General features: G+C 44.1%; 1 protein-coding gene across 1 annotated transcript; it reads right to left on the reverse strand.

Moving 5' to 3' along the window:
• Positions 1–3,501: 3,501 nt before the first annotated feature.
• rxfp2b (relaxin family peptide receptor 2b) lies at positions 3,502–60,354 on the reverse strand. The gene is made up of 18 exons (XM_055636865.1): positions 60,104–60,354; positions 42,678–42,824; positions 35,671–35,745; positions 34,176–34,281; positions 32,061–32,132; positions 31,430–31,501; positions 30,310–30,381; positions 28,744–28,815; positions 25,698–25,772; positions 25,464–25,535; positions 23,214–23,285; positions 21,351–21,422; positions 21,191–21,262; positions 20,538–20,609; positions 19,086–19,315; positions 14,244–14,654; positions 7,889–8,107; positions 3,502–6,158 (listed from the first exon to the last, which is right to left on the reverse strand). The coding sequence occupies exons 1-18, from the start codon at positions 60,141–60,143 to the stop codon at positions 5,914–5,916; spliced, it is 2,196 nt and encodes a 731-aa protein (XP_055492840.1). The 5' UTR covers positions 60,144–60,354; the 3' UTR covers positions 3,502–5,913.
• Positions 60,355–144,179: the final 83,825 nt, after the last annotated feature.

The following is a 144,179-nucleotide window of genomic DNA, read 5'->3' on the forward strand; positions in this document are numbered from 1 at the left end:
CCACCTAAGGTTATTTTCTTACTCACCAGTCACAGAAGAGCAACTACTCCATCTACTGTACAGGATTGGTAAAAATGGAGCAAAAACAATCTGCTAGAGAAACTAAGTGGGTCAGTGGCATTTATGGAGAGAAATGGACAGTCCACGTTTCGAGCCGAGATGCTTCAGTTGGACTGAAAGAACAGAGGGGAGAAGACCGGTATAAAAAGGTGAAGGGGAGGGGTGCGACAAGAGCTGACAAGAGCATTATTTCTGTAGTGTAATAGTTGTCACGTTTGCCTAACATACAAAAAGGTTCCCAGTTCATAGCTGGTGGAAGCAAGGCTTTCATAGCCTTAATCCACTGCAGTTTGCCTACCAATGCAACAGGTTCATGTCAAACACCATCTTCCTGACTCTACACACATCACTCTAACATCTAAATAACAAGATCACCTACATCCTAGGCATCACCAAAAACATGTCCTGGGTTAACCACATTGCACCATGGTCAAAAGAGCACAAGGCGTCTCTATTTGCTCAGGAGATTAAGCAGGTGCACCATACAAAGCATACTATCAGATTGCCACACAACTTGGTTTGACTATCTATTCCCCTCATGACACCCCTCAGCCTCCTGCGCTCCAAGGAACAAGCCCCAGTCTGCCCAACCTCTCCCTATATGTCCATATAATAACCATATAACCATATAACAATTACAGCACGTAAACAGGCCATCTCGACCCTTCTAGTCCATGCCGAACACATATTCTCCCCTCTCCTCAAGTCCTGGCAACATCCTGTTAACAAACGGTATATAATATTATATATTATCCCGACTTCCATACTCAATACCTGATGAAGGCCAATGTACCAAAAGCCTTCTCAACCACCCTTTCCTAGTCCTTTTAAAAAGAATATTTCTGCAGCAGCTGTTCTTTTATTTTTCTATCCTAACTGTATTTACAAGAAAAAATCTTCATAAAGTTAAGGATCAGAAAGCAGTTCGATGTCACTGGGTAAAACAAAACAACTATGTCAAAAATAGAAATTTACTGAGCATCACTGACCAGATTTATCATAGGAAATAGCAAACCTGAGATTAAATGTGAAATTTTTGATTAAAATATTTTATTTGCACGGTGTCAAAGCAAAAAATGTTTGAAGTGAAAGGAGACCCAACATATCAACCATCCCTTTTCCTCCACAAATGCTGCTTGACCCACTCAGTTTTCAAACCACAGTCAAACACTTCACCAGAACAAATGATGTAACTGGATAGGATGAAAATAATATTTTGTTTCCAGAAGGAACATTTGTCCCAGTTAATGCTTGGGAGAAAGGAAGAAGCAGTGAGAGCGGTGCAAAAGTCAGACAATGAATGAAAGATATGCAAAAAAGTAACGATGATAAAGGAAACAGGCCATTGTTAGCTGTTTGTTGGGTGAAAACAAAAAGCTAGTGCAACTTGGGTGGGGGAGGGATAGAGAGAGAGGGAATGCCGGGGCTACCTGGAGTTAGAGAAATCTCTAACAAACAGCTAACAATGGCCTGTTTCCTTTATCATCGTTACTTTTTTGCATATCTTTCATTTATTGTTCTTTATCTCTCTACATCATCATCTATATCACTCGTTTTCCCTATCCTTACCCAGTCTGAAGCAGGCTCGACCCGAAATGTCACCCATTCCTTCTCTCCAGAGATGCTGCCTGTCCCGCTGAGTTACTTCAGCTTTTTGTGTCTATCTTCGGTTTAAACCAGCATCTGCAATACCTTCCTAACCATAATTGAATGGCAGAGTAGGCTTGATGGGCTGAATGGCATAATTCTGCCCCAATGATTTCTGAGCTTATTCCCAGTTTATGATTGGGAGAAGGAGGAAGATCAGTGGGATGGGGCACAAACATCAGACATTTGAGATTCCAAATTGGAAAAATATTTTTTTCTTTTAATAAAATTAAATACTAAATAACTCTAGCATTTGTGGAGAAAATTCCAGCAAGTATGATTTTCAATTAGATGGGTTTGTTGTGCACATCAATTTGTTTAGTATTCTCTAAACCAGGGCTGCAAATACTTTCCCCAATTCTGACCCTTCAATGATAATATCATTCACTTACAATAAAGTTTTGCATCGCACATTGCGATAGAAGATCAGGGTGGAAGCGGCATGGTGAATTAAAGTTTGCAACTGCAGTTGCTCTGTAAAGTAGCATCCCAATCTGATTTACATTTCTGCAGTGTAACGGAAATCACATTGTGAACATTGAATGTGTTACAGATCAGAATAGAAGAATTGCAAATGATTTGCAGCCTCGCTTGGAAGAACTGTTTGGCTCCCTGGGTGATGGGAAGGGAATGGGTTGCAAGGGAAAGACTATATGGAAAGAAAGTCATATAAATCTTCGTCTGGGCAAAGGGGAGAATACTAGAGAGACGTAAAATACTTTTCAAATTATTTTAATTCAAAACGATGAAAGGAGAAGGGTGTGTAGGATGTTTTTGATGATGGAATCATGTTGAACCTGGCAGACATTGTGAAGGATAGTTCCTCAAATGTGGGATGCAAGGTTAGAATCAGGCAAACTCCATCCAACTAATTCTTAGTTGGACCATAGGTTTATTCATAGGAAAATTGGATCACATTATGTAATATTTTTCAAAATTATGCATTTTAAAAGATCGTGCTGAATATCGGAATTTACTCCTTTATTTTCTCAGGAGTTATAAATATGTTGCATTGCGTGAGCTTCAGTGAATAGCCCATTTGGTGATCAAAGGTTATTGATGAAGTGGTAGTTGAACATATAATGCCAGATTGAGGTTTTCCATTGATGTCTAGGATTAAAATGGATGGTCTACAACAAACAAAAGCATTTTCCTTTGTAATAGACTTTTGTCATTGGAAAGATTTCTTCATGGTCTGTATTGACTTCCATTGTGTCCTTAGTACAATACTCAATTAATTGACGATGCCAAGAACTGTCAATGTCAAATCACCAAGTCTAAATCAAAGTTGAAATGAATTCTGGAACTGAATAGACCATGTCTCACAGCAAGTCTCAGTTGGTGGTGAGTAGTCCCCTTCCATTAAGTAAATAACAATTGGCTGGTAGATAGAGCGGTGAATGACTGGGCTTGATTTCTCCTTTTGTTTGTGACCATGACAAATTTCCACCAGTGTTATTGCTAGCATGGATCAGAGGCATGTCTGGCACTGGAGCTCAGAACTAGACATGGTATCACCAAATCCAGAGTTATTTCTTAGTGTGAATTGAATTAGCTGATGGTTGCACTATTTAAAGTTGGTGATTTCAAGAGCACGCTGAGTAGGATCATCCAAATTATATTTTAGATTGAAAATGGTTGCAAATACCACAGCTTTATCGTTTACTCCAACATACTAATTTTTGCCATGACTGAGGATAAAGATATTCATGGAGAATCCTCCTATGTTTCGTGTAGATTTGAAAAGAAATATTGTGAATGGATACTCATTTACAATCGGGATGCAATTTTTAAAACTAAGTCTTTTTTGCCAGCAATGGGTCAGTCAAAGAACTTGAGTGACCAGGGAGTATGCATCGTCACAAACAATCTATTGTGCAGAAAACAAACTCATTTTACCTCAAATACAATCCGTTTAAAGACCTGAGGAAACAAACAACAGCACCTTCTCTCAGTAAAAGCAGGGCAACTTTGCAAGCAAATGTAGTAAATTAAATGTAGTAACAGATATATTATGTACATAAAATCAATCTCAATCTCTCACCACATTTAATTGACAAGGGAATCATCACTCTGGCTGCTTATAGCATTATCATCCTTTGCAGCTTTTTGAAAAAAGACCCTTGCAATAAAATTGCAGGGCATGGTGGCACAGCAGTAGAGCTGCTGCCTGACAGCTCCAGAGACCCCGGTTCGATCCTCATTACGGGTGCTGTCCGTATGGAGTTTGTGTGTTCTCCCCGTGACCTGTATTGGTTTTCACCGGGGTCTCCAGTTTCTTCCCACACTCCAAAGACATGCAGGTTAATTGAGTATAGAAGTTGGGAAGTAATGTTAAAATTGTACAAGACATTGGTGAGGCCAATTCTGGACTATGGTGTACAATTTTGGTTGCCTAATTATAGGAAGGATGTCAACAAAATAGAGAGGGTACAGAGGAGATTTACTAGAATGTTGCCTGGGTTTCAGCAACTACGTTACAGAGAAAGGTTGAACAAGTTAGGTCTTTATTCTTTGGAGTGCAGAAGGTTAAGGGGGGACTTGATGGAGGTCTCTAAAATGATGAGAGGGATAGACAGAGTTGACGTGGATAAGCTTTTCCCACTGAGAGTAGGGAAGATTCAAACAAGAGGACATGACTTGAGAATTAAGGGGCATAAGTTTAGGGGTAACATGAGGGGGAACTTCTTTACTCAGAGAGTGGTAGCTGTGTGGAATGAGCTTCCAGTGGAAGTGGTGGAGGCAGGTTCGATTTTATCATTTAAAAATAAATTGGATAGGTATATGGACGGGAAAGGAATGGAGGGTTATGGTCTGAGTGCAGGTAGATGGGACTAGGGGAAAATAAGTGTTTGGCACGGACTTGAAGGGCCGAGATGGCCTGTTTCTGTGCTGTAATTGTTATATGGTTATATGGTTATATGGTTAATTGACTTCGGTAAAATAGTAAATTGTCCTTAGTGTGTGTAGGATAGTGTTAATGTGTTTGCTGGTCGGCATGGCCTCAGTGGGCCGAATGACCTTATTTTGCACGATATCTCTAAACTCTAAGCTAAATTGTCCATTATTTTCAACCATTAGGTTACTTGCTGAAATAATTTGGTGTATGTTTATGATTTATAATCTGGGACTTTTAAGCACAAATCTTCAATGCCTTAAATGGCTAATAAAGCTGAATGGGAAATATTTTGCATCCAATCCAACATTAACTTTTCTCATGTGTATCATGTAGAAAAAACAAGTCCATACAACAAAGAAAACAAAAAAAGGCAGCCATTTAAATCATTCTTTAAGAATAAAAAATGTACTAATATGTTTATTAGAAATAAAAGAGTAGAAAAAGTAAATATAAGAAAGAGAATAGGAAAGCTTAGGGAAATAATTTCAAAAAAAGCAAAAGGTTTGATGAAATAAAATATTTAAAGTAAATATTTACTTTGGCAATTAATTTGAGGCCAATGTTACAACAAGGTTATACCAGACATTCAGAACGTTTTGTAGACACAGGGAACTGCAGATACTGGAATCTTGCATAGATCATAAGTGGTGGAGTGACTCCACACATTCCAGCACTCCTGACCTGCCGACTTACTCCAGCACTTTGTGTTCAGTTCAGAAAGCTTTCATTACCTCCACAGATGCTGTCTATTATGCTGAGTTCCTCCAGCACTTTGATTTTGCACAAGATGCAAGCATCTGCTATTCTTTGTGTCTCCATTCAAAAAACTTTATTCTGTATTAATACTGACTTTTATTTCTGTGTTAAGAAACTAAAGATAGTTAGTTGACTGTAATGTCTAAGAGTTGTTGATAGCATTTAAATGAACAATTTACCTGGTGCAACATATCACAATTGAATAATTGGCATTGGTTTCCCATTCTTTTTCACTACAAGAAATTCATAAAATAACAAAGCACAGTAAAATTAAATTTAACATTAATTTTGTTAATTACTATTTTCATTTTTGCTTGCTTCCTCTGTAGAACTTTCTTTATCCCGAAGGTGGCAATACTAAACAACAATGTTGTCTTTAAAGCTTCACAAATTCTTTTTCAGGCAATAACTGTAACGTTATTTCCAGAGTCTTTTTCCTCCTTCAAACTGTACAATTTTTGAGGCACGCTATCAGAACAAAGGCAAACAACAGCTCCTGCTTTCATTGTAAACGATACTTCGACAATCAGTGGTAAGAATGTTCCAACGTGTCAGTGATGTCTTGAAGTCAGTATGTTTTCTAAAGCAGATATCCTTCTTAAAAAGCTAAATTTAACTGATGATGTTGACTGTTTTGAAGAGCTCTCTGTCCATGTGCTCTTTCCTTTACTTGAATGCTTGCAAATAAATAGTTTCATCTTTTCTCTGAAGAAAGTGGTTGTGAGCGTATGGAGAATTGGGTTCAAGGCACTGTTTATTGGAAGTATAAATATAACCACCCATGATGTAATTGCTCCTGAAAAAAAATCCATAAAACATCAATATCTACTTTTTAACCAATTTAATTTTTTTAACAATTTAAAATGATAACAATGTTAGTGTTCTGAAATATAGTACTTCCAAAAAAATAATAGAATAATTTGACTATTTGTAAATATACTTCCACATTCAATGGTAAGAATGCTCCCAAGGCGCTGTGATGTCTCATAGTCAATATGTTTTCCAAAGCAGATATCCTTCTTAAAAAACTAAATTTAACTGATGATGCTGATTTGAAGAGCTCTTTGTCCCTGTGCACTTTACTGATACAGGAAAAGCTCTAGACCATTTTTTATTTCATCAAAGTCAAACCTACGTGGTACTTATCTGACAAAGTGTCTTCAACATGAAGCATTATTCTCTTTACTTTTTGTAACTTTGTCGGTGCCAGATACGTGGCTACACTCACTGTACTGCAGAGGTGAGGTCTGCTATATGATATTACGGGGATGTGTGCAAAACAAAACATTTCATTGCACTTAGGTACGTGTGACAATAAAGTATCAATGAATCATTGAATCGATGAATAGAATTGAATCCATAAATGCTGCTTGAACTGCTGAGTCTATCCAACATTTTCTGTTTTCTTTCATATTGCCAATATCTGCTATTTTATTTTGGGTTTTCATCTCATTGTATTTGTGGTTTTTAATAAATATAAACATTAATTAAAAGGCCAATACAAAATACAATGCCTTAAAATTGATTTTCACTTAACCACAGCAAAAGATAATACATTCAGCAAAAAGTAAACTGCTGGGAGAACTCAGCAGGTCGAGCAGCATCTGTGGAGGCAAAGGAATTGGTGACATTTTGGGTCCAGACATTGCATAGGACTGAGAGTATAGAAGGAAGATAGCTCACTCCATTGAAGTTAAAGGAGGGGTGAGACAGAGGTTGGTAGTTTATAGGTGGTACTAGATGAAGGAGGAATAATGGACATGGAGTCAGGTGGCAGAGAGGGAGAAAGTGAGTGGAGACAGAGTTGTGTGGTTTATATGTGGAAACTACTGGAGAGGTGGGGATACGTTAGGAAAGAGAAGAGGGAAGAGGGAAGAGGGATGGCAGATGGAGTGCAGAGGCAGAGCCTGGTATGTGACGGAGAACAGGAAAAGGAAGAGATGTGTGTGAGGGATCTTATCAAATAGGGGAGGCCAGTAGTGTACTAGTCAAAAATATTGTGCTATGTGAAATGATGAAAATGAAATGAAATGATTCAATTTATTGTCATTGTCAGTGTACAGTACAGAGACAACGAAATGCATTTTTAGCATCTCCCTTGAAAGGGAGACACAGGGCGTCGCGGTGTGCCCGCGCCTGCCGCCGTACATTCCATTACAGGCAAAGGTGGGTGAAGTGTCTTGCCCAAGGACACAACGACAGTATGCACTCCAAGCGGGATTTGAACCGGCTACCTTCCGGTCGCCAGCCGAACTCTTAGCCCATTGTGCTATCTGTCGCCGTGTGTTAGATTCCTCAGATATTTCACCTTTCCTCCTTGAAAAGATGAAAGACTTAAAGTTGTTACATAGATAGTACATAGTGCACAGATGAATTAATATATATGCTAACTTTCTGGAAAGGAATATTTGTTAACCAGCAATGTGGGCATGCAAATGTAGAAAATAAATATATTGTGAGCAAGAAAAGTTCAAATCAACTTTCTGCAATTAATCATCTATTCTCCATATTGCAATTAAAAAGTACCTGGAATCTCCACCTGAATCAGTGAAAGTACTTGCAAGAGAAAAATTGGGATCCAGCAGAAGGCATTAGAAAGCACTATGAAGAAAAATCTGTAAGCCAATGCAACTTCACTTCGAATGCGCCTTTTTATTTCAGGTGTCTGGATTCCAGTTTTGTGAATAGAATAAAACATGCTGAAGTAAGAGAAGACAATTATGATGAAGGCAATCAGATTCAAACCTGAAAGAAAAGAAATAAATTGTTGTCTGAGGATATAGAAACATAGAAACATAGAAATCAGGTGCAGGAGTAGGCCATTCGGCCCTTCGGACATTCAATATGATCATGGATGATCATCCAACTCGGTATCCTGTACCTGCCTTCTCTCCATACCCCCTGATCCCTTTAGCCACAAGGGCCACATCTAATTCCCTCTTAAATATAGCCAATAAACTGGCCTCAACTACCTTCTGTAGCAGAGAATTCCAGAGATTCACCACTCTCTGTGTGAAAAATGTTTTTCTCATCTCAGTCCTAAATGATTTCCCCCTTATCCTTAAACTGTGACCACTTGTTATGGACTTCCCCAACATCAGGAACAATCTTCCTGCATCTAGCCTGTCCAACCCCTTAAGAATTTTGTAAGTTTCTATAAGATCCCCCCTCAATCTTCTAAATTCTAACGAGTACAAGCCGAGTCTATCCAGTCTTTCTTCACATGAAAGTCCTGACATCCCAGGAATCAGTCTGGTGAACCTTCTCTGCACTCCCTCTATGGCAAGAATGTATTTTCTTAGATTAGGAGACCAAAACTGTACGCAATACTCCAGGTGTGGTCTCACCAAGACCCTGTACAACTGCAGTAGAAACTCCCTGCTCCTATACTCAAATCCTTTTGCTATGAATGCTAACATACCATTCGCTTTCTATGGTAACTTAATTTCATATAACTCGTATAACCTAACTCATATAACTTAATTTCCATCCCATTTATTGCTCATTATGAATCCAAAACATGTCAGTGACCTATTCCAGCCTTTTCTTCATGCCACTTTGTAACTCGTAACCTACCAAGCTTTCGTGGAAATACTGACATGCTACATAGATCAGTTCTGCGGGAATGTTTATTTATAATAAGCAAAGGATACACATTCAGTTTAATGAGAATGTATATTAAAACAAAATGAAAAGAAACTGAAAAAATTTAATCGAACTGGACAAAATCATATAAGGACGATGGCAAATCAGAGAGGAAATGTTTCACTCAGCAGAGGTAAATAATTGGCCTGTAAGTTGGTTCACAAATCATCCATTTTTTTAGATGCTTTGTGATTCAATTTTCAAATTCATCTAGAATAGATCACAATGATCATCATTTCAGGGATAAAATGTGCAGATATGGAATTGGACGATATTGCATGTTCTATTCACAATACTGCAACTTTCTTTGGAGTTATTCAAGCACATAGTTGTATCGTTCTTCGCACATTGCCCATTTCCATCCTTGACAACATAAATTGTACTGAAGGTTACACAGAAAAGCTGGAGAAACTCAGCGGGTGCAGCAGCATCTATGGAGCGAAGGAAATAGGCAACGTTTCGGGCCGAAAACCCTTCTGAAGAAGGGTTTCGGCCCGAAACGTTGCCTATTTCCTTCGCTCCATAGATGCTGCTGCACCCGCTGAGTTTCTCCAGCTTTTCTGTGTAACCTTCGATTCTCCAGCATCTGCAGTTCCCTCTTAAACATAAATTGTACTGACATTGAGCACCCTCACTAGAACTAGCACACATACAATTTAGTTGCATTTTTAGCTTTTTAAATATATGTTTTGAGCTGACATTTGAAGCCTTGACTGGACACTTTCAAAAGTGACTCAAACACCTTCTAGTGTGCTGAATACATTTCACAGAATCTAGCTGTTATGATACATAGAGTCATATAGCACCATGTTATAGGAAAGATGTTCTCAAGCTGGAAAGGGTACATGGAACCTCAAATCACCCCTGCCACTCAGAATTATGATGCCCTGGGAAAAGAGCAAAATGGAGCCACTCTGGATACAGCACAAACTAAAACATATGCTGTGTTTGTGAGTTGTGCTCAAAACACTGTCATCATACTGCAGATAGACACAAAATGCTCAAGTAACTCATTGGGTCAGGCAGCATCTCTGAAGAAAAAGCTGGGCAGCGTTTTGTGTCTGAAGAAGGGTCCTGACCCAAAATATCACCCAACCTTTTTCTCCAAAGATGTTGCCTGACCCGCTGTGTTACTCCAGCACTTTGTCTTTGATATAGAAACATAGAAACATAGAAAATAGGTGCAGGAGGAGGCCATTCGGCCCTTTGAGCCAGCACCGCCATTCATTGCGATCATGGCTGATCGTCCCCAATCAATAACCTGTGCCTGCCTTCTCCCCATAACCCTCGATTCCACTAGCCCCTAGAGCTCTATCTAACCCTCTCTTAAATCCATCCATTGATTTGGCCTCCACTGTCCTCTGTGGCGGGGAATTCCACAAATTCACAACTCTCTGGGTCAAAAAGTATTTTTTCTCACCTCAGTCTTAAATGGCCTCCCCTTTATTCTAAGACTGTGGCCCCTGGTTCTGGACTCGCCCAACATTGGGAAAATTTTTCCTGCATCTAGCTTGTCCAGTCCTTTTATAATTTTATATGTTTCTATAAGATACCCCCTCATCCTTCTAAACTCCAGTGAATACAAGCCTAGTCTTTTCAATCTTTCCTCATATGACAGTCCCGCCATCCCAGGGATCAATCTTGTGAACCTACGCTGCACTGCCTCAATCACAAGGATGTCCTTCCTCAAATTAGGAGGCCAAAACTGTACACAATACTCCAGATGTGGACTTACCAGAGCCCTATACAACTGCAGAAGAACCTCTCTACTCCTATACTGAAATCCTCTTGTTATGAAGGCCAACATTCCATTAGCTTTCTTCACTGCCTGCTGTACCTGCACACCAACTTTCAGTGACCGGTGTACAAGGACACCGAGGTCTCGCTGTACCTTCCCCTTACCTAACCTAACCCATCGAGATAATAATCTGCCCCCTTGTTTTTGCCAGCAAAGTGGATAACCTCACATTTATCTATATTATACTGCATCTGCCACGCATCTGCCCACTCACTCAACCTGTCTAGGTCACCCTGCAACCTCCTAACATCCTCTTCACAGTTCACACTGCCACCCAGCTTTGTGTCATCTGCAAACTTGCTAGTGTTGCCCCTAATTCCCTCTTCCAAATCATTAATATATATGGTAAATAGTTGCGGCACCAACACCGAGCCTTGCGACACTCCACTCGCCACTGCCTGCCATTCTGAAAAGGACCCGTTCACTCCTACTCCTTGCTTCCTGTCTGCCAACCAATTTTCTATCCATGCCAACACCCTACCATCAATACCATGCGCTCTAATTTTAGTCACCAGCCTCCCGTGCGGGACCTTATCAAAGGCTTTCTGAAAGTCTAGATACACTACTTCCACTGGCTTCATCCATTTTACTTGTCACATCCTCAACAAATTCCAGAAGATTAGTCAAGCATGATTTCCCTTTCATAAATCCATGCTGACTTGGACTAATCCTTTTACTGCTACCCAAATGCCCCATTATTACCTCTTTAATAATTGACTCCAGCATCTTTCCCACCATCGAAGTCAGGCTAACTGGTCTGTAATTCCCCGTTTTCTCTCTAGCTCCTTTCGAGAAAAGTGGGAAAGCATTAGCTATCCTCCAATCCACAGGAACTGATCCTGAATCTATTGAACATTGAAATGGTATAAACTAGCATCTGGAGTTCCTTATTTCTACATTCTTCATCACGTAGTAGCTCTTGTGTTGATGCGGTTCTCCACTGTGGGATGTAGCCACATTAATTAAACATTATTAGTGAACTTACCGGTCAGATGTCTGACATCCTCTGCCATTGATAAGACTTGGAACTCTGCCCCTCCCCTCCCCCCACACCCTGCTCATGAGATGCAGAATAATCTTCCTTTGCCTGGTGAGGTTCCTAAAACAGGAGGAACCATCTCAGCTTCCCACGTATTTGTTACTGATTTAGTTTGTAGAAGAGTGTAATAGGTTTTCATTGAGAGGATGGAAGGGTAGAATGTCAATGATGGATGTTGTTGGATAAGGTGAAGTTGATGGTGTAACAGATTGTGTCCATGTGGTTGTGGTGGTTAAATTAGGTTAGGTTAGAGATACAACATTGGAAAAGCCCCATTTACACTAGTTCTATGTTTTCCCACTTTTGTACCCATTCCCCACACTCCCCATTTATAGAGGCCAATTCACCTACATACCCGCACATATAACCATATAATAACCATATAACAATTACAGCACGGAAACAGGCCATCTCGACCCTTCTAGTCCGTGCCGAACACATAATCTCCCCTAGTCCCATATACCTGCGCTCAGACCATAACACTCCATTCCCTTCCCATCCATATAACTATCCAATTTATTTTTAGATGATAAAAACGAACCTGCCTCCACCACCTGCCTCCACCATCTTTGGGATGTAGGAGAAAATGGATGGGTCCCGGCCTGAAACGTCACCCATCCGTTTTCTCTAGAGATGCTGCCTGACCCGCTGAGTTATACCAGCACTGTCAGACTAGATCTATGTTATCCCACTTTCTTATCCAACCCCTAAACAATAATGGACATTTTACAGAAGCCAATTAACTTGCAAACCCACACATCTTTGGGATGGCGGAAACCGGAACATCTGGAAGAAACCTGCGTGGTCACAGGGAGAACGTGCAAACGCCATACAGACAACACCCGAGGTCAGGATTGAACCCGGGTCGCTGGCGTTGTGAGGCCGTGGCTCTACCAGCTGCGCCACTGTGCTGCCCTCTATCTGTGTGATGGTGTGGTCTGGGAATTCCCATTCCCGCAGCACATCATTGCGTCTGCAAGCCAAGCATTTCTGTTGCCCTGGTGGATTCACTGTCTCCCCTGGCAAACAGAAGTATTAACAAAAGTAATTGGTAATTAAAAGCGGGAGCTTCAGGGATTTGAATAATTACCAATTAATAGTTTTTCAAAATATACATGGTATATAGAGGTTTTGGAAGAAGGCCAGACAGACAACTTTTCTATGCTGTATGACTGACTATTGGTTCTAATAGGGCTTCTTTACTATAGAAGAGCAGAGATATTGGAGCAGTATTGATTGAGTTATTTAAATCAATGACTGGTATTTGAAATAAATAGATTAGAGTAAATCAAATCCAGAGGACCTGGCATATAGGTTGCATAAGCATATAATTAAGTTGGATTATATCAGGGCTATGTCTTAAAACAAAAATCAACGGGTTTGATGACCTCACCCAGTGATCAACTCACACAGTACGTATAAGTTAGTTGTGCATTCAAATGGTAGTTGGACAAAAGAACGTTTTTTATGTTGGAAAGAGACAAAATGCTGGAATAACTCAACGGGTCAGGCAGCATCTGTGGACAGGTGACAATTCAGGTTAGGGCCCTTCATCATTTCAGGAAGAACGATTCGGGAAGGGTCGTGACCCGAACTGTCACTTATCTATGTTCTCCAGGGATGCTGCCTGGCCTGCTGAGCATTTTGTGTCTTTTCTTGGTAAACCAGCATCTGCACTTCCTTGTTCCTACATTTTAATTTCTCTAGTTTTTTGTGTTATATCTCAAGGTTGAGACAATATGAAAGATAATAGGTGATGTGGTCACTGTGTGATCCTGGAACTAATTTTCATTATTTTGAGAGTAGGGGAGAGGCTTTTCAAAAGTGAACCTATGAACTTATGAACAAGTTTTATATAATTATTTGCATAGTGGGGCTTTAGGGTTCATATGCTTTTATGTTAAGAAAACAAAACAATTTACATTGTTATAGCACTTTCTACATCAAGGATATCCCAAAATGCTGTTCACATCCAGTCAATGTAGAACACTTGCTGAATGCAGAGCAATGTAGAACAATGGCTGAACACTTACAAACGGTTAATTTGTGTGCAACAAGGGCACAAAGAGAATGAGGTAAACAACTCGATAGTCACCTAAAGGTGTTGCTTGAGAGACAACTGTTGGCCAAGACACCAGGAGAACTCTCCTACTCTCCTTCCTGTAGTGCCACAATATCTTTAATGTCCACCTAAAAGTTCAAAGAGGATGATGATTTAAAATCTCAGCTGAAAGGTAATACACCTGGCAAAGATTGTACTGGAGTGCCAGGTCTTAAGGTAGTTTGCAGACCGACTTGGAGTACTTTACCTCGTCTTATGATCTATTATCATATATAGTTTTCTGCCCTGCTAATGACATTGACTGGACAATCAAAATCAATCATTAAAATATTCATACCAAGGAATATGCCAATCGAATAGCCTTTTGCAGCATCCGTTTCAATTTGGTCTGCATAAAGAGGAAAGCAAACTCCATTTCTTCCATAGTAATTTCCAAAAGTATCTTCATTCCAGAGTGGAATTATAGCGATAATAAATCCAATAAGCCAAATGGTAGTTAATATTATCAAAGTCTGTTGCTTTCCTGGTTTGATGTTACTGAATGGGAAGACAATGACAACATACTTCTCCAGACTCAGGTATGTCAATAGCAAAACTGAAACTTCTGTGGAGAGCATGGCCAAAAATCCTATCATTCGGCACTGGACACTCTCCATCCATCGATGTGCATGTTTGTTGTACTCCCCACGATACTTGACATCGAAGATCCCAACGAAGAATAGATATACTCCCATCAGGCAATCAGCACCTTGAGTGTCAGAAAAGGGGAGAAACAGATGTCTTTAATATATGAGTTATTATATTTTGTGGCAATATCAAGTTGAAAACCTAGAGTTTAAAGTTTTGGAGTTTTACGTGCATCGAGGTACAATTAAAAGCCTTTTTGTTTAGTTTAGTTTATTGTCACGTGCACCAAGGTACAGTGAAAAGCTTTTGTTGTGTGCTAAGCAGTGTGAAAGACATTACACTATTAGAATTGAGCCTTCACAGTGCAGAGATACATGATAAAGAGAATAACATGAATACTGTTTAGTACAAGATAAGGTACAGTGAAGTCCAATCAAAGATAGTACAAGGGTCTCCAATTAAGTAGATAGTAGCTACGACTGCTCGCTAGTTGTTGAGAGGATGGTTCAGCTGTTTAATAACAGCTGAGTAGAAACCGTCCCAGCAACTGGAGGTATGCCTTTTTCACACTTCTATACCTCTTGCCCAATGATAGAGGGGGCGCAGAGGGAGTGGTCATGGTGAGACTGATCCTTGATTATGCTGGTGGCCTTGACAAAGCAGTGTGAAGAGTAGATCGGGTCAATGGAAGGGAGGCTGGTTTGCATGTACTTTCGTTTTTACTTTGCTATAAAATAAAGAAATTGTACAATTTTTCACAGTCCATCAAGACCTACAGATACATTGAGTTTATTAAGTGTGCCATGTATTGAGAAAACACTTTTTTTCTTTAGACTAAGCACAAAAAAATTGGCAACTGAATTTGCTGATTCATTATTGCTCTCTATATTTACTTGAGCTTTCCCGGGTAGATAGGGATTGATGAGTCATTGTATAATAAGATCTATGATAAGAACTCTCACAATGACAATGGGAAGGTGACAATTTTACATTATGCTCCATTACTATAATCATACTCTGCAAAGAGTGCTCAGTCACAATTAAATTAAGTCGTCTTATCATTTTTATTTCATACATAGCCTCTTAAGAATGAAGAACCATAGCCATTATTAATTTATTGCTGCAAATTAATTTAATTGTCATAAACTACAAAACATAAATAATAATAAATGCTGTGATCAAAATAACACTTTGCTAACTTTTAGATAAAGTCAGAAGTTTTGGCCCAATCCCGTATAGCTTTGGAATTAGGCCATTTGGCCATCAAGTCTACTCCACCATTCAATCATGGCTGATTTATCTCTTCCTAACCCCTTTCTCCTGCCTTCAACCCATATACGCTTTCTCTGACCAAGACAGCCAGATTGATAGTGGTTTTAGCCTAATGGATTTGCATTTGCAGACACAGCTTAGGAGTGAGCAGGCAGAGAAGTCTATTGTTTTGTCAGCCTGCCTCGTTCCACCTCCACCCTCCCCACTCCCCACCATCCCCCTCCCCCCATCTTTCCACCTACCAATCTCTGGTCTCAAACACACACTAAAGCCTGATCTGCTACCTTTTGTATTAGCACTTTTTTATTATATTATATTTATTATATTTTTTATTATATTGTATTAGCTGGGACCACAACCACAACCAAAATGACTGTTATTCTGATGCATCAACATCATTCCAATCAACCTTTTAACGTGCATTGGAATTTACAAACGCCGATTTATTTATTTATTTATTTATTTATTTATTTATTTCGAACAGAATAAAATAATAAAAAGCAAGTGTGAAACAGCTTTTTTTTTAAATCTTTTAAAGTTTTAATTAAATCAGGTTACCAATCAAAATAACTACCAGTCCTGCTGACGTTTTCACATTATAGGATTTAACAATGTTATACATTCTAACAATTACACTAATTCTAAGGGTCATGATCTCAGAATTATCCCTGCATCACATCCAACAGTAACTGGTTTGGTAAATGCAGAATGAGGCAGAGAACTCTATTAGCATCAGGTCATTCATTGGGATTCTGATTTATCAGCACTTTAGTTATCCAAATATTTTAATCCCATTACATTAATTGCTAATTTTAGGGGCAGGGAAAGAAAGATTTCCAGATCTCTTTGGTCATGGTATAAATAACTATTTTCTGACAGCACCCCAAATACCTTTCTGACTAATTCTAAGATAACCCCTCCCCCCCTTATATTGCATTTTGTCAGCAGAGAAACTCCCTTAATCACCAATAATACATAAATTATAGAGCCAGATGGTCAGGTACAGGCAGACCTTTTGGCCCATCATATCCATGCTGGCCATCATAGAATAGAGAAAAGTACAGCATGGAAACAGGCCCTTCAGCCCACAACGTCTCTTCTAAACATGGTGCCAAAGTAAACTAGTCTACTCTGCCTGCATACGATCCATATCCCTCCATTCCCTACACATCCATGTGCCCATTTAAAAGCATCTTAAATGTCACCATTGTATCTGATTTTCACCACCACCCCAGGCAGCATGTTCCAGGTATTCATCACCTTCTGTCCAAAAAAACTCACCCCGTACATATATTTTATGTCTATACTAAATCCATTTACCAGCACTTGGTCCATAGGCTGCTACGTGTTGGTAATTCAAGTCTTCATCTAACTACTTCTTAAATGTTTTTAGAATGCCTGCATCCACCATACCCTGTTTTGTTTAGTTTAGTGATACAGCGTGAAACACATCTCCTCGACCCACCGAGTCCTCGTCGACCAATGATCTCCCATAACTAGGTCTATCCTACACATTTGGGAAAATTTACAGAAGCCAATTAACCTGCAAACCTGTATGTCTCTGAGATGTGGGAGGAAACCAGAGCGCTTGGAAAAAACCCATGTGGTCACAGGAAGAACGTACAAATTCCGTACAAGCAGCACCCGTGGTCAGGATTGAACCAGGTTCTCTGGGGCTGTAAGGCAGCAACTCTACTGCTGCACCCTGTGTCGCCCAATGTGTACAGTCCACGTATACCACATCAACCACATTGCCCATATAAATGCATATTATTGTCTCATTGAAAAATTCAATCAGACTAACCTGATTGCCTGGTTGCTTAGCACTTCAACTCCCCCTCCCATTCCCAATCTAATAATGGATGGGATTTATATAGCGCCTTTCTAGATACTCAAGGCGCTTTACATCGCATTATTCATTCACTCCTCAGTCACACTCGGTGGTGGTGAGCTACTTCTGTAGCCACAGCTGCCCTGGGGCAGACTGACGGAAGCGTGACTGCTAATCTGCGCCTACGGCCCCTCCGACCACCATCAATCACTCACACACATTCACACACATTCACAAACAGGCAAAGGTAGGTGAAGTGTCTTGCCCAAGGACACAACGACAGTATGCACTCCAAGCGGGATTCAAACCGGCTACCTTCCGGTCGCCAGCCGAACACTTAGCCCATTGCGCCATCTGTCGTCCAATCTGACCTTTCTGTCCTGGGCCTCTTCCATTGCCAGAGTGAGGCCCAGCACAAATTGGAGGAACAGCACCTCATATTTCACTTGGGTAGTTTACACCCCAGTGGTATGAACATTTTAGTTAGCGCTTGCTTTCTCCCTCCTTCCCATTCCCACCTTCCCAATTCTGCCACAAGTCCTACTGTCTCCGCCTACTTCATCTCCGCCCCCCTCCTCCCCCGACATCAGTCTGAAGAAGGGTCTTGACCCAAAACGTCGCCAATGACTTCTCTCCATTGGTGCTGCCTCCCCGCTGAGTTCCTCAAGCATTTTTTGTCTAGCTTCAAATTTGTTACAGGTCCCTCTGAGGTGAAAGATCCAGTAACTTTGATCTCACAAAAATCCTATTTCCATCCATATACCTGCTTCTTCCTTTTACAAGTGTTTTTTATGACAATTTTTTTGTTGATGGTATTTCCACTGCACTTGCGCTGGGTGAAATTCAGTCCAGCATCAGTTATTGACAAATGGCAGGTTAAAGTGAAACAGATTGAAGAATGAAAGCTTCTCCATCCAAGACCACAAGAAATCACAGAGAATTGTGGATGCAGCCCAGACCATCAAGCACACCAACCTCCCTTCCATTGACTCCATCTACATTTCCTGCTGCCTCAGCAAGGCCACCAGCATAAGCAAAGAAGAGATTCACCCAGGACACTCCCTCCTCACCCCTCTCCCATCAGGCAAGAGGTACAGAAGATTGAAAATGCATACCTCCAGATTAGAGGACACTTTCTTCCCAGCTGTTATCAGGCAACTGAACCATCCTTTCACCAAGTAGACAGTGGTCCTAACCTACCATCTACCTCATTGGAGACCCTTGGCCTATCTTTAATTGGACTTTACAGAACATTATCTTGCACCAATCGTTAATTCACTTTATCCTGTATCTGTATACCATAAACAGATTGATTGCAATTATGTATTGTCTTTTGGCTGACTGGATAGCATGCAATAACAAAAAAAGCTTTTCACTGTACCCCAGTACACGTGACAATAAACAAAACTAAATTAAACTAGACTATTAAAAGCAAAAACTCATACTTACAGCATAAAATTTTTATGGACATAGCATGAAGCTTATTTTCAGCTCGAATAAGTGACCTCATGAAAATGACAAACAGGTTTCCAAAACATGTGAGACAAGCTATGATCCAGACAAAAACTCGAAGTATGATGTTGGCTAGTAGATCTTCAAAGGAAGATATTCCGTCTGTGTTTGGTTTACAACTCCGTACATGAGGAGAATACGCACAGTACTGAAATTTATGAAAATATCTGTGAAAATAAAGTACAGCAAACATTATAGCGACAAGTATGTCCAGTGCTAATTAGTACAGTATTGTACATGTCCTCAGCAAAGGATTGTACATGGTGTCAGAGTGATATTAAAACAATGTGTACTGAATATTAATTTTTATACTCTTGCCTGAATGCAAAATAGTAATCAAACATTCTGATCCATAAAAAAGACGCAGAGTGCTGCAGTAACTCAGTGGGTCAGGTAGCATCTCTGGAGAATACGGATAGGTGACATTTCGGGTTGGGATGCTTATTTACTGAAGAAGGCTCCCAATCCAAAATGTCACCGATGCAGTCAGAAAAAGGGTCCCGACCCAAAACGTCACCTATAACCTCCCTTGAAGAATGATCCTGAACCAAAACATCATCTGATCATGTTCTCCAGGGATGCTGCCTGACCCATTGAGTTACTCCTGTACTTTGTATCTTTTTTTTTGTGAACCAGTATCTGCAGTTCCTTGTGTCTCCATCATAGCTCCATATCTGTTTTCCCCATTAAAAGGTGCAAATTTTTATATTCAATTCATGACAAAAATGTATAAATGAGGTAGGAAGTAATCAACAAAAGTATGTTGATTACTGGTTTACAGTTTATTCCCTGGACAATATCCCCTTAGTCCTTTCAACACTACTCAATCCTCCCTGCAAATTAATAGCAACTTATTTCTTCCCCTGTCCAATTCTGCCAGGCCGACCCCTACAATGCCAACCCAGTGCTTAACACTTTTTGTGCATTGCTCCAGTGAGGTCTAAAATTCTTATACTACAATCATTGCAGTTTTGTACTTATTTATGATTGTGCTTATGCACAGTATGATTTTACTGAATTATATGCAAAGCAAGGTATTTCACTATATCCAAGTACCTGTACATGTAACAATAAAGTACCATTGAACCGTTGTCAAAGAGTTTTCAACCTCAAATGATAATTCTGTTTTTCTTTCTACAGATGCTTTTGCAGTGTATGTAACATTTTCTGTTTTTATTTAAAATTAGTCAAAAGTTGGATAATAATGTAAATATAAACCTCAAAAAGAAAAACAAAACAAGGCATTAATTAGTGTGGCTCTAATTGGATGGCAGTTGAGGAAACTCATAATGACTTCGCTAATTTCCACGGCATATGATGAAACCAAATCTTTTCTGTAACTTATCCAAGAAAGGGTACAATGTTGTGAATTTTGAGCTGTATACTTACATATGTTCTAAATTTGTCATTGGATTAAACATTCTGCTTTCTATGTTTGCAATTTCTATTCCTTCAATACCACTGTCAAGAGAAAAATTTTAAATCTGTCACGATACATCTGCATACAACATAAAAATAAACTGATAAAAGTTTTTGGCAATGTAAATTATCTTACTCAATGAAACCTGCACAATACGATACCAAACATTTTCCATGTTTCCATGCCAACCAGTCTCCTGACATATATGCACAATATTCTTGCTTTTAAAATGATGCAATAATTTTATACACAAAAGGACGCAAAGTGCCAAAATTACTCAGTAGGTCAGGCAGCATATCTGGAGAACATGGATAGGTGATGCATAGGTGACCCTTCTTCAGAAACATCGCCTATCCATGTTTTCCAGAGATGCTGCCTGACCTGCTGAGTTACTGTGTTCTTTTGTGCAATAACCAGGATCTGCAGGTCTTTATTTCTACAATAACTCCATACAGCTGCCTACTTTCTTAATCTAATTTACTTTGTACATGTGATTAATGCTAGGCAATTCATATTAAAATAATCAAAATCAGAATATAAACTATATTAGAGATGCACAACATTTTATTTAACTTTACAAAAACAGTAGCTTATATTATTCTGAATTTTCCAATTAACTTACAGAGATTGAAGTTGTTGGAGATTTTCAAACTGTTCAGGATGTACAAAATTAATGGGATTGTCAGATATATTCCTAAAATGAATTAAAATGATTATTTTATGAGAGAAATTCATTGAATAATAATGCACAAATCAGAGAAATATCAACAGGTTTTGCTTACAATTTTATCAGTAATTTAATATTTTTGAATAGATGTTTGGGGAGTTCCTGAATCTTGTTAGATGACAACTCCCTGAGAATAATACAAAAGAAGTTAATGTAAATTTGTAGGTCATATTACTTATTCAACAAAGCATAATGACTTCAGAGTAAAATAAAATGTAAACATTCATTTCCGCTTAGAAACAAAATATTAAAATGCAAAGTTGCTCCCCAGGAACGAGGTTGGGTTGCATTTATGGAAGGTTACAAGATGTTGACTTTAGAGATACAACCTCAAAACAGACCCTTTGGCCCACCGAGTCCACTAGTTCAGTGATCAACCCATACACTAGCACTATCCTACACACTAGGAACAATTTAGAATTTTACCAAAGCTAATTAACCTACGAACTTGCACGTCTTTGGAGTGTGGGAGGAAACTGGAGCACCCAGAGAAAATCCATGCGGTCACAGGGAGAACATGCAAACTTCGTACAGACAGCTCACATTGTCAGGATTGAACCGGTGTCTCTGGCAATGTAAGGCAGCAACTCTACTGCTGCGTCACTGTGCTGCACTAGATAATGTGGATGGTGGTAAGCATTGTGGCTTTACGTAAGACGAGCAAAACCTTCAATTACACAAGTGACAACCAATTGTCAGCTATTTCTCCGGAAGGGTTGAAGAGGACACAATCCAGGCTGTGTCACAGTTAGGGTCAGTTATTGGGCTTGAAATCCTATGGTACCTAAAGGATGTCTTAAAGTGATGCTGTGCAATAGGACGATGCCTGAGTGTGTTGTGTATTGGAGATAGAATTGGGAATAGGGAGATTGTTATTCATAGTTTTAATTTAGATTAGAGATACAGCATGGACACAGGCCCTTCGGGCCGCCGAGTCCACGCCGACCATCGATCACCCGTTCACATTAGTTCGATGTTACCCACTTTTACAGAGGACAATTAACCTACAAGCTTCCATGCCTTTAGAATGTAGAAGGAAACCAGAGCACTTGGAGATTACCTGAACACTGTGACGAATCACACACGATCACAGGGAGACTCTACACAAAAACCTCTGAAGATCTGGGTCTCTGGCATTGCGAGTCGGCATTGATAAAATTAGCGTCTTGAATCAAATGGACTCAAGATTGGAGATCAGTTGGACATAGGCAGAGTTTGGTGGAAAGGTGGGAGATTGGGGTACTGATGTTAGGAATGAACAGTAACCAAACTACATTATTGGATACTTACATCGATGATGGTGCCTACCTCGAACTCCCTGGCAACTAATCTGATATTGTTGTTTCCCCCTTTAATTGGTCCATAAGTAAGCCTCCCAAAAAGGCCTAGTTAGGTGTGACTGACAATTCAATTGTCCCACATATAAGCAAAGATTTATACTCATACCATTTGGTGTAATTTCTTAGGCTCTAATATCACTGTTTATGAAGGACAGAGAACAAATTTCCAGTAGTTTTCATGCCCATGTGCTGTAATCTGTAGCAGACCAATCGAGCAGTTAACAAAAAAACTCCACTAGATCATTTTGAAGCCCCTTTTATATTTATGGTGAACTTTATGGAATTGTACTACCATAAATATGATACTTTGGTCAGGACTGCAACAGTAGTGGAAGAAATGATGCTAGCCAAATAATCTTAGTACTATCTTGCTAATTGGTTGCATGCACCTTCCTTATCATTCTATTTTATCTGCAACCTAATTAAGAATAACAAAATGTTTTGTTATCATTTTGATAAATACAAATCATTTCATTTACCTAATCAGGACTGCACCTGGTATGTCAAAAGTGAGGAATACATACTAAAATAAAAAAAGTAAAGCAGAAAAGACAGTAGTAGAAAGCACTTAGACGTACAGTTCTATCAAACTATGTAATGGAGCAAATGCCTTTTCGGAAATAGTAGTAATTTCATTCCTCTGAATGTACCTGTTGAAGAAACAAAATGTACTTGTTACATACATAAGTCAAATTGGAGCGTTTGTCTTTAAATGGCAAAGTTTCATTTAAGTCTAAAGTACAGAATCTTTAAACACAATATATTTATTTTAAAAGCCACAAAGTGCTGGAGAAACTCAACAGATCAGACAGCATCTCTGGAGAACATGGATAGGTGATGTTTTGTGTCGACACCCATCTTCAGCATTTAGTGTCTTTTTTTATATAAACCAGAATCTGTAGTTCCTTGGATCTCACACTCATTTGTTTCGTTCAATCTAAATGTTTAAGCCCTAACATTGTCCAATCCCTTGGCTCACCTTCCTAGTCCTCACCCAAGGTTGGATGGCCTTTGTTTGTTTTACTTAACTTGCCAAATCATTTGTCAGTGAAAGGGAATATTGGAAGATAGAATGAGCATCTTTTAGGTGATGACAATAGATAAGATAGGTTTGGAGGGATATGGGCCAAAGACAGGCAGGTGGGGCTAATTTTGGGGCATGTTGGTCGGCATGGGCAAATTGGGCTGAAAGGCCTGTTTCTATGCTGTATGACTTCACAAGGAACCATAGAAACATAGAAACATAGAAAATAGGTGCAGGAGGAGGCCATTCGGGCATTCGAGCCAGCAACGCCATTCATTGTGATCATGGCTGATCGTCCCCTATCAATAACCTGTGCCTGCCTTCTACCCATATCCTTTGACTCCACTAGCCCCTAGAGTTCTATCTAACTCTCTCTTAAATCCATCCAGTGATTTGGCCTCCACTGCCCTCTGTGGCAGGGAATTCCATAAATGCACAACTCTCTAGGAGAATATTTTTTCTCACCTCAGTCTTAAATGACCTTCCCATTATTCTAAGACTGTGGCCCCTGGTTCTGGACTCGCCCAACATTGGGAACATTTTACCTGCATCTAGCTTGTCCAGTCCTTTTAATATTTTATATGTTTCTATCATACCCCCTCATCCTTCTAAACTCCAGTGAATATAAGCCTAGTCTTTTCAATCTTCCTCATATGACAGTCCCGCCATCCCAGGGATCAATCTCGTGAACCTACGCTGCACTGCCTCAATCACAAGGATGTCCTTCCTCAAGTTAGGAGACCAAAACTGTACACAATACTCCAGATCTGGTCTCACCAGAGCCCTATACAACTGCAGAAGAACCTCTCTACTCCTATACTGAAATCCTCTTGTTATGAAGGCCAACATTCCATTAGCTTTCTTCACTGCCTGGTGTACACACCAGGTCTCGCAGTGACCGGTGTACAAGGACACCCAGGTCTCGCTGTACCTCCCGCTTACTTAACCTAACCCCATCGAGATAATAATCTGCCCCCTCATGAACCAACATGAGAACACAAGCCATTTCCTCCAAATTCATGTATTAATTTATTCTAAATATGTCTATGTATGATAGGACCAACTACAAAGGAGATACGTACATGCCAGGAACCTAAACAGCCCTGGCTAAACTGGAGTCAATCAGGGGGAAAACCTTCTGCTGGTTGGAACAATATTTAGCACAATGGAAGATGTTTGTGGTGGCTGGAGGCATTCCTCAAGGCAGGGTCTAAGGACCAACCATCTTCATGCTCCATTAATGACCTTCTTTCAATTCCATTATTCATCCATATAGTTTTTGGTTCTTAGAATTAAAAATACTATATGGATGAATAATGGAAAATACAATTTTGGGGTACTTTTCTCGTTGGCTTTATAGAACAGATTAGGATGAGAATTCTGAAAATTAATTATCACAACTACTTCCAATAACAATTTGCACATTTTCCCCATAACTGTCAGTTTTGATGGAGCTGCGCTGGTCAGCAACTTCCAAAACAACACAGGAACTATGGCCCACAATGTCCGTGTCGAACATGATTCCAAGTTAAACTCATCCCCTCTGACTGTACGTGATCCATCTCTCTCCATTCCCTGCGTATCCATATATTTGTAGATCTATTTGGATATTACAAATGACAATGTTTAGAAAACAATTGGATAGGTACATGAATAGGATAGGTTTAGAGGGATATGGAAAATGTAGGCAAGTGGGACTAGTGTAGATGGGGCACATTGGTCGACGTGGGCACGATCGATCAAAGGGCCTGTTTCCACACTGTATGACTATAACTATAAATGATTTGATTGCATAAATACTCACAGCACAGCCAGCTTATCACATTTCACAAAGGTTGAATAATTCAATGACTTGATTCGATTACTGTCAAAGTCCCTAGAAGTATAATTGGGTACCAAAATTAACTTGGTCATGGATACAACCGGAATGAGCATTTTTAAAACAAGTAGTGAATAATGACACACAAAGGCACAACTTACTTGCGAAAGGTGGAGTTTCACAAACCCTATAAGCAATGAGAAAATAGTTAATACTCACATCCAGTAAACTTCGGGGATTTCAGCACATATTGGTCTCTTTGGTAGGTTTTCCAATAAATTGTTTACCATTGACCTAGAAAGAGAAAGTTAAAACTTTTGCAGTAACATGAACTGGCAAATTAAACATTCATCCCTCATTATTATGACATTGGAGGAGAATTAGGCCATTCAGCCCATTGAGTCTACACTGCCATTCGATCATGGCTGATCTATTTATTCCTTTTAACCCCAGTCTCCTGCCTTCTCCCTGGAACATTTGACATCCTTATTAATCAAGAACATATCAATTTCTGCTTTAAAGATACCCATTGACAGCCACATGTTAAGTTTTAATCTAATATTTGAGAGGGAGAAGGGTAAATCGGAGGCGTCAGTATTACAGTTGAACAAAGGGGATTATGGAGCCATGAGGGAGGAGCTGGCCAAAGTTGACTGGAAAGATACCCTGGCAGGGATGACAGTGGAACAACAATGGCAGGTATTTCTGGGAATAACACAGAAGGTGCAGGATCAGTTCATTCCAAAGAGGAAGAAAGATTCCAAGGGGAGTAAGGGGCGGCCGTGGCTGACAAGGGACGTCAGGGACAGTATAAAAATAAAAGAGAAGAAGTACAACATAACAAAGATGAGCAGGAAGCCAGAGGATTGGATAATGTTTAAAGAGCAACAGAAGATAACTAAAAAAGCAATACGGGGAGAAAAGATGAGGTACGAAGGTAAGCAAGCCAGGAATATAAAGCAGGATAGTAAAAGCTTCTTTAGGTATGTGAAGAGGAAAAAATTAGTTAAGACCAAAGTTGGACCCTTATAGACTGAAACAGGTGAATTTATTATGGGGAACAAGGAAATGGCAGATGAGTTTAACAGGTACTTTGGATCCGTCTTCGCTAAGGAGGACACAAACAACCTTTCTGATGTACTAGTGGCTAGAGGATCTGGGGTGACGGAGGAACTGAAGGAAATCGACATTGGGCAGGAAATGGTGAGGGATAGACTGATGGGACTGAAGGCTGATAAATCCGCAGGGCCTGATGGTCTGCAACCGAGGGTACTTAAGGAAGTGGCTCTAGAAATTGTGTACGCATTGGTGATCATCTTCCAATGTTCTATAAATTCAGGATCAGTTCCTGTGGATTGGAGGGTAGCTAATGTTATCCCACTTTTTAAGAAAGGCGGGAGAGAGCAAACAGAATTATAGACCAGTTAGCCTGACTTCGGTGGTGGGGAAGATGCGGGAGTCAATTATAAAAGATGAAATAGCAGCATATTTTGATAGCAGTAACAGGATCGGTCCGAGTCAGCATGGGTTTACGAAGGGGAAATCGTGCTTGGCTAATCTCCTGGAATTTTTTGAAGATGTAACTGGGAAAATGGACAAGGGAGAGCCAGTGGGTGTCGTGTACCTGGACTTTCAGAAAGCATTTGATAAGATCCCACATAGGAGATTAGTGGGCAAAATTAGGGCACATAGTATTGGGGGTAAACTGCTGACACATTTAGAAAATTGGTTGGCAGGCAGGAAACAAAGAGTAGGGGTTAACGGGTCCCTTTCAGAATGGCAGGTAGTGACTAGTGGGGTACCGCAAGGCTCAGTGCTGGGACCGCAGCTATTTACAATATAAATCAATGAATTAGATGAAGGGATTCAAAGTAACATTAGCAAATTTGCAGATGACACAAAGCTGGGTGGCAGTGTGAACTTTGAGGAGGATGCTATGAGAATGCAGAGTGACCTGGACAGGTTGTGTGAGTGGGCAGATGCATGGCAGATGCAGTTTAATGTGGATAAATGTGAGGTTATCCACTTTGGTGGCAAAAGCAGGAAGGCAGATTATAATCTAAATGGTGTCAAGTTGGGAAAAGGGGAAGTGCAACGGGATCTGGGGGTCCTTGTTCATCAGTCAATGAAAGTATGCAGGTACAGCAGGCAATGAAGAAAGCGAATGGCATGTTGGCCTTCAAATCAAGAGGGGTTGAGTATAAGAGGCCCTTCTGCAGTTGTACAACGAGGCCCTTCTGCAGGGCCTTAGTGAGACCACACCAGGAGTACCGTGTGCAGGTTTGGTCTCCAAATTTGAGGAAGAGCATTCTTGCTCTTGAGGGAGTGCAACGTAGATTCACAAGGTTAATTCCCGGGATGGCGGGTGGTCATATGCTGAGAGAATGTAGCGGCTCGGCTTGTATACCCTGGAATTTAGAAGAATAAGAGGGAATCTTATTGAAACATATAAGATTATTAAGGGTTTGGGCACGCTAGAGGTAGGAAACATCGATGTTGGGGTAGTCCAGAACCAGGGGCCACAGTTTAAGAATAAGGGGTAAGCCATTTAGAATGGAGATGAGGAAACACTTTTTCACCCAGAGAGTTGTGAGTCTGTGGAATTCACTGCCTCAGAGGGCAGTGGAGGCCAGTTCTCTGGATACTTTCAAGAGAGAGCTAGATACGGCTCTTAAAGATAGCGGACTCAGGGAATATGGGGAGAAGGCAGGAACGGGGTACTGATTGTGGATGATCAGCCATGATCATATTGAATGGTGGTGCTGGCTCGAAGGGTCGAATGGCCTACTCCTGCACCTGTTGTCTATTGTCTATTGTCTATTGTCATCCGTAGCAACGGTGACGGTGAATCTGTGGGATTAATTGCCACGGATAAATAAATTCCTCCTCATCAACATTCTAAAGGTTTGTCCTTTTCTTCTGAGGCTGTGCTCTCTAGTCTAGACTCCCCCAATTACCGAAACAAGCTTTCCACGTCCACTCTATCTAGGCCTTTCATTATTTCTTTTCTTTTCCAACCAGTTATGCATTTTCAACACTTCTTCAACCCAAAATGAATCTTAAGTGCAATATAAAGATGTCAAAATATATCAGGCTTATTCCAAAAAAAAACAACATTACAACAGTGGTTACCATCCTTTTAACACTTTTTTTCAGACAAGAAAATGCCAAAAGTTCTGAAGCAACATTTCAATAGGACCACATTCTTCATAAATAAAACCTCTAAAACACTTGCCAAAGTGAAGGGATGGAAAATTGTACTTACAAAATACACAGAGATTTCAGTCCAATAAATAACCGTGGTGAGATTCTTGATATTAAGTTGTCATCAAGGAATCTAAGAAGAAAGAATTGTACTATTTTATGCAAGGAATGCAATATATGCAATAATTGGGTTTCATTTAACCGTTGAATAGACTTTTGGATTGGCACATGGATATGTAAGGAATGGAAGGTTATGGGTAATGTTCAGACTGATAAGAGTTTTTCTTGGGATCGTGTTTGGCACAGACATAGTGGATCGAAGGCCTGGTCCTGTGTTGCACTATGCTGTGTTCCATGTTCTATGGCAAGCCTTTTGGATTTGTAATATGTGTCTTTTCCAATATACTCCTTAATTTGCATTATGACTAAATTTAATACTTCAACTCACGGGCCACAGAAGCAGAAAAACATGTAAAGATAAATGGAACTTTATTTCCTGGACACAAACATCTTGGATAGGAAAGGTTTAGAGGGATTGGGCCAAATGCATACAAATGGGACTATCTTAACTAGGCACCTTATTAGCCATGGATGAGCTGGTCTAAAAGAGCCTATTTCTGTGCTGTATAACTCTTAAAAGGAGGGATCCGACCAGAAAGAAAATTATTAATATTTAAAGTAAAAACATTTGGCCAAACATTTACATTTGAAAATAAATCGTTATCTTAACATGCGATTAACTATGATACAAATTTAGTTTAGTTTATTATTATCATATGTACTGAGCTGAAAAGCTTTTTGCTGCATGCTATCCAGTCAACAAAAGGACTATAACCATATAACAATTACAGCACGGAAACAGGCCATCTCGGCCCTACAAGTCCATGCCGAACAATTTTTTTTTCCCCTTAGTCCCACCTGCCTGCACTCATACCATAACCCTCCATTCCCTTCTCATCCATATGCCTATCCAATTTATTTTGAAATGATACCAATGAACCTGCCTCCACCACTTCCACTGGGAGCTCATTCCACACCGCCACCACTCTCTGCGTAAAGAAGTTCCCCCTCATATTACCCCTAAACTTCTGTCCCTTAATTCTGAAGTCACTATACACGATTACAATCAAGCTGTTCACAGTGTACGGGATAAAGGGAATACCGTTTAGTGCAAGACATAGTCCAGTAAGCTCCAATTAAAGATGGTGGGTCTCCAATGAGATAGATGGTAGGTGAGGACCCTATCTAGTTGGTGATAGGATGGTTCTGTTGCCTGATAACAGCTGGGAAGAAACTGTTCCTGAATCTGCAGGTGTGTGTTTTCGCACTTCTGTACCTCTTGCCTGATGGGAGAGGGGGGAAGAGGGAGTGACTAGGGTGAGTATGGTCCTGTGTTCCATGTTCTATGACAGGCCTTTTGGATTTGTAAGCATGAAGTATAGATGAAGTCGATGGAAGGGAGGTTGGTTTGCTTGATGGTCTGGGCTACATCCACAACTCTCTGTAAATTTGGAGAAATTAAAATATCTGAAATGTTATTTAAAATGGAATCATAATATTAAGCCTTGGAGTATGAATATGGTGTTACTAGACTGAAAAAATTGAGAAAATTATGTTTGATACGTACAGAATTTCGAGGTTATGAAGGTCTTGAAATAGTCTTGGCTTCAATGAAGTGATATGATTGTGACTGATGTACCTAGGAAAGAAAATAGTAATATATAATTAAATTGCCTGCTGGATAAAACCATTGCAATTATTTACGCTAGTTCTGTAAACACTGAAAATTCCGAGGAACTATTAATAACGATGGGGCAGTCAACAAATCAGTCCAAAGACATAATTGGATTACATTGCCACCTCAGCAATATGAGTGCACCCTTGTATAAAGCAACAGACACTGCTTCGTTCGCTCGTGTGTCAGACGAGGTGTAGCTCGCTGTTGGCTTCTGTCGTCGTCCAACATGTTGACAGAATCGGTCGCCCGACGAGTCACAGAGTGCATCGTGTCGTCGTTTCCGGGGATCGCCACGAGGTGGCTTTTGTCATGATACCCCAGGCTTGTCTGATAGCTGGTGTCATTTCTGTGGAGATCTTCCAGATAAATGCAGAGTATGCCGACTAGGAACTGCAGATGCTGGTTTACAAAATGAGACACAAAGTGCTGGAGAACTCGATGGGTCAGGCAGCATCTCCATGGGATATAAATGGGCAACGTTTTGAGTCGGGATCCATCTTCAGACTGATTGTAGAGTATGTGGGAGAAAGTGGGAAAAGTGAGGTGGGAGGCAGGACAAAACCAGGCAAGTGATAGTTGGATATAGGTGAGGAAGGGCTCTGATCTGAAACAGGGGAGGGGGTGATTGGTTGATGAGTGGACGAGGGCCAGAGATGCACAAGAGACAAAAGGCTGTGACATGAAGCCAGGGGAAAGGAAGTAGTTGGAAGAAGGTGGAGGGAAGGATAAAAGGAGGATGGGATAGTGGGAGAAATTCAGGTGTGCACATTCAGGTGGGGCACGGGGAAGAGAGGGGAGAACACTCAGATTGCTGTTAATGCACAACAGATTGCACAAGATGATAGAGGAATAACCGTGGTGAAACTGTTGAAAGTCATGGGGCGAGGAGAAGAAAACATTATTCACAGCAAAAAAGCAAAACTGCCAGGTTTGATTTATAGGTGGAAATGTTAACAAACTTTATTCTGAAGCATTAAATTAGGTAACAGAGTATAAGCTGTTTACTTACAATCGTCTGAGATTGTAAAGTCCACAAAATGCAGTTTTTGAGATAGATTGGATTTGGTTATCCTGCAGGTATCTGTAAGACAATGAAATAAATATAATAATTGCCTTCCTAGATTGTTTGAAATCCAGATCCAACATTCATCAATCTTCCTAATAGTAGAATTATTCTTCACAGGGCAATTTACAGAGGCCAATTAATCTACAAAACCGCACGTCTTTGGGATGTGGGAGAAAACCCGAGCACCCAGAGGAAACCCACGTGGTCTCAATGAGAATGTGCAAGCTCGACATATAGACAGCACCCGAGGTCAGGATCAAACCTGGGTCTCGGGCTCTGTTAGGCAGCGGCACTACCCACTGCGCCACCGTGAGCCCACTCTGTAACATTTATTTAAATTGAAGAAGGATCCCGCTGCGTAACGTCACCTATCCATGTCCTCAAGTCATGCTGCCTGACCTACTGTATTACTCCAGCACTTCGGGTCAGTTTTTAATTGTTTCCTTTTTAAAGTGCATCAATATAAAAGTTGAATATGAAGCCGTATCATTGGAGCACTGAATACATTTTAAAAAAGCAAACGAAAATATACAGAAATCCATCCCTGATAAAAAAAAGTTGAGAATGCACTCACAATTCCTGCAGGTCACAGTAGGTGAGGAAAGCATCAGCGGGTAGGCTTTTGATTTTATTGCTCTTCAGAGACCTATATTGGAGAGAAGCAATTTTATTATTCACAACGCAGGCAGCCTGTTCATGTGTCACATATGCAGGAGGAAGGAACTGCAGATGCTGGTTTATACCGAAGATAGACACAAAAAGCTGAAGTAACTCAGCGGGTCAGACAGCATCTCTGTAGAAAAGGAATAGGTGACATTTCGGTTCACAACCCTTTGCTCTCCGGCTCTTTGTCCAACTGCGATACATTAGACGCAATCATACGTATAAACAAGAGTGTAAGAATATTAGATTACATTGAGGCAGTACACAAACGTCGCCGTATTTCCTGTGCCATCTTGTCCCCATCAAGTACAGAAATGTTGAGTCTTAACTTGACCATAAAGACACCTTGTCCTTGTAACTGCACTTGGTTGAAGTTGCAGGGGGTGGCCTGGCCTGGCACTGTTGTTGATGTCCTCCACCGCTGCTCTGCTGCTCTGTGCCGCTGCATGCCACAACAATGCTGCTGTTAAACTTGCAACCCAAATTTCCAGCCAACACGCAGCTGTCAGCTACAGCAAGACGTTTCCAGCAGTACTAACTGAAGGAATCACAAACTGTTGTATACATGGTGTATGCAAGCAAAGAATCTCCCTGTGCCTAGTCACATGTGACAAAAATGTATTCCGATTGAACGATGAGGTGCTAATTGGTCACTTCTTGCTCATGCTACAATTCCACAAGTGTTTCGAATCAGCTCAAGTTGCTGCTCTCCAAAGGGAGGTGTGTGGCAATTGTTGAACCTTTCACTGCTTTTTTACACTTCTGCAGAAAGATCATTTACCCACAGTGAGGGGGCCAAGAAGGTGAAATGGGGAAAGATTTAATTAGTACCTGAAGGGAAACTTTTTCATACAAATGATAGTGGGTACATGGAACAAGCTGCCAGAAGAGGTAGTTGAGGCAGGTACAATAACACCATATAAAAGTTAGACACAAAGTGCTGGAATAACACAGGTGTTCCGGCTTCCTCCAACATTCCAAAGGTGCGTGGGTTTGCAAGTTAATTGGCCACTGTAAAATGTTTGCTAAGGTTTCGGTAGTGAATGAGAAAGTGGGATAACATAGATCTAGTCTGACAGTGCTGGGGTAACTCAGCGGGTCAGGCAGCATCTCTGGTAAAAAACGGATGGGTGACGTTTCAGGTCGGAAACCTTCTTCAGACTGAAAGTAGAGGGGGGGGGGGGGGGGGGGGGGGGGTTGCGGGACGGGTGAGGAGAACTGGAAGTAGGAAAAGACCAAATCAAATCAGGCTCGCAATTCCTTCCTACCTGCTGCCTGACCCGCTGAGTTCCTCCAACACTTTTAATTTTGCGCAAGATTCCAGCATCTACTGTCTCTTGTGTCTCCAAGCTACCTTAGGATTAGTGGGTTGTTACAATCTTAAGAGACCATGCTATGTGTTTATATAATATAATTGTGTCATGCTTGCCGTTCAGCTGAAGCCTAGTGGTTGGATTAACTTAAAGCTCCATTCATAAGCGAATGAATGGCTGTGTAAGTTGGCTCCAGATACTAATTCAAAACAGCAAACAATAGACTGCAGATGTTGCCACAGAATATGCAGTCACATAGACCAGCGGCATGCTGAGACAATGGTTGCTCTCTTCGGGACCATCATGGAGGAGCTGCTCAATAACTGGGAGAACAGATGTCGACAGTGGTGGTAACGTTTGCACGTTCTCCCTGTGACCGTGTGGGTTTTCTCCGGGTGTTCTGGTTTCCTTCCACATTCCAAAGATGTGCGGGTTTGTAGGTTTCATTGGCTTCTGTAAATTGCCCCTGTGTGTAGGGAGTGGGTGAAAAGGTGGATAAAATAGAACTATTGTGAACGTGCGATGGATGGTCAGTGTAGACTCGGTAGGCCGAAAGGCCTGTTTCCATGCTGTATCTTTAAAACTAAAATTAAAAATAAAACTATTAAAATAATTTGTGTTGAGCTAATATTTTTAATATTTTTTTCATTTCATCATAACTAATAGAAAAGATATCACAACATAATTTAAAAATAATGATGAATGTGACTTACAGCATTGTCACATTCCCCGAAACCTGTGGCACATTATTCAGGTTCTTATAATCACATTCCATTTCTGTTCCTCGACAATCACACTTCTGCGGGAAATGCTGAAGTACTGTGAATTAAGAACATAATTAAGGACATTGGTTGTTGTAATGCAAATGAAATTTCCTCTCTGTAAATTAACATTAGTAAAATTAATGTAAAAGGGTCCTTGAATTAGAATTTGGATATTTAGAATTTGGTCATTCCTTCTTCTCCCATCTGGCAATTGGTGCAGAAGCTTTAAAGTGCACTCCATCAGACAGGGACATCTTCTTCCCCTCTGTTATCTGGCTTCTGAATGGTCCTTCCATTATCTTGGGTAATATCCGATTCACCTCTACCCCATTGCAAACATTAGACTTTGTCTATGGAACTGATGCGCTACAATATGTTCTGATTGGATAGCATGCAAAACAAAGCTTTTCACTGTACCTTGGTACCCGTGACAATAATAAACCTAAACCTAATACTATATTTGCATCAGTCAAAATTTAACTACAACTTTCTGGGGTGAAAGTCAGGCATTTAGCAATGTTTCCAAAAAGATAAATCATCCTCTTGATGCACTTTTAACTTGACTTTTGAACAGAACTTCAATGGAACTTCCATTAAAGCCAGGAGAAGGATCCATTCAATTAATAACATTTATTCAAAAAGAAAGAAAGCAGGAAATTATAAGCCAATTTGTTTAACTTCTGACATTGAGAAAATGTTAGAAGCTATTATGAAAAATGTAACAGACTTTGAAAAATTCAAGTTGATCAGTAAAATGTAATATAGTTTTGTGAAACGGACATCATATCTTCGTGATTTATTGGAGTTCTTTAGAGAAATAACGTGTGCTTCGGATAAAGAGAAATGAGTGGATGTACAATGCTTAGATTTCCTTAAGATAGTTGAAGGCATCACATCAACTGTTACTGCTTAAAATAAAAGCTCATAGATTTACTGATGTGAGAGAACTTACTGATGTGGAAATAAAGAGACATAAGGAACTGCAGATGTTGGAATATTGAGCAAAACACAAAGTGCTGGAGGAACTCAGTGGGTCAGTCATGGAGGGAATGGGCAGACAATGTTTCGGGTCGGGACCCTTGTTCAATCTCTTGGCCTTTTCCATTCTTCCCACAGATTTTAGTTTAGTGATACAGCATAGAAACCTCTGGTTTCATATTTCACACCTCTTCTCTCCTTTCCGATTATCTCCGTTTCATCTCATGCCTTTGTCCACCCATTTGTGAATCAAACCCCCCTCACCTGTATCCACCTATCACTCTCCATGCTTGGTCATGTGCACACTTCTCTTCCAGCTTTTCTCCCCTATCAGTCTGAAGAATGTTCTCCAGAGATGCTGCCTGACCCGCTGAGTTATTCCACTTTGTTTTGTTTTCCCAGGTTCCAGTTTTATTGGGTTTTACAACAATCCTCAAATATTTTTTAGAATAACAAGATCACTTACAGCAATCCTCTGATAATTCAATGTGAGTTGGCGTAAAAAAGGTTTCAAACATGTTTGCCAAACCAGAATTATCATCTAAAAGGAAAGATAAGAAAACACATTTCAATATATTTCGCAGACAAAATGTGTCTATTGCTATTGGTAAAAGGCTTTGTCAATTTAGGATTAAAATGAAAATGAAAAGAATAAATGATAAGTTTATTACTTCAGCGCAAAAAGATAGTAATTGAAAATGCATCCCAATTTCTACAATACATATACAGGTGCACAACCTTTTATCCGGTTCCAAATAACGAAAAGCTCCGAATAGCGGACATTTTTTCGGTCCTTGAAGAAAGGTCCTTGAAGACGTTCACCGAGGGTGGCCCGCAGAGGTGACAGCGGAACCTCCGGTCGGTCCTCGAAGAAAGGGGAACTAAATCCCCATTCATAAAAGAGAAGGTGAGGGTATATTGCACGGGAGGGTTAATAATTGACAATCTGCTGCTGCCTGCCCGCTGAGTTAAAAAGTTCCCACGGTAGACTCACGATACACAGTGTATCGTGAGTCTTGCGTGGGAACTTTTTAACTCAGCAGGCAGTCCCTTCAGTTTCACCCCACCTACACCCCTCTGCTTCTCAGCCATGTGTGTGACCCCTTCCCTCCCCTCTCCAGCTCCCCGCTCATTGCACCGGCGTGGGGGCTTTGCACTGTCTTCACGTCGGAGTTGCCAGCAGGTCAGCGCCAGTCACCGGAGACGTCAGGACCAACAGGACTCCGGCCCCCAGGCCCACTGCAAGCACGGAGATCCCAGAGACCCACAGCCAGCAGCAGCCCCATTCCAACTCCAGAGGAACACGCTCCCCGTAGGGACAGAAGCAAGGTACGTCTTGGTGTGCAAGGTACGTCTTCGTCTTGGGGTTGCGGATGAGGGGGCGCAGCTCGGCTGTGACGTCTCCGGCCACCCCCCTGTACAGGAGCTGAGACTGGGAACTGTGGGGTTGTTTGCAGTTGCAGAGGGAGCGGGCAAGGGCGGTACAGTTCCCAGTCTCAGCTCCATTCCAGGGGGGTGACCGGAGACGTCAGGACCAACGGGACACCGACTGCAAGCACGGAGATCCCAGAGACTCACAGCCAGCAGCAACTCTAGCCCAGCCCCGCTCCAACTCCACAGGAACCCGGGTTGCGGATGAGGGGGCGCAGCTCAGGGTGTGGGCGAACTGCCACTTGTCGCTGTAGCGGCGCATCGGGGAGTGGGTTCTTGTTTGTCCTGACGTCTCCGGCCATCCCCCTGGCCAGGAGCTGAGAGACGTCAGGACCACCAGAAGCTGCTCCCCGATGGGCCGCTACAGCAACAAGTGGCAGTTCGCCCACAGCCCGAGCTGCGCCCCCTCATCGGGACACCGACCCCCAGGCCCACTGCAAGCACGGAGATCCCAGAAACTCACAGCCAGCAACAACTCTAGCCCAGCCCCGCTCCAACTCCAGAGGAACCCGGGTTGTGGATGAGGGGGCGCAGCTCGGGCTGTGGGCGAACAGCCACTTGTCGCCGTAGCTGCCCATCGGGGAGCGGATTCCTCTGGAGTTGGAGGGACAGGGAGACACAGCGGCTTTTGAGAATGGTAGGCAATCACTTCCAAAGTTCTGCTCACACAGTCAGTACACCTCTCCTACACTTATCTCCCGCACTAAGATCACCTCGCAGAGAATGATCCCAGCCTAACCCTCCCTGTTCTCTCCTATTCTGCAAGAAAAAACTACATTGAACTCAAAATCGCGATCGAGTAATTGCAGGGATCGAGGCGCAAACTCGCGACCTTGCGGGTATGAGCCGAGCACTCTACCACTGTGCCAGCCGTTAAAATCTACGCTAAAAATCTTCCATTCCGAAAGCCGAAAAATTCCGAATTACGAAAAGTGTCTGGTCCCAAGGCTTTCGGATAAAAGGTTGTGCACCTGTATTTTAAAGTCAGTTCACATTTTAATGTTTTTGTGTATTGATCTGAAGATAAAATTTGCAAGGCCCATTGTTCATTCTGGGGTCAATGAAAATTAGGAAAACACATTAAGCTGGAAAGAGTGCAGAGAAGATTTCTGAGGATGTTGCCAGGACTTGAGGGTTTGAGTTAAAGGGAAAGGTCAGGTAGGTTAGGACTGACCTTAATCTTGGGAGCACAGGAGACCGAGGGGTGATCTAAAAGAGTGTTGAGTAAGTCACACATACTCACGGATCTGGTACAACAGTATTTATTGAGTAACACGTACAACCCTCAGCAGCATATCAATTCTACCGTGCTGCATCACCAACTAACAGCACATGTCGGGTTGCGATAATATGAATGGTGTGGTAGTAGGCGGAGCTTATATTAATAAATCACTACATTGGTTAGTAAGTAAAGTAACCAATCTACATCTTTCCTTGTAAGAATAAAAAGTGATACAATAAAGTGCTATATATATATATATATATATATATATATATAAATAGATGGGTAGATTGGATACGGAGCATCAGGATATGAGACAGCAGGAGCTTATATTAATAAAGCACTACATTGGTTAGTAAGTAAAGTAACCAATCTACATCTTTCCTTGTAAGAATAAAAAGTGATACAATAAAGTGCTATATATATATATATATATATATATATAAATAGATGGGTAGATTGGATACGGAGCATCAGGATATGAGACAGCAGGACGTGGTTCCTTCACAGGAAGGAGATGTTGACGGTTTAGTCAGTAGATCCCACTGTCGGCACTCACCAGGTATGAGCGCGGCTCTTTTGCGGGACTGTGGATGAAACCCAAACGGCCATAGCCGTTGTTGGGTTGAGGGCGAACGACATGGACACTGGAGAGAGGTGTAAGTGGTTTGCTGGACATATCGAAAAATGGCTTTTGGGTATCGCGTTTCAGTTTCTGTTTCTGGGCAGCAAGTGGTGAATGAACCTGTGGCTGCAGTAGTTGTTGGGGCACAGGCAGTGCAGCACGGGTCTGTCGTCATCAGGCGTTGGGCAAGAGACCCCAGTATTGGGTCACGGGTGATGTTTCTTAGGTTGAGCAGGTCCAGATAGATATCGGATTTAGCAAGGTGTGAGCACTCCATCAATTGCTTGGACTCCGGACAGCCCGTTCTGCAAGTCCGTTTGATTGTGGGGATTCTGGACTGCTGGTGACGTGGGACCAGCCCGAGTATGAGTCAACGAGAACACGAATACTGTTTGCCACGCTACTCGATTATCTCAGTAGCAACCGTGGACCAAGGCTGAGGAGAAACAGGGTGTGAGAGCAGAGGCTGCGTCTGTTGGTGTGGCATCAGTCTGTTGCAGATAGAACAGGCTTCAACTTTCTCACGCATGAATTCGGTATTTCCGGGCCAGAAAAACATGTTCTTTGCCCGTCCTATGGTTGCTTTCACACCGGGGTGACCCCTGTGGATGGCATAAAAATATTTGTCCCGTAGGGCAGTTGGGATGACTGCCTTGTGACCCTTGTTTACGACACCGTTCCTGCAGCACCAGTTCATCTCGGACTGGGTAGTATGGGCGATTAGGAAGTGGTGTGCGATATTGTTTATCCGGCCAGCCATGCCAGATGACTGAAGACAGTAGATGTAAAGTGTTATCCGCAGCCGTTTGCTCTGCCAAGCCGCTTAGGCATCTTGGAGGTACGTACGACACCATCATTACTGTGAACAGGTCATTTTCGGATGGCTGTTGTTCGCAGGTTTTTGGTGGGGCTCTTGTTAGAGTGATAGCCAGATGCATGTCCTTGCCCCTTTTGTAGACTAGAGTGAAATCGAAACTCTGTAGCTGCCTCATCATCCATTGCAGGCGAGCAACAACGCCACAATAGTGACCAAAGGTTGGTGGTCTGGTTCAACAACCATGGACTTCCCAAAAATAAAGTCTTTGAATTTTGTGCAGGCAAAAACCAGGGCTAGTAACTCCTTTTATTCTAGGCGTAGAGCTGTTCCATCCCAGACAAGGTACGGGAGGCGTAAGCAACAAGTCTGCTGCCTCTCTGATGGAATTCTGGATGCAAGCAGCTACTAGTCCATATTGGGAGGCATCACATGTAAATGTCACCGGTAGTTTTATATCGAAATAAGTGAGGGTACGAGCACTGGACAGTTGTAATTTAAGGATTTCGAATGCCCTCTGGTGTTGTGGGTACCAAGACCATGCAATGTTCTTGTGAGTCAGTTGTCGCAGGGGGGCTGATATTTTGCTGAGGTTGGGAATTAATTTCCCCAAGTAGTTAACCATCCCCAGGAATCTCTGCAACTTGTCAAGTCAGTGGGGACGAGCATCTTGTTGATGGCAATGGTCTTAGAGGGGTCAGGTCTGAGGCCATCACTGGTGAATACGTGACCGACATACTGGACCTCCTTGATGAGGAATCTGCACTTCAGAGGGTTGAGTTCGAGGTGAATGCTTTTTGCATGGTCCAGTACTTTTTTAAATTTGGCATCATGATCAATCAGGTCGCGTCCAGCAACGAGAAGGGAGCCTAGCCACAGAAGGTAGTTGAATCCAGTTCATTGGCTATTTAATAGAGGGAGTTAGATGTGGCCCTTGTGGCTAAAGGGATCAGGGGGTATGGCAGAAGGCAGGTACAGGATACTGAGTTGTATAATCAGCCACGATCATATTGAATGGCGGTGCAGGCTCGAAGGGCCGAATGGCCTACTCCTGCACCTATTTTCTATGTTTCTATGAGAATGTCGTCGACAATTATGGTGCAAGGATACCCCACAAATAATTGTTCTATTGAATGCTGGAATACTTCGCTAGCAGAGTTGATGCCAAAGGGCATCCGCAGGAACTTGTAACGGTCAAAGGGGGTTCCAAACATGGTGAGTTTGGACGAGTCGGGGTCCAGCAGGATCTGCCAGAATGAGCTTTTGGCATCCAGAACATAAAACACGGAGGCACTGCCTAGCTGAGCAGCAACTTCCTCCACCATGCGCATCAGGAAGTACGGGCATTTGATCGCGGTGTTCAGATCTCTGGGGTTCATACAAATTCGGATTTCGTCTTTGTTTTTCTTTGTTACGACCACCATGGTGGAAACCCTGTCGGGTGGGTCGGTAATGACACCCAGGAACACCATTGCATGCGGAATGTGTCCTTGGTCCTGGCATGCATCAATGCCAAGCAGAGTTGCAACTTTCCCCAGAACAATAAAAAAGTTCAGCTTGTGAGTTTGCGATGCTAAGTGCTACTGCAGCTCAGCTCTTCCAACTGGCTGCACCTCCCCTCCTCCATAGGCTAACTAAGTAGCCGATGTGTTTACAATACGTTCGGCATTCTTGACTCGTGTAAATGCGGACAATGACATGACATTACATTTGGCCCCAGTATCGATCTTTGCAACTGTAATGGTTTTGTTGACATGAAGAGAAACTTCAGGGTCGAGGCGCTTGTTAGTGGAATCAACCAGAGTGTGTATGTTATGTCTGTTATCATCATGCTCGGAGAGAGTATCTGGTAACTCCTGGTACTCGTTATCAGAATCTTCATGTTTTAACAGGTGCACAGGCTGCCGTGGAACTGGGCGGTTCCCACGGGTTCAACAGCATTTAATGAAATTATTTCTTCTTTTGCAATAGTGGCATAATTTACCAAAGGCAAGGGATAGTTCACGATCAGCGGGGTGTGACCCGCCACAGTTAGAACACTTTTCAATAAATCTGCGAGATTGTCGAGATGATGTATTGGGCTGTGAACGTTGGGTGCGGTAGGAGGTGTCGGTAGCATCAACATGGTATGAGGAATGTGGTCCTGGCCCCATTGATTTAGTGTGAGACTCGGTAAGTTCAGCAATGCAACAAGCATGTTCAGCTCTGACCAGTGTTAGTTCAGTATCACAGAGTAATTCATCACATACTTTGTCACTGAGGATTCCACCCTCCAGTCTTCCCGGACGAGTTCATCACACAGATTCCCAAAACGGCAGCGTGCAGCAATATGTTTTTAGAGTGCTGATAGAAGTGTCCACATGTTCTTCATGTAGCTGATTACGAGCAAAAAAATTAGTACGTTCCAGTACTGAGTTAGTGCTAAGTTCACATAACTGTCTGAATTTGTTGATCAGGACTTTGGGATCATCTAAAGTTTCAACAGGTACCACGATCTGAATGTTGTGATCCAGGACTGCAAGAGCAAGGTAGAAACGCTCTGCTCATTTGATAGCTTCTGGGCCAGCGATGTTGAGAAGGATAGAGGCACGGTGGTCTGGTGGAATGTTGCGATGAGCAGCACGAATGTAAAAGTTAAAGTCGCGCTCGGAAATCGGCCAACGTTCAGCGAAGTCTGAGTCAAAAACCAGAGGTTCAGGTTTAGAAATGAATTGGCCATAGCAACATAACTTTAGGTAGAGAGGGGAAAGTTTTAATAAGAACCTGAGGAGCAACTTTTTCACTCAAGCGAATGGTGGGTGTATGAAATGAGCTACGGGTGTATGAAATGAGCTACCATAGGAGGTAGCTGAAGCAGCTACAATGACAACATTCAGATGTTATTTGGACAGGAAAGATTTTGAGGGATATGGACCATACACGGGCAAATGGGGCTCACCTAGGTGGGGTATCTTGGTCATCATGGATGAGTTGGGCTAAAGGGCTTGTTTCTGTGCTGTATGGTGATATGACAGGTCCACAAACTCCCCACACACACACACATACACACATACACACACACAGCAAGGTCAGGATCAAACCCAGGTCACTGGCACTGTGCGTCAGGCCTCTACCATCTGTGCCACTGTGCCGCCCATTCATGTGAGCAAATCAAAAAAATACCTTATTTATCCTAGGATAGGTAAACCCATTACTTTGTAGCAATGTCATATAATCCCACAACTCTATCAAGCTGGCATCTCCCACTGAGTGCAAGAGGCACACTCAATCAATACGTAACAACATATCAAATTATATTCAATTTACTGATCAGAATTCTAAAGAGTATTAATAACAGTCTGACATGTCACTCCGTTTCACATGTTTAAAAAGTGGCATTACCGCAGTCTTCCTCATCAGCTCCATTTTCACAATCTTGAACTTTATTGCAATGCAAGGACTGTGGCAGACACAACGAGATATTCCCGCAGGGGAAAAATCCAACGGGACAATGAGAATTCTGTGCGATAGGGATTGTTGTCATGACTTCTGTAGTGGTAAGAAAGACAAAAAATAAAGCACTCGGATTAATTTTATTTTAACATCACTTTTTAGTTTAGTTTATTCTTGTCATGGGTACCGAGGAACAGTAAAAAAAAATTGTTACCTTCTATCCAGTCACTGGAAAGACAAAATATGATTACTATTAAGCTGTCCACAGTGTACAGTTACAGGACAAAGGGAATAATATTTAGTGCGAGATAAAATCCAGTTAAGTCTGATTAAATATAGTCTGAGAGTCTCCAATGAGGTAGATGTTAGGTCAGCAGAGAACATAGCATATGTCCAACACAAGAACAGGTCATTTGGCCCACAGTATCTATGCTGAACATGATGCTGAGTTAAACTAATGAATGGCAATTTGGTTGTGATTGAGAAGGCATGTATCTACTAGGAGACACAAGGAACTGCAGATGGCAATTCATAAAAAAAGACACAAAGTGCTGGAGTATCTCAGCGGGTCAGGCAGCATCTGTGGAGAACATGGATAGCTGACGTTTCAGGTCGGGACCCTTCTTCAGCCTGATACCATACAGCTTATTTACCCCTCTATCTAGTGTTGCCACTTACAGAAGAAAATGTCCTTTTCCACTTTATTCTTTTGCCACCTCAGGACCTCACCTTTTGTGATCACAACTTCCCACCTGACAAACTAATCTGCCTTTCTGCCTCAATCTGCCTCAATCTCTTTTAAACATTCTAATGCCCCTGTCCCACTTAGGAAACCTGAACGGAAACCTCTGGAGACTTTGTGCCCCACCCAAGGTTTCCGTGCGGTTCCCGGAAGTTTTTGTCAGTCTCCCTACCTGATTCCACAACCTGCAACTTCCGGCAACCACCTGCAACCTCCGGGAACTGCACGGAAACCTTGTGTGGGGCGCAAAGTCTCCAGAGGTTTCCGTTCAGGTTTCCTAAGTGGGACAGGGGCATTACATGCCTTTGACATCACTGGTATCAAAAACAAGGAAAAGATCTCAGGAACCAAGTTCAAATAAAGTTATTGAGCCAAGGGTAAAGTAACTGAGCCAAGCTTCACACTATTGGAGTAAATTTGAAAGCATGACACATCTGCTAGAAAATAACACTGCACAGCAAACAACCCTTGTAGTTAGCTAAAGCAAACAAAGTTTATGTGGTGAGAGGGGCAAAGTTTAAAGGAGATGTACGGAACAAAAACAGAGTAAATTAAACTCAGGTCATTGTGTTAAAAACAAGGAAAGGAACTCAGAAAACAAATGAAAATTAAGTCATTGCAGATGCTGGAAACCTGAAATAAAAACAGACAATGATGTAAATAATCAGCTGGCCAGGCAGTATCTGTGGGGATCAGAAGAATCATTGGCCTGAAATTCTAACTGTTTTTCTTTCCACTGATGCCGCCTGACCTGCTAGGTTTTTCTGTAGTTTTTGAATTAATTCAGCTGAAATGGATGAGCATTCTGCAAAATTATATGTCAACTTTATCCAAATTAATACAAATATAACAAATTATATCAAGTAATGTAACATTACTTAACTAACCTAATCTTCCCTTCTGGATTAAATCATTGGTCCTTGATATTTGGAATGACATAGAGCACAGAGCAGTACAGCACAGGTACAGGCCCTTCAGCCCACAATATCTGTGCCAAACATGATGTCTTGGTTCTTTGTTTCTTGGTCCTCCAAAATATTCCAAATGGAATTTAAACTGGAGGTGGTGAAGGGAGGGCTTAAGCCAGAAAGGGTTATTGGGAAGAAAGAGCTACTGTAAATTTAGTTGCATCTGGTTGGGTAACTATAGTTGGGTGGAGATTATTCCATGCTTTAATTGTGCGGGGGAAGAATGAATTGCTGTACACATCTGTCTTTGTAGCTGGGATCACAAATTGGATCGAATGCCCTCGTCTGCTCCTAATTGGTTTGGGTTTGGTGTAGGTCTTGTACTCTAAGTCGAGCTGACCATTTAACATTTTGTAAAAACAGGTCAAACGGTGAGCTTCACGTCTGTCTTGGAGAAGGTTCCACCCCAGAGAATTCAGAAGTTTGGTGACACTCGCTTCTCTCTCATAGGTGTTAGTAACAAATCGAGCTGCCTGTCTTTGGACACGTTCGATGGAAGAAATGTTTTTATTTGTGTATGGGTCCCATGCTGCAACTGCGTAGTCCAAATGAGGTCTAACGAGGGTGAAGTATAGCTTCTCCTTGACAGAAGTTGAACAATGATGAAAGTTGCTCCTCAGAAAGTTTAGGGCACCTGTTGCTTTCACCGTTGCATGATGAGTCTGACCATTCCAACGCAGATCATTCTGCAATTTGATGCCAAGATACTTGGTTTGTTTGGATTCTTCAAGGGTGGCACCAAATATATTGTAAGATGTTTTGCCTGGATTCCTCTTTTTGGTGACACGCATAGTTTCACATTTGGAAGGGTTGAACTGCATGCCCCATTGTTGTGACCACTCAACCATAGTATCGAGATCCTTTTGGATCAAGTTAAACTAGTATTTTCTGCCTGCACATGATCCATATCCCCACCCCCCCACTCCCTGCATATCCTTGTGTCCATCCAAAAGCCTCTGAAACATTACTATCATATCAGCCTGCACCCCCAGCAGCGCATTCCAGGTACCCACCAAACTCTGTGTAAAAAACTTACCCGCACATCTCCATTAAACTTTGCCCCTCTCACCTTAAAACTAGGCCCGCTAGCATTTCACCCGAGGAAAACGGTCCGGGCTGTCTACACTTTTTACGTTTCTTGTAATTTTATATACTTCTATCAGGTCTCCCCACTGCCTCAGATGCTCCAGAGAAAACAATCCAAATCTGTCCAATCTCTCCTTACAACTAATACCTTCTAATCCAGGCAGCATTCTGGTAAACCTCTCCTGTACCCGTAAACACCACTATCGTAATGGCCTCTACCATCATCGCTGGAAGCATGTTCCAGGTACTCACCAATCCGTGTAAAAAACTTGCCCTGCACATCTCCTTTAATCCTTGCCCCTTTCATTTTAAAGCTATGCCCTCTAATCTTTGTCATTTAATTTATCTAAAGAATTCTCTTTAATTCAATTCAAATTGAGAATGAATTAATTTTATATATCTCCCCTTCATTCAGTTTCTTAGCCACCCAGTCATGTGTGTAAAGAAGGAAGGCAGGGGGATAAGCACACATCCTGGAGATAGCCTGGAAATCTCTGATGTAACTAACATAAACTATGTCTGAAGAAGGGTCTCAACCTGAAACATCACCCATTCCTTCTCTCCAGAGATGCTGCCTGTCCCGCTGAGTTATTCCAGCTTTTTGTGCCTATCTTCGGTTTAAACCATCATCTGCAGTTCCTTCTTACATAAAATAGGACATATTATGTTCAATGGCTCATAACCTTTACAGCAGATGAGATTCTTCTACAGTCCATGAATAACTTTCAGTAAAATGGTGTGCAATTTATAAATTGAAAGGTACATTTTGAATTGATAAGAATTACCCACAGTCTTGGACAATCTATCAGCTGAATCACTTCGTTTGGCTGTGATTATCTTTGACAGTATTCTTTCATATCGTCAGAAAAAGCTCTGTTAGAACTGTGACAGCAATTTTTGCCATCCATTTCTATATAACATCGTGTGACTAGGTCACACACTTAGCTTGCTCTGGATTGCCTTGAAATTACCGAAATAGAAGCCTTTCAACTATTCTCTCCATTGCCTAGGTTCTAGCGGATTACAGTAGTTGCTATGATTACAATAACTATGTGTCTTAATGTTGAATATTATGTTGGCACCATCCTCCTCATTGCAGTCTGGAGCAAATCCCAGTGTCTTAACTCATGTTTCTATCAGTGAATGTTTTGAGGATACAACAACAGTGGTCAGGTTTAGGTTAGATTAGAGATACAGCGTGGAAAAAGGCCCTTTGGCCCACCGAGTCCACACCAACCAGCGATCACCCGTACACTAGCTCTATCCTACACACTTGGGACAATTTACTGAAGCCAATTAACCACCAAACCCGGAATGTGGGAGGAAACAGGAGCACCTGGGGGAGGGGGGCTGTGGGGGAAGGGGGGTGGGTGGGGTAGGGGGAGGGGGGGTGGGGGGGGGAAGGGGATTGTGTGGGGAAGGAGGGTGGGGAAGGGGAGGGGGGTGTGGGGAATGGGAGGTGTGAAGAAGGGGGGATGTGGGGAAGGGGAGGGGGTGTGGGGGGGGGGGGGGTGTTGGGGGAGGGGGGGGTGGTGGTAGGGGTGGTGGAAGGGGGGCTGTGGGGATAGGGGGGGTGGGGGGGGAGGGGGGAAGCGGGGGTGGAAGGGGGGGGAGGGGGGAGGGGGTGGTGGTCGCAGCAGACGCACCTCGCACTCTGCTCACCCCGCACCTTCAGCTTTCGGCCTCACGCAACAGCTCCCGGTCCCTAATTCACTCAGAGGCTTCTGGTTCAACTTAACAGCTCCCGGCTCATCGTGCTGGTTGCTGCAGAAGCAGCCCACATGTTGTTCTCTGCCTGCACACTGCTCACAGACTCAGCCCCGCCTCCGGGGCTTTATTCTCCTTGCCCCCGGAAGGGGCATTACCTTCATAGTGACAGATAGGCGAGAAGACCAATCTGCTGATCTCACGATGTTTGAAACCTTCATAACTTTTCTAATATTTCACTGATCAGAACAAAACCTGGTGCACTTGGAGCAGTGGTGAGTAAGGTGGCAAAAAATTCCTAGCGATATAGTGTACCGTTATTGCGCAAATAAAAAAAATGAAAACTGGAAGAGGACAAGATGAGAGTTTTAGTAATAGTATAGAAATAATAGAAGAGAATAGATAGATAGATATAGATATAGATATAGATACTAGACCAAGGGGGACCCGTTGGGCCCCGTCCCCTCAACGGTGGTTTGGGGGGGAGGGGGTGGAGGCGGCGGCTTGCGGCATCACACACACACTAACCACCTTCCCAACACACACACACACACACTTACTACCATCCCCACGCACATAATAACCACTCTCCACACACACACAATGACCACCCCCTTGATATTGGAGAGGGGGGGGGGGGAGAGAGGGGAGAGAGGCCGGGGGGGGGAGGGGAGAGAGGCCGGGGGGGGGAGGGGAGAGAGGGGGAGGGAAACATAGAAACATAGAAACATAGAAATTAGGTGCAGGAGTAGGCCATTCGGGCCTTCGGGCCTGCACCGCCATTCAATATGATCATGGCTGATCGTCCAACTCAGTATCCTGTACCTGCCTTCTCTCCATACCCTCTGATCCCCTTAGCCACAAGGGCCACATCTAACTCCCTCTTAAATATAGCCAATGAACTGGCCTCGACTACCCTCTGCGGCAGAGAGTTCCAGAGATTCACCACTCTCTGTGTGAAAAAAGTTCTTCTCATCTCGGTTTTAAAGGATTTCCCCCTTATCCTTAAGCTGTGACCCCTTGTCCTGGACTTCCCCAATATCGGGAACAATCTTCCTGCATCTAGCCTGTCCAACCCCTTAAGAATTTTGTAAGTTTCTATAAGATCCCCTCTCAATCTCCTAAATTCTAGAGAGTATAAACCAAGTCTATCCAGTCTTTCTTCATAAGACAGTCCTGACATCCCAGGAATCAGTCTGGTGAACCTTCTCTGCACTCCCTCTATGGCAATAATGTCCTTCCTCAGATTTGGAGACCAAAACTGTACACACTACTCCAGGTGTGGTCTCACCAAGACCCTGTACAACTGCAGCAGTAGAACCTCCCTGCTCCTATACTCAAATCCTTTTGCTATGAAAGCTAACTGAGGAAGGGGAGGAGACAGCAAGGACTAACAAAATTGGGAGAATTCGCTTGCAGACTCCCCAAACGGAATATGAGGTGCTGTTCCTCCAATTTCTTCGCTGCCTGCAGGCACCTGCATGCCTACTTTCAATGACTGGTGTACCATGACACCACCGGTCTGCGCTGCATCTCCCCTTTTGTCCCCACCCACCCCCGCCCCCGATCTAGTTTCGGCCGAAACGTTGCCATTTAGCTCCATAATAGTCTGTTTTCCAGCTGTTTTTGCCACCAAAACTGGGTACCATGAACCCCTCACATCTCCCTTTTCCTATCCACATTATACTGTTTTTTTGCACCAAAATGGCTCACAAACATTTGCATTTGCCATTTGCCCACTCACCCAGCCTATCCAAGTCACCTTGCAGTCTCCTAGCATCCTCCTCACAGCTAACACTGCCCCCCAGCTTAGTGTCATCCGCAAACTTGGAGATATTGCCTTCAATTCCCTCATCCAGATCATTAATATATATTGTAAATAGCTGGGGTCCCAGCACTGAGCCTTGCGGTACCCCACTAGTCACTGCAAGGTTCAATGCTGGGACCCCAGCTATTTAGGGAGAGGAGGGAGAGGAGGAGGAGGGGGGGAGAGGAGGAGGAGGGGGGGGGAGAGGAGGGGGGGGGAGGAGGAAGGGGTAGAGGAGGAGGGGGGGGAGAGAGGAGGTGGGGAGCGGGGCAGGCGTCAACCAAAGGACTGCATGTTCCGCGGCTTTAATCCTGAGCCCGGGGGGTGGTTGGGTCGTCACAGGGCAGGGCTGGTTCCCGAATGCAATACTGCGTTGTTCCAGACTCCAGGGACAGGGAGAGGGCAGGGACAGGGAAGCTTGCTGCCTTTTGGAGCTGGGATTTCAGATTTGCGGCGTCTTTTTGAGGCAGGGAGAGGGCAGAGACATGGAGAGGGATGCGGGCGATCATGGACCCAATGACTCCGAGCAAGGGGGACGCGGCCGATGCGAGCTGGCGGCCGGGAAACGTCACTCGCAACGCATGAACACAGCGTGCAGCCATTGTGACGTCATCAGCCAAAGCCGTTCGGTTTTGTTTTCTAAGTTATTTCAGATTTTTGAACATTTTGATTAATAACTCGAGAAATAATGCATTCATTTTTCAGATGAGGCAATTTTGGAGTTCACGGGATAAAACTCTACAAGAATATGCAAACATTTTACCATTTTTTCAAGCAGATGTGATTACACACACACACATCCAAGATCAGACTTTTAAGATATACGTATATATATATATATATATACACACATTTTAATATATATATTTCCATATTTATTTCTATATAGTCTTATGTTTCAGGAATATTTAAGAGACTTTTAGACAAGGATATGCAGGGAAGGAGGGATATGGATCACGTGCAGGCAGAGTAGATTAGTTTATCTTGGCATTATGTTCAGCAGAGATATTGTCAGAACAATTTTCTATATTCTATCAATGTTCTAAATATTATTGCATCTGCCTTAACTACATCCACTGGCAGTTCATTCCATATAATCACCAGGTGAAATGATGCCTATCAGACTACGATTAAATCATTCCACTGTCATCTTAAAGTAATGATTCCCTTACTCCGGGTAAAAGGCTGTGCATTCACCCTGTATATTTCCCTCATGATTTTATGCACCTCTATGAGATCACCCCTTATCCTCCAGCCCAACCTCTCCCTATAGCTCATGCCCTTGAGTATTGGCAACATCCTCTGTGGTGGCGCAGTGGTGCAGCGTTGGAATTGTTGCCTCAGCCACAGAGCGGCAGAGACCTGGAGGGGCGGAAATCGCTATCAAAACATGGGGGAGACACAATTCGGGGGCATGGCTTCTTGGTGGCTGTGAGCACGCGCATGCGCAGACACACACACACACGAGGCTTCGGCCGTGGGCCCCGTGGACGGTAACATCGGGAGCTGACCTGGTTGTTAACCGACTCCGAACTTCAGCAACAGCAACTTCATCCGCCCCAAATTGTGGGGCTTGAATCGGCCCATTCGTGGGGCCTTTCATCGCCCGGCGCAGCTTAAAATCGGCCTGCGGGGGCTTCAACATCGGGAGCCTCGATCGCCTCGATGCAGCAGTTTGATTTTTAGGCACGCCAGGCGATGGAAGGCCCCGCGAACGGGCGGATTCAGCCCTTAGAAAGCGGCTGATACACGCTTTAATCTTTCAAAACCTACAATGTGATAAATAACACAAACAAATAAAACTGAAGCAAATAACTGATTCCTGGGATGTCAGGACTTTCATATGAAGGAAGATTGCAGTTAGATGGACAGGCTAGATGCAGGAAGATTGTTCCTGATGTTGGGGAAGTCCATAACAAGTGGTCACAGTTTAAGGATAAGGGGGAAATCATTTAGGACTGAGATGAGAAAAACATTTTTCACACAGAGAGTGGTGAATCTCTGGAATTCTCTGCTACAGAAGGTAGTTGAGGCCAGTTTATTGGCTATATTTAAGAGGGAATTAGATGTGGCCCTTGTGGCTAAAGGGATCAGGGGGTATGGAGAGAAGGCAGGTACAGGATACTGAGTTGGATGATCAGCCATGATCATATTGAATGGCGATGCAGGCTCGAAGGGCCGAATGGCCTATTCCTGCACCTAATTCCTATGTCTATGTTTCTATGTTTCTATCTATATTACTAAATCTCTGTTCTTGACTGCTTTTGGCCTTCTATGCTGCGATTTCCAAGAGAACGCCGCCACCTATGGCCGTCATTTTTGGCCACCTTGCTCAGAGCCCCCCCTCCGCCGCATGTGTGCCGAGGATTTTTTCCATCGATGAAAAATGACAGAGATATTAATGTTTTACAAAATTCACCATTCTCTCTGCTGCCCCTGCGGGAGCGAGGGGGAGGGACTATAAAACCAGGAAGTGGTGTGCCTCAATTAGTCTCTGCAAGATGGAGCTCTGTCAATTAGTCTCTGTCACTCTGAGCTCTGAATGACTGAACAAATGTCTACATCACTGTGAGTACCCTTAATGTGGTTTGAAAATGAATATATGGTCAGGATAGGACCCGGGCGTCTGGAGCTGTTAGGCAGCAGCTCTACCAGCTGCGCTATTGTACCACAGAATGTAGTGGTAAGTAGAAAAACTTCCTTTGTCATTTTCAGTATATCTTTAAAGAAGCAACGTGAAATAATGGGAGTCCAGGAAACATTGTTCAACTGGATTTTATTATTATTTTATATTGGAACTGACAGACATGTAATGTACATTCATTATTTGTGAATTTCCAGTGTGACACTGGGCAACAGTAAGTGTACGATGCAAGTCTGTTCACGTATATAGTTCAGAATTTAATTATCTGCAAGACCTCATCTGAAAGGACATAGCTTTGCCCGATGGCATGAGAATGTACAAATAGCAATCAGCTGTCAGACGACCTGGAATATAAACCATCAGGATTAAAAAGAAAGTCTGAAGTATGATGGGAATCAGTTGGCATTTTATGTAATGTTGCTTCAGCAAATAGTGCTTGGAGCAGGTGCAGAAGGTAGAAAGGTTTAGGTTTAGGATTAGGTTTATTATTGTTATGTGTACCGAGGTCCAGTGAAAAGCTTTGTTTTGCTGCTATCTAATCAAATTGTGGATAGGACCTTACCAGTAGTGCAAGAGTCGAGGACCAGAAGGCACAACTGCAGAATAAAAGGACTTCCCCTTTAGAAAGGAGATGAACATTTTCATTAGCCAAAAGATGGTGATTCTGTGGAATTCATTGCCGTAGATGGCTGTGGAGGCCATTTTATTTGGTGCTTTAAATCATTTTTAAAGATAGGTTCATGATTCGTAAGGGCATCTAAGGTTATGGGGAGAAAGCAGGAGAATGGGGTTGAAATGGAAAAATAGATTAGCCATGATTGAATGGCGGAGCAAATTTGATGGCGCGGAGCAAACTTGAAAAATGGTTAGGTGAGAGGGTAGCTAATATTATCCCTCTTTTTAATAGACAATAGGTGCAGGAGTAGGCCATTCGGCCCTTCGAGCCAGCACCGCCATTCAATGTGATCATGGCTATTGGGTACCAATCAGTACCCCGTTTCTGCCTTCTCCCCATATCCCCTGACTCCGCTATCTTTCAGAGCCCTATCCAGCTCACTCTTGAAAGTATCCAGAGAACCAGCCTTCACCGCCATCTGAGGCAGAGAATTCCACACTCAATACTCTGTGAGAAACAGTTTCCTCGTCACTGTTCTAAATAGCTTACCCCTTATTCTTAAACTGTGGCCCCTGGTTCTGGACTCCCCCAACATCGGGCACATGTTTCCTGTCTCTAGCATGTCGAAACCTTTAATAATTTTATATGTTTCAATACGAATCCCACTCATCCTTCTAAACTCCAGAGTATACAAGCTCAGTTGATCCATTCTCTCAGCAAATGACAGCCCCGCCAACCCCGGAATTAACGTTGTAAACCTATGCTGCACTCCCTCAATAGCAAGAATGTCCTTCCTCATATTAGAGGACCAAAACTGCACACAATACTCCAGGTGTGGTCTCACTAGGACCCTATACAACTGCAGAAGGACCTCCTTGCTCCCATACGCAATTCCTCTTGTTATGAAGGCCAACAAGCCATTCGCTTTCTTCACTGCCTGCTGTACCTGCATGCTTACAAGGACCCCCAGATCCCGTTGTACTTCCCTTTTCACAACTTGACACCATTTAGATAGTTGTTTAAGAAGGAACTGCAGATGCTGGAAAAATCGAAGGTAGACAAAAATGCTGTCGAAACTCAGCTGGTGAGGCAGCATCTATGGAGCGAAGGAATAGATTACATTTCGTGTCGAGACCCTTCTTCTGACTGATGTGGGGGTGGGGGGGGCGGGTGGGAAGAAGAAAGGAAGAGATGGAGACAGTGGGCTGTGGGAGAGCTGGGAAGGGGAGGGGAAAGAGGGAGAAAGCAAGGACTACCTGAAATTGGAGAAGTCAATGTTCATACCGCTGGGGTGTAAACTGCCCAAGCGAAATATGAGGTGCTGCTCCTCCAATTTACTGTGGGACTCCCTCTGGTCATGGAGGAGGCCCAGGACAGAAAGGTCGGATTCCGAATGGGCGGGGGAGTTGAATTGCTGAGCCACCAGGAGATCAGGTCGGTTATTGCGAACTGAGCGGAGGTGTTGGGCGAAGCGATCGCCAAGCCTATGCTTGGTCGCAGCGATGTAGATCAGCTGATGTCTAGAGCAGCGGATGCAATAGATGAGGTTGGAGGAGGTGCAGGTGAACCTCTGCTGCACCTGGAAAGACTGCTTGGGTCCTTGACTGGAGTCAAGGGGTGGAGGTTAAGGGACAAGTGTAGCATTTCCTGCGGTTGCAAGCGAAAGTACCAGGGGAGGGGGTGGCTTGGGTGGGAAGGGACAAATTGACAAGGGAGTTACTGAGGGAGCGGTCTCTGCGGAAAGCTGACAGGGGAGGAGATGGGAAGATGTGGCCAGTGATGGGATCACGTTGGAGGTGGCGAAAATGTCGGAGGATTATCTGTTGTATGTGACGGCTGGTAGGGTGGAAGGTGGAGACAAGGGGGACTCTGTCCTTGTTACGAGTGGGGGATGGGGAGTGAGGGCAGAGCTATGGGGTATAGACGTGACCCTGGTGAGAGCCTCATCTATAGTCGAAGAGGGGAACCCCCGTTCCCTAAAGAATGAGGACATCTCCGATGCCCTGGTTTGGAACACCTCATCTGCAGCTCTATCCCCTACTCCCAATTCCTCTGTCCACGCCGCATCTGCACCCGGGATGAGGTGTTCCAAACCAGGGCATCAGAGATGGCACCCCCCCCCCACATCAGTCCATTTAGATAGTAACCTGCCTTCCTGGTTTTGTTGCCAAACATTTTGTTAACCTCACATTTATCCACATTAAACTGCATCTGCCATGCCTCTACCCACTCACCCAACCTGTCCAAGTCACCCTGCATTATCATAGCATCCTCCTCACAGTTCACATTGCCACCCAGCTTTGTATCATTTGCAAATTTGCTAACGTTGCTTTGAATCCCTTCATCTAAATCATTGATGAAGACAGTTCAAGACAAGTAAAAAAATGCGGGAGAGAGAAAACAGGGAATTATAGACCAGTTAGCCTGACATCAGTGGTGGGGAAGATGCTGGATTCAATTATAAAAGATGAAATAACGCCACATTTGGATAGCAGTAGCAGGATCGGTCCGAGTCAGCATGGATTTATGAAGGGGAAATCATGCTTGACTAATCTTCTCGAATTTTTTGAGGATGTAACTAGGAAAATGGACACGGGAGAGCCAGTGGATGTAGTGTATTGACTTTCACAAAGCATTTGATAAGGAATATTGTACCCAGAGCAGGGGAATCAAGAACCAGGTTTAAGTTGACAGGGGGAGGATTTAACACAAAATTGTGGGACAACATTTTCACACAGGTGGGTGAGGTAGTTGAGGCGGGTACTATAACAGCACTTAAAAGACACTTGGACAGGTGCATGGATAGCAAAGGTTTAGAGGGATGTGGGCCAAATGTGGGCAGGTGGGGCGAGGGTAGATGGGGCATCTTGGTCACCATGGAAAAGTTGGGCCGAAGGCTGTATACCGTGCTGGATTTATTTCCAGCAGCTGCACTTTTCCACATAGGTTTCCCACCCACAATAAACATGAAGTCATCAAAATAGAACACAGAACACAGAACATAGAACATAGAAGAATGTAGAATAGTACTGTACAGGAACAGCCCTTCGGCCCACAATGCCTGTGCTGAACACAATGCCTGAGTTAAACTAATCTCCTCTGCCTACACATGATACATATTCCTCCATTCCCTACATGTCCAAGTGCCTATCTAAAAGCCACTATTGTATATACGTCCACCACTACTCCTGGCAGTGCATTCCTGGCATCTACAACCACACTCTGTGCCATCAACTTCCCGTACATCTACTTTAAACTTTACCCCTCTCACCTTAAAGTTATGCGCTCTAGTATTTGATTCTTCCATCTCGGGATAAAGGTTCTGACTGGCTATGCTATCTAAGCCTCGCATAATGTTATATCAGGTCTCTGTTGCCTTGCCACTAGTTGACATTAAATCCTAATCACCCATCACCGTGTCCTTGTCCAAATTCACTCTCCTCCTAGACAAAACAATGCCGTGATTTACAAAAAAAAACTCATCTAAAATTTCTCCAGATTCTCACTCCACAACCTTCGTATAAGTGCCTAGGTTCATTGTCCCTCTGCAAAATTGCCCTTACGTGGTCGGCGTGGACTCAGTGGGTCAAAGGGCCTGTTTGCGTGCTGTATCTCTAAATACTGAACAAAAAGTAAAAGCAGAAACCGACTGTAATTACAGCCACAAAGTGCTGGAGTAACTCAGTGGGTCAGGCAGCATCTCTGGAGAACATGATCGTTGACTGTCGGGTCGGGACCCTTCTTGTCACCTATCCATGTTGCAGAGATGCTGCCTGGCTGAACCGCTGAATTACCTCAGCACTTGTGCCTTCGATTACTTTCCCCGCCGTTGCTGGGCGGAACTTACGCTATATTTTATTCATTCAGCAAAACATCAGTATAATTCCAACGTTCTCGTGTTGACTGTAAAATGGGGAGACCTGTTTAAAAGCGCGCTCTCCGATCAATGCCAATCCGCTGATTTTCATACCTCTAGTTTCCCTCTCCCCTGGCTCTCAGTCTGAAGAAGGGTCTCGACCCGAAACGTCACCTATTTCTTTTCACCAGAGATGCTGCCTGACCCGCTGAGTAACTCCAGCACTTTGTGTCCATCTCCGCTGATTTTCAACGCGGTGTTGCTACTGGCAGTGCAGATCGAGTTACCAGTGTAAGCTGAACTGATCAGAAAGGCATTACAGCACTTTTAAAGCTTACTCTAGGTCCAATTACCAGCAAGGTAAAGTTAATTGTAAAACCACGTTTTATAGGTAATAACATTTGCTGGTTTACACATAAGAAAGGCACAAAGTGCTGGAGTCAGGCAGCATCTCTGAAGGAACTATATAGGCGCCGTGCATCGAGTTTCCTGTGGATTTTAAAATCCTATTTTTAAGTTCGTTGCGAAGGTAGAAATGAATCAAGATTGAGCGCTTGGAATCAATGTCCACATGCGCGATTATATCTGCTTTGTCAGAACTGAGCACGATTCGTGTTTCTTCGTTGATTCCGGAGCCTTTGTAAGCTGCATTAAATCAAACACTACCGTGGAAAAGAACATGGCAATGGTTCTGGTTCCTCATAAATGGAGGTTTATGACAAAGTTAGGCTTATCACATTAACAATGTTAGACACAAGGAACTGCAGATGTTGGCTTTACAAAAATAAATGCGGGAGTAACTCAATTAACATACATGTCTTACATTTGAATAAATACACGTCTATTGATATTCTGATGTTGTCAGCAACAAACACACCACTAAAGCTAACATCAAACCTACCATCTCTATAAAATAGACATAGAGTGCTGGAGTAACTCAGGGCAGGCAGCAATGCTGGAGGACATAGATAGGTGATGTTTCAGGCCGGGATCCTTTTTCAGACTGGGTTGCCATACGCAGTTAGAAAATCCTCGAGGAATCGACAGATTTAGTCATTTTAATATTAATATTGACAGAAAGCTGTTTGAAGTTAGGGGAACCCAATGATATGTGTCTACGTGTCCAGGCGTGATTCCTTGCTCGCACTGTGATGTTCGTAATCATAATTTCAAGTCACTGTAATTAACTTGCATGTTTGCAACACCAAAGGCTGGACACACACACAAACCCCATAAACACATAAACACTCCAAGTGCCAAACTCGAAATATTCCTCCAGTTCGTTAGATAATGCCAAATGACAAACAATAAGAGGTGGAGGAGGAAGGGGTGGGGTCAGCATCTAGAGGATATATGGGCTAAAAAAAACCACACAATGTTGCAGTAACTCAGCGGGTCAAGCAGCATCTGTGGAGGGAATGGGCGAGCGACGTTTTTGATCTATCTTCAGGCTGATTGGCGTGGGAATGGTGGGAGTAGGAAGCGGAGAGGAATGTTTCTTTGTGTTTTTTTAATGTGCTCAAATGACAATAGACTGTATTTGTCGTAAGGAAACACGACAGTGGGATCTGGAGATGGGTCTAAACCCAAAAGGTCACCTATTCCTTTTCTCCAGAGATGCTGCCTGACCCGCTGTTTTACTCCAGCAGTTTGTGTCTATCTTCGGTTTAAACTAGCATCTGCAGGTCCTTCCCCCACAGTGGAATATGTACCTTGGATTACACTCAAAATATGTATCGCAGCAGGCAGGTGGCTGTTCAGACTAAAACATTGGAAAAGTATTACAAAATAACACAGGTCAGAAAACAAGCACAATGGTCACGAAACGATTTATAGAGCAAGGGTACTTTTGAGAAAACCACATTAATAGACAATAGACAATTGGTGCACGAGTAGGCCATTCGGCCTACGAGTCAGCACCGCCATTCAATGTGACCATGGCTGATCATCCTCAATCAGTACCCAGTCCCTGCCTTCTCCCCATATCCACTGATTCCGCTATTTTTAAGAGCCCTATCCAGCTCTCTCTTGAAAGCATCCAGAGAACCTGCCTCCACCGCTCTCTGAGGCAGATAATTCCACAGACTCACCACTCTCTTTGAGAAAAAGTGTTTCCTCGTTTCCGTTTTAAATGGCTTACTCCTTATTCCTAAACTGTGGCCCCTGGTTCTGGACTCCTCCAACATCGGGAACATGTTTCCTGCCTCTAGGTGTCCAAACCCTTAATAATCTTATATGTTTCAATGAGATCCCCTCTCACCCTTCTAAACTCCAGAGTATATAAGCCCAGCTGCTCCATTCTCTCAGCATTTGACAGTCCCGCCATCCCGGGAATTAACCTTGTAAACCTACGCTGCACTCCCTCTATAGCAAGAATGTTCTTCCTCAAATGAGGGGACCAAAACTGCACACAATACTCCAGGTGTGGCTCACTTGGGCTCTGTACAAATGCAAAGGACCTCTTTGCTCCTATATTTGATTCATTGTGTTATAAAGGCCAACATGCCATTCGCTTTCTTCACTGCCTGCTGTACCTGCATGCTTACTTTCATAGATTGATGTACAAGGACCTCCAGATCCCGTTGTACTTCCCCTTTTCCCAACTTGACGCCATTCCGATAGTAATCTACCTTCCTGTTTTTGCTACATCAGAAACATGGCTTCCAATAAAATCTTCACCAAAGCGAACGTTCATTCACAGTTTTTTCCGAAATCTTACACCAAACCCATTCGACATCTTCCTCAGAAAGCGATCCCGGCCAAATGATCGCGTGACATCTTTTCAATAAGATGAAGGAAAGTTCAATGCATGTGATATCCCCTTCCCTTTCATTTGTTATCTCATCTTAAAATTCAGACTAAAAGGTCTAATCAACTTTTCATTGATCTTTAGTAATCGACTAACATTGTTGGATTTTTGTGAAATGGAACAACATCATTTCCGAAGGAATTGAATAAAAATGAGTCGTGTGTCCTTTTGTGTATTAACCAGCATCTGCTGTTCTTCGCTCTACTCTAAAATATAGTTATCCCCAAATTATAATTTCCCCTCCCAAATTATTTTGATGAATTTCACACAAATCCAACGATGTTGGTAAATTAAAAATGAGTTAGCCAGCCCAAACTAACATGTGGCTGGTTTGACTTTGCATATCGGCTTAGGTTTATTATTGTCACTTTTACCCCGACACAGAAAAGCTTTATTTTTGCATGCTATCCAAACAAGTCAGATAATACTACAATCGAGTCAAATTCATGTGTAATTGACAGAGCGAAAGGGAAAGGTACAGAGTGTAGAATACAGTTCTCAGCAATGTAGCGCATCAGTTCCAGAGATAAAGTCCACTGTCCACAAAGAGCTACAATCTACTCCAATAACCAAACATACCTCTCTATCCATGTTCTCCACGGATGCTGCCTCTCATTGAGTTATTTTGTGACTTTTTTGTAATCCAGTTCTTGGTATCTATACATATCAGCCTATTCAAAATCAACGCAGACGGAATAAAATGCCCATCACTGGAGACCCTGCTTCCCCCATCTTAAAGCGACGCCACGGTTCGTGAGTATAGCCCATCCTTATCACACACGCTTTCCCTTCTCCAACTAACTCTTCTCCCATGGAGTGTGGTCAAAAACCTCTCCCTGTCCAACACCACCCAGCCTGTGCCACCAAATGACCACAGGTCAGCCTGCTTTCCACAGTGTGGGGAAGAAGAACCTGCAGATGCTGGTTTACACACGAAGTGCTAGAGTAACTCTGGCCAGGCAACATCTCTTGAACATCCATGCTTTTTTACAGAGTTTCCCAGTCAATGGGCAATAGCTTTCAGTGCAATTGCCAAGTGGTAATGCATGTTACAAATAAAATAACGCGATTACAATGTGAATGGAACGGGTTCATCAGCAACGTAAATCAACCGTGCGCTGGCGGAGGGGTGAGGCTTACCGTTCAGTTTTCCCAGCACCAAGAGGTATGGCAGGATCATGGCGATGGGTGAGAGAGCCGGCAGCGGGCACACACACTACACCACTCGCACACACTCCTCTTCAAATCTCTAGGTCTGTGTCGACCCAGCTGCCGCCCGAGTCTGCGCGCACGCACACTCACTCCAGGCTGGATGCAAACGGCTGCAAATGCTTAGGAACCTAAAGAGAGCTGGAGTCACCCAGCCGGCCAGTGCCTCTGCAGATACTGGTTAATACACAAAAAGACGCAAAGTGCTGGAGTAACAGCGGGTCAGGCAGCATCTCTGGAGAACAGGGACAGGTGACGTTTCGGGTCGGGACCCTTCTACAGATTGATTGTAGTGGTGGGGGGAGTTTGAAGACGGGTCCCAACCCGAAACATCACCATCCATTTTCTCCAGAGATGCTGCCTGACCCACTGGGTTACTCCAGCACATTGTGGCTTTCCCCCCCGTAAACCAGCATCTGCAGTTTCTTGTTTCTAGGTTGACTTCCCATCAACCACAGTGGAGACCTTTGAACTGTCTTTAATCGGAATGTATCTTGCACTAAATGCTGTACATACCCTTTATCCTGGATCTGTACACTGTGGACGGCTTGAATGTAATCATGTCGAGTTTTTTCTACGTCTGGTTAGCACGCAACAAAAAAAAGGTTCTCACTGTACCTCTGTACACGTGGCAATAACTGAATTAAAACTAAACTAAACCATATATAAAACCAGCAAGCATACAGATCGCAAATAAGAAGAGCTTTGCATTGTATCCTTTTATGTGTATATTTTTTTCAGAATTCAATAAAAGAAACTTGTGCAAATAATTGCAGTTGATGCTCATAAACCTGCAACACAAATATGCAGCAGACTCAGACTTGAGCCACAGGGGAAAGGACACTGCTGAAGTATTCAAGGCATCTGGATCTGAAGAAATGAATGAACATTCCAATAATTAGTTACTGGTTGATTGAAAGATACAGTATGGAAACAGGCTCTCCTGCCCACCGAATCCATGCTAACCATCATCACCCTTTAACTCAAGTTCCATGTTACCCCATTTTTTCATCCATGCCCTACCCACTAGGGGCAATTAAAAGAGGCCAATTAACCTACAAAACTGCATGCCTTTGGGATGTCAGAGGCAACCAGAGCACCGTCAGAAATTTGGTTTAGGTTTTGTCCTTGTGACTCTTGAAAGGCACCCATAAATAAAATGTATTATTATTATTATTATTGTCACACGTACTGAGGTACAGTGAAAAGCTTTGTTCTACTTGCTAATCTATCATATCAGATAATCATAAATATAATAACCATAAATATAATCAAACTCCAAACTCCAAAAGCCAAATTCAAGTACAATATTTAGAGTGTAGACACAAAATGCTGGAGTAACTCAGTGGGATAGGCACCATCTCTGGAGAGAAGGAATGGGTGATGTTTCAGGTCGGGACCCTTCTTCAGACTGATGTCAGGGGAGTGGGCGGGACAGAGATAGAATGTAGTTGGAGACAGTGGTGGGAGAACTGGGAAGGGGGAGAAGATGGAGAGAGAGAGAAAGCAAGGGCCATTTGAAGTTCGAGAAGTCAATGTTCATACCGCTGGGGTGTAACCTACCCAAGCGAAATATGAGGTGCTGTTCCTCCAATTTGCACTGGGCCGCACTGACAATTGAGGAGGTCCAGGATAGAAAAGTCAGATTGGGAATGGGAGGAGGAGTGCTGAGCCACCAAGAGATCTGGTAGGTTAAGGCGGACTGAGCGGAGGTGTTCATTGAAACGATCGCCGAGCCTGCGTTTGGTCTCGCCGATGTACAGAAGTTGACACCTGAAACAGTGGACACAGAGGAGAGGGGGGCAGAGTAGAGGGGGGAGCAGGAGAGGGGGGAGGAGGAGAGGGAGAGGAGGGAGGGGGAGAGGGGGGGGAGCAGGAGAGAGGGGGGGAGGAGGAGGGGGGGGGAGAGAGGGGGGGGGGGGGGGAGAGGAGGAGGGGGGGAGGAAAGGGTGGGGGAGAGGAAAGCGGGGGGGGGGGGGGGGGGGGGGGGGAAGAACCTAAAAAACATTTTAGAACCAAAAAAGACACATTCTGCAAGCATTGTAGAACCAAAAGAGACACTTTTTGCAAACATTTTAGAACCAATAGACACATTCTGCAAGCATTTTAGAACCACTAAGGACATTACATTTGAGTAGACATGTGTTCAGTGTTATTCACAGCTCAGATAAACGTGACCCTCTGCCTTCCTCCAGCTTGCAGACTAATTGAAGAACACCACTTCCTGGTTTCCTGATGAGACCCTAGTGAGAGCCTCATCTATAATGGAAGAGTGGAATCCCCGTTTCCTAAAGAATTAGGACATCTCCAATGATCTAGTATGGAAAACCTCATCCTGAGCGCAGATGCAGCGTAGACGGAGGAATTGGGAGTAGGGGATAGTCTTCACAGGAAGCAGGGTGGGAAGAAGTGTAGTCTAGATAGCCATGGGAGTCAGTAGGTTTGTAGTAGATGTCTATGTAGGAGACATCCAGAAACGGTAGGGAGTTGTCGGAGATGGTACAAGTAGACATCTCACTACCCTGAGTAGGGGAATCAACAATCAGACGACATAGGTTCAAGGTGAGGGGGATAAGATTTAATAGGAATCTGAGGGGCAACATTCTCACTCAGAAGGTGGTGGATATATGGAACAGGCTGCCAGTAGAGGTAGTTGAGGCAGGTGCTACAACAGCATTTAAAATACACTTGGACAGGTATGTGGAGAGGGAAGGTTTAAGGTTCAAAGGTTCAAAGGTTAGTTTATTGTCATGTGTACCAATTAAGGTACAGTGAAACTCGAATTACCATACAGCCATACTAAAAAAAAGCAACAAGACACACAACTACATAAAAGCTAACATAAACATCCACCACAGCGGATTCCACACATTCCTCACTGATGGAAAGTAATAAAGTCTAATCTTCCTCTTTATTCAAGATTCAAGATTCAAGATTCAAGATTCAAGAGAGTTTATTGTCATGTGTCCCAGATAGGACAATGAAATTCTTACTTTGCTTCAGCACAACAGAATATAGAAGGCATGAATACAGAACAGATCAGTGTGTCCATATACCATTGTATAAATATATACACACATGAATAAATAATATCAGGGCATTCGAACCACAGTCGGGGCGATCAAAGCTCCCACAGCCGGCGATCGAAGCTCCCACGTCGGGACGATTGAAGCTCCCACGTCGGGACGGTCAAAGTTACCGCGGCTTGGAGCTCCCGAAGTCGGTCTCTAACCAGGGATCGCGCGCTCCACGATGTTAAGTCCGCAGGCTCCCGCGTTTGGAGCTCCCGAAGTCGTCTCCAGCAGAGGCCGCCAACTCCACGATGTTATGCCGCAGTGCGGACGGAGATACGATACAGAAAAAAATCTCATTTCCATCGAGGTAAGAGATTAAAAAAAGGTTTCCCCCAACCCCCCCACCCTCCCCACCCCCCACATAAGACAAGCTAAAGAACATTAAAAATTACATTTAACCTCCTAAAAAGCAACAAAGAAGGAAGGGACAAGACAGACTATTGGCGAGGCAACCATTACTGGCGCCACCCAGTGGATATATGCCAAATATGGGCAAATGGGACTAGCTTAGGTGGGGCATCTTGGTTGGCATGGAGGAGTTGAGCTGAAGGGACTGTTTCAATGCTGAATGATTACGAATCTTTCCTAGGGCTCCGATCACATGCGTGTTTATGAATATTCATGCAGTAAGGTCTGCCACATTATTCCCAAGTTTTACTATCAGTGAGCTTCAAAGAAACACATTCCTTCAGTGAAAGGAATGTCCTCTCATCTCAGATCTAAATGAACAAACACTTGTTCTGAGTAGGTTCAATCAGTTTTATATCTGCCCAGAAGATAGTCTCCGGCTGTACATTGTCATCAGCATCTGTCTGGAGTATTCATTCTCTCTCATAGAACCACATCTCCATACCTCAACCCAGTTCTAAAAGTCATTCCAACCAATGTGTCCATGAGAAGCCCCCTTGTCCATCAGAAGCCCCCTTGTCCATCATTTTATTGAACTAATTGAAAGATACAGCCTGGAAACACCCCCATCATCCCACCAAGTCCACAACATCCATCAATCACCCACCCATTCACACTAGTTCTATGTAGAAACAAGGAACTGCAGATGCTGGTTTATACCAAAGAAAGACACATTTTGCTTGAGTAACAGAGTTGACGTGGAAAAGCTTTTCCCACTGAGAGTAGGGAAGATTCAAACAAGGGGACATGACTTGAGAATTAAGGGACTGAAGTTTAGGGGTAACATGAGGGGGAACTTCTTTACCCAGAGAGTGGTAGCTGTGTGGAAGGAGCCTTCCAGTGAAGGTGGTGGAGGCAGGTTCGTTTTTATCATTTAAAAATAAATTGGATAGTTATATGGATGGGAAGGGAATGGAGGGTTATGGTCTGAGCGCAGGTATATTGGACTAGGGGAGATTATGTGTTCGGCACGGACTAGAAGGGTCGAGATGGCCTGTTTCCGTGCTGTAATTGTTATATGGTTATATGGTAACTTAATGGGTCAGGCAGCCTCACTGAAAAAAAAGGATGGGTCCCGACCCAAAACAGCACCCATCCTTTTTCTCAGTTACCCCAGCACTTTGTGTCACAGTAGTTCTATGTTATCCCACTTTCTCATCCACTCCCTACACTCAAGGGGGAATTTTACAGAGGCCAATGTTGGAGGAAACCGGAGCACATGGAGGAAACTCACGTAGTCACAGCGAGAACGTACAAACTCCACACAGACAACACTCGAGGTCAGGATTGAACCCATGTCTTTGGCGCTGTGAGGCAGCGGCTCTACCAGCTGCGCCACTGTGCTGATCACAAACAATGGAACTGAGACAATGGTTTGTGATGGGAAATGAACATAGAGGCACAGGGAATGGAAATATTGGTGAAGGTTGATTGATAGGTGCCAATCATGGCACTGAAAATCTAGTCTTTAGTAAAATGAGTGGCCAATGTTAACGTTTTTTTCCCATCAGTTTAACTCATGGCCCAATTGAAAAATTGCTGAGATACAATAAATAACCATCCAAATCAGTTTGGTTTACTGAAGCTCTGCTTAATTTAGAATGGCACAGAACATGTTCTCCAGAGATGCTGCCTGACCAGCTGAGTTACTCCAGCACTTTTTTAAATCTTTTTTTAGAAACCAGCATCTGCATTTCCTTGTGTCTACATAAACTGTCCAAAGTGGATTAACTCACTCTTTCATTGGAAATCCATTCACCCTTTCATTTATGATTCATAGTCTATTTGGAGTTAGTTGATTTGCTTTAGACACAGGTTTATTGTAATCATTATCATTTAGAAACAGTTGACAGGAAGGCTAAAATCATCCTTAACTTCAGTAAAGGAAGGAGTGGACATTAATTAACCATTTCTATAATTCTTGCATAGAATGCAGAAAGGCTGTGGTAGCGAATCTGGGCCAGAACATGGTAGAAGAACAAGAGAGTATAGAGTCATATTCATACAGCATGGAAACAGACCCTTCAGCCCAATTTCATACTGACCAAGATTCCCCATCTAAGGTACTCCCATTTGCTCGAGTTTGGCCCATATCCATCTAAACCTTTTATTCTATGTACCTGTCCAAGTGTTGGTTAAATGGTGTTATTGCATTTGTCCCAACTACCTACTTTGGCAGCTCCTTCCATACACTATTAACCCTCTGTGTAAAAGTTGCCCCTCAGTTTCATGTTAAATCATGTCCCTCTCACTTTAAACCTATGTCTTCTTGTTTCTGATTCTTCCTCTTGTTTTTGAATTCAGCAGGAATCACAGAGGGGAAATAGAGCGAGAGGAGAACTTCTTCAAAGTAGGCATATCTTGAGGAGATTTCACAGTGGGGCAGTAAAATGGGGACGTAAGAAAGTGCAGAACTGGCTCTGGTAAGATCTGGGTCAGGAGGACTGGCTCAGGAGACTACATATGTGGTTCCTTGTGTCTAACGTTCTTGTTCTGGTTCATACTGAGAATGCATAACAACCTACAATCTAGTCTTATGAAGAAAGGTTGGATATTCAAAGACCCACATGGAAACATTCCAAAGAGCTGGTCTACTGTAATTTGGATTTGGATTTGGGTTTGGAGTGCCGCGGAGCCTGGGATCGGAGCTCCAACTGGCGTGGCCTGTGGGCTACGAGTGCCCGGGTCTCCGGGGAGGAGGCAGCCGCTCCAGACTTTCCAAGCCGCTTGAGGAATGTTTCACCCAACGCCGGATGTTCCATCTTCACGGCAAGAGGGCCCTGAAAATCATCGGACTGGCTGCATGGCCACAAATAGGCCCCGACCTCGGGTGTTTCAGAGGAAGAGGACTTAACTTTCTGGTGCCTTTCCCCACAGTGGAAAATTTTGATTCTGCTGTGGGGGGACGTTTGTGTTGAACTCTATAATGTGTTGTGTCCATTTTCTTTATTTTTTAACCTTTTTCTATGGTTTGTATGGAAACTTATTATCTATTTTATGTAAAGCACTTTGGTGTCAATGCGAGTTGACTTAAAACGTGCTATATAAATAAAACTTACTTACTCAATGTAAAGCAAAAACACTTATTCCAAGCCCACATCTCATTGAGAGGGAATGTGTTGTTGAGACATAGAAACATAGAAACATAGAAACATAGAAATTAGGTGCAGGAGTAGGCCATTCGGCCGTTCGAGCCTGCACCGCCATTCAATATGATCATGGCTGATCATCCAACTCAGTATCCCGTACCTGCCTTCTCTCCATACCTCCTGATCCCCTTAGCCATAAGGGCCACATCTAACTCCCTCTTAAATATAGCCAATGAACTAGCCTCATTTCATAAGATTGCTTGCAACCAGAGGAGATCTAACACTTGCACTTACACCATCCAGGGACCCCACAGCCCTTCCAGGTGAAACAAAGGTTCACATGCATCTTGTTTATTGCATTCAGTGCCCTTGATATGGGCTCCTTTAAATCAGCGAGGCTAAATAGACTAGGCGACCATTTCGCCAAACACCTGCGATCGATCCACCAAGGTCTACTGGATCTCCCGGTTGCTCACTATTATACTTCCCCTTCCCATTTCCATAATGACCTTTTCACCCTGGTTCCTCCTCCATTACCAAAGTGAGACAACACACAAACTGTACTTCATATTCCACCTTGAGTAGCTTACAACCCAATAGTATGAACATTGAATTATCCAATTTCAAGTAAGGCCAGCAAACCTTTCTTTTGCTTCCCCGCCAGGTGTTCATATAGTTCCCCCACCCATGTCACCCTGAACCTTTCCCCTCCCCCGTATGCTCATCTCCCATCCCGCCTTATTGTCTGCCCCCCCCCCCCCATCCCTTTTTCCCCTGTCCCTTCCACCCATATCCGTCCCTTTGGCTCTACATTTCACCCCTCCTCTCCTCATCTGACTCCTTTTTGTCTCCGTTTCACTTCTAGCCTTTGTCACTTACTTCACCAATCACCATACCCCATACTGCTGATGTTGGAAATCTGAAAACTTAACAGAAAATATTGGAGCAGTTCAAGTAGTATCTGTGATAAGAGAAAACAAATCTGAACAATCCAAAGGTGAATATCCTGCACATGCCCACTTGGAAACCCATTGCTTTTATGTTATGGTACTGCAGTAAGGCATACCGGCACCTCCAAGTTAAACTTCAATATTTTGTTTTCTGGCCATGTAACATATAGGTTAATAAATCATGCATACAGGCACCTTTATGTCTACAGAAAAGCACTGTGCAAATGCATTTGTCAAGTTAGACTCCTTCTCTGTTACGTTGTTAATATTTCCGTAATTTTATGACTCCATTTACCATCCAGATTCTCAGATCCAGATGAATTATTTGATATCCCGTCAATATCTGTTACAAAAATGACCTCTGTCGGAACGGCCGTGATTAGCTGCGTGTATGACATTGATGGTAATACTGACAATGGAAATGAGAAGGAATTTCTTTAGGGTTTGCGAATCTGCAGAATTCATTGGCACTGACGGCTGTGAGGCCAAATCAATGGATATTTTCAAGGCGGAAATTGACAGATTCTTAATTAGTACGGGTGTCAAAAGTTATAGGGAGAAGGCAGGAGAATGGGGTTGAGAGGGAAGATAGATCATCCATGATTGAGTGGCAGAGTAAACGATGGGCTGAATGGCCTCATTTTTAAAGCAAAGATTGATAGTTTCCTGATTAGTAAAGGTGTCAAAGACAGGGGAGAAGACAGGAGAATGGGGTTGAGAGGACAATTAGATCAGCCATGATCAAATGGTGGAATAGACTCAATGGGCCCAATGTCCTAATTCTGGGCCCATGACATGATCTTATGATCTGTGGACACATGCAAAATCAAAAGCAATGATTAAACTGCAAATAAATGGAATGCAGCAGGTAAATAAGCTGAAGATGAAATGTAAATAATAAATATAAATGAATGATGTCACTGTGGATTCAATATTTGTGGAAAGAACCAGATGTCTCAGCACAACAGATTGAAGAATCTCCATTCCAAATTGAAATCTCTGCAGATACTCAATCTGAAATAAAAGCAGACAATGCTGAAAATATTCGTCAGCTGATGCAGCATTTGTAGAAAGAGAAACAAAGATAACATTTTAGTTAAGTTAGCAAATTGAATAGATGTACGGAGGGACCTTGGGGTCCTATGTCCATTACTCCCTGAAACTGGCAACACAAATCGTGGTGAAGGAGGATTTTGGTATGCTTGCCTTCATTGGTTGGGGCATTGACCAGAAGAGTCAAGAAACATAGAAACATAGAAAATAGGTGCAGGAGTAGGCCATTCGGCCCTTTGAGCCTGCACTGGCATGCAATATGATCATGGCTGATCATCCAACTCAGTATCCCATACCTGCCTTCTCTCCATACCACCTGATCCCTATAGCCACAAGGGCCACATTTAACTCCCTCTTAAATATAGCCAATGAACTGGCCTCAACTACCTTCTGTGGCAGAGAATTTCACAGATTCACCACTCTCTGTGTAAAAAATTATTTTCTCATCTCGGTCCTAAAAGATTTCCCTCTTATCCTTAAACTGTGACCCCTTGTTCTGGACTTCCCCAACATCGGGAATAATCTTCCTGCATCTAGCCTGTCCAACCCCTTAAGAATTTTGTAAGTTTCTATAAGATCCCCTCTCATCTTGCAGCGTTAGTCATCTTGTAGCGTTCGACGACTTTTTGAGACCACATTTGGAGTGTTACGTACATGTCTGGTGGGTCCCATGCACAGGAAGAACGTGGAGGATTTGGAGAGGGTGCAGAGGAAGTTTACCAAATTGTTGAAGAAGGGTCTCAACCCGAAATGTTTTCCAGAGGCCTGCTGAGTTATTCCAGCACTTCTTTTTTACATCAACCAGCAGCTGCAGTGCCTTGTATCACCTTTGTACCAGAATGCTGCCTGGGTTAAGAGGGTATTAGCTATAAGGAGAGGTTGGACAAACTTGGATTGTTTCTCTAGAGCGTCGGAGGCTGAGGCGAGACCTGACAGAAGTATAGCATATAAAATTATGAGGCAAAGATAGGGTAGATAGTCAGAACCTTTTTTCCAGGGTGGAAATATCAAAGATTAGAGGATAGATATTTGCAGGGCAGGTTCTTTACACAGAGGGTAGTGAGTGCCTGGGACACTCTGCCAGGGGTGGTGGTGGAGGAAGATACGATAGTGGTGTTTAATGGGCTTTTGGAAGCACATGGATATGCAGGAAATGAAGGGATATAGATCATGTGCAGACAGAGGAGATTAGTTCAACTTGGCCTCATGTTTGGTATGGACATGTTCCTTTGTTGTACTTCACTCTTAATTTCCAATATTTTTATCCTTTTTTGAGACAACATTATATTCTTAGATTAAAACACTGTGAATCTCACATTATGAAAGACTCACAAATGTAAGAACAATTAACTAGCAAACACTAAATGTGTGTTCACTTGTGGTGTGGCATGGCGGCGCTCAACGGCAGCGATTCGACTGCAGTCCGTCTGTATTTTAAAAAAAATTTTGTCTCGTTAAATGTATGTTTGATGCTAGTTTTATTATATTTTTAGCTGTGTATATGTGGGGGGTGGGGGAAACCGTTTAAAATCTCTTCCCTGTTCAGGGACCCTATGTTTTCCCTGTCGGGTCCCCGGTGTCGTTGGGCCTAACAGCGTGGAGCCGGCGGTGGCCTCCGGCCGGAACTAACCTGAGGGCTCCAGTCGCGGAGCCTGTGGACTCTCCATCGCGGAGCTGGCCGACTTCGGAATGGGGAGAGCTGTGGTGGCGCGCGGCTGCAACCCGACCGGAGCTTCGGAGGCTCCGGCCGCAGGCCCGGTGGACAGGAACATCGGGAGCTCGCAGGTCCCTGGTGGGAGACCGCTTTTCGGAGCTCCCACAATGGCAACTTCTCCTGCTGGAATCGCGGGGTTTAAAGGACTCGGAGCGGGGCCTAACATCGCCCCGCGCGGCCTGACGGCCGTGGGACTTCCCGTCACCCGCCGAGGGCTTTAACATCGGGAGCCCCAGTTCGCCTCGACGCTGCAGTTGGACTGCTGGACCGTGGGAGAAGAACAAGGGAAGAGATAAGACTTTTGCCTTCCATCACAGTGAGGAGGTGTTGGAGATTCACTGTGATGGATGTCTGTGTAAATTGTGTTAAGTGTGTGTCTTGTTTTTTTTTGTAATTGATAAGATTGCAAAAAATGCAATTTTGTTCAAACCAAGCTGTTTGAATGACAATAAAAGGCATTCTATTCTATTCTATTCTATTCTATTCATTCTTCTATTCTTTAATATGATTTACTGATTGTTTATTAAATAATTTTTTACCTCCTCTCACCTTTCTGTCTGTAGGATGCAATGAGAAGGCAACAGTTGTAGCCCAATTTTTCTTCAGCAATTTGTTGATAGCAATCACTAAACGCTCAATATAAAATAGTTTGGACCTCAGAATGCTGCCCATCACCTTACAACTATGGGTGATCACTAGTCAGCGTGGACTCGGCGGCCGATGGGCCTGTTTACAGGCCGTATCTCTAACACTAAAAAACGATCTTCTTGCCTCCATTTCACGAACATGTTGGCAGTCACTTCTTCTGCCTCATATTGAGTTAGAACCTAGAACATAGAACACTACAGCTCAGGACCAGGCCCCTCTGCCCACAATGCCTGTGCCGAACATGGTACCAAGACCAACTCTTATCGGTTTGCACATCATCCATATCCCTCCGTTCCCTGCATATCCACGTGCCTCTCTAAAAGCGTCTTAGACACCACTATCGTATTCGCCTCCACCACCACCTGACAACACATTCCAGGCACTCACCACCCTCTGTGTAAAAAATTGCCCCACACATTCCTTTTAAACCTTGTCCCTCACACCTTAAAGCTATGCCCCCCAGTCTTTGCCAATTCCACCCTGGGACAAAGGTTCTGACTGTCTACCCTATCTCTGCCTCTCACAGTTTTATATACTTAATGCTGCTTTTGGGAGTGGGATTTGGGAGTCATGTGGAGAGTGGAGAGGGGGCACCTTCCCATGATATTGATCTGTCCTCCCAGTTACATGTGAAACTTTGTTTGTGATAAGCTAAATCATCTCTCCGCAGGTGTTTCATTTGAAGAGAATTACTGTGAAAGGAGAGCTTTCACTTTATGTCGATACAATTCCCACAAATGTAAATGAAATGAATGAGCTGTTGATTAATTTTGCCAATGATCATGGATGACTGCGTCACCAAACAAGCTTTTAGGTGTTGGTATAGCTTCACTGGATCACACTAACCATTTGAACAGTTATCTTCAGTAATCAATCTAGCTTTACATATCCCACTGCTATCTGCAATTATCCAACAAATTGCAGTTTGATTCCTATCAGTAATATGCTTGGCTCTCTTGACAATACAGACCTCCCACATCATTGCAGGCACCTTCTTCATACAATCAACAAGAACGTAGTGCTTAGATTTTTTTACTGCATTCGCCCAGTGCCATGATGAAAATATTATTCCTATGACTTGTATCATTAAAGATCTAAGGATTGTTTTATCAGGTTCCATTCTGTGTCAAGCCCTCACTAGATGTACTGCAGAAGCAGTTAGAATTGGTACAGTGAAAAGCTTTTGTTGCGTGTCAGCGGAAAGACAATGCAAGATTACAATTGAGCCATTCATAGTGTACAGAAAAATGATACGACAAAAGAAGGATGTACCTTGATTTTTCTCCATAGAGGCCTATCCCTGAATTCTCAGAGCACCATTGTCCCTGTTGTTTTAACTGATTGACAAAGGAAGATGATGCCCTCGTAAATCCATTGGAATTGTGCCACTATGAAGCAACTGGAACCCGAGAAAACAAATCTATTAACTTGGCACAACACAAAGTGCTGAAGAAACTCAGCGGGTCAGGCGGCATCTAGACTAGATTCCTTTATTGTCATTCAGACCTTTCGGTCTGAACAAAATTATGTTGCCTGCAGTCATACACAGAACCAATAAAAACAAAACATATAATAAACACAAATTAAACATCCACCACAGTGAGTTCACCAGGCACATCCTCACTGTGATGGAGGCAAAGTCTTAGTCTCCGTCTCCTCCCTCCTTGTTCTCCCTCTGCGCTGAGGCGATCGATCCAGGACGGAGATGCCGCCCTCCAGTCCAGCGGACCTCTGTGGTGATGTTGCTGCCGCCGAAAGCCGGAACGCAGCCCCCTCTCCGAGACGGCCCACCACAGCATCAGCTCCGGGCCGCTGCCCCAGCTCCGGGTCCCGCAGTCTCCACTCCAGGCCGCCGCCCCAGCTCCGGGTCCCGCAGTCTCCGCTCTGGGCCGCTGCCCCAGCTCCGGGCAGCCGCCCCAGCTCCAGGCCGTTCCCCCAGCTCCAGGTCCCGCCGCCCCAGCTCCAGGCCGTTGCCCCAGCTCCAGGTCCCGCAGTCTCCGCTCCGGGCCGCCGCCCCAGCTCCGGGTCCCGCAGTCTCCACTCCGGGTCCCGCTGCATCAGCTCCAGGCAGCCGCCGAAAGCCAGAACGCCGCACCAGCAAGTCGGGCCACCGCTGCCTCAGCCCAGAAGACGCCCAGCCTCTCGTTGGTGAGTCCTGACTGGCTCTGCCTCCGGAGCCTCGGGGTCAGTCGCAGGCTGGAGGCTGCCAGCTCCGCCATTAGGCCTCAGCGCAGACGGAGGCAGGGAAGGGGGATACGACACGAAAAAGTCGCATTCCCCCGAAGGAAGAGACAGAGAACATGTTTCACCCCCCCCCATAACACAACCCAACAAACTAAAACTTAACCAAAACAAGACAAAAAAAAACAACAGAAAAAAGTAAAGACAGACTGACTGCAGGCGAGCCGCAGGTGTTAACAGCACCGCCACTTCCGGAACTTCTGTGGAGGGAATGGACAGATGCCCGTTGGGTCCCGAGTCTGCAGAAGGGTCCTGATGCAAAACGTCTCCTATCCATTCTCTCCACAGTGTTGTTGCCAGGCCTTGCATACAACTTACATAGGAATTTAATAACATTGTTGCAATGTGATTATCATATAATAGGAATTGTTAACATCATTATGTATTCATCACAGTTAATTTCACCCAATTACAACACATTGCATTATCACAAGCTTTGATAAATATTAGGAATGAATAACAATTTAGTTGTGAATGAGAAAACATGTATATACTAAGAGACACAAGGAACTGCAAATACTGTTTCACAAAAAAATCCTCCAAGTTCTGGAGTAACTCAGCGGGTCAGACAGCATCTCTGAAAATTGTGACTCAGTGATGTTTGGGATAAGGACCCTTCTTTTGCGGTGGGGGAAAGAACGATGGAAGAGAGGTGGGGAAAGGAAAGGACGTGAGTGATAGGTGGATACAGGTGAGGAGGGCTTGATTGGCAGATAGTTGGACAAAAGAGTCCCGAGATGAAAAGACAAAAACTATGAGAATAGAAGAAATGCGAATTGTGAAGCCTGAGGAAGAGAGTAGCTGAAAGGGTAGGGGGAGGAGGAATGGTGCAAATCCTGATGGGGCACAGTAGTAATAGGGATGGGGGGGGGGGGGGGGGGGGTGCAAAAAGGTTGGGGGGGGGGGGGGGGGGAGAGGGAGGCAGTTGTTTGCAGGTTAGTTACCTAAAATTGGATAATTCAATGTTCATACCATCAGGTTATAATAGATATTGATCACATCACTGGAATGAGAGGGATAGATACCAAACGCAGGCAGGTGTGACTGGAGTAGATGGTGCATCTTGATCGGCATGGGCAAGTTGGGCTGAAGGGCCTGTTGCCATGCTGTATGACTATGACTCACAATGATGCAATACTGTAATTGAAACGGATATTAGAATTTTAGCCTTCATTTTCAGAGGAGCATTTAAGGCTAAAGCTATAGTCAACCACAGCTGGAATATAGTGGATGATTATTCAAGTAGATGGAGATGGGGTATAGGAAGGAGATTGAGAACTTCGTAACCTGATTCCAAGCCAACAATCTCTTCCTCAATGTCAGCAAGACAAAGGAGATTGTGATTGACTTCAGGAAGCGAAGCAGTGTACACACACATACAGTATTCAGTACGTTGATGGCGCCGATGTAGAGATGGTCGAGGCTTCAAATTCTGAGGAATAAATATCACCAACAATTTGTCCCGGACCAGCCACATCAAAGCAATGCACAACCAAAGCCTCTACTTTCTTAGAAGGCTTAGGAAGTTCGGCATGTCCCCACAACCCTCAGCCAGCCTCTACAGATGCGCCGTAGAAAGCATTTTATTGGATGCATCACAGCATAGTTAGGGAACATCTCCATCCAACACCGCAAGAAATTGTAGAGTTGTGGATGTAGCCCAGACCATCACGCAAAACAGCCTCCCTTTCACTGATTCCATCTGCACTTCACTCTGCCTCCGTAAGACCACCAACATAATCAAAGACCAGTCTCATCCCGGTAAATCCCTGTTCTCCTCTCTCCCATCGGACAAGAGGTACAGAAGTGTGAAAATGTATACCTCCAGATTTCTTCCCAGCAGTTATCAGACAACTGAACCGTCCTCTCACCAGCTAGAGTGCGGTTCTGACCTCCCATCTACCTCATTGGAGATCTATGACCTATCTTTAATCGGACTTTATCTTGTACTAATTGTTGTGCCCATTATCCTTTATCTGTACACTGTGGACGACTTTATTGTCTTTTCTTTGACACAACTCTGAAAGCCCACAACAAAAGCTTCTCACTGTACCTTGGTACGTGTAACAATAATAAACTAAACTAAAGTATAAGGTTCAGGAAGAGTGTGGTGCAGAGTCACCAGTGCGTCACCAGCACATCTAACTTCTGCCAAAATAATCCATGTTATTAATGTGTTTAATGGAAATGAGAAGGGTGTGAGATACTGAGATATTAAATTTGTCTGGTAGGGTTAATGGAGGGCAATGCTTTCACCGAATGGTCAGGACACAGTTCATGACAGACCCTTCAGCAGAGAAGTTAAGCAAAACAAAGGGTGATGGTGTGAAACTAATTTGTAGCCACAACAGTTCTTCAATGAAACATTTTCAATGAAATAGATTTATTTCCCCCAGCCAAAGGTTTAAGGTTTAATGAAAGAACAAAGTAAATAGAAGTAGGTATAAGCCCAGGAGTCAGCAAGGTCAAGGCAGGTTTTTTATCGTAGTGTCAGTTCGCTGCATTAACCCCTTAACTCCTCGAGTCTCCGTCTCTAAAATATTCATAAAATCACCAGTTCCCGGAGCAGAATTAGGCTATTTGGTCCAACGAGTCTACTCTGCCATTCAATCATGGCTGATCTATATTTCAACCACATTCTCCTGGCTTCTCCCCATAACCGCTGACACCCGCGCTGATCAAGAATCTGTCAATCTCTGCCTTACAAATATCCACTGGCTTGGTCTCCACCATCGTCTGTTACAATGAATTCCACAGATTCATTACCCTCTGACTGAAGAAATTCCTCCTCATCTCCCTATTAGAGGTATGTCCTTTTGTTCTAAGGCTATGGCCTCTGGTCCTAGACTCTCCTACTATTAAATGAGGGAGCCTCCACACTCTTAGGGTCATACAGAAGGAAACTGGACCTTCGGCCCAACCTGTCCATGCCGACCGATACCCCATCTAAGTTAGTAACATTAACCTGTATTTGGCCCATATACCTCGAAACATTTCCTATCCACTCCCTGGGTGAAGAAACTTCTTAGAGTTATAGTTTTTTTTAGTATAGCTGATTATTGTCATGTGCAACAAGGTCTGGTGTGCACTATCCCGTCAGTGGAAAGACTATACATGAATTGCAATCAAGCCTTCTACTTTGTACAGGTACAGGATACAGTAAAGTCCAAATAAGGATAGCTCTAAGGTCTCCAATGAGGTAGATGGGAGGTCAAGACCGCTCTCTAGTTAGTGAGAGGATGGTTCAGCTGCTTGATTACAGCTGGGAAGAAACTGTCCCTTAATCTGGAGGAATGTGTTTTCACACTTCTATACCTATTGCCTGATGGGAGAGGGGAGGCGAGGGAGTGACCTGGACAAGACTGGTCCTTGATTATACTGGTAGCCTTCATCTAGCACAGACACATGCACTTCAGCTCATTTATGCTGATCAAAATACCCCATTTATGGTAGTCCCATTTGCCCATGTTTGAACCAAATCCTTCAATCCTGAGTCCGGAGAAGGGTTTCGACCCGAAACGTTACCTATCCATGTTCTCCAGGGATGTTGCCTGCCTGACTCCAGCACTTGCTGTCTTATTTTCCTAACCTGAGAAGTCACCAGTTCATTCCCTCCACCGATGCTGCCTGCCCCATTGAGTTTCTTCAGCTTGTGTTTTGCTCAAGATTCCAGCAGCTTCAGTTCCTTGTCTCCCTCTAAACGTTTCCTATCCTTGAATCTGTTCAAATCTCTTTTAAATGTTAGAGTACCTGTCACAATTATATTACTTCCTCTGGCTGCTCGTTCCATAAACCCACCACCCTTTGGGTGAAAAAAGGTGCTTCTAAATGCGTTCTCCTTTCACCTTGAACCTACTGTATGTCCCCTGTTTTTTGATTCTTCTTCCCTGAGTAAACGACTATGCATTCACTCTGTCTTTTCCCAATCACTGTATGTGTTTCTAATCCTGAATCAACTAAGATGACTCCTGACCTGAAACATCACTTTTTCATGTTCTCCAGAGATGCTGCTTATGACCTGCTGAGTTATTCCAGCACTTTGTGACATTTTCTTTTATAAACCAGCATCTGCAGTTCCTTGTGTCTACTGAAACAACTTGAATTGACACACCCAAAGTGATTTTCACAATCAAATTCATGTGAAAACAGTAATATAAACTAAAATGCATTTCACTTATGAGTATGATTGTCCTGTCTGTGATTAGATTAATTCTTGATACTTAGTTGGCAAGTAGTTTTTAGTGTTTTATTTGTGCAAAGTCACATTTCATGCATGACTTATTTCCAGAAGTGAAGCATAGCAACCAAATGGTGGATTAAAGGATTATCCTTAATAAATTAAGCCAAGTCACAACTTTGCATTAGAAGACTGTTTGACGTACAGTTGCATTTTTCTCATCTTAAAGTGAAATGTCAATCAGTTGTGTTTCGTAATATTTAATTAATAATGTTTAATGAATATAATTACTAATAATACCTCCAGGGATATGTAATATGGAAAGTGTAATGTGCAGGTTAAGTCAGATCTCATAGATTTTCACTGGGCAACAGAGATGAGATCAGTTACATCCAGAGTGGAAGGTATTCAGCCTATTTCAGGGTAGAATCAAAAGCACTGTTAAAAAATTGTCTGTCACTTCTTGTTGCAAATTGCGATTGACCTAATAATATGAAAATTACATCAGTCCCCACTTTAGATTATTGCTTGGAAAATTAAATTACATTTTCCTGTCATTGTCGATATCTTCACACCTCCCACCTTCCACATTGCAAAGACATGCAGTTTTGTAGATTAAGGGTGGCACAGTGGCGCAGAGGTAGAGCTGTTGCCTTACATCCTGACTACGTGTGCTATCTGTATGCAGTTTGTACGTTCTCCCTGCAACCTGCATGGGTTTCCTCCAGGTGCTCCGGTTTCCTCCCACACTCGGAAGCCATACAGGTTTGTAGATTAATGCCCTTTTGTAAATTGTTCCTAGTATGTAGGATGGTGCTAGTGTACGAATGATGACTGGTCGCCGCAGACTCAGTGGGCAAAAGTGCCTGTAATCACGCTGTATGTCTAAAGTCTTGAGTAAAGTAAATGGCCACAGCATCCCTTCCCAGTAGCAGCACAAAGAACTTGCACAGTAATACCTGGGGGCACCCTCTCAACCTCTGTTACTCCAGAGAAAACAATCCAAGTTCGTCCAACATAGCGAAGACCCTCTATTCCAGGCAGCGTTCTGGTAAACCTCTTCTGCACTCTCTTCAAAGTCGCCACTTCCTTCCTTTAATGGGGAGAACAGAACTGCACACAATGCTCTAAATGTGGCCTAACCAAATTCCAAAAAAGCTGCATGCATTGACTGATGAAGGCAAGCATACTATATGTCTTTTTAAACACTTTCTCTACTTGTGTTGCCTCTTTCAAGGACCCATGGACCTGGGCCCCCAAGAGCCTTCTGTATATTAATGATTTTACACGTTAAGTCACTTTCTCTTTCCACTGCCTCGCCTGCTCAGAGTTTCAGCATTTTCTGTCTAGTTACGTGCAAAGATAAGAACAAATTGTACCTGATATTCTTGCATGCATCTATTGCTATGATCATTTTCCCCCTATAACCCTTTGGGTAAAAAGAAAGATACAAGTATTGGAGTATCACAGCGGGAGACAGCATCACTTCTATGGCCGCTTCGACAGGGACAATCTAGAGACAGCCATCAAGGCTGTGCTACCTGCCGATCACCAACCCCTCACACTCACCCCCTACGACGTGTACGTGGCACTGAGTAGGACTAATGCACGTAAGGCTGCTGGCCCTGACGGCATCCCCGGGCGCGTGCTCAGAGCCTGTGCTGCGCAGCTGACAGACGTCTGGACTGACATCTTCAACCTGTCACTTGCCCAAGCAGTTGTCCCCACTTGCCTTAAAGCCACCTCCATCGTGCCAGTGCCAAAACACTCCACTGCGGCAAGCCTCAACGACTTCCACCCAGTTGCACTTACCCCCATCATCACCAAGTGCTTCGAGAGGCTGGTCCTGGCACACCTCAAAAGCTGCCTACCCCCCACACTGGATCCCTATCAGTTTGCCTACCGCAAGAACAGGAGTACGGAGGATGCCATCTCAACGGCACTTCACTCCGCCCTCTCCCACCTCGACAACAGAGACACTTATGTAAGAATGCTGTTCATCGATTACAGCTCAGCATTCAACACCATTATTCCATCAAAACTGATCACCAAACTTGGTAACCTGGGCATCGACCCCTCCCTCTGCAACTGGATACTGGACTTTCTAACCAACAGACCCCAGTCTGTGAGGTTAGACAAGCACACCTCTTCAACCCTCACCCTGAACACCGGCGTTCCTCAGGGCTGTGTGCTGAGCCCCCTCCTCTACTCCCTCTTCACCTATGACTGCACACCTGTACATGGTACTAACACCATCATCAAGTATGCAGATGATATAACGGTGATTGGCCTCATCAGCAACAACGATGAGCTGGCCTACAGGGAGGAGGTCCAGCACTTAGCAGCATGGTGCGCTGACAACAACCTGGCCCTTAACTCCAAGAAGACCAAGGAGCTCATTGTAGACTTCAGGAAGTCCAGAGGCGGCACGCACACCCCCATCCACATTAACGGGATGGAGGTGGAACGTGTTTCTAGCTTCAGGTTCCTGGGAGTCAACATCTCCGATGGTGATGAGGCTCGCACCAGGGTCTCTTCCATACCCCGCAACACTGCTCTCTCTCCCCATCCCCGCACTCGCAACAAGGGCCGAGTCCCCCTAGTCCTCACCTTTCACCCCACCAGCCGTCACATACAAAAAGTAATCCTCCGTCAGTTTCACCACCTCCAACGTGACCCCACTACTCGCCACATCTTCCCATCTCCCCCCATATCTGCCTTCCGCAAAGACCGCTCCCTCCATAACTCCCTTGTCAATTCTTCCCTTCCCTCTCGGTCCACCCCCTCCCCGGGCACTTTCCCTTGCAACCGCAAGAGATGCAACACTTGTCCCTTTACCTCCCCCCTCGACTCCGTTCAAGGACCCAAGCAATCGTTCCAGGTGCGACAGAGGTTTACCTGCATCTCTTCCAACCTCATCTATTGCGTCCGCTGCTCTAGATGTCAGCAGATCTATATCGGTGAGACCAAGCGGAGGTTTGGCGATCGTTTCGCCGAACACCTCCGCTCGGTCCGCAATAACCAAGCTGACCTCCCGGTGGCTCAGCACTTCAACTCCCCCTCCCACTCCGTCTCCGACCTCTCTGTCCTGGGTCTCCTCCATGGCCACAGCGAGCAGCACCGGAAATTGCAGGAACAGCACCTCATATTCCGTTTGGGGAGTCTGCATCCCGGGGGCATGAACATCGAATTCTCCCAATTTTGTTAGTCCTTGCTGTCTCCTCCCCTTCCTCAGCCCCCCTGCTGTCTCCTCCCACCCCCCAGCCTTCTGGCTACTCCTCCTTTTCCCTTTCTTGTCCCCACCCACCCCCGCCCCCGATCAGTCTGAAGAAGGGTTTCGGCCCGAAACGTTGCCTATTTCCTTCGCTCCATAGATGCTGCTGCACCCGCTGAGTTTCTCCAGCTTTTTTGTGTAATCTCCGATGACCTCTCTTGGACCCACAATACCTCTACTCTGATCAAGAAGGCTCATCAGCGTCTCTTCTTCCTGAGGAGACTGAAGAAGGTCCATCTGTCTCCTCAGATCCTGGTGAACTTCTACCGCTGCACCATCGAGAGCATCCTTACCAACTGCATCACAGTATGGTATGGCAACTGCTCTGTCTCCGACCGGAAGGCATTGCAGAGGGTGGTGAAAATTGCCCAACGCATCACCGGTTCCACGCTCCCCTCCATTGAGTCTGTCCAAAGCAAGCGCTGTCTGCGGAGGGCGCTCAGCATCGCCAAGGACTGCTCTCACCCCAACCATGGACTGTTTACCCTCCTACCATCCGGGAGGCGCTACAGGTCTCTCCGTTGCTGAACCAGCAGGTCGAGGAACAGCTTCTTTCCGGCGGCTGTCACTCTACTCAACAACGTACCTCGGTGACTGCCAATCCCCCCCCCCCCCGGACACTTATTATTTTTATTCAAATCGTTTGCTATGTCGCTCTTCAAGGGAGATGCTAAATGTATTTCGTCGTCTCTGTACTGTACACTGACAATGACAATTAAAATTGAATCTGAATCTGAATCTGAATCTCTGGAAAACATGGACATATGACGTTTCGGATTGGGACCCTTCTTCAGAAACCTATCCATGTTCTCCAGAGTTGCAGCCTGACCTGCCGAGTTACTCCAGCACTTTGTGGGGTTTTTTTAGAAAACCAGAATCTGCAGTTCTTTATTTAACCGAGTATGTTCATTGATTTGAAAAATAAACGGATAAACAAATAATCAATAAAGAAGAAGTCAGGCTGTTAGAATAAAATATCCATTGCAACATAAAAGAAAGTCAGTGCATGAACTGAAAAAAAAAATTGGTCCTAAGTTTAAAAGTCTTGGAAGCAGATTTAGTTTAGAGATACAGCATGGCAACAGACCATTTGCTCCACCTGGTCTGTGCCAATCAGCTCGCCCCGTTAACTAGCACTATCCTACACACTTGCAACAATATAACAATTGCTACCAAAGCCAATTAACCTACAAACCTGTAGGTCTTAGAAGTGTGGGAGTAAATCGGAGCTCCCAGAGAAAACCAAAGTGGTCATGGGGTGAACATACAAACTCTGTACAGACAGCACCCGGAGTGAGGATTGAACCCGGGTCTCTGGCACTGTAAGGCAGCAACTCTACCGATGTCACGTGCCACTGATATTACAGCTGAACCGGTAAATTACTGGAAATGAGGATATGAGATCAGTTGTGTAAGAAGTAACTGCAAATGTTGGTTTAAAGCGATGATAGGCACAAAAAGCTGGAGTAACTCAACGGGACAGGCAGCATCTCTGGAGACAAGGAATGGGTGACGTCTCGGGTCGAGACCCTTCTCCAGACTGGCTAGGGATAAGGGAAACGAGAGATATAGACGGTGATGTGGAGAGATACAGAACAATGAATGAAAGATATGCAGAAAAGTAACGACGGTAAAGGAAACAGGCCATCGTAAGCTGTTTGTACGGTGAAAATGAGAAGCTAGTGCGACTTGGGTGAGGGAGGGATAGAGAGAGAGGGAATGCCAGGGCTAACTGAGAGAAATCAGTTCTTTGGTAACAGATGAGAATATAATATTATTTTGACTTCCCTGGTAAAAAAAGATTTATTTCAAGACAGTACAATGAAGTGATCAGGGCAGCACAGTGGTGCAGCGGTAGTATTAGTTCTAGTTTTTAGATTTAGAGATACACCGCAGAAGCAGGCCCTTCTGCCCACTGACCAGAAATCCCCGCACATTAACACTGTCAAACACTATCCAACACACACTATGGACAATTTACACTTATACCAAGCCAATTAACCTACAAACCTGTACGTTTTTGGAGTGTGGGAGGAAACCCTGAAGATCTCGGCGAAAACCCACGCAGTCACGGGGAGAACGTACAAACTCCATACAGCCAGCACCCGTATTTGGGATCGAACCCGGGTCTCTGGCGCTGTAAGGCAGCACCGTGTTGTTGCCTTACAGCGCCAGAGAACCGGGCTCTATCCTGACTACAGGTGCTGTCCATATGGAGTTTCTACATTCTCCCCGTGATCACGTGAGTTTTCTCCGAGATCTTTGGTTTCCTCCCACACCCCAAAGATGTACAGGTTTGTAGGTTAATTGGCTCGGGTTTATATACTTGATATAAGTGTAAATTGTCCCTAGTGTATGTTAATGTGCGGGGGCCGTTGGTCGGTGCGGTCTCAATGGGCCGAAGGGCCTGTTTCCCCACTGTATCTCTAAATTAAACTAAACCTGATCCCATGTGTAGGAAGGAACTGCAGATGCTGGATAAACCAAAGATAGACACAAAAAGCTGGAGTAATTCAGCGAGATGGGCAGCATCTCTGGAGAGAAGATATGGTTGACATTTCTGGTCAAGACCCTTCTTCAGCAACATCACCCATTCCTTCTCTCAAAAGTTGCTGCCTGTCCCGCTGAGTTACTCCAGCTTTTTGTGTTTAAATCTGATCCCGACCAGGTTGAAATATGTATTTTCAGGCAAAGTCTGGCATAATGCAAAGTAGGCTTGTGATTCATCCTCCCAGATGATGTCTCTGGTGAATTTACAGATGATTTAATTCCACAATAATTTATTCCCCATCATGTTCAGGGCACAGGTATTGCAATTCAATCTCTGGTAGAGATTCCATTTAGTTATCTCTCCATTGACATAAACAGCCATTTATTCCAGCTCTTCAGAAAGTGTCTGATCTTCCAAAATCTATCACCACTTATTTGATGAAAGTACTCAATGTGACATATTTTGCATCTTAGCAGACACGCTGAAGAAAACACCTACTAAGTTCTGTTACAGAAGTCTTTTAATTAAAACCGTGATTTTAATCTTTCTTACTCACAAATCCATTCATACGTCTTCAGATACGCCCCGATGCTGTTGATAGACCTCCAGGCTTTTCCTGGCCGAGATCTTTATCTTCAGTTCCATGACTGGAACCAATCTTCTCTGGCTATGCCTCTCCGAGGTCTTAGCCTTGACGTCCTTCTCTGGCTATGCCTCTCCTAGGTCTTAGCCTGGTCGTCCTGCTCTGGCTTTGCATATGAAGTTTTCTTCATAGTCGAGGAAGGTTTTCAACATATGCGTGCGAGGTGGTAGAAGGTTGCAGGTCACCTTGACCTTGATTTTTTTTTGGGTGGCGGGCAAGGTCACCAGAGGTTGCTGTTTCGGTCTCCTAAGTGGGACAGGGGCTTTAGGGAGCAGCTACATCCAAGACTGCAAAAAATTGCAAAGTGTGGTGGACGTAGCCAACCTTCCCTTCCATTGACTCCATCTACACTTCACACTGCCTCGACAAGGCCACCAGCAAAATAAAGGACCACTCTCACTCGGCCACTCCTTCTTCTCCCCTCTCCCATCAGGCAAGAGGTACAGAAGTGTAAAAGTTCAAAGACAGATTCAAAGACAGTTTCTTCTCAGCTGCTATCAGGCAACTAAGGCATACTATCACCAACTACAGAGTAATCTTGACCTCCCATCTACCTCACTGAAGACCCTTGCACTATCTTTAATCGGACTTTACTGAACTTTATACCTTTAAACGTTATACTCTTTATCCTGTATCTATACACCATGGGCAGCTTGATTGTAATCATGTACAGTCTTTTTGCCGACTGGATAGCACACAACAAAAAAGCTTTTCACTGTGCCTTGGTACACGTGACAGTAATAAACAAAACTAAACTCAGATTATTCCATTATCCAGGCATATTGTTTCAATGGTATATTTTGTATTTGGGCACATGCTTCAGGAATTGGAATGTAATTCCAAAGATTTAAAATTAAACTGGACGAAGCCTCGGAGTTGTTAACTATATTCAAATAATTGACTTAATGTCATCAACGATGAGGTGGACCGCATTGAAAATTACCGAATAATGATAGGCCTGGATGTGGAGAAGATGTTTCCACTAGTGGGAGAGTTTCGGACCAGAGGGCACAGCCTCAGAATAAAAGGACGTCCCTTTAGAATGACGATAAGGAGGAATTTCTTTAGTTAGAGGGTGGTGGGAATCTGTGGGATTCATTGCCACAGATGATGGTGGAGGACGTCATTGGGTATTTTTAAAAGAGATTGATAGTTTCTTTGTTACAGAGTATGTAAAGATATGGGGAGAAGGCAGGAGAAAGGGGTTGAAAAGGAAAAAATACTAGATCAGCCATGATGGAATGGTAGAGTAGACTGGATGAGCCAAATGGCCTAATTCTGTTCCTATGTCTTACGGTCTTCTGGTCTAATTCACCGACATACATCGGGCCCGGATGGTGTCCCTGGCCATGTCCTCAGGAACTGTGCAGATCAGATAGCAGGAGTATTCAAGGACATTTTTAACCTCTGTGATGTGCTTCAAGAGACTGGTGATGGCACACATTAACTCCAGCCTTCAAGCCAGCCTTGATTCACTGCAGATTGCTTACTGCTAGTTCTATGTTATCCCACTTTCTTAATCCCTCCCTATACACCAGAGGCAATTTACAGATGCAAATTAACCTACAAACCCACTCGTCTTAGATGATGTAGCAATGTTACAAAATTTTGAGATTAAAAAAATCAAGTCTGCAATTTATCCCATCAGATAAAGCATAAAAATGTTTAATTTGACACCTAATTCACTTTCATATCTTCAGTATTAAAAAACGTTATGGCCATTTTCATACTCGAAAATTAGCATCTTGTTCCCTATTGCTTTTCCATTGACTTAACACAAAAGCTGTGATCAAGGACAGTCAAATGCCCATCCTTCTTAAAAATTAAGAGAATTGAAAGAAATTTTCAGTTATTATAGATTGAAGCATTCTGAAACAAATATTAAACAATCTTACTTGGATGACCTGAAATTAAAGCATACAATTAATAATATTAATAATACATTTTATTTATAGGGTGTCTTTCAGAAATCTCAAGGACACCTTACATAGATTAACAGGAATATAAACATATAATCAGAATAAAATAAATAATAAAGACATCACAAATTAAAAACAGAATTCAGTCCAAAAACAAAAAATCAAAAACACAATGTGAAGAGAGAGCAGCGGCAGCTAAAGCGCGCCAGCGTCCACTCTCCCTTCACGGCAGCCATCTTGGACAAAGACTAACAGGATTACCATACATACAAAAAATCATCCCCCCAACAATGGATACCACTGTGGGGGAAGGCGCAATTTCCAGTCCCCAACCCCACCCCCAAAGTCAGGCCTATTGAGGCCACCGCAATTGCCTCTACGGAGGCCCGATGTTCCTGGCTGTTCTCACCGGGTGGTGTTGCCCCGGCGTCGGGAGAGTCTTCTCAGCGGCTGGGCCACCTGGAACGGCCGCTTTCTAGCTGGAGACCGCAGCTTCTGAAGCCGACAAGGCCACGCCGGTTTGGAGCTCCCAGGCTCCCGATGTTGAAATCGGCGCCGCCCGCTCCGCTCCGCAGACCCGCAGCCTGGAGGTGTTGAACACGGCGGTCACAGCTCATCGGAGCTCCAGCGCGTCGATCCAGCGCGGCGACCCAGGCAAGGCATCGCCCGCTCCGCTCCACGATAGCGCTCTAGCGCTGTGCCGCCACCGAGGCCGAGGTGCTGGGCGGTCCCCGCCAGGAAACGGCGCTCCAAGCCCGCTGGTAGGCCGCGAGGACGGGTCGATGGGCAGCCCAGAGAAAAAGCTGCCTCACCGACCAGGTAGGGACCTAGAAGTAAAATTGACCCCCACCCCCCACATTAAAAAGTCCACATCTCCAAACATCACTAAACAGGACTCACTAAAAACTTTAAAAAAGCGAATTAAAACGGACAGTTGCTGGCTAGCAGCCGTTCCCCAAGATGGCTCCTCCTATAGCTAATTAGTTAGTTACCCAATTGTAGCTAATTACAAAATTCAATTACCAGATCTAAACATCTATCCATTTCTTAAGAAACGATTTACATTTTTAAATAGCCTAAATGTCCAAATAACATTCACACAAGAATTCACAATATAACATAATTTTTAAATCTCATAGGCTAAATGGAAGGAATTTAGTGTTTAATTGCTGTAAATTAATGGACATTTAAATCATCTTGCGAGTGGGATTTTGTGGAACGCGATGGTTTGGAACCTTGCGGTTGCAGTGAATTTGAAGCCCATGGCGGCAGGAAAAATGTTTGATTTCTCAACATTTGATTGTGCTGAATAACTGGCAGATATGCATATCTGATGGTACTTTGTCACTGCCTTGTCAATGTCCCCAACTTGGCTTTAAGATTCTTTTTGAAACTTACTGTTATTGACTCTATTACTGGCTGCTCTATATCACTTAGGGCTGGATGTAATTTCCTTAATTGTTCTCTATTCCATGAAAGTATTCCATCTGGAACTACAGGGGCATCTCACTCCTGCCAACAACAGGCAAAGTCCTTGCTCGTGTCCTCGCAAACTTACTTCCACCACTGTCTGAGGAGGTACTGCAGAAAAACAGTGTGGCTTCTGTCCATCCAGAGGTATAGCAGACATGATTTTCAAAGCACGCCAACTCCAGGAAAAATGCTCAGCAACTGCGGCTCTGAGTCCGAGCCCTTCACTGTGGAAACGGGGGCCAAACAGGGATGCATCATCACACCCACCCTGTTTGTTGTCCTCATCACAATTGCAATTACAATCACAATAATACTTTATTAGCCAAGTATATTTTGCAACATACGAGGAATTTTATTTGCCAAGTCAGGCATACATATAAAAAGCAAAGGAACATACAAAATACAATTTAACATAAACATCCACCACAGTGACTCCTCCACATTCCTTGCTGTGATGGAAGGCGAAAAAAAGTTCAGATCTCGTCCCTTCTTTGCTCTCCTGCGGTTGGGGATCTTGATTCCTGTACGCAGCGGCGCATCGGGGTGATCAGCTCCTGCATCAGGAGGATGGTAGCTGCCCCGCGCTGGCGATCGGGACTGGTCGGGACTGGTCGAGCCTCTCCGTTGTTGGAGCTCCCGACTAGCCTCCCCCAAGCCAGCGAGCTCGCGCTGGTAAAATCCGCAGGCCACGGTTCGAGAGATCCCAGGCAAGGGATTGACTCCGATGTTAAGTTCCCGCCCCGCGATGGGGCTCAAAGTCCATCTGAGGAGGCCTCCAGCTCCATCGATGGGAGGCCTCAGAGCAACCGCAGATGCGGTCCAAAAAAAGATCGCATCACCGGCAAGGTAAGAAACTGAAAAAAAAGTTTCCCCCGACCCCATTCCCCTCCTCATCCCCCCCACATAAAACAAACTGGAGAACATTTACAAAAACTTTTAAAACGCACTAAAAATTAAAACAAGGCGAAAACACAGACAGACTGTTGGCAGGGCTGCCAATCATGCGGTGCCCCTGGTGCTGCCATACTTCACCTCATTGGTGAAGAGGTGCCACATGGGATCCCAATCCTCTACAGAGTTGACGGTGGGCTCTTCAACCTTAATAGGTTGAAGGCCAAGAGCAAAGTCAGTAACACCGCCATCATGGAGCTTCAGTATGGACATTGCAGCACACTCTGCAGAAGACCTCCAGGGCATCCTGAATGCCTTTGCCAAGGCATACAGAGCCATGGGTCTAACCGTAAACATCAGGAAAACCCTTGTCCCACATCAACCTACACCCAACCAACCATCTACCCAGCCCACTATAAAAGTGGACGACACCACTCGTGAAAACGGTGACCACTTCCCCTACCCGTGGCAGCATTCTTTCCTCCAAAGCTGACATCGACTCTGAGGTCAACCATCACCTGAGTTGTGCCCGTGGAGCCTACGCCAGACTCAGGAAAAGAGCCTTTGAAGACAGAGACCTAAAGGCCCAAACAAAACTGCTGGTCTACAGAGCCGTTGTCCTCTCCACCCTGTTGTATGGAGCCGAGTCATGGACCACCTACAGCAGGCACCTGAGAGCCCTGGAACAATACCATCACAGATCCTTACGAAAGATTCTGGGAGGACAAACGCACCAACATCAGCGTTTGGAGGAAGCCAACATGACCAGCATCACCACCACTATAATGCAGCATCATCTTCAATGGACCGGCCATGTCATCCGCATGTCCAACACACGTCTCCCGAAACAGATCCTGCACTCTCAACTGAAGGAAGGTTGGCAAGCCCCCGGCAGGCCAAAGAAATGCTTCAAGGACAAAATCAAGAACAAGTAATTCCACCTTGCACTGGACAGGCGCTCCTAGAAATCCATGCAGGAAGGAGCTGCATGTCATGAAACGGAACTATGCAGTGTCGCAGAGACAAAGCAACAGCACCGTAAGGAGAGAGAGAAGGGGGCTCGACGACTACCAACCACCGCCAGTCTCCACTGCCCACGTTGCACCAAGGCGTGTGGATCGCGGATCGGCCTCTACAGACATCTGCAGACCCACTAGTAGATGACCCTATGGAGAGGAGTGGACAGACATACTCATTTCAAGTGACCGCCAATGATGATGAATTGCCTTAATTGTTCTCTATTCCGTGAAAGTATTTTGTCTGGAAATTGTAGGACTCGAGTGATTGCTGGCATTGAATTAATCTTCATGTTCTGTCGTGTAGGCTCTTTATCTGCCCCATCTGCTCTTCTGTAAAAATTCCAAGTATAGGCTTGCCAACTTTCTATAGTCTACCACAACAAAATCCACATCATGGCTCCATTGAATTTTTGGGTTCACTATCTTTAGGGAGTATATCACAATCAAGTTTAAATGAACATAAACCAGATAAAAATACAGACACAAAGGTAATATCTCTGAAAGCTTGAAGAAAGGTTCCGACCCAAACATCACCTGTTCCATTTCTCCAGAGATTCTCCAGCGCTTTGTGTCTATCTTTGGTATAAACCAGAATCTACAGTTCCTTGCCACACCTAGAAAAATACAGCACGGCAGGCGGCGCGACTCTCGTCAGCAGCGGCCTCTGCAGCCCGTCTGCGTTTTTATTATTTTTTGTCTATGTTTTTATGTAGTTTTTGTCTCCAACAGGAGAAGACCGGGGGCTCTGGTGCCGACGACTCACCTCACCGTCGCGGAGCTGGCCGAGTCCAGAGCGGGTGGAGCGGTGTTGGAGCGCTGCTGCTGCTGCGGCCCGACCTCCGGAGATTCGGAGGCTGCAACTGCGGGTCTGGCCGACGGCGGCACCAGGAGCCCGCGGGTCACTGGAGGGAGACCGCTTTTCAGGGCTCCCGCAACGCGACTTCTCCCGCCCGAGTTGCGGGGTCGAAGAGCTGCTGGAGCGGGGCCTTACAGCACCGCCCCGCGCGGCTTGGAATGGCCGCGGGACTCTGCGAGCGCACGCCGGGGGCTCCAACATCAAGACCCGGTGTGCGACCTTGCACCACCCGGCGTGGCTTTAATGGCCGCGGGACAATCGCCATCGCCAGCCGGGGGCTTTGACTTTGACTGACATCGGGGGGGGGGAGAGTGCAGTGGAGAGATACGTTTTTTTGGCCTTCCATCACAGCAATGTGATGGATGTTTATGTAAATTATGTTGTGTCTTGGATCTATTTGTTTGTAATGTGTGGCTGCAGAAACGTCATTTCGTTTGACCTCAAGGGGTCCAAATGACAAATAAATTGAATTGAATTGAATTGAATTGAATTGAATTGAATTGAATTGAACAGGAACAGGCCCTTTGGCTCATAATGTCAATGCTCAACATGATGTCAAGATAAAACTAATGATGGGTGGGATAAGTCTTTGATTACCTTGAGTACTTTTCCAAAGCAGCGTGGAGTGCAGATGGAGTTAATAGTGGGAAGTTTGGTGTGTGTGAAGGGCAAAATCTACAACTCTCTGTAATTTTTTGCGGGCCTGGCAGAGCTGTTCTCAAACCAAGCTGTGAAGCCAGCTGACCATATGGTTTCTACAGTGCATCTGTAGACGTTTAGAAGAGTCGTTGGAAACATGCTGAGCCTCTTTTGTCTCATGAGAAAGTAGAGGTGTCGATGTGCCTTTTTTGGCATTATGTTCTGGTACAAATCTCTCCCCATCTCAATCATGGTTCTTTGACCCATTCAGCAAGTTAATGACCTGGGAAACCAACGTTGCAAGTATTTTATTTCGTCGTGTATTATCTCCATTGAAACACGCAGCTTGTGCTCTCTAGGGCCACAGTCACATCGTATCTCACTGCTGGATTATAGCCAGCACCTACAATTCAAAATATCATATTTTAACTAACTGTCAGACTTTTTTATTGATTGATTCACAAAGATACATGAGGATAGTTGTTAAATCAAGAAGATGTATAAACTTTTATTTGTGGTTTTCTCTACAAACAAGCTCTGAACAATTGTAGCGAACATTTAGTTTATCTTTAGTTTAGATACACCATGTAAACAGGCCCTTCAGCCCACCAAGCCCATTGATCGCCTGTTCACACCAGTTCTACGTTATTCCACTTTTTTATCCGTTCCCTAAATACTAGGGGAAATTTGGCTGGTTCTGACTGATTAAAACCGATGAGCTGAATGGACTAATTCTGGTCCTATGTCTTATGATCTTATGAATATCACTTGCTAGGTTTTGTTCCGCCCCCACCTCTCTTCCAGCTTTCTCCCCCGCTACTGCATTCAGTCTGAAGAAGAATCCCAACCTGAAATGTTGCCTATCCATGTCCTCCACAGATGCTGCCTGACTCACTGAGTTACTCCAGCATCTGCAGGTTCCTTGTGCCTTGCTCGAAATCTTTCCTTTCCATGTACCTTCAACCAATAGTGACATGGTTTTCTTCAAGGTGGTGAGAATGAATGCACGTTGGGTGGTGGCTTTCAAGAACACATTCATTTAGTCCAATTTAATAGTAAGATTAAACGAGTACTTACCAGTAGGAAGTTTGATCTGTATTTTATGAGGAGTTACGATGAGGGATTACGTGAAGAACCCGCTCAGTGCGCAGGCGCGGCATTACTTCCAAGCAGCGGTGTGGAATCACAGATAGACACAATATATGAAGTAAACATAGCAAAGATTAAGGAGACATCAGTTTACTAGTTTGATCTATATAATGAGGGTGGGAGCGGAGGGCACGTAATCCCTCATCGTAACTCCTCATAAAATACAGATCAAACTTCGTACTGGTAAGTACTCGTTTAATCTTACTATTTTACTTCGGAGTCACGTGAGTGACTACGTGAAGACTTCAAAGGTCTGTGATTTCAAACCGTGTAACAGTTTTATTTCACTCACTGCCGAAGTTCTTGAGGGAGGGAGTGTTATCATAATTAACCAAAGAATCTGTTTGTTCAAAAAAAACAGAAAGGTATTTATTAACAATAACAAAAATTAAATGCTCCCCCGGGCTTAAATTTAAGATTTGCAGTTTGTATAAGTCTCTCTGCAAACAGGTCTGGCTTCATCAGCGGTTTATTATAAAAGTTTTGGAATGTAGATTCCCTCGACCATCCTGCCATATTTAGGATGTGGTCAATCGGAACGTCCATTCGCTCAGCCGCTGATGTAGATGCTGCCCTGGTGGAACGGGATTTAAAAATGTTAGTGTTGATTCCAGCAGCTTTCAGCACTTGTTTTAGCCACCTTGAAATGGTTTGGCTTGTTACCCGACCATGAGGTCTTTTGTGGCTGACCCATATGGCTTTTTACTCCCTCTTAGTTTGTGGGTTGTGTCTATATATTGTTGGAGATGGGTCACCACACTCAACCTTGGCTCTGGTGGGTGGCCCGGAATACCACCAGTGAATTGGGCTTTCCTGGCCTGTTTTGTTTTACCAGACCTAGAATGATGAACGTGATGCGGTCTGGGGTGATCACCATGTTATCCAGTCGTAGTTTGTGGAGTGACTGGACCCTTTGAGCGGATACGAGAGCCATGAGCATGAGCGTTTTTAACGTAGACTGCTCAAGACTGAGGGATCTAGCTGGTGGCCATCCTCTGAGATATGATAATACCACACTGATATCCCATACATGGGTATACCTGGGTTTTTTGGGGCTTGTTGTTGTAAATGCCCTTCATAATTTTTATCCCCAGTGGATGGGATCCTATGCTCTGCTGTCCTGCTGGCTTTAGATAAGCAGACAGGGCGCTTCGTGCTGAATTTACGGCACTGTAGCTCATCTTTTAATCTTGGTGTAGTTGGGCCAGGAACTCCAACACGTCGGTGATTGTAGAGTTTTGTATGTTGTCCCTGCGTCCTGGCAGTATTTTCCCATTTTTTGATGTAGGTCAGATACTGCTTCTTGGTGTATGTTCGCAGGGCTGCCGACATGGTGGTGATGGTTCTTTCTGATAACCCCAGTCCCTGGTCAAAGCTGTGGGTTGCTTAGGAACCCGATAGGTGACTCGACCACCATGTTGTGAAAGACTGGGAACCATGGTTGGGTACGCCAGTCGGGCACAATCAAAATTCCAGAAGCAGAGTCACTCTGAATATTTCGAAGTACCCGACTGATGAGGCAGAAGGAAGGGAAAGGATAGAAGAAGGAATTTCCCCAATCCAGCGTGAATGCATCTACCGCTGCTGCCTCTGGTCTGGTTCCCTAGCCACATACATAGGTAACTGGTGATTCAGTCTAGATGCAAACAAATCAATATCTGGCGTTCCATATTGCTTAATAATTTTAGCAAAGATTTTTGGTTCTAACATCCATTCGATGTTATCATTGAATGTCCGTGACCTGGTGTCTGCCACTGTATTTAGTTTACCTGGTAGTTAGGCAGCTGATAGCCAAATATGTCTTTTGGACACACCATAGCCAGATTGCATTGACCAATTGTCGCATGATAATGATTTATGGCGTCCATGTGGTTAACTTAAGCCACCACCGTAGTATTGTCAATCTGTAACCTAACATGCACGTGCTGCATTTTTAGCTGCATATGCTTTTAACCCATAATAGGCGGCCAACATTTCCAAATAGTTGATGCCCAGAGTGTGTAATAATGATGATTCTAAATTAATCCATCTGTCACCTGTGCTAGATATGGAGTTAGTTGCTCCCCAGCCTAAAGCACTAGCATCTGATTTAATAATCAAATTAGGATTGGTGATGATATTGAGGCTGAAACTGTGCCAAACATAGTCTGCCCACCACTGTAGTTCTGATATAGCTCAGTGGGTAAATTCATGATTCGGTCATAATGACCCGAGCTTCGTTGTAGTGCATGTGCCTTTGCTCTTAGAAGATTTTGATAGTGCAAAGGTCCGAATTGTGTAGCTGGAATAGCTGCTATGATCATCCCAATTACTCTGGCTACCCAAATATGCCATGTCTATATGTTTTCATGGCTACTTTTAGTATATTTGTAAAGTCTAGGGCTGAGGTTTAGACCATTGGGCAAAGCTCTATACTCCCATAGTTGCCCCATCCAGATGAATTTTAGGTATCTGCAATGATCATTGTGTATGGGTATAAGATAGTAAGCATCACCCATACGTATCCTTTGGAGATCAGTTGTCTGGCAGTGACAAATGTCTCCATATTAAGTGTATATATTCAACAGATTTATTTAGTGATGTTAGGTCAATGATGATGCGACATCCACCATCTTATTTAGTTTTAGTAAATATATTTGATACAACTTCCAATGGTTCATGTTAGGTCTTTTCAATCCCTTTTACAATGAGCCTTTCTAGTTCAGCTTGTCCTTCTCGTTTCTCTTTCTTCAGAGGGAGAAAAATTACCCTTTGGGGCGCATGCTGAACTGGCGGTAATATGCCCGATTTAAATTCAATTTTGTATCCACTAATACTGTTGAGTATATATTTGTTATTTGTGACAGTACCACATGCTTTTTTAAAAAACAAGTGTAATCGCCACCCAGTTAGTAGAACACCCTTGTTCTGTGTATGCTGGCAGGAACCAGACCCACCTACCTCCATGTTTATTGCCGTTTCTTCTGTTGTTTTTTCTTGTAGGCTCTGTATTGTTGGTATGGTGGTGCTGTCGGGGGCGGCGCATTTTCCCTGGGGTCCGCTCTGGGCCCATGTCTGAAAGACCTTTGGGGGTAATAAGCAGCGGTCCCCGAGCTTTCACCAGTCCTTGGATGTGGGTGTTTACTGGTGGATGCCGAGGGGTGCTGCCAGCTGGGTGTCGGATGAGATGTTCTGCTCGTTCCCGGGCCTGCCCTCATGAGGCCCACAGGTTTAGCTGCCTCTTCTATGTCTTTTAACCTTTTTGTCAGGTCACTCCCAAACAGCAATGCCTCTGTTTCCACTGCAGGGGTTTTGCATAGCCCCGCATATTTGGGGTTGAGGGCAGGTCTGTTATTGTCCCACCTTAGATTGTTAATCTCATATTGTGTATTGCACATTAGTGCTAATAAATCCTGTTGGCAGGTGGTCATGTTGGTATGTTCCGTGGAACGAGCAAAGGCGGTGATTTCGATGTTAGGAGCTTCAGAATTCACTGCTTTTTTAGCCCTTGACTGCAAATCTGCTGACCCAGCTGCCTCCAGATTTGACCGTTGACACTCTTTACTTTTAGTGCCTCTCAATTCTCTGGCGCTGTGCACTCTTCTAAAGCTTCTAGAAGTACCTTCTCCTGCAGGGCTTTGTTGGAGAGATGGTTGATACTGGCTGCCATCTTGGGCTCCAGTAGTCTTCCTGCGCGTGGAGGTGCCGCATAGCGGCCCACGACACCCAGCAGCTCTTCATGATCCTGCTCCCCTGGCATACTCCTGCACTCGTCCGCCTGCCCTTGTTGTAGACCAGCCCAGCCCTGGTCACCCTTGCTAGCCTCAAAGAGGGAGCAGGGGGGTACTGTAGATACTGTGGAGAAGGCATATGCCCTACCTCCGTGAGATCGCTTTTGCTGCATCACTTGGTTGAGCATTTGCTCCAGGAGTTGTTTTATACAGCTCAGGCGGCTGTCTCTCCTCTTTTTAGGCGGAGACATTTCCTCCTCCACCGACGAGTCGGAGATAACCGGCCGATTCGTCTTTTTACTTGACTTCCTCCCTGTCCGCGGTCTGAAATTGGCGGCACAGGGGTAGGCTCGGTTACGGCAGTTGGGGAGCGCTCAAAGAGCGGTCCTGCCGCTTGTGGCTGCCGTCCTGATATAGAACCCTCCTCTGGAGGAGTCGGGCAGGGGGCAGCTTTCTTAGCGAGTCGCTTTTGCCTTGAAGCCATACTCGCAATTCTCCTTCTCCTGTTCAAAAAACACTTACCTGAAACGGTCGCGTTTTATACTGCAGCTGGAGAGCCTGACTCCAGCTGCCGCCGCTGTTGCACTGCTGGCGTAATGCCGCGCCTGCACACTGAGCGGGTTCTTCACGTAGTCACTCACGTGACTCCGAAGTAAAATATAGCCTATTACTGTAGTTCTTCATGCCAGTTACTATTTGAGCTTCCAATGAAGCTCACATTATGCGAGCAACTATGTCTTATCTATTCACCGAGTCTTGTGGACTCAGCATTTTCAACATGAACAGTCAGTGATTTAGCTGCTCCCATTAACTTCCGCTTGCGCTGTTTTACTTTACTTACTGCTGTATGATCCATGTGACCAATCTTTTGTAATTTAATCTCTCCTATCATCCACCCTTTCATCGTCTAGCAATCTTTTTGATCTCTCCCTTCCTTCAGCTTTGTCTGTATCGTAAATCTTTATTTATCTTTAGACTTTAGAGATAGAAACATAGAAACATAGAAAATAGGTGCAGGAGGAGGCCATTCGGCCCTTCGAGCCAGCACCGCCATTCATTACGATCATAGCTGATTGTCCCCTATCAATAGCCCATGCCTGCCTTCTCCCCATATCCCTTGACTCCACTAGCCCCTAGAGCTCTATCTAACTCTCTCGTAAATCCATCCCGTGATTTGGCCTCCACTGCCCTCTGTGGCAGGGAATTCCATAAATTCACATCTCTCTGGGTGAAAAAGGTTTTTCTCACAGTCTTAAGTGACCTCCCCTTTATTCTAAGACTGTGGCCCCTGGTTCTGGACTTGCCCAACATTGGGAACATTTTTCCTGCATCTAGCTTGTCCAGTCCTTTTATAATTTTATATGTTTCTATAAGATCCCCCCTCATCCTAAAATACAGCGTGGAAACAGGCCCTTCAGCCCACTGACTCCGAGCCAACCAGTGGTTACCCCATACACCACCACTATCCTACACACTAAGGACAGATTTACATTTTTTTTAATCAAAGCCAATTAGTCTACAAACTTGTACATCTTTAGAGTGTGGGAGGAAACTGGAGCTCCCAGAGAAAACCCACACAGGCACAGGGAGAACATATGAACTCCATACAGACAATACTTGTAGTCAGGATCAAACCCGGGTCTTTGGCGCTGTAAGGTAGCAACTCTACCTTGCTGCTATAGTGCTGCTGTTTTATTTCAGGAGATTCGTGAAATGTCTTGTACCCGTAGAAAATGTAATTTTTGACACTGATCTTGCACTGTGCCGCCCTCTAACGTTAATTATAGAACATAGAACATAGACCTACACAACATAGGAACAGCAGCGTGTCCCAGGTACTCACCACCCTCCGAGTCAATAACCTGCCCCTAACCTCCTGTAAACTTTGCTCCTCTCACCTGTGCCCTCTATTCTTTGAAATTGCCACCTTGGGGAAAGAGATTCTGACTGTCTACCCTGTCTCCTGTGTGTCTCTCATAATTTTATACACTTCTGTCAGGCCTCCCCTCAGCCTCCGAAGTATGAGAGAAAGCAATCCAAGTTTGTTTAATCTTTCCTGACAGCTAATACCTTCTAATCCTTCTGATCAATTCAGCTGAAAGGTAATTGACCTGAAACATTAACCGATTCTCGCTCTACCCATTCTGCCTGCTTGGCTTGTTCACTATTTGCATATTTTCTGCCTTTTATGGATTACTTATATCCACAGCATTTTGCATTTTAAATAATAACTAGACCAAGTGCAGAGCCATTGGATCTGCTGCCCCAACTCAATATTCCATCACTCACCCGTTTCCCCAAAACAACCTGTTCCCTTAACGCTATATTCCACCATTTTCTCTCTCCTCTCCCCCCACTGATCCTTGGCACAGTGAAATAATGCGGGTGTCGGGGTCCAGGTCCGGGGGACGGGCGATGAATCACCCCGTGTGGGGGTCGGGGTCGGGTAGGTGAATCACTACGTGTGTGGGACGAGGTCCAGGGGTCGGGGGGGGGGGGTGAATCACCCCAATGTGGGGGTTGGGGTCTGGTGCCGGTGCAGCGCGGTCACTGACTCAGGGTGGGCGGAGGGACCAGACTATCCTCAACTCTGCTGCAGCTGACAGAGATGTTGCCGGGTTTGTGTCCCCGTGGGTCTGCTACCCGGAGCCTCGGCCGTGCTCCACCCGGCCCCGTGCGTGGTCGCTGCCGACCTACAGCCCGCCACAGTGCAGCTGCAGAGGGGAAGACTGGGCGGAGGGCGGCTGTGGCCTGACTGCGCTGACCCTGGGGGGAGTGTGGGGGCTGTCCCGAGGGATCTGCTCCTTCGGCCGCTTACACTGTATACACCGGCTGAGTGTCCCTTGGTGCTCGGATTCAGACCGCTCAGTCACCCTCCAGCCCCGGGCATTAGCGGGCCGGGACTTGCCTTCAATCCACCGGCACATTGCTCTTTTGCAAGTCAGTAAAAAAAAATTGTATCTTCTCTCTGTCCATGAGCAGCAGTGATGTTGGCGGTTTTTACCAAAGATCATAGAGCGGAGCAAGATAATCCACTCCTAAGTAATCCAACGCACTGAGGTGTAGTACGTAACGGAGTGTCACAGCCGCCATCTTTCAATGCAAAAACGCGACTTCCGTTATGCCTCTCGCAGTGTAATCAGCGTTGTTGGGGAACAGTGTGTCATATAGCTCATCTATCACCACATATTTTAGTTAATTTTATTTTTAAATGTTTTTCCCCTGCTTAATCTATCTATTTCTGCCCATTTCCCTCTCATCCTTTCTCCCCAGCCCCCTCGTTTCCCCAGCCCCCTCCTTTGTGCAGTTTCCCTTGTATTGCTTTAGCACACACTGTGCCCAAAATTAAATTTAACATATATAAATATATATATATATATATATATGAATGGGTGTTTGTGTGTGAGAGGCAAGTTAGAGATAAATAACGTAAATAGTTTCTTCTCATGAATCAGAAACAACTTTGATTTAAAGCAACACTATTTCTCTCTTGTTGAAGAAGGAACTGTAGATGCTGGAAAATCCATAAAGGCAATTATATATATATATACATTAAATATATGCATATATATTTACAAAACTGCACACAAAAATATGACATATGGGATCAAATTTCAAATTCCTTGACAAGCACTTTATTGGGATCATGACTAACATAGTATCAACAACAAATATAAGAAAAGATAGCATATTGATGGCAAGGTTCCGAAAATGGCATCCGCATACAAAAATACATTTTGTGTAACGGTTGTCGTGTGGTGTCCACCAGAGACCTGGTTGGCACAGTAAGTGCACGTATTTCTTGTTCCTTTCTATGTTGATGAATACCACAAGGAACAATAAAATTGCAAACACCATTTCCACTTCATTCACCTGATCATGTAGTAGAATACTGCATCCATCTGAGTGGACACCGCATGTGATCTAAACGGTACATTACCATGTGGATCTGAATGACATAGATGGCCGATGAGACAGTGCGTTGCCAAATTGAAGATTGGCTCAGTTTCTTAGTTTTGGTGACCAATTTAAGTTAAAAAAATATGTGATGTAGATGTATATATACACACACACACATACATATTTCTCTAATTTCTTTCTTGTGATTTCCTCTAATTTGTTTAGCAACCTTTTATATATACATATATGAAATCCTAATATTGTGAATAAAATATCCATGAACACAATGTCAAAATATTTTTCCATTCTTTCATTCTATATTAGCGTAATACAATGTAATGCATACATACTTACATATTTAAATTCAGCCGATAAGTCGGTCAAATAACATGGGGACCTTCTTGCTTTTTTTTGAGACATGGATTTTTAAAATGTGAATGTCTCATAATGACACATTTGTCAGTCAGCAGTATATTGCACCAACCCCCACAATTTCAAATAACTCTAAATTTAACTTCATAAACAAGGAAGACATGTTTTATTTCCGTCACTCGTGGTAATATTTACATAATTTACATCATTTTGTGTGTGAGATATACTGGGTTGCAGTGTTTTACATATCAGCTAACCAATGAAAGTGATGTAAAATTCAACATATTTCAAACAATGATAGCCCCACCCCTTGCTTACCTTAAAGGACAACATTTCCAACATATGCAATAATAAATAAATCGTCATTTGCACAATTTTGTGTGGGTAACGGGAGGTTCTCATTCTTCATCTTGAATAACCTGCGTTGGGAAAACAGACGCTTTAGCGGGTTAGAGATGTCAAATAGCGTTGGAACTGCATTCCAATTCAGCCGAGAGAGAGAGAGAGAGAGAGAGAGAGAGAGAGAGAGAGAGAGAGAGAGAGAGAGAGAGAGAGAGAGAGAGAGAGAGAGAGAGAGAGAGAGAGGGCAGACAGAGACAAAGGGAGAGGGGGAGAGAGATAAGGGAGAGAGAGGCAGAAGGGAGAGAGGGAGAGAGAGAGAGAGGGAGAGAGAGAGAGAGATGGAGAGAGAGAGAGAGATGGAGAGAGAGAGAGGGGGAGAGAGAGGGAACGAGGGGAGAGAGAGAGAGAAGAGAGAGAGAGAAGAGAGAGAGAGAGAGAAGGGAGAGAGAGAGAGAGAGAAGGGAGAGAGAAACGATGGCACGTTATAACGTGTAGCTTTCCCATTCTGACCGCCGCCGAACCCCCCACCGCACCATTGCACCCTTCTTCTTGGCGGCCCTGTGATGACAATTCGAGGGATCTTTTTTTTTTAAAAATAATTATTTATTAGAAGCATATACATATCGTAATCAAAACACAATTTGTTTATCAATTACATATTGTTACTAGCTGGGGTCCCAGCTATCAAAATAGCTGGGGTCCACGTTTATCAATTACATATTAACATTGCTTCTACTTGTTTATTTTTTTTATAGATAGAAAGAAAGGAAAAAAAGATGAAAAAATAGAATAAATTACCAATAATACAGTTATGGAGATAGGTCCGTAGATTATAAAACGTAACTATTCATCTAATCTTGGATTCAAGTTTCAGTCAGGCTTCCGTGCTGGGCCAATTTACCCTTTCAGAAAATCAATAAATGGAGACCATATTGTAGCAAATAAGTCCGGTGTGTAATTCGAGGGATCTAACCGATAACAACACTAAAAGCAGCCCGGGCCGCAGCGCTCCCCGACTCGAATCTGAGCTTAATTAATGTTGTGATGTGCCTGATGTGTCTCGCGGGCCATATTTTGGAAACTCCTGCCTTACAAGATCAAAAACAAAAATGTACAGAAGTACAAAATTGATTACTTTATTATTATTATGGTAAGTTTAGATCTATTTTTAAAAAATCTGATAACTCTCTAATGTACCGACAAACTTAGTTTCCCAATGACCGTTGATGGGGGAACAGAAAATAACATTTTCAGGACAGAATAACATCGACAGAAAACAATAACATTTCCTCACCTTTCTTTGTTATTGGGGAACCTGAAGAAAGACAGGTAGGGTCGTCTACATTAGCGATTAGAGCAATTTTGTAGCAGATCAGTGAGCTATAGATGTAGGTGTCAACGCCATGACAGTATCGAGGCAGCCCAGTAAAATGGCGCCAACAATCACCCATGACATACTACACTTTTTTTGCCGAGTGGTATATCTTGCTCCACTCTATGATCTTTGGCTTTTACCAGGTAAGAACGTACGTGCTGCGTGTGTGGTACTCCAGAAGGCTTGAACGACTCCGTGCGTCACGCCCTTTGACCTTATGTCCTTCTGTGCCACCCACCTATTTAAATGCGGCCCTCCCCCTGAGGTCACTCAATGCGCCTGCAGGCCGACAGGCCGTTGGCGCGCGAAGAATTCGGACAGTATGGGATTTTCAGAGCCTCGCGCGATGTCGGGACCAGCCCCGCACAACTCCATTCGCCTCCGCGCTTGGAAGTGGGACCAGCCCCGCGAGGCCGTACGCCTCAAGCGACCACGTTTTGTCACGCTAGATGCATGCAATTGCATGCTGGTGGGACAGGCCCTTTACTAATCAAGAATCTGTCAATCTGCACTAAACCAAACCAAACCAAACCAAACCAAACCAAACCAAACCAAACCAAACCAAACCAAACCAAACCAAACCAAACCAAACCAAACCAAACCAAACCAAACCAGACCAAACCAGACCAAACCAAACCAAACCAGACCAAACCAAACCAAACCAGACCAAACCAAACCAAACCAGACCAAACTAAACTAATGTAAACTAAACTAAACAAAAACTAAACTAAACTAAATGTTATACTTTCCGCAGTCCACTTTTGTTCAATAATTCCTGTTGTGCTCTTTACCTGTTTTCTGTTTTCTAATAAAATAGAATTAGATATTATGTACTCCCATTGCTCCTCTGGTAATAACAGCAGCAGTAACAACAATGTTGCTTTAGGTGTAAAATTACCACTGGGTGTTTCTTAAATGAACACATAAGGCAGGAAAGAAACATTGGCAAAGTATGACTAATTGTGATGAATTATGCCCCTGTCCCACTTACGAAACCTGAACGGAAACCTCTGGAGACTTTGCGCCCCACCCAAGGTTTCCATGCGGTTCCCAGAGGTTGCAGGTGGTTGTTGGAGGTTGCAGGAAGTGGAAGCAGGTAGGGAGACTGACAAAAACCTCCGGGAAACTCCGGGAACCACACGAAAACCTTGGGTGGGGCAAAAATTCTCCAGAGGTTTCCGTTCAGGTTTCCTAAGTGGGACAGGGGCATAAGATTCTCAGTACAGAGATGCAGATGGTAGAGCTGCTGCCTTGCAGCACCAGAGACCTGAGTTCGATCCTGACCTCGGGTGCTACCTGTGTGGAGTTTGCATGTTTTCCCTGTGACCGTGTGGGTTTACTTCAGGAAGCATGGTGGAGTGGTGTAAATATTACCAACGTTCTGTCGTAGACCAACCACATTGAAGCAGCAGCCAAGAAGGCACCTTAAGACACTGAGAAAATGTGGCATATTTCCAATGACTCTTACAGACTTCCACAGATGCCCCATAGAAAGCAGACTGCCAGGTTGCATCGCGGCTTGGTTTGGCAACAGCTCTGCTCACGACTACAAGAAATTGCAGAGAGTTGCAGATGTAGCCCAGTCCATCACACAGACTAGACTTCCCACCATTGACTCCATCTACATTTCACGTTGCCTCAGAAAAGCAGCCAATATAATCAAAGATGTGTTCCACCCCTTCCTCCCAGTATTCCAGTTTCCTCCCACATCCCAAAGACATGCGGTTTGTCGGTTAAGTGAAAGTGGGATAACATAGAAACATAGAAAATAGGTGCAGGAGTAGGCCATTCGGCCCTTCGAGCCTGCTCCACCATTCAATATGATCATGGCTGATCATCCAACTCAGTATCCTGCCTCCTCTCCATACCCCCTGATCCCTTTAGCCACAAGGGCCACATCTAACTCCCTCTTAAATGTAGCCAATGAACTGGCCTCAACTACATTCTGTGGCAGTGAATTCCAGAGATTCACCACTATCTGTATGAAAAATGTTTTTCTCATCTCGGTCCTAAAAGATTTCCCCCTTATCCTTAAACTGTGACCCGTTGTTCTGGGATCATAGAACTAGTGTAAAGGGGTGATCAATGGTCGGTATGGACGGTAGGCCGAATGGGCTGTTTCCATGCTGCATTTTTCAATTAAATTATGAAGAATGGCTTCATCTTTATAAAGTGGCTACATTTTACATGCAAAGAGCTGTCCGGGAGATTTTAAAAGGAAGGATTGTCATCGTTGAAAACTGATCAGTACTTCAGCAATTTTGGGTTGAAAGAAGCAGAGTATATTTGACACTGTCATAGAAAAGGGCATTTGTGTAGAAAGATGGGGTTGGAATGCATTGAGCGTTTTAACTTACCGCTGAGTTCAAATATGCTGAATTGAATATCTTGGCAGAACTCTGTAGGTCATAAACAGTTGGGATGCTTGATGATAAGTGCGGAACAGAAAAATGCACCAAAGGAACATTTGTGAGATGAAAGTGTGTCTGAGTAGGTGAAATATGAAAAGATATGGTTAAAGGATTACAGGCCGAGGTGGAGCAGGAACGATTTATGATGTAGAGGTCGGAAAGAGAACTTTGAAGATGGATGGAGTAGTCAGGCTTAGAATCAAAACAAAAAATGCAGGAATTACTCAGCAAGTCGGGCTGCATCTGAGGGAAGAGAGAGTTAATGTTTCATGTCGATACTCATTCATCAGAACTGGAAAAAGGAGAAATGAAAAAGCTCTTTAAGCTTCATGGAAGCTGGAGGAGAAAGGAAGAATCCGATAGGGTGAAACTGGGATTACCATGGGGCCAAACTGTAAACAAGGTTATCTTGTCAATAGGTGAACAGAGTGAGTGTATAGACATTCCCTTCCATCCCCTTTGCCCCATCTGGAGTCACACTTATTTTCTCCCTCCCCCTCATCCTACATTCCTTCTTCTGGCTTCACAATTCACAACTCTTCAATCAGTCACTCTCACCTTTTTGTCCTTGGCCTCCTTCATTGCCAGAGTGAGGCCACTCACAAAGTAGAGGAACAACACATAATATTCTGCTTTGGCAGTTAACTCTAAACAGTAGGAACATTGAATTGTCCAATTTTAGGTAACCTCTAAGTAACCCCCTCCAAACTCTCTCCACACTTTTTCTCCCCTGTGGTCCCCATCTGGGCTAACACTCATTTTGCCCTCCACACACCCTCCCATCCGGCAACTTTCCTCCCTTTTGCTTCACAATCCACAACGCTTCAAACCTGTCTCACACCCGTTCTTATCTGTCCTTTGCTCCAACCATCTGCCTACCATCCCCCCCCCCCCCCCCCACCCTCCCCCATCTCACCTGTGTCCATCTGTACACTGCTAGGCTTCATCCTGTCCCTCCTTTCTTCCAGCTTTTCTTCTCTCCCACTTCCCCTCACAATCAGTCTGAAGAAGGGACCTCACCCGAAACACCACCTATCCATGTACTCCAGAGATGCTGTCTGACCCATTGAGTTCCTCCAGCACTTTGTGTCCCTTCATGTAAACCAGCATCTGCGATTTCTTTTCTCTACAATATTCCAAACACAGCCTCACCAATGTCTTGCAGGAATGTAACATGACGCCCCAAAGTCTACCCTGACTGATGAAGGTCAATGTACCAAAAGCATTCTCCACGAATCTACCTGTGACTTTCAGGCAACGTGTACTCAGATTGTTTGAACTTAAATATTTTGAAGCGCTGCTGGCATGAAAGCGGACATCTGAATTCATCAGTGTTACTGATGTTCCAAATATAATTTTGTAAAGGTCCACCCGCCATCTGTTAGGGAATGTAACAGTCTGCTGTTTTGTACTCAGGAACCAAAAAGGTCTTTAATTTCCATTACTTGCTAAATGAAACAGCTATCTTTTAGACTTTAGATTTTAGAGATACCATGTGGAAACAGGCCCTTCGGCCAACTGAGTCCACGCCGACCAGCGATCACCCCATGCACCAGCACTAACCAACACACTGGGGACAATTTACATAGGCCAATTAACGGCATCATGTTTGGCACAGACATTGTGGGCTGAAGGGCCCGTTCCTGTGCTTTACGGTTTAGTTTGTTTTAGTCATAGAGTCATAGAGTGATACAGTGTGGAAACAGGCCCTTCGGCCCAACTCGCCCACACCGGCCAACAATCGCCCAGCTACACTAGTCCCACTTGCATGCGCTTGGCCCATATCCCTCCAAACCTGTCCTATCCATATACCTGTCTAACTCTTTCTTAAACAATGGGATAGTCCCAGCCTCAACTACCTTCTCTGACAGCTTGTTCCATACACCCACCAACCTTTGTGTGAAAAGGTTACCCCTCGGATTCTTATTAAATCTTTTCCCCTTCACCTTGAACCAATGTCCTCTGGTCCTCAATTCCCCTACTCTGGGCAAAAGACTGTGTTTCTACCCGATCTATTCCTCTCATGATTTTGTATACCTCTATAAGATCTCCCCTCATCCTCCTGCGCTCCATGGAATAGAGACCCAGCCTATTCAACCTCTCCCTATAGCTCACACCCTCTAGTCCTGGAAACATCCTCCTAAATCTTTTCTGAACCCTTTCAAGATTGACAATATCTTTCCTATAGCATGGTGCCCAGATCTGAACACAATATTCTTAATGCGGTCTCACCAACGTTTTATATAACTGCAACATGTCCTTCCAACTTCGATACAATACTCTGACCGATGAAGGCTAAAGTGCCAAAAACCTTTTTGACCACCTTATCTATCTGCGACTCGACTTTCAAGGAACCATGCACCTGCACTCCTAGATCCCTCTGCTCTACAACACTACCCAGAGGCCTACCATTTACTGTGTAGGTCCTGCCCTTGTTCGTCAGGATAAGGGGTATAATGTTTAGTGCAAGATAAAGTCTAGTAACGTCCAAATAAAGATAATCCCAGGTTCTCCCATGAGAACCACAATTCTAGTGCAACAAAAAACCCCATAGACCTTAATGCAGCCAAAAACAGTCCATAGTTACGGGGCGGCACACTGGCGCAGTTGGTGGAGCCGCTGCATCACAAAGCCAGAGACCCAGGTTCGATCCTGACCTCGGATGCCATTTGAGTGGAGTTTTCACGTTCTCCCTGTAACTGCGTGGGTTTCCATCTGTTGCACTGGTTTCCTCTCACATCCCAAAGATGTCCAAAGACGTACAGGTTTGTGGGTTAATTGGCCTTCTGTAAATTGCCCCTGTTGGATGAGAAAGTTAGATAATAATGAACTAGTGTGAACAAGTGATCAATGTTCGACGTCCCAAAATGCAACATCTCACACTTTTTTGTATTAAATTCCATCAACCATTCCTCCGCCCACCTGGCCAATCGATCCAGATCCTGCTGCAATCTTTCACAACCATCTTCACTATCTGCAAAACCACTCACTTTTGTATCATCAGCAAATTTGCTAATCTTGCCCTGTAAGATCTAAATCTAAATCATTGATGTAGATCTAATCTAAATCATTGATGTAGATGACAAGCAGTAATGGGCCCAGCACCAACCCCTGAGGCACACCACTAGTCACAGGCCTCCAGTCCGAGAAGCAACCTTCCACCATCACCCTCTGCTTCTTTCCATGGAGCCAATTTGCTATCCATTCAGCTATATCTCCTTGGATCCCATGCGATCTAATCTTCCAGAGCAGCCTGTTGTGTTCAAGAAGGAACTGCAGATGCTGGAAGATCGAAGGTACACAAAATTGCTAGAGAAACTCAGCGGGTGCAGCAGCATCTATGGAGCGAAGAGCAGCCTACCATGCGGAACCTTGTCGAATGCCTTACTGAAGTCCATGTACACAACATCTACAGCTCTGCCCACCATCACCACATGACAGTACCTTCAGTAGTTCTTCGACGGTAACCCTGACTGCTCTTAAGACACTTCCAGTGACTGCTCCAATATCCTCCGTCCTACTGTCTTTCTCCTCGGTAAATACAGAGGAGAAATACTCATTGAGGACCTTGCCCATCTCTTGTGGTTCCACGCAGAGGTGACCACTTAGATTCCTGAGAGGTCCCACTCTCTCTCTAGTTACCACTTTTCCCCCTTATGTCGCTGACATGTCACCTGTATGGTTGTGAGTAATCTCCTCAGTCACCCAAGGAGTCATAGCGTCTTTCTGGTCACCGCTGGATTTTCAACATGTTTTTAATGCTACCCGCCAGAGCTACCTTATGGCACCTTTTTGCCCTTCTGATTTCCTTTTTTAGTTTATTCTTTAGTTCCCAAAACTCCTCCAGGGATGCACTTGATCCCAGCTGCCTATACCTGCCGCATGCATCCTTCTTGTTTTTTTTGTTTTTTAAAATATTTTTATTAGAAGCAATGTACATACATAATAATCATGGTATATAAAATAATACATTTCATGTACAACTTTTTTTTTGATAGAAAAGAAAGAAAGAAACAAGAGAAGCTTGAGGATAGTAGTGATGTGTAGGGTGCAATAATTGACGGTTAATGATTGATATTTAGATAAATAGACCGCGTCCTTAGAAGTGTAGAAAAAACAAAGCCCCGGGAATAAAAGGGCCTTAAGAAAAGAAAGGAAATAAGAAGAAAATGCAAAAAAGATAGAACTAAACAGAAAAGAAAGGGAATGTGCCTAATTCATAATGTTACACACCCCTCACCTAGTTCTAAAATGGTTACTTTCCAGGGTTATGTTGCACCATATTACACTTGTAATAAATCAATGATAGGTGACCATATATTGAAAAATTGTTCTGGCTTTCCTGCTAGAACAAGTCTCATTTCCTCAAGATGTAATATTTCCGACATATTTGTAATCCACATTTTAAACGTTGGGATAGGTGCGTTTTTCCAGAATTTAATAGGCCTTTCTCACGGGGCGACGTGACGCAAGATGTAACCAGAGTGAAGTGGTCGTGGTCTAGCACGATATCACACGATAAAACGGGGGGGTAGATAAAAAGTTCCCACGGTACTCGGCATTTCTGTTATTTGTGCGAGTGACTTGTCTGTCTCCCGAGCTTTCCCGTTAAATCTTGAATGAAAATTGTGAACTGTCAAGTGTAATAAAATCATCACGTGGCACAAATGATGTCACTTTTTTTTTTCACACACTATAAATATCCTCCCTTGGTTGAATTGGCTCATTTGGAGACATGCCTGTATTGAGTAGTTTCGAGTACAGGATGGTGGTTTTTTAATTGACGCGCTGTATACAGCAGCCCACTATGTGCATCGAGGACGCTTGCGTGAAGGCAGAAGGGTGAGAATAATTAAAAAGAGGAATTAAGAGGTAGCCGACCGCAGGAACACTACTGCATGTTAGCAGAAATGCATAGCAAATAAGCTGACTTTCTAGCGTTGTCCTCTGAAAAGTGCTTCCTATAAGATGTTCGTCCGCAAAACCTGCCATTTAGCACATTGCATTGTCCCTTTTAATGCCTGAGTTTGGGCTTGTTGTGGAGGTTAATTAAAATAATGTGTTTAAAATAATCTAGCGTGCCTCATTTGTTGATTTTCGTGTTTGCGAGGCCCTTTTATAGACAAATGTTTGGTGTGATGCACCTTCTCTCAATATGTGCAAGTCATCTTTTTATATTGTCAAATAGGAATAAAGACTTTGTCTCACATTTACCGTGCTGATTGGCTTATTTTATTTTCTACCGAGAGGTGAAACTTTCAAACGTTTAAATTGCTCAACAATTGATGGACCTGAACACTCAAAAATGAAAATAAATGAAAATGTGATTATATCACCTCCCTTCAACTATTTTGTGTTTCAGCATGAGAGGGATTATAACATTAGAGACATTCATCTTGTAGTGATGTGTTAATGAAGAATTGCAGACATCAAGCTGATAGTAAAAAATATATTTATTTAACAATGAGGTAAACAAGCACTGACAATCAAACTGCTGAGGTAAAAGCTTTATCACACTTCAGGTTATCATAAAATGTGGAGCCACCAACAGAAAAAAAGTAATGCCCAAGAGGAAAAGACACACATATTAACATACAGACATTTATAAAGGACTCTAGATGTCACACCAAATGTTGAGTGGCCAACAACTAAAATAAACTAAAACTCAAACGGTTACTTAAACACCACATAAATAATTCTCAACGTCCGAGGGTTAACTGGAGTCATTGAAGTCAGCGAAACAATCTGCCCCTTCTTGAAATGGTGTTTGTGCACGGCCCTCTCCGTAAACAAAAGGCAAAGGTGAATTTCTAGCAGGCTGCTGCTCTGTAAACATCAGTGGTGATGGTGAGTGTCTCTAGAAGGAAATTAAGAAGTACATGTGAACATTTTCTCACGGACCATAAAATTGCGGGACCTTTCATTAAAGTCCCTTTTAAACATTTGAGTTCTTTTCTTGAATCTCATTAAGATAACTCATGAATAAGTTGTTGTCCATATGCGGATGCAAATCTTTATTTTTTAAATTCAATCCCACAAAACACAATTGTTTACCTGTTCAGCACGGAATGGTGTATGTGCTCCCATTGCACGCGGCAATCCATATGTCCTATCTGTATACTGTATACAATGAGGTGGGACGTCCTCAATGGACACATGTTCCATTGGCGATATTGAGAACACCTTTTTTACTCACCTTCTGTCCCCTCTGTCCAGCTTCCGGGTTTACCGTTCGCAGGAGTTCCCACGGTAACCGCAAGAGTTATTACGGATATCGCACGGATATCGCACTGGCCACTACGTTCATAAAATGTTGCAATGCTCAACCACAAGTGTACAAGTCACTCTTGGAGAAATTCAAGCTTGCTTGAATTTTCTCCCGAGTCGCCAAGTTACACGATTACCTGCCGTTAGCGCCACAGTGGTCCACGAATGCCGTACTGTTATCGCACGAGGTTCCCACGATGTTAAACTCTGGTTACCTCTTGCGTCAAGTCGCCCCGTGAGAAAGGGGTTTAAGTATAAGTTTTTTTGCCGTTATCAAACCATAGTTGAGGAAACATCTTTGAAATGACATTAGCTCAGAACAGGCTTCCATTGCTCAGAAAATAACCAAATCTGTGTTTGTGTCCAGTATAATTTTAAATAGTTTTGAAAAGGTTTCAAACATTTCCTTCCAAAATTTCTGAACTTTTACACAGGAGATGAATGAATGTGCTATTGTTGCTTTTTGAGTTAGACACTTATCACAGATGGGGAAGACGTTTGGAAAACAATTATTTAGTTTAGTTTTCGAGTAATATAATCTATGTACAATTTTAAATTGAATCGGGGTGTGTCTGACATTAATCGAACATTTGATCGATTATAAGAGTCATAGCGTCTTTCTGGTCGCCGCTGGATTTTCAACATGTTTTTAATGCTACCCACCAGAGCTATCTTCTGGCGCCTTTTTGCCCTTCTGATTTCCTCTTTTAGTTTATTCTTTCATTCCCAAAACTCCTCCAGGGATGCACTTGATCCCAGCTGCCTATACCTGCTGCATGCATCCTTCTTGTTTTTGACTAACGTCTCAATTTCTCTCGTCAGCCAAGCATTCTTACGTTTGCCTGCTTTGCCCTTCACTCTAATGGGGACATACACATCCTGGGCTTCCTTCAGAACTCTTTTAAAAACACCCCACTTGGCTGATATTCCTTTTCCCTCAAATAACTTGCTCCAGCCAACTTGAGCGAGGTCTTCTCTTATACCCTCAAAGTTGGCCTTACCCCAGTGCGCATTTTAACACGTGGACCTCTCCGTCCCAATCCATAACTATCTTAAACCTAATCGAACTATGGTCACTGGTCCCAAAAGGCTCCTCCACACACACTTCATTAACTTGCCCTTCCCAATTTCCCAATACTAGATCTAGTGTTACCCTCTGCACATACTGCTTAAGAAAACTCTCCTGAACACTTTTGAGGAATTCCACCCCATCTAAACCCTTCACACTATGATTTTCCCAGCCTACATTGGGACAGTTAAGTTAGTTTACAAATACTGTGTGGAAACGGGCCCTTTGGCCCAACAGTGCCGACCAGTGATCCCCATACAGTAGCACAATCCTACACACTAGGGACAATTCACCTACAAACCAGCACATCTTTGGAGTGTGGGAGGAAACCGGAGTACCTGGAGAAAACCCACGCGGTCACGGGGTCAACATACAATCTCAGTACAGACAACACCCATAGTCAGGATCGAATACTGGTTTCTAGCGCTGTCAGGAATGAACTCTACTGCTGCACCATCATGCTCTTGGTTCTAAGTTCATTCTGGCTTTGCCCTCTATTATCCATCTTGAATCAGGTGGATTCACTACACACACTGCACACAATAGCTACATGTGGCTGGGAGTGCTGTGAGCACAACTTTGCTGCCATCGGGCTCAAGGCTTGACTCCAGAATAAGCTGCAACCCCAGCTGGATGATTCAACTGCAGGAAATTGGAAGATGCCCTTGTATCTCCTGGCGACAATACCAATTACTGCACATAGTATAATCCTACAAAGTGACGGTAGATGATGTTGGCGGTTGGTTGGGGGCGCTGCGAGTCGGATGCGCTGCCAGCAGTGTGTTCGTTATTTTGCCTTTTTTTTTCTGGTTTGCCTAAGTGTTTTGTTTTGTGTGTTTCTCGGTGTGTCTTGTGTGGGGGAGGTTGGGGGGGGGGAAGTGGGAAACTGTTTCTCACTCACCCTCGACGGAGAGGCGACTTTTTCTGTCACTTCTCCGCCTCCCCTCTCATGGCCTAACAGCATGGATTGGAGCGACCTTTCCCGGAGTCGGGCCTAAGAGTTCCATCGCGGAGTGAGCGAACCCTTGCCGGGGGTCGCCAGAGAGGAGTGCTCCGATCGCTGGCCCGTGGACTATAACATCCTGAAGCCACAGTCTGCGGAGCTTCTAGCCGCGGGCACGGTGTGGACTTACCATCCAGAGCCTGGGATCCCTTGCCGGGGATCGCCGAAGAAGAACTCCGACCGCCGGCCTGAGGTCTATAACATCCTGAAGCCGCGGTCTCCGGTAGGAAAGTGCCGATTCGGGCGCTCCAAGGGCCTGTACATCGGGCCGTCCATAGTGGTGGCTACGTTGGGTTCATGGCCCCGACCACGGATGAATAAAGCAGGAGGACTGACTGAACTTTATGACCTTCCACCACAGTGAAGAATGCTGTGGTGGATGTTTGTGATAAATTCTATTGTGTATTGTGTTCTTAAGTGTATCGCTGCTGGTTGCTTATGACAAATAAATTTGACTTTGACTTTGGAGGTGCTATTATTTAGTTTAGTTTAGCTTAGTTTATTGTCAAGTGTACCGAGATACGGTGAAGAGATTTTGGCATGTGCTATCCAGTCAGTGCAAAGACTATGCATGATTGCAGCACATGCTGCACTTACTCACCACAGATGTTCAATTTACATTCTACCAAGGCCAAGCAAAGACTATTGCAACCTTACTCAATAGGTAGAGACAAAGGCTCCTTTCCTTGACCGAATGTGAATGTGAATATGATATGAAAATCGTGAGTCAAGAGTCTTTTATTGTCATGTATACTGCTAATGGAACAATTAAATCCTTTCTTGCTGCAGTATAACAGGCCTGTAAACACAAAACAAAATTTGAACAAATTAGTTTTAGTTTAGTTTATTATTACAACGTGTACCGATGTCATGAAACGCTAATTTTTGCATGCTATCCACTTAGCGGAAAGGCTTTACATGACAACAATCAAGCCGTCCACAGTGTACAGATACAGGATAAAGGGTATACCGTTTAGTGCAAGATAAAGTCTAGTAAAGTCCAATTAAAGATAATCCAAGTGTGTGTGTGTGTGTGTGTGTGTGTGTGTGTGTGTGTGTGTGTGTGTGTGTGTGTGTGTGTGTGTGTGTGTGTGTGTGTGTGTGTGTGTGTGTGTGTGTGTGTGTGTGTGTGTGTGTGTGTGTGTGTGTGTGTGTGTGTGTGTGTGCGTGTGTGTGTGGTGCGTGGCGTGTGTGTGTGTGTGAGTGTGCGCATGCGGGCACCCAAAAATTGTGGTCCCCCCCATGTTTTTATAGCAATTTCCGCCCCTGGTTGGTGTGAACTCATTGCACCAAAGGCCCTGTTTTCGTGCATCATCTTTCAATCAATAATCCCCTGGCCCTTGGCTTTGGGATTTCCCAAGGATACCATCCCAACCCCAACCATCTCCAGTTGCTTCATCAATGTTCTGCCATCCATCATAAAGTCACAAATTAAGGTGTCTGCTGGTGACTGCAGTATTTGTTCCCAGCTCCACCGGAAAGAGTGCAGAGAAGATTTACGTGGATGGTGCCAGATCTTGAGGGCCTCAGCTACAGGGTGAGGTTGGGCAAGCAAGGAGGATTTGGGAGGTAGTTAGTTTGAGGTTATCTAAACTTGGAGAAATCAGTGTTCATACCAACCCAAAATTGAATACTAAAAATTAAATACCATCCTCCCAAGCCCCCTTGTCTCCCCAAACCCCTAATTTTCCCCCCCCCCCCCCCCCCCTTTCCCCCCCCCCCCCCCCCCCCCTCCCCTCCCCCCCCCATTCCCCCCTCTCCCCCTCCCTCCCCCCCCCCCCCCCCCCCCCCCCCCCCCCCTGGCCTTTATTCCAATAACCTACCCATCAATAACTCCCTGCTTGCCTATGTCGACCTATTACCTGCCAGGCTTTGTCCTGTTTCTCCGCTTTTCCAGCTTTCTTCTCTCCCACTATAATCAGTCCGAAGAAGTGTCCTGACCCAAATCACCCCTGTCCTTGTTCTCCAGAGATGCTGTGTGACCCACTGAGTTACTCCAGCACTTTGTGTCCTTTTGTGTATTAAACAGCATCTGCAGTATTTTTTGTTTCAACAATTCTTCTTCTTCTTGCGTATGGCATGCACAGCCTAAAGTTGGAGGTCAACTTGTTCTATTCTATCTATTTGTTTGTGCACGTCGGGTTGATTGCATTAGTCGAAACAGGGTGGACCACGTGAAGGTTGCAATCTCCCACCCCGTTTCAACAATTAAAAGACATTTGGACAGATACATGGATAGCAAATGTTTAGCGGGTTATGGGCCAAACACGGGCAAGTGGGAATAGTGTAGATGGGGAATGTTGGTCGGCATAGGCAAGATGGGCCGGAGAGCCTGTTTCTGTGCTGTATGACTAGGATTATAAATGATGCTGTCCATGCAACAAGCTTCAATTATTGTTTAGCATTCAGGAGAGCAACAGAAATGTTATTGATCTGTCAAGCAATATTTCCTCACACAAATGCTAAAGATGAGCTGTTACTATGACGATCCAACTACATCAATCTGACATTTAATGACATTAATGCAATTGAGTCCCATAATATTAACATTCTGGGGGCTAGGTGAAGGGGGAGGGGGGGGGTGTTATATTTATTGGAGATTTAAATGATGTAACCTCATAAATAACATTGTTGCAGCAGGCCTAAAACTGCACATTCCACACTGAGTGATGCCACACTTGTAATCTATCTATCTATCTTCGGGTCTGCACTTGGTGTAGTATATTACTAAAACTCTCAACTTTTTTGTTTCTATGCGTGCGTGTGTGTTTGCACTCTCTGATTCGGTGATGTTGTCAAATTACGCCAAAACCGTACACGGTAGCACTACAAATCTTGGACCACCTTACTCACAATTGACATGTGGTGGTTTGTATCAAGTTTCATTCAGATTGTTGTTATTATTTTACAAATTTATTGACATTTACAACTTTTAAAAAATTTAAACTGCGCCCCCACTTTCCCTGAGCAGCATATGAAGTCACAATGAGATTTAATTTATATAATTTTTACCAGTGTCCCATTGTGGGGGGTGGGGGGGGGGGGGGGGGGGGGGGGGGGGGGGGGGGGGAGGGGGGTTGTGGGGAGGGGAATGTGGGAGGTGAGCGCCGACGCGTCACAATGGGATCTCAATTACATTTAAAAAACTTGCTGTCCTTGATAAAAGCACGCTTGACACAGACATGGACACAGGCACAGAGTGCGGCATTTGAAATGACTGCGCGCTGCGCCTGAAGCGAGGTGTGGGGGCGGTGGCATTCCAGAGAGAGACAGAGACAGAGAAAGATACAGACAAAGAAAGAGAGGTATAAAGAGAGAGACAGAGAGAGAGAGAGAGAGGGTGCTGATGTACACTTTTTGGACCACCTTACAATTGTCCTGTGGTGGTTTGTATCAAGTTTTGTTCTGATTGATGGTATATTTTACAAGTTATTCACATTTCTAACATTACAAATTCCCACTTTGAGACAAATCCCTTCCATATGCATACTGACAGTTAGAGCTATGATGTCACAATGGGATCTAAATCCTTGCTGGCTCTCCCCACAACAATGTTGCAATCACAGAACACTGAGTCCTGCAAGCAAGTTTTAAACTGTGGAGGAGGGGGAGGGAGTGCTGGGGAGGCGGAGGAAGTGCAATTGGATTATTTTTTAAAGTCCTGGCAGCAAGTGCAATTGGGAGGCTGAAGAGGAGGGGGGAGTGCTGAGGGATAAGGGGAAATGAGCTGCACCTGCACAGTTGGGGCTATGCGTGAGTGGTAGAATATTGTGTTGGGGGAACGGGTTGCGTTAGGGGACCAGGCCTCCCATGTGATAGGGACCCAATGGATTCCACTTGGTCTAGTGACTTACACTGCCCAGTCTTACACATCACAGGTACTGACCATCGAAGGAATCTATAGGAGTCGCTGCTTCAACAAGGCAGCCAGCCTGGTCACGCTCTCAAATCTTCTAATTGAAAAGTCTTTATAGTCATAGAATTATATACACGTTTGCTGATAATTGTTTAGTTGCTCACCTTGCCATAATTTATTTATGTTAATCTGTGTTTTAATGTGTAAGCTTTAAAATACCAATTAATCTATCTATCTATCTATCTATCTATCTATCTATTATTATATAAAAGTCTGTGGCTGCTGCCTGCCGTCCGTCCGTCCGTCCGTCCATCCGTCCGGCTGCCGGCTGCCTTTCTTCCTTTTGATTCGCTGCTCCTCCTTCCTATCAGCTTCCAACACACTTCAAAACAAAGTTGCAAGACAGGAACACTCTGAACTTTTCACCTCAATGGGATATCACAGCAAGTGCTTCAACAGGAGGCGAGGGCCAATTGGTATTGCAATTGGAACTGCTGCAGCAGGCAGGGGAGCTGCAATAGGAGTTTTTTCTTTAATCCACTGCTGAGGGAGGCAGGGTAGTGCTGGAATCTTAATTTTGGGAACTGGTTCAGTTCCGTTGGAGGAGATGGGTGCATGGTGGAATATTGGGTTGGGGGATCACACCATTGGGGGAGCAGACCCAACGGGTCTGCACTTGGTCTAGTATACTTTTAAAACTAGAAAACCAGACCCAAAAACGTGGAGATTTTTGCATTTTCGGTAGGGATTTAACGAGGGATGGAGTGGAGGGGAGCTGGTTAGAGGGGGGGAGGGGGAGTGGTTAGTGTGTGTGTGACGCGGCAGGCTGCTCCCCTGAATTCCATAGAGCTGCCGACAGCTTTCATGTATGAGACGCGCACGCTTCATTTCCAGAACATTCTGAACGCGTGACGCACGATTGCCTTTCGCTCTCTCTGTCTCTCTCCCCCTCCCCTCTCCAATCTCTCTCTCTCTCTCCCCATCTCTCTCTCCCTCTCTCTCCATCTCTCTCTCCCTCTCTCTCCCCTCTCTCTCTCCCCTCTCCCTCTCCTCCTTCACCTCTGTTCTCTCTACCTCCCTCACCCTCCCCCTCTCTCCCTCCCTCCCCCTAAATCCCCTTCCCCCCCTCTCCTACCCCTTTTCCTCCACCTCACCCCCCCCCCCCTTTCCCTTCCCTTCCCTCCACCTCATCCCCTCCCCCCTTTGTCACAGTCTGCCCTCTCCTCATTCTCATCCACTTCACCTCCCAGTACTTTTCCACCGGTCCCTCCTTCTCCTCACCTGCCTGCCTGCCACTCCCCTCTCATCAGCCTAACTCTCCTCACCTGTTGCACTCAGTTGCCTCTGATCACCTATTAACCCGATATATAGACTCTCCTCACCGTTCACACAGTCCCAGATTGCTCTCAGCATTCATGGAAGACTCTCCAGCAATATCCCGACTGCCTACACGGATTCGAACCTGCCTGCCCCTGACCATTCCGTCCTATCATCTTCCCGGATAGCACCTCAGCCTTCTGTCCCCGACCTCCTGGTTTCTGACTGCCTCTCTCCTGGACTGTTTGGTGTATCCCTGCAGCGGCTCCTCGACCTACCTGGCTGACTTCGACTCTCCTTTCGTCTGTCCCTCACTGGTTTGTTTGCATCGTGTGTTGGATCTCCTGGTTACCGGATCTTCCGTTACCCAGACTACGTCTCCTGCCTGACCCTCTTCGGAACCCTCGCTCAATCCTGAGCCTCAGTGTGAGTACGGTGTACCCATTCCTGTGTTACTACTCTGTGTTACAGTATCGTTATAAGGTTCATTACCAATTATACCTGCCTGATTCTGTGCTGCTATTGGGTCCAAGCTATACCAGTTACACCCTTTTCCTCCCTCTACCCCCTTCCTCCTCTCCCTCTGTCCTCCCATCTCTTTCACCCCTCCTCCCCCTCCCTCACCACCCCCTCTCCCTCTGTCTCTTGCCCTTCTGTCTCTGCCCCTTTCCCTCCCTCTCCCCCCATTTCCCCTCTGCCCCCCCTCTCTACCTCCCCCCCCCCCTCCCTCTCTAGATGCGCCTGCAAGTTGGGGGCTATACGTCAGTAGGGCGGTTATGGGGTAAAAAGAACAAATTATAATATTAATGTAATATCAAGGGGGTAGTTAGCGTGTGTACGGGGGGGCATAGTTAGTGTGTGTGACGCCGCATGCCCCCCCCCCCCCCCTCCCAGCCCCGCCCCCCCTCCCCCACAACCACACTGGGGGAACAGACCCAACGGGTCTGCACTTGATCTAGTTATTTATTAAAAGTATGAGTAAGTGTTCCAAGATTTAGAATATCTATTTATAGCAGTTTTCAATCCAAGTCTCTTTGTCCTACATATAACAACGGACCTGCCTTGGCAATATCATGTCACGGTGACCAAAGATCCTATAGCAGAGCAAGATAGGCTACTCCTGCTAAATGCAATGGACTGACATGTAGTACGCTATGGAGGGGATCATGGGCATTTTTCCACGCCCATTTTAGCAACCTGAGCCTACCCTACCCGACTCGCACTGTAATCAATGTTGCGGGGCAACAGTTTTTGTGGATTAGATTCATAAATCTGTCAGTTCAAAATTCTTGTCAAGAATAAAATTTGATTCTGGTAATTGTCTTTTTTAATGTTTTTTAAATCATTTATTTTTAAATGGCTCACAAGCAGTGTTTGAGTTGATTTTCTAGTAACCGGAACTGACCCGACTCACAGGGGGGGGGACTTTTTGTGCGTGATTATAGGGTTAGATTCATAATTCTGTTAGTTCATAATTCTGTTGATTCTTGTTAAAGAATAAAATGTTTATAAACACACATACATGAAAATTATATAAATGTATATAACACACACAATTATATTTCTTCTAATCCAATAATGAACTTTATTTCAGACTAGACAAGGGACATTAAATAAGAAACATTGTAAATAAGAAACATTGTGAACCTCACTGCAACTTCACACACACTAGGCCTTATCCCCTCTCCCCCCCCCGTACCCCCTCGCCCCCCCCCCCCCCCCCCCCCCCCCCGCTCCCCCCCCCCCTCTCCCCCCCCCCCGCTCCCCCCCCCCCCTCTCCCCGCGCCCCCCCCCCCCTCCCCCCGGACCCCGCACCCCCCCCCCCCGTGCCCCACTCTCTCTCCTCGCCGCCCCGGGCCCCGCACTCTCTCTCCCCGCTGCCCCGGGCCGCGCACTTCTTCTCCCCGCTGCGGATCCAATCTTTGGCCGGAAGCAAGAAGGCGGGAGCAAGAAAGCGGAGCAAGATGGCGGAACAAGATGGCGGGGGCAGGTTGCTAAAATGAGGCATAAAATCGTCCATGAATTCGCCCATGAACGTACTTCACGTTTGCGTGAGAGTAACCCATCTTGCTCTGCTATTGGATCTTTGACGGTGACCTTCCCATTATTAGATGCTTTAATCTGTTCTTAGCTCTAGAACTGCTAATTCCGCTTCCAACCAAATACTACTTTGATGCTTTTAGGTGGAGTTCTTCTATCATTCTTTAGAATCATTGAGGAACACAGCACAGAAACATCTTGGGGCATCTTGTTTGGCCCAACCTGTCCACTCCAACCATGATGCCCCCACTACTGCTGCTTCACAGAGCCAGAGACTGGGGTTCCTTCATGACCTTGGACGCTGTCTGTGCGGAGTTTGCACATTCTCCCTGTGACCACGTGGGTTTGATCTGGGAGCTCCGGTTTACTCCCACATCCCAAAGATCATAAGGTCATGTTATAGGAGAATAACTAGGCCAATCAAGTCTACTCCGCCATTCAATCGTGACTGATCTATCTCTCTCCCCCCTAACCCATTCTCCTGTCTGTAAATTGCTCCCTGTGTGTATGGAATGGGATGGGAAAGTGAAATAACATGGAGCTAATGTGAACAGGTGAATGATGATCATTGTGGACATGGTGGGCCGAATGGCCTGTTTCCATGTTGTATCTCTAAACTAAACTAAACTAAACTAAGCTTGTCTCATTCACCCGCATTTGACCTGTATCCTTATAAACCTTTCATATCCATCCACTTTGCTAACTTTTGATCAGTCTATTCAAAATGGGGAAGAATCCATATAATTGTTTATTTGTTTTACAACAATATTGGACCCATAATCCAATTCAAACATATTGCATATATATGTGTTATATCACGGAATTGGTGAAACTTATGCAGTGAGAGACCATTTAGCGCATTGTCTTTCTTCCAACCAGACGCCAATCTTTTTATATCACTCTGTTTCAAGATTTCAGTCTGTAATCTTGTTAATTACAGCTCTTCAAGTTTTATTCCAGGTACCTTTTAAATGTGACAAAGGTTTCTGTATCCACCATCTTGTTCCACAATGAATTCCAACTGCCTCATCTGAAGAAGGGTCCTGACTCAAAATGTTGTATGTCTAGTCCCTCCACAGATAGAACGTAGAACAGTACAGCACAGGAACTGGCCCTTTGATCCACAATGTCCATGCTGAACATGATGTCAAGATCAACTAATCTCCTCTGCTGATGTGATCAATATCTCTCCATTCTCTGTATCCATGTGCCAATCTAAAAGCCTCTTAAATGCCACTATCACATCTGTCTCCACCAAACCCCTGGCAGCACGTTCCAGGCACCCAACACCATCTGCACATCTCCTTTAAACGTTGCCCCTCTCTCCTTAACGCTATGCTATCTAGACTCTATGCTCTCTAACCTTTGCCACCGTGGGGGGGGGAGAAGGATCTAATATACCTCCATCAGGTCTCCCCTCAACCTCCAGCATTCCAAAGAAAATAATCCAATCTGTTCAACCTCTCCTTTTAGCTAATACCCTCTAATCCAGGCAGCATTCTGTTAAATGTTCTCTGCACCCTCTGCAAAGCCTTCACATCCGTCCTGTATTGGGGCAACCAGAACTCCAATACTCTAAATGCAGCCAAACAAAGACCTACAAATCTGCAAAATGACTCATCAACTCTAATACCAAGTCCTGACCAATGAAGGCAAGTATACCACATGCCTTCTTTCCCACTCTATCTACTTGTGTTGCCACTTTCAGGGAATTACAGACATGGACGGTAAGCGATATCTGCACATCAATGATGTTGAGGGTCTTGCCATTAACTGCATACGTTTTGTCTTGGAGAGAATGTAAAAAAGGGTATGTGTCTTTGTTGATCTATCAACATTGAAAGGAAGTTTCAAGAGAGACCTTTGCCTGATGTTTGTATTTTTTCCCTTTGATTTTAGATCCTGGAACTTTTTTGTATTTTCCCCGCTGAATTTATTGAACCACTGAGTTCATTGCTGTAGATGTTCCTATCATTTCATCAATACACTATTTGCTGTTAGAATTTGAATCACACGCTCTTTCCACAGTGACAATTGAAAATTTGCTGTCCATGTAGATTCAGGTAAATGAAGCACTCGGGAATGGTCATTCATTCTTGTTTTATCTTTTGAAATGTAAATATCCTCACAACAAAGCAACAAAAGATGTTCTGACCTCGTCCAAATTACCCCTGCATACTGTATTTCGTCAGTAGTGTTTAATTGTCATATATCCTGACAATGGAACACTGGAATTCGTACTTGCAGTAGCCTAACAGTCCCGCAAATGCAATAATGAACAGATAATCTATCTATCTTACTAAAAGTCTGTTCTTGACCGGTTTTGGCCATCTGTGCTGCGATTTCTGAGAGAATGCCGCCACCTACGGCCGTCATTTTTGGCCACCTTGCTCGGAGCCCCCCTCCGCCATATATGTGCCGAGGATTTTTCCTGTTGATTAAAAATGACAGAGAGAGTGATGTTTTTACAAAATTCCGCCATTCTCTCTGCTGCCCCCGCTGGCAGCAGGGGGAGGACTATAAAACCAGGAAGTGGTGTGCCTCACTCACTCTTCAAGATGGAGGAAGGCAGAGGGTCACGTTTCTCTGAGCTGTAAATAACACTGAACACATGTCTACTCAAATGTAAGTGCCCTTAGTGGTTCTAAAATGCTTGCAAAAACTGTCTCTATTGGTTCTAAAGCTTGCAAAAAAAATGTCTGTTGGTTCTAAAGCTTGCAAAACAATGTCTAAAAAGCTTGCAAAATGTCTATTGGTTCTAAAGCTTGCAAAAAAGGGTGTCTATTGGTTCTAAAGCTTGCAAAAAAGTGTCTATTGGTTCTAAAGCTTGCAAAAAATGTCTATTGGTTCTAAAGCTTGCAAAAAGTGTCTCTTTTGGTTCTAAAGCTTGCAAAAAAATGTCTATTGGTTCTAAAGCTTTCAAAAATGTCTATTATTGGTTCTAAAGCTTGCAAAAAGCGTCTATTGGTTCTAAAGCTTGCAAAAAAAGTGTCTATTGGTTCTAAAGCTTGCAAAAAAGTGTATTGGTTCTAAAGCTTGCAAAAAAATGTCTATTGGTTCTAAAGCTTGCAAAAAGTGTGTCTATTGGTTCTAAAGCTTGCAAAAAGTGTCTCTATTGGTTCTAAAGCTTAAAAAAAATGTCTATTGGTTCCAAAGCTTGCAAAAATATGTCTATTGGTTCTAAAGCTTGCAAAAAAATGTCTATTGGTTCTAAAGCTTGCAAAAAAATGTCTATTGGTTCTAAAGCTTGCAAAAAAATGTCTATTGGTTCTAAAGCTGCAAAAAGTGTCTCTATTGGTTCTAAAGCTTGCAAAAAGTGTCTCTATTGGTTCTAAAGCTTGCAAAAAGTGTCTATTGGTTCTAAAGCTTGCAAAAAAAGTGTCTATTGGTTCTAAAGCTTGCAAAAAAATGTCTATTGGTTCTAAAGCTTGCAGAAAAATGTCTATTGGTTCTAAAGCTTGCAGAAAATGTCTATTGGTTCTAAAGCTTGCAAAAAAATGTCTATTGGTTCTAAAGCTTGCAAAAAAATGACTATTGGTTCTAAAGCTTGGGTGTGGCTTGAAGTTGAAAGGCGCTACTTTTTGCAGATGGTGGCTTGGGTGCAATGGCTTGAAGTTAAAATGCATTCCTTACTGCAAATGGGGGCGTGGGTGGATTGGCTTGAAGTTGAAAGACACCACTTACTGCAAATGGTGGCATGAAGTTGAAAGGCACTACTTACTGCAAATGGTGGCTTGGGTGCTTTGGCTTGAAGTTGAAAGGCACTACTTACTGCAAATGGTGGCAATGGTTCCAGTTGGAAGCCGCTGCCAGCTCCACGATGTTAGGCCCAACGACACCTGAGATCCAACAGGGAAAAAGTTAGGTCCCCGGACAGGGAAGGGATTAAAATGGTTCACTTATCCCCCCCCCCCCCCCGGTGGAACGTTGCGAATTGGCTGCCCTATCTGCAGCGTGTCCGTTATTTCTACTTTTTTGTGTTTTTTTTGGTTTATCTAAGTGTTTGAAGTGTTTCTCGGTGTGTCTAGTGTGGGAGTGGTGGGGGGGGAACTGTTCTTCAGTCACCCTCAACAGAGAGGTGACTTTTTCCATGTTGCTTCTCTGCCTCCCCTCTTGCAGCCAAGTAGTTTGGATTGGAGCGGCCTTTCCTGGAGTCGGGCCCGGAGCATCAGCAGCGATCACGGCGTGGACATTTTCCATCGGGGAACGGGCGAAACCTTGCCAGGGGTCGCCAGAGAGGAGCGCTCCGATCGCTGGCCCGTGGACTACGACATCCTGAATCCGCGGCCTGCAGAGCTTCTAACTGTGGGCGCGGTGTAGACTTTCAATCGCGGAGTCTGGGATCCCTTGCCGGGGATCGCCGGTGAAGAGTTCCGACTGGCGGCCGATAAGAAAGTGTCGATTCGGGTACTCCAAACCATGGAGTGTGTTCAACCATCCCGATGTCGGAGTTTAGATCATCCCGATGAGAGGACCTGAACATCCGGCCATCCGTAGCGACGACTATGGAGGGTTTATGGCCCCGACCATGGGTGAACAAAGGAGGAGGACTGACTGAACTTTGTGCCTTCCACCACAGTGAAGAATGCTGTGGTGGATGTTTGTGTTCAATCTTATCGTGTATTGCGTGTTCTTTTTAAGTGTATCGCTGCTGGCAAATTCATTTCACTGCACCTTCGGGTGCATGTGACGAATAAAATTGACTTTGACCTTGACTTTGAACCTGGGTTTCTGGCGCTGTAAAGCAGCAACTCTACCGCTACATCTCTGTGCCGCCCAGTGTAGATGGGGCATTTCAGTCAACATGGGCAGCTTGGGGCCTGTTTATGTGCTGTATGATGCTATGACTCCAAGATAGCGCCACATTATGCTCTCCCTCTGGGCCAAGAACAAAAATTCTACAAGCATCGTTTTTACTGGGAACTATTTGACAAAGCCAGATTAATGACACATATAAGAACGCCGCACTGTTCTTCAGCCTGTGTGATGGAAAAATTGTATGGAATTATAATGTTCCGTTCAATTGTTAATCAGCTCTGCTAAAGGTACAGCGTGACCGTTTGAATTACACCTTTTCACTGGCTGCTAGGCACCTAGCAATTCGACTGATTTTTTGATCTTTTCATAAATGAGACTGACATTATGGCTGCAGGAAGCAAAATAACAGAACAGAGATAAAGCAGCAGAAACTACTTAATGTTCTTTCCCCAACCTCTGCAAGCATAGAGTATTCTGAGCAAGGTTAGAAAGTTCCGAGATGAAAAGAGATTAGTTGCTCTATGGTCCATTTGACACCAGATTAAATATTGTTAATAACAGACCTGATATGCCTTTTGCAGAAACTGCAGATGCTGGTTTACTACGGAATGACAGAAAGTGCTGGAGTAACTCAGCAGGACCAGCAGCATCCCTGAGGAACATGGATAGGTGACGTTTTGGCTTGGGACCCTTCTTCAGCCAGAAATGCAATCAATTGAAATGAGAAGCATCTGCTTTATAATTATGCAAGAATGCAAATCCAGGCAATGATATAATCTGTAGACCCAAGGAACTGCAGATGTTGGTTTTCAAAGAAAAGCGCAAAGAGCCAGAGTAACTCAGCGAGACAGGCAGCATCACTGGAGAACATGATGGGCGATGTTATCTTGTCGGGTTCCCTTCTTCAAACTGTGTTTCCAGGGATGGTGGTGGAAGCAGATACGATGGTGGAATTTAGTAGGCTTTTGGATAAGCACATGGATATGCAGTGAATGGAGGAACACGGATTATGTGCAGGCACATAAGAGTTGGTCATGGCATCATGTTCGGCACAGACATTGTGGGTCGAATGGCCCACGCTGTGCTGTGCTGTTCTATGTTCTAAGTGTCCCGACCCAAAACATCATGTATCCATGTTCTCCAGAGATGTTGCCAGACCCACTGAGTTACTCCAGCCCTTTGTGTCTTTTTTCAGTCATATCATTGTTTCAATTGTTCTGAAATCATTGAAAGGTTACCAAAAAAGATAGAAAGGTTTAGGTTTAGGCTTGTTATTATCACATACAGATGTACAGTGAAAAGCTTTGTTTTGCATGCTATCCAATCAGATCACATAATACTATACATAAATATAATCGTCAAACTCAAGTACAACCAGTAGAGCAAAGGGGAAGATGCAGAATCCAGAATATAGTTCTCAGCATATTAGCGCATCAGTTCAATAGACAAAGTCCAATGTCCATAATGGGGTAGAGGTGAATCGGATGGTGCCATTGCAACTGTTCAGAAACCAGGTGACAGAGGGGAAGAAGCTGTTCCCGAGTCTGATGGTGTGCACTTTCCAGCTTCTGTACCTTCTACACAATGGAATAGGGAGAAGAAGGAATAATTGAGGTGGGATGCCTTTGATTATGTTGGCTGCGTTCCCGAGCCAGCGCAAAGTGTAGATGATCACAAACACCACCGGTCCATGTTCTCCAGTAATGCTGTCTGACCTGCTGAGTTACTCCAGCACTTTCTGTCTTTTTATGAGGGAGAGGTTGTTGTCCTGATATTGAAAAGGATGTTGTGGGAAACTTTATGAAGCGTGCCTTTTCATCATGAAGGAAGCATATATGTTATTCCTTTACTGAGACCTTGATAAGAAACATTACAACATATCTGCATAGCCTGGGAAGTTGTGAACTAGATCTTATGCTTATGCACAGTGAAGTCTTTACTCCAGCATTTTGTGTCTTTCTTCAAAGGTCTTTATTGCTGGTTTGTCATTGTGTCCCTTCTGCTTTATATAAAATCACTGCTCCAGTTTTAAGTAAAAGCCCTCTTTCCCCTTTTGTCCCTGTGCCCCTCCCCACCCTGGCATGCATCCATCTTTCCCACTATCCCACCCCTCTAACCCACCTCACCCCTCCATTACCTCCACCCATATCATTCTCGATGCCTTTACATTCCATTCCACTACTCTCCTTAAATGTCACCCTTTTGTCTCCTTTTCACCTCTGGCCTTTGTCCACCCATTTCCAATCAACCCCCCCCCCCCCCCCCCCCCCCCCCCCCCACCCCCCCCCACCCTCCCTTAGTAGTAACACTTATAGTAACAAATAGCTACAGATGCTGGTTTATACCAAAGATAGACACACAGTGCTGGAATAACTCAGCGAGTCAGGCAGCATCTCTGGAGAAAAAAAGGATGGGTGACATTTTGAGACGGGGCCCTTCTTCAGACTGAAGAAGAAGGGTCCCAACCCAAAACGCCACCCATCCTTTTCTCTCTGGAGATGCTGCCTGACTCGCTGTTACTCCAGCACTTTGTGTCTATCTCCACCTATCACTTGCCATGCTTTGTCCCGCCCCCACTTCTCTTTTCCAGCTTTCCCTCCCCTACTACAACCAGTCTGAAGAAGGGTACCGACCCAAAACGATGCCTGTCCATTCCCTCCTCGGATGCTGCCTGACATGCTGTGCTCCTCCAACACTTTGTGCTCTGCACAAGATTCTAGCATCTGCAGATCCTTATGATTCTTTTAGCCAGTTGTATTTGATTTCCAAAATCATGTCAGTTGCTCAACAAATTTGATGTTGAGGATTAGCGAAATTGGGGCATCAAAATATGAAGCTTCATTCTGTAGTATGTTGAACTAACCAACAAAAATCCTGGAAACTTGGATTGTTTTCTCTGGAGAATTGGAGATTGATGGGAGACCTAATAGAGGTTTTTACATTTTTGAGTGATTTTAGAGTTTAGAGATGCAGCGCGGAAACGGGCCCTTCAGCCCACCCGTACACTCACACTATCCTACACACTCGGGGCAATTTACAATTTTCCTGAAGGCAATTCCTATAAACCTGTACGGCTTTGGATTGTGGGAGGAAACCAGAGCACCCGGAGAAAACCTGCGAGGGTCACAGGGAGAACGTAGAAACTCCGTACAGACAGCACCAGTAGTCGGGATCGATTCCGGGTCTCTGGCGCTGCAAGGCAGCAACTCTACCACTGCGTCATTGTAAAGCCCTTTTTTGTTTTTGTTTTTTTGTTTTTTTGTTTTTTTGTTTTTTTTTGTTTATTTTATTAGAAGTTAATACAGTACAAAACAGTACAGTGGAACCTAATTTTAGGTGCCAACTATGTAATACCGTAATCCATTCTATGTACAACCTCTAGTTTTATGTTATGAGAAGGAAGTAAGCAAGACAAGAAAAAGAAAACAATAGAAAGAGGAAAAAGTAGAAAAATAGATGGTAGAGAGTAGAAAAACATGAAGTGTGTATATAAAAAATAAAAAAGAAAGAGAAAGTGGAAAGTAAAAATAGAAGAGAAGGCCCCTTAAAAGAAAATTTTTCAAATCTGTATTCGGAGATGTAGATTTATCCGCGTCATGAACTGAAACTAAAGCCCTGCACGGTGCTATTATATCTGCCTCAACCACCATCCCATGTGTGGCATAGATAGACCAGACAGTCAGAACCTTTATCCCACGGTGGAAATGTCAAGGACTGGAGGGCGTAGAGGGGAAAAGTTTAAAGGAGATGGGGCGGGCAGGTTTTTTTTACACAGAATAGTGGGTGCCTGGAACATGCTGCCAGGGATGGTGGTGAAGGCAGATATGATAGTAGTATTTAGGAGCCTTTTTTATAGGCACATGGAAATTCAGGGAATGGAGGGATATGGGTCACGTGCAGGCAGAGGAGATTAGTTTAATTTGACATCATGTTCAGTACAGACAGTGTGGGCCAAAGGGCATGTTCCTGTGCTGTACTATTCTATGTTCTAGCAGTCAATGTATAGGATGATAAACACAGTTAAGTGAGAATAGATAGAGCATTTTCTTAGGCAAGTTACAAGGTTGGCTTCATGTGTCTGTTCTGTTTATTATGAATTATATTGCTTGGTACATGGATCATTGCTGGTAGCTATGGTAAAGACAAATTATTTCAGATGTACATAGGATATAGAACATAGAATAGGGGAAAGCAGAAACGGGCCATTAAACTATTGCAAGTTAAACTAATCTCATCTGCCTGCACATGTTCCATATCCCTCCATTCCCCGCGTATCGTAACAATAAAAAAACGATGATTTTATGATGGAATAAATAGCCTGAACATACTTTGAAAGAACAGGCTTATAAACTGAGCAATTAAACACCCAAATTGAATTAAAAACAGAATATTCTCTCATGGTAATCAATTACAGCAGAAATTTATTGTCCAACAAAGGTCCTGTAGCCCTCTTGGCCTTTATATGCCTCCCAATATAATTCGTAAGATATAGAAGCAGAATTAGGCCATTCGGCCCATCAAGTCTGCTCTGCCATTTGATCATGGCTGCTCTATTTTTCCCAGTCAACACCATTCCCCTGTCTTCTTCCTTTGACAACCTTGCTAATCAAAAAACTGTCAAACTCTGCTTTAAAAATACCTAATGACTTGGCCTCCACAGCTGCCTGTGATAATGAATTCCACAGATTATTTATCTCCATTGACCTCAATGGAGCTGTATGTTGAGAAAAGAGTTACAACAGATAGCCAATGCTAAAATCAAACCTTATCCAGTGCATTTGGTTACGTCGCTGTGGCCTCCTGTCCATCGGCAAGACCAAGCGTAGAATTGGCAAACATTTTGCCGAACTCTTGTGCTCAGTCCGTCAGGGCCTACAAGATCCCCTGGTTGCTAACCATTTTAACGCCCTTCCCATTCTCACACTGACCTCTCTGTCCTGGGCCTCCTCCATTGCCAGAATGAGGCCCAGTGCAAATTGGAGGAACAGCACCTCATATTCCACTTGGGAAGCTTACAACATAGAAACATAGAAATTAGGTGCAGGAGTAGGCCATTCGGCCCTTCGAGCCTGCACCGCCATTCAATATGATCCTGGCTGATCATCCAACTCAGTATTCCGTACCTGCCTTCTCTCCATACCCTCTGATCCCTTTAGCCACAAGGGCCACATCTAACTCCCTCTTAAATATAGCCAATGAACTGGCCTCAACTACCCTCTGTGGCAGAGAGTTCCAGAGATTCACCACTCTCTGTGTGAAAAAAAGTTCTTCTCATCTCTGTTTTAAAGGATTTCCCCCTTATCCTTAAGCTGAGACCCCTTGTTCTGGACTTCCCCAACATTCAGCAATCTTCCTGCCTCTAGCCTCCTCCAATCCCTTCTTTTGTAAGCTTTCTATATCCCCTCTCAATCTCAGTCTCTAAAAGAGAGTATAAACCAAGTCTATCCAGTCTTTCTTCAGAAGACAGTCCTGACATCCCAGGAATCAGTCTGGTGAACCGTCTCTGCACTCCCTCTATGGAAATAATGTCCTTCCTCAGATTTGGAGACCAAAACTGTACGCAATACTCCAGGTGTGGTCTCACCAAGACCCTGTACAACTGTAGTAGAACCTCCCTGCCCTTATACTCAAATCCTTTTGCAATGAAAGCTAACATACCTTTCGCTTTCTTTACTGCCTGCTGCACCTGCATGCCTACCTTCAATGACTGGTGTACCATGACACCCAGGTCTCGCTGCATCTCCCCCTTTCCCAAGCGGCCACCATTTAGATAATAGTCTGCTTTCCCGTTTTGCCACCAAAATGGATAACCTCACATTTATCCACATTAACTGCATCTGCAAACATTTGCCCACTCACCCAGCCTATCCAAGTCACCTTGCAGTCTCCTAGCATCCTCCTCACAGCTAACACTGCCCCCCAGCTTAGTGTCATCCGCAAACTTGGAGATATTGCCTTCAATTCCCTCATCCAGATCATTAATATATATTGTAAATAGCTGGGGGGCCCAGCAGGCCAGGCGGTACCCCCTAGTCATGCCTGCCATTGTGAAAAGGGTTTACCCAGGAATCTCCAACTTCAAGCAATACATGTAACTACGCCTTATTTGGTTCCTCCGCACTCACCCCATCCCCTGTGCACTTCCATATCTCCCACCATCACTCACCCCTTATCTGACATCCTTTTGTCTCCTTTTCATCTCTTGTCTTTGTCACTTACTCAACCCATCTGCCAATCAGCCCCCCTCACTTTCCCCCATCTCTCTTTTCCAGCTTTCTCCGTCCTCCTATAATCGGTCTGTAAAAGGGTCATGGCCCGAAACGCCTGTCCATTCCCGCCACAGATGCTGACTGACCCAGGGCAGACGGGATAGGTGAAACAGGACTGGTAAGAAGAAATGGTGACATTTCGGGTCAAGACCCTTCTTCAGACCCATTTACTTTAATTTTGTTTAGAGACACAGCATGGAAACAAGTCCTTTGGCCCATCAAATCCACACCGAAAAGCGATCACCTCGTCACACTGTTATCCCACTTTCTCATCCACCCCCTACACACTCGGGGCAATTTACAGAAGCCTATTAACCTACAAACCTGCACGTCTTTGGAATGTGGAGGGATCTGGAGCACCCAGAGGAAACCCACATGGCTACAAGGAGAACGTGCAAACTCCATAAAGACAGTGCCCAAGGTCAGGATGGATCCTGGATCTCGGATATTGTGAGGGATATGGATCACATGCAGGAAAATGAGATTAGTTTAACTTAGCATCATGTTCAGTGTGGACATTGTGAACTGAAGAGCCTGTTATATCTTGCACTAAATGTGTAGTCTTTATCTTTTATCTGTACACTGTGGACGGCTTCATAGTATTCATGTATAGTCTTTTCTTTATTAAATCACACGCAAACAAAAGCTTATTAATATAGCTCAGTACACGTGACAATAATAGATTGAAAACTTTTTTAAAAGTTCCTGTTCTGTACTGTTCTATGTTCTATGGTCTATGCAAGATTTTACCTTACTAAAAGGCCCTGTTATATCTTGAAATAAATGTTGTACCCTAAAGCCCCTGTTCCCACTTGGGAAACCTGAACGTAAACCTCTGGAGACTTTGCGCCCCACCCAAGGTTTCCGTGCGGTTCCCGTAGGTTGCAGGTGGTTGCCGGAGGTTGCAGGTAGTGGAAGCAGGTAGGGAGATTGACAAAAACCTCCGGGAACCGCACGGAAACCTTGGGTGGGGTGCAAAGTCCCCAGAGGTTTCCGTTCAGGTTTCCTAAGTGGGACAGGGGCATTACCCTTTTATCTTTTATCTGTGCACTATAGACGGCTTGATTATATTCATACATAGTCTTGTTTTTGACACGATAACATACAAACAAAAGCTTTTCACTGTAGCTCAGTACACGTGACATAACAATAATAAACTAAAACAAAAAAAAACTGTTCCAGTTCTGCAAAACTGTTTCGGCTCCTTTGTGAAAAAGAGATGAGAGTTTGAAAGAGCAAACCCGTTGCAGATTAACAACTGTGCAAGGAGTTTCTGTGAAGAATCTTTGCTTCAGGAATGACTGCAGTAGATTATGTGCATCAGTTTATCCTCATTAAAAGTGGATCCAGGTCACGGTGCCGTCGGGCTGAAGAAACGTCTGAGTTTTGGAAAGAGAATCGGAAAATGTTGGAAATTTTCAGGGTCAGGCAACAGCTGTGGACACTTCAGGTCAATGGCTTTTGATCAGAGCTGAGAAAAGTTAGTAATCAAATATGTTTAAAGTTGGAGAGTGGGGGGGAAGGATAGAGAGAAACAATGGGAATGGGAATGGGAATGAACTTATGAATGTTAGTGAGAAAGCAGAGACCAAGAGAGACAAGAATTGAGAGTGTTTAATTGTCATAGGTGCTGACAATGGATCAATGAAATTCTTACTTGCAGCAAAACAGGTCTGTAAGCACAGTATACATAGATAATATGTAATTAAAAAAAAAATTATAATTAGTTCAAACCCATTGCCACTCATGCGATTTAATAAAGAAACCCCAAAGCGTTTTATGGCCAAGTTAAGACTTTACATATTTAACAATTCTAAACTTGAAGGGTACAAGATGGCACCAGAAACAAGGTGACTTTTGTGTACCTCATCAGTGTAATCTACTATACCTACACTCTTGTACGTAAATATGACTGTGCCAATGTGTAGTAAGACTTTTACTGAACTGTATGGAAAAAATGAATTTTACTGTACCAACGTACATGCAACAACTAAGTACCATTGATCCATTGAACAAAAAAAATTCCGGTCCGAAATTAATAAATTGAATTAATTATGTATAAAATCATGTGGGAATTAGATAAGGTGAATGTACAGAGTCTTTTACCCAGGTATGGGAATTATGAACCAGACAACATAGGTTTAAGGAGAGAGGGGAAAGATTTGATGGGAACCCAAGGGGTAACTTTTTCATAGGCTCAAGGTGAGAGGGGAAAGATAAAAACGTGATGGGCAACTTTCTCCACACAGAGGGTGGTGGATGCATGGTAAAAGCTGCCAGAGAAGGTAGTTGAGGCAGGTATTATAACAGCACTTAACATGGCACATGGATAGGAAAGATTGAGATTGATATGGGCCAAATGTGGGCAATTAGGTCTAGCTTAGATAGGGCACCTTGGTCGGCATGGATGAGTTGGGCTGAAAGGCCTGTTTCTGTGCTGTATGACTCCCATTGTATAGTTAGTAACCAAGGCAAGCTTTTTAATTATGATAAACATTCAGGCTAATTTTGCAATTTGTTTTTTGTCCAGCTAAGGCGTCAAATTGTCTAATTGCAATTTAAATTCTGCTGTAGTACATCTTCAAAATGTTGCCTTTGTTGTTCATTTTCTTATTATAAAATGCAGATCAAAATGCTTTTTGTTTTTCCTGCTAAATTGGTTTCAAAGATATGAAAAAAATGCTGAGATAGCCTGGAAATGAAAGAAGCATATTTTCCCAGAGGTTCTGTCGTACTGAACTCTGAGATGTAGAGGGATTAAGATGTCCCCACACATGACTTATGCATATTAGTACCTAATACATCAAGTAACAGGAAAAGCTAAAAGAATATTATTGATTTAGCCAGAGGGATTGCATGTATAAGTGTGAAGGTTATGTTTCATTTGTAGAGTACCTTGGTATCTAGAGCATTGTGTACAGGATTGACTTCCTTGAGGGAGAATGTTAAAGCTTTGGAAACAGTTCTGAGAGGATTGGGTAAAAATATAGCGTTGGAGTAATTCAGCCGGTTAGGCAGTGTCTCTGGAGGGAATGAATAGACAATAGGTGCAGGAGTAGGCCATTCGTCCTTTCGAGCCAGCACCGCCATTCAATGGGATCATGGCTGATCATCCCCAATCAGTACCCCGTTCCTGCCTTTTCCCCATATCCACTGACTCCGCTATCTTTAAGAGCCCTATCCAGCTCTCTCTTGAAAGCATCCAGTGAAACGGCCTCAAACGCCCTCTGAGGCAGAGAATTCCACAGACTCGCATCTCTCTGTGAGAAAAAATGTTTCCTCGTCTCCGTTCTAAATGGCTTACCCCTTATTCTTAAACTATGGCCCCTGGTTCTGGACTCCCCCAACATCGGGAACGTGTTTCCTGCCTCTAGCGTGTCCAAACCCTTAACAATCTTATATGTTTCAATAAGATATCCTCTCATCCTTCTAAACTCCAGAATGTACAAGCCCAGCTGCTCCATTCTCTCAGCATATGACAGTCCCACCATCCTGAGAATTAACCCTGTAAGCCTACGCTGCACCCCCTTAATAGCAAGAATGTCCTTCCTCAAATTAGGGGACCAAAACTGTACACAATCCTCCACGTGTGGTCTCACTAGGGTTCTGTACAACTGCTCCTTTACTCGACTCCTCGTGTTATAAAGGCCAACATGTCATTCACTTTCTTCACTACCAGCCGTACCTGCATGCTTTCTTTCATAGACTGATGTACAAGGACCCCCCAGATCCCGTTGTACTTCCCCTTTTTCCAACGACACCATTTAGATAGTAATCAGCCTTCCTGTGTTTGCTACAAAAATGGATAACCTCACATTTATCCACATTAAACTTCATCTGCCATGCATCTGCCCACTCCCCCAATCTGTCCAAGTCACGCTGCATTCTCATAGCATCCTCCTCACAGTTCACACTGCCACGCAGCTTTGTGTCATCTGCAAATTTGCTAATGTTACTTTGAATCCCTTCATCCAAATCATTGATGTATATTGTAAATAGCTGCATTCCCAGCACCGAGCTTTGCGGTACCCCACTAGTCACTGCCTGTCATTCTGAAAGGGACCCGTTAATCCCTACTCTTTGTTTCCTGTCTGCCAACCACTTCTCTATCCATGTCAGCACTCTACCCCCAATACCATGGGCCCTAATTTTGCCCAATAATCTCCTATGTGGGACGTTATCAAATGCTTTCTGAAAGTCCAGGTACACTACATCCACTGGCTCTCCCTTGTCCATTTTCCTAGTTACATCTTCAAAAAATTCCAGAAGATTAGTCAAGCATGATTTCCCCTTTGTAAATCCATGCTGACTCGGACTGATCCTGTTACTGCTATCCAAATGTGCGGCTATTTCATCTTTTATAATTGACTCCAGCATCTTCCCCACCATCGATGTCAGGCTAACTGGTCTATAATTCCCTGTTTTCTCTCTCCAACCTTTCTTAAAAAGTGGGATAACATTAGTTACCCTCCATAGGTGTCGTTTCGGGTCAGGACCCTTCTTTAGACACGTGTCTCCTCTAAGAAGGGTTTCTTGACTAATCCTTGAAATTGGTGGGTTGTTATGAGGAAAGTCTGGACAGCCTAATCTTGTTTATTCTGGAGATTGGAAGAGGGAGAGATGTCATGGAGTCATACAGCGTGGAAACAGGCCCATGCCGACCAAAATGCCCCATCAATGCTAGTCCCACCTGCCTGCTTTGATTCAGAGGTTTGAGGTCTTGAGGGAACTCGAGTAGCATGAATGAAAGGAGAGGGTATTTGCTCTTGTGGGGAAAGCAGAGCTCAAAACAAACAGGCTATCCATTTTGACAGAGATGAGGTGATCTTATTCTCTTGGAATATTATTACAGGGAGTTGTGAATGTAGCCCAGACCATCACACACTGACCAGACACCCCGCCATTGACTCAATCTACACTTCATGCTGCCTTAGGAGCGTAGCCAACATCTTCAAAGACTTGTCCCACCCCGATCATTCCTTCTTCTTCCAGCTCCCGTTGGGCAGAAGGTACAGAAGCTTGAAAGTGCGCACCACCAGACTCAGGAACAGCTCCTTCCCACTGTTATCAGACTTTTGAACCGTTCGCCCATAAGTGAGGTACTGTCCCAATCTTCCAACCTACCTCATTACCAACAATGTTAGAGACTTTTTCTCTCAAACGGTAACGCCACAATGTTGAAAGCTACGCTGCATTCTGTGCTCTTCCTGTTGTACTTGTATTTGGCTTAATTGTATTCATATATAGCATGGTCTGATTAGACTAGACAGCACAATAACAAAAGCATTTCACTGGATCTCAGTACACGTGACAATAATAAACAAATACCAATACTAACAGCTCTTTGGAACTCTCTTCCTCAAATGATATAAAGTGGAAGTTGGAGAGAATAGTTTTAAGGCAGAGGTTCATAGATGTTTGATAGAAATGGGGACTAAAGGGTACTATCTGACCAACTGTGACTAGCAGAATGCAAACCTCCTTCTTCTTCTTCTTCTTCTTCTTCTAAGTTTTGTACATTTGTATACTTCCCCTTAGAGGCCAATTAAGCACATTTGTTGACATTAGGTACCACAGTTCCATTATTAATCCCTGTGTGGAAGTGCCAAAGACTAGAGGGAATGGCTTTCAGGTGAGAGGGGCAAAGTTGAAAGCAGATATGCAGGCTAAGTATTTTACACAGAGGATAATGGGTGCCTGGAAAGCACTGCCAGGGATGGTGGTAGAGGCAGATAAGAGTGGTATTTAAGAGGCTTTTAGATAGGCACATGGATATGCAGAGATTGGAGGGATATGGATCACATGCAGGCAGAGGAGATTAGTTTAACTTGGCATCATGTGTGACCCAGACATAATGGACTGAAGGGCCTGCTCCTGTGCAACACTAGTCTATCTATGTTCCATGATCTATGTTATGTTCTTTGTTAATCTTGCACCCGTGACTAACCAGAGGAGGGCACCATTACCCAACACCAGCACCCAGAAAAATACATAAAAACAAAAAATCTGGAAGTATTTGTGATTATTTGTCATGCATAACACACATGTAAAGTATTTGGTATATGTATTGGTTTATTGTTATCATATGCACAGTGAAAAACATTGTGCTATTCAGGTAAATCATGCCGCACATGAGTACATCTTGTGGTGGTAAAAGAGAAAATAACCAGAATTGAGCGCAAAACATAATGTTACAGCTGCTGAGAAAGTGCAGGTTAAAAAAAAGTGCAAGGACCTCAACAAGGTAGATTGGAACGTTGGGAAATTCATCCCTAGCATATAAGAGGTTCAAGGGCCTAATAGCAGCGGGGAAAAAAAACATTCTTAAACCCGATGGTACGTTCTTTCAAGCATTTGTGTTAAGTTTAAGTTATTTATATTCCAGGCAACAAGACATCGAACCAGGCATTTCCCAGGATGATTCAGTCTCACATGAGCAGCATTTCCAAGGTGCCAACTGCACAAATGATGCAAGATGTTTAATTAGCATTAGAAATTAAAGCCGAACGGTGCAAATTGTAATAAAAAGGAACTGCAGGTGCTGGATTATACCAAAGAAAGTCTGAAGACAGGTCCCGACCCAAAAGGTCACCTATCCTTTCTCTCCAGAGATGCTCCGTGACCCGCTGGGTTACTCCAGCACTTTGTGTCTTACTTGATGCATACTTTGATCTTTGTTTCTCACTCACTGTGGATCAAAGCTTTCATAGTCGAAACAGAAAATTAATGCCTTCCTAATGAAGCAAGTAATTATTTTCATTTCTTTGTGATTGTAGTTAGTTGAATAATCAATGACCTCGTATTGTAGTTAGTTGAATAATCAATGAATAATCAATGACGTTGTATGCTACAATTTATCAGAACATAGAACAGTACAGCGCAGGAACATGCCCTACGGCCCTCAATATCCATGCCAAACATAATACTAACTGATCTCCTCTGCCTCTGCGTGATCCATATCTCTCCATTCCCTACATATCTATGTGCCTATCTAAAAATCGTACCACATCTGCCTCCACCACTATCCCCGGCAGTGCGTTCCAAGCACCTTCCACTCTCTGTGTAAAAACCCAGTCTGCACATCTCCTTTAAACATTGCCCCTCTCACCTTAAAGCTATGCCCTCTAGTCTTTGACATTGTAATTCTGGGAAAAAGGTTCTGACCATCTACCCTATCTATGCCTCTTGTAATTTTATATAGTTCTATCAGGTCTCCCCCTCAGCCTCCGATGATCCAGAGAAAATAATCCAAGTTTGTCCAATCTCTCCAGATAGGTAATACCCTCGAATCAAGGCAACATTTTGATAAACCTCTTCTGCTCCCTATCCCAAGCCTCCATATCCTATAATCTGAGAAATTAACTAATTATGCCAACTATTATGTGGCACAGTGATGCAATGGTAGAGCTGCTGCTGCTACGCTCCAGTGGCAGAGACCTCGGTTCAATCCTGAATACGGGTGTGGTCTGTACCGAGTTTGTATTTTCTTCCTGTGACCACGTGGGTTTTCTCCAGTTGTGTTCCTCCCACATTCCAAAGATGTTCAGGTTTGTGGGTTAATTAGCGTCTGTAGATTGGCCCTAGTATGTAGGATGTGTAGGTGCAATAACTTAGAACTAGTATACGGGGTGATCACTGGTCGGAATGAATTCGGTGGGCTGAAGGGCTTGGTTCCGCGCTGTACCTCTAAAAAGAAATTCTGGGTATGAGTGTTTGGTCTCTTGGAATGTTAGACATGTTCTTACAAAAGAACTGCCAGGGTAGCTTGACTGGAAATTTTCAATCCTTTCCTGTAATCCATAGATCATATTAGCATTCGTGAAATGGCTCATAGCCTAACTTTTATACATTTATCCTCAGTGGTAATAGGTTTATTTTTATTATTATTATTATGTGTACTGCGGTAACAATAATAATAAAAAGCTTTATTTTGCATGCTATCCAATCAGATTAAATATCTATATTACTAAAAGTCTGTTCTTGACCGGTTTTGGCCACCTGTGCTGCGATTTCCGAGAGAACGCCGCCACCTATGGCCGTCATTTTTGGCCACCTTTCTCAGAGCCCCCCTCCGCCATATGTGTGCCGAGGATTTTTCCCGTTGATGAAAAATGACAGAGATATTAATGATTTTACAAAATTCCCCATTCTCTCTGCTGCCCCTGCTGGCGGCAGGGGGGAGGGACTATAAAATCAGGAAGTGGTGTGCCTCAATCAGTGTCTGCAAGCTGGAGGAAGGCAGAGGGTCACGTTTCTCTGAGCTGTGAATAACACTGAACACATGTCTACTCAAAAGTAAGTGTCCTTAGTGGTTCTAAAACGCTTGCAGAATGTGCCTATTGGTTCTAAAATGTTTGCAAAAAGTGTTTATTGGTTCTAAAATGTTTGCAAAAAGTGTCTCTTTTGGTTCTACAATGCTTGCAGAATGTGTCTTTTTTGGTTCTAAAATGTTTTTTAGGTTCTCTCCTTTCCTCCCCCCTCCTCCCCCTCCCCCCCCCCCTCCTCCCCCCCCCCCTCCCCCCTCCCCCCCCCCCCCCCCCCCCCCTCCTCCCCCTCCTCCCCCTCCCCCCTCTCCCTCCCCCCCTCTCCCTCCCCCCTCTCCTCTCCTCTCTCCTTCCCGCCCCCTCCTCCTCCGCTCCTCTCCCCCTCTCCCTCCTCCCTCCCATCTCTCCTCCCCTCCCCTCCTCTCTCCCCCCCCCCCCCCCCCCCCCCCCCCCTCTGCTCCTCTCAGTGTGCCCCTCTCTGTGTGTCTCTGTCTCTCTCTCTGCCTCTGCCCCGTCTCTCTCTGCCCTCACTCTCTACCCCCCTACCTCTCTAGATGTGACTGTAAGTTTGGGGCTATGTGTCAGTAGATAGGGTGGTTATGGGGTAAAACGAGCAAATTAATACTATGAATATAATATCAAGGGGGTAATTAGCATGTGCGGGGGGGGGGGGGGATAGTTAGTGTGTGTGACGCTGCGTGCCGCGCCCCCCCCCCCCCCCCCCCCCCCCCACAACTGCATGTTGGGGGAACAGACCCAACGGGTCTGCACTTGGTCTAGTATTATATATAAATACAATCAAGCAAAACTCAAGTTACCCATAGGTAGGACAAAGGGGAAGACACAGAATGCAGGATATACTTCTCAGCATTGTAGTGCATCAGTTCTAGACACATAGTCCAATGGCCGCAATGGGGTGGAGGTGAATCGGACCGTATCCTAGCTTATGGAAGGACTGTTCAGAAGCCTGATAACAGAGGGGAAGAAGCTGTCTGGTGGTGCACAGTTTCAAGTTTCTGCACCTTCTGCCCAAAAGGAGTGGGAAGGAGATGGAATGACTGGGTTGGGACAAGTCTTTGATTATGTTGGTTGCTTCTTGTGGCAGCGTGAGGTGTAGATGGTGCTTTTCACTGTACCCCAATATATGTGTCAATAATAAACTATTGGGTAATAAACGATTGAATTATTGCTGGGGAGTCTGCTCTGATGGACGAGGCTATATCTACAACTCATTTCTAAATGACATTCAAGACAGATTATTTAAATGAGGCATGCATTGCAGCTTTATATGTTGAATACTTGAGCAGCCTGCAGTTACTTTTACTAAATGTTACAAAAAGGAACCATGAATTAGAAACTGGTGCAAAAACAAATATTTGTTTACTAGATTGTCTCTTGCCCTTTGAAAAGAGCTCATCTCCAATGCTTTCCTCTTTGACCTCCACCAATGAGGTCTCATATATTTGCAGCAACAAGACTGTGATCCAGGATTGTTGGATGTTGTTTTCTAGTAAATTGAGCTCCTAATCCTGCTTCCTTAGCCTCAGCACATAGTTTGGCTTGAGCTGCCTGCACTATGGAATGATTTAACTGGTGTTTCAACTTCAGGACTAAGGTCAGTTTCTCAGGATTGGTAAAACCAGGTCTGATATGCCAGGATTTATTTATTAGTCCAATAGATTCCTCTGTTCTGTCATCCTATTAAAGTTAAATTGTAATTTTCCTTTTCTCTTTCCGCTGGTTTCTATGCTAAGTTGGCACAATGAACGACAATGTAATACGTTCATAAGTTCATCAGTCATCGGAGCAGAATTAGGCCATTCAGCCCGTCAAGTCTACTCTGCCATTCAATCATGGCTGACCTGTCTTTCCCTCTCAACCCTGTTCCCCTTCCTTCTCCCCATAATATTTGACACCCTAACTAATCAAGAATCTTATTCTCCACTTTAAAAATACCCAATGACGGCCTCCACAGCCATCTGCGGCAATGAATTCCACGGATTCGCCACCTTCTGACTAAAGAAATTCCTTCTCATCTCCTTTCTAAAGGTACGTCCTTTTATTCGAATGTAGAAACTGGGAACAGCAGATGCTGGAATCTTGAGTAAAACGCAAAGTGCTGGAGGAACTCAGCAGGTCACGCGGCATCTGTGGAGGGAATAAATGGATGACATTTCGGGTCAGGACTCTGTTTCAGACTGATTGCATGTAGTTGGAAGGACATAGCTGAAAGAAAGATGGGGTGGGCCAAACGCTGGCAAGTGCGAGGTGAATATAGGTGAAGGCCTTTGGCAGATTGGCCTTCATCAGTCACTGAGTTTAGAAGTATGGAGGTCATGTTACAGCTGTATAAGACATTGGTGAGGCCACATTTGGAGTATTATGTTCAGTTTTGGTCACGCTGTAATAGGAAAGGTTTTGTTAAGCTAGAAAGGGTGCAGAGAACATTTATGAGGATGTTGCCAGGACTCAAGGGGCTGAGCTATAGGGAGAGGTTGAGCAGGCTAGGACTTTATCCCTTGGAGCTCAGGAGGCTGAGGGATGAGGTGTATATGGAGGTGGATTAGATCATGAGAGGAATAGATTGGGTAGGTGCACAAAATTGTGTTCTTCCAGCACGTTCTGCTTTGCAGTGAAATCAAAATATCCTTTTTATTTTGAACAGTCACGTCATAAATTGTGGAATCAAACCAGAGATACAAGGAATCACAAATGAAAAACAACTTACCTAATGAAACAAGATTTGGTAGTGGGAACCTCTGTCCTGGCACCAAACCCAATATTGGTATCTGGTGTACAGATGGCTACTCAATGGCTATAATAAAACCGGATAGCTACACGCAAAGCTGGCTCATGTTGGATCATCTCACATTGAATCAGAATTCCTGTGTCTGTTTACATCACTTGTGCAGTGTTGTTAAAGACATGGAGCCATAAAGGTTGAAAACAAGCCCTTTGTCCCAACTCGTCAATGGCAACCATGATGCCATATTTACACTACTCCTATTTGGCTGCATTTGACCCATCTCGTCTTGTTTGTGTGTGTGTGTGTGTGTGTGTGTGTGCTAGCTAGGCCACAGCCTTTCCATTTTCACACATCCTATTCACATTTTTCCCGTCGAGGCGATAAACATCTTCCCGTCGCATTCCCCCCTACATTTCCAAAGTTATTCATCGTTTAAAGTTTTTAAAACAGCCCGAAAACTCACCCATTTCGGGTTAAAAAAAATCCCGTGTGACGTCAAAATCCACTCGCAAGGCAGGACAGGACTCTAGCGCTCACGGTGAAACACTCCGGGAGGGGGGGGCATTCCAGTGCTCGCGGAGAACGAGGAGTGGCAGCACCCAACGCCCGACACCTGGTGGAGACGGTGGTGCTGGAGCTGGAGTGGGGGCCGAGCCCGGGGCTTGGGATGGCGCTGTGATCGGGGCCGAGAAAGAAGTCGCTACTGGAAGCAAGCAAGGCCAAGCCTGGGTCCGGGGTCAGGGGCGAGCCCGGAGATGAAGTCGGGGCCTGCACTGGAGCCCAGGCGGCAGCTGAACTGACAAATGGCGTCTACACCCAGGGCCGGGCCGAGTACGAGAACCAGGCCGGGTTCCAGGCCTGGGTAGGTCCTGGGGCAGGAAATGGGAGTGAGGGGAGGAGGATGAGGGAAATTAGGAGGAGGGAGATGGGGTGGGGAGTGGGGTGGTAGAGGGAGTTGGTGGAGGGTGTGTGGAGGAGGGAGTTGGTGGAGGGTGTGGAGGAGGGAGATTTTCCCTCCCTATCTACCCTCACTCTCACCCTCTCTACCCTCTCCCTCTCTACCCTCCCACCACTCCCACTCTACCCCCTCCCTCTCTGCCCCTCTCCCTCTCTACCCCGTCCCCATCTCTCTACCCTCGTTACTACCTCCCCTCCCTATCTACCCCCCCCCCCTTCCTTCTCTGCCCCCTCCCTCTATACCCCCCCCCCCTCTACCACCCTCCCTTTCTACCACCTCTCCCCCTCTACCACCCCCCTCCCTCTCTAGGGATTGAAGAGGAAGGGTGAAGAGGAGGAGGAGGGAGTGCTGGGGGATGAACAGAAATGAGCCATGCCTGCGCAGTTGGGGGCTATGGGTGAGTGGTGGAATATTGCTTTGGGGAACGTCTTGCGTTGGGGGCTATGGGTGAGTGGTGGAATCTAGCGTTGGGGGAGCAGACCCAACGCGTTTGTACTTGGTCTAGTATCCCTCTAAACCTCACTTTCCCATACACCGGATGGGGAGGGGGAAAGACACTGAGGGGTAATCAAGTTCAAGTTCAAGTGAGTTTATTGTCATGTGTCCCTGTATAGGACAATGAAATTCTTGCTTTGCTTAAGCACACAGAAAAATAGTAGGCATTTACTACAAAACAGATAAATGTGCCCATATACCATGATATAAATATATACACACATGAATAAATAAACTGGTAAAGTGCAAATAACAGAAAGTGGTTATTAATAATCAGAGTTTTGTCCGAGCCAGGTTTAATAGCCTGATGGCTGTGGGGAAGTAGCTATTCCTGAACCTGGTTGTTGCAGTCTTCAGGCTCCTGTACCTTCTACCTGAAGGCAGCAGGGAGATGAGTGTGTGGCCAGGATGCAACGCATAGGGTGGTGAGTTTATAGAACGAGATGCCGGAGGAGCTAGTTGAGGCATGTATTTGCAAAAGACATGACATTGCATCCCATTTAACATTCATGTCACACATCTGCTGCTCTCCGAGCATTTGTACATAATTTCTCTGGAATATCAAGGACACTTTTTCAAGAGCATTTCTTGTGTACGAGGGACCCAATTGGGTTTGATGATCCGGTTTTAAATTAAAATCCTGCATAGTGCACACAGAAGAGGAGCTCTAAGTGAGTGTTAGTAAAGATGTATGAGGGATAGTGAATGACATGCTGTAGAATACAGCCTTGTTCTTCTTTATTTGGGATCCAGATAGAAATGATATAAAGTTATTTGACGGGGTTGACAGATTCTTGATTCGTACGGGTGTCAAGGGTTTTGAGGGGAAGGTAGGAGAATGGTGTTGAGAGGGAAAGATAGATCAGCTATGCTCAAATGGCAGGGAAGCCTTGATGGGCTGAATGGCCTTATTCTACTCCTATAACCTGAACATTTGAACTTATGAGACAGTATCTTTTCCCGAGGGTGAAAATGTCTAAGATTCGAGAGCATAGCTTTAAGGTGAGAGGGGCTAAGTTTAAAGCAGCAAGTATTTTTACACAGTTGTATTTTACACAGGAGGATATCTTGAATTCAGGTTTCTCCCAGGGGATCTGATTGGCTTATCGGATCTTCCAATTTGGAGATGGAAACAATGTTTTAAAAA

The sequence above is a fragment of the Leucoraja erinacea genome, chromosome 6, assembly GCF_028641065.1.
Source record: "Leucoraja erinacea ecotype New England chromosome 6, Leri_hhj_1, whole genome shotgun sequence".
NCBI classification, from domain to species: Eukaryota; Metazoa; Chordata; class Chondrichthyes; order Rajiformes; family Rajidae; genus Leucoraja; species Leucoraja erinaceus.

Excerpts from the sequence above, each read along its gene's own strand:
- rxfp2b (XM_055636865.1), bottom strand. The coding sequence starts at position 60,143 with ATGATCCTGCCATACCTCTTGGTGCTGGGAAAACTGAACG. Across the intron at positions 20,610-21,190 it reads CTCCAACAACTTCAATCTCT|TGGTATTGAAGGAATAGAAA; the intron begins GTAAGTTAATTG and ends TTCTCTTGACAG. Across the intron at positions 8,108-14,243 it reads TTCGATTGGCATATTCCTTG|GTTTGAATCTGATTGCCTTC; the intron begins GTATGAATATTT and ends CTTTTCTTTCAG.